The 144,179-nt window shown below is 41.4% G+C and overlaps 4 protein-coding genes and 1 long non-coding RNA gene across 8 annotated transcripts; 2 read left to right on the top strand and 3 right to left on the bottom strand.

Annotated features, from left to right (window-relative positions):
• Window positions 1–27,169: 27,169 nt before the first annotated feature.
• On the top strand, window positions 27,170–67,520 carry RIPK1 (receptor interacting serine/threonine kinase 1). Of its 4 annotated transcripts, none has more exons than XM_058555367.1 (11): window positions 27,170–27,285; window positions 37,104–37,324; window positions 38,149–38,305; window positions 40,637–40,774; window positions 42,057–42,285; window positions 44,110–44,259; window positions 54,007–54,083; window positions 62,126–62,216; window positions 63,100–63,669; window positions 64,893–65,045; window positions 66,782–67,520. In XM_058555367.1, the coding sequence occupies exons 2-11, from the start codon at window positions 37,173–37,175 to the stop codon at window positions 67,066–67,068; spliced, it is 2,004 nt and encodes a 667-aa protein (XP_058411350.1). In that variant the 5' UTR covers window positions 27,170–27,285; window positions 37,104–37,172; the 3' UTR covers window positions 67,069–67,520. The 4 variants fall into 4 exon arrangements, with proteins under 4 accessions (XP_058411350.1, XP_058411351.1, XP_058411349.1 ...); XM_058555368.1 differs by lacking the exon at window positions 27,170–27,285 and adding an exon at window positions 27,296–27,459; XM_058555366.1 differs by lacking the exon at window positions 27,170–27,285 and adding an exon at window positions 27,296–27,474.
• Window positions 67,521–72,458: 4,938 nt separating this feature from the next.
• Window positions 72,459–75,385, bottom strand: LOC131414189 (uncharacterized). Its single transcript, XR_009222150.1, has 3 exons — window positions 74,124–75,385; window positions 73,353–73,570; window positions 72,459–73,223 (listed from the first exon to the last, which is right to left on the bottom strand). It is a non-coding gene; the product is annotated as an uncharacterized LOC131414189 (long non-coding RNA).
• A 4,814-nt stretch (window positions 75,386–80,199) lies between these two features.
• On the top strand, window positions 80,200–110,796 carry BPHL (biphenyl hydrolase like). Its single transcript, XM_058555372.1, has 7 exons — window positions 80,200–80,326; window positions 86,731–86,834; window positions 89,186–89,352; window positions 90,836–90,989; window positions 97,982–98,113; window positions 101,439–101,562; window positions 110,432–110,796. The coding sequence occupies exons 1-7, from the start codon at window positions 80,220–80,222 to the stop codon at window positions 110,517–110,519; spliced, it is 876 nt and encodes a 291-aa protein (XP_058411355.1). The 5' UTR covers window positions 80,200–80,219; the 3' UTR covers window positions 110,520–110,796.
• A 417-nt stretch (window positions 110,797–111,213) lies between these two features.
• Window positions 111,214–115,150, bottom strand: LOC131414186 (tubulin beta-2A chain). The gene is made up of 4 exons (XM_058555371.1): window positions 115,042–115,150; window positions 113,644–113,752; window positions 113,197–113,307; window positions 111,214–112,470 (listed from the first exon to the last, which is right to left on the bottom strand). The coding sequence occupies exons 1-4, from the start codon at window positions 115,096–115,098 to the stop codon at window positions 111,410–111,412; spliced, it is 1,338 nt and encodes a 445-aa protein (XP_058411354.1). The 5' UTR covers window positions 115,099–115,150; the 3' UTR covers window positions 111,214–111,409.
• A 9,216-nt stretch (window positions 115,151–124,366) lies between these two features.
• On the bottom strand, window positions 124,367–125,352 carry LOC131414188 (tubulin beta-4B chain-like). The gene is made up of 2 exons (XM_058555373.1): window positions 125,101–125,352; window positions 124,367–124,766 (listed from the first exon to the last, which is right to left on the bottom strand). The coding sequence occupies exons 1-2, from the start codon at window positions 125,285–125,287 to the stop codon at window positions 124,648–124,650; spliced, it is 306 nt and encodes a 101-aa protein (XP_058411356.1). The 5' UTR covers window positions 125,288–125,352; the 3' UTR covers window positions 124,367–124,647.
• Between the last annotated feature and the right edge of the window lie 18,827 nt (window positions 125,353–144,179).

The raw sequence follows: 144,179 nt of genomic DNA, 5'->3' as shown, positions 1-144,179 counted from the left end.
CTTCACCTATTGAAGAACATATTGGTTGCTTCCAGCTTTTGGCAATTATGAATAGAATTGCTATAAACATTCATATGCATGTTTTTGTGTGGCTGTAAGTTTTCAATTCATTTGGGTAAATAAGTAGGAGTATGACTACTGGATCATAGGTAAGACTGTGTTTAGCTTTTTAAGAAACTGCCAAACTTTTTTCTACAATGGCTGTACCACTTTACATTGCCACCAGCAATGAATGAAAGTTACTTTTTTTTCCACATCCTCTCCAGCAATTGGTATTGTCAGGTTTTGGATTTTAGCCATTCTAATAGGTGTGTAATGATCACTACAATGAGTAAACAACTCATTGTTGTTTTAATTTGTGTGGGAGATCAAAATTGGCCACCTCTTCATATGTCTCTTTACCTTGATTATTTTCTCTGAAGGACATTTGACCTTCCCCTCCCAAACTGCTTGAAGAATTTAACATAGAAGGCCTGTTCCAGGAAGGAGCCACTACCATATGATAGCTGTAGTATAATGAAAAACAGATGCGATAAGAAAGGCACCAACATGCCCATCTTATCAAAAATTCTGTCTCTCCAGCCACATTCTGTTTAGGTGGCCCTGTAAGGAGTTGTCTGACAAATATTTGCATTTCTATCTCCATGTGAATTGTCTTCTTCACTTCTGAAATCCCAAACCACTACCCCTAACACCCTCCTCGCTTTTAGCTGAATATACTTAAATGAGCAGCTTAGTCAGAATGACGAGTTGCTCAGTTTCTATTTTCTGAGTTTCTCCCATGTATATATGTTATTAAACTTTGATTTTCTCCTGCTATTTGGTCTCATGTCAATTTAATTTGTAGCCCAGCCAGAAAGGACCCAGAGTGGGTAGAGGATAGTCTTCCCCCCCTTCATTTGCAATGCCCTAATGACAAATGACGTTAAGCACTTTTTCATATGTTTGTTTGCCATCTGTATATCTTCTTTGGTGAGGTATCCAAATATTTTTCCCATTTTTTAATTGGGTTGTTTGTTTTTGTATTGTTGAGTTTTAAGAGTTTTTCTTCCTAATATCTTGAGCAATTATTTATTAGATATGTGCTTTGCAAATATTTTCTCCCAGTATGCAAAATCTCTTTTCATTCTCTTACTAATTTCTTTCTAGAGCAGAAGTTTTTTATTTTAATAAAGTCTAATTCATCAATTTTTCTATCATGGATCATGCTTTTGGTGTTTTATCTAAAAACTCCTTGCCAAACCCAAAGTCACCTAGGTTTTCTCCTGTGTTTTCTCTAGAAGTTTTATAGTTTTGCACTTTAAATTTATGTCTAGAATTAATTTTTAGTTAACTTTTGTGAAAGATGTAAGGTCTGTGTCTAGATTCATTTCTTTGCATATGGATGTCCATTTGTTCCGATACCATTTGTTGAAAAGACTATCATTTCTGTATTGAATTACCTTTGCTGCTTTGTCAAAGATCAGTAAACTTGTTTGTGTGAGTCTACTTCTGGGTGCTCTATTCTGTTCCATTGATCTATGTGCCCTTTCTTTCACCAACACCATATTGTCTTGATCTTTGTAGCTCTGTAGAGTTTTGAAGTCAGCTAATGTCAGTCCTCCAACTTTGTCCTCCTTCTCCAGTATTGTGTTGGCTAGTCTGAGTTTTTCACCTTTTCATATTAACTTTAGAATCAGTTTGTCAATTTCCACAATATAGCTTGCTAGAATTTTTATTGGTATTACATTGAATCTATAGATGAGTTGGGAAGAACTGACATCTTAACAATGTTTATTCTTCCAATCCACAATTTGGAATATCTTTCCATTTATTTAGATCTTTTTTGATTTCATTAATCAGAATTTTGTAGTTTTCCACATATAGACCCTGTCAATTTATACTTATTTCATTTTTTGAAGCTTACATAAATGGTATTGTATTTTAAATTTCAATTGTTCATCATTGGAATAAAGGAAAGTGATTGACTTTTGTATATTTAACTTGTGTCCTGCAATCTTGCTAAAATCATTAATTATTTCAAGGAGTTGTGTGTTTTTGTTTTGCTAATTCTTTGGGGTATTCTACATAGAGAATCATGCCATCTCATTTTATTCAGAGTTTTTATCATAAATGGTTGCTGTATCTTGTCAAATGCTTTCTCGCATCTATTGAGATGATCATGTGATTTTTATTCTTCATTTTATTAATGTGGTGTATCACATTGATTTGTGAATGTTGAACCATTCCTGCATCCCTGGAATAAATCCCACTTGATCATGGTGTATACTCTTTTTAATGTATTGTTGTATGTGATTTGCTAGTATTTTGTTGAGGATTTTTCATGGATGTTCATCAGTGATATTGGCCTGTAATATTCTTTTTTCATGTTGTCCTTGTCTGGTTTTGGTATCAGCGTAATGTCGGCTTTGTAGAATGAGTTAAGGAGCTTCCCTCCTCCTCAATTTTTTGGAAGACTTTGAGAAGGATAGGTATTAAGTCTTCTTTGAATGTTTGGTAGAATTCACCAGGGAAGCTGTCTGGTCCTGGACTTTTATTTTTGGGGAGGTTTTTGATTACTGTTTCGATCTCCTTACTGGTGATTTGTCTATTCAAATTCTCTATTTCTTCTTGATCCAGTTTTGGAAGGTTGTATGATTCTAAAAATTTATCCATTTCTTCCAGATTGTCCAATTTGTTGGCATATGGCTTTTCATAGTATTCTCTTAAATAATCTTTTGTATTTCTGAGGTGTCCATTGTAATTTCTCCTCTTTCATTTCTGATTTTACTTATTTGTGCAGTCTCTCTTCTTTTCTTGGTGAGTCTAGCTAAAGTTTTGTCAATTTTTTTTATCTTTTCAAAGAACCAGGTCTCGGTTTTATTAATTTTTTCTATTGTTTTTTCAGTCTCTATTTCATTTATTTCTTCTCTGATTTTCATTATTCCCTTCTTCTACTGATTTTGGGCTCTGTTTATTCTTCTTGTGCCAGTTGTTAGGTATGCTGTTAGATTGTTCATTTGAAATTTTTCTTGTTTGTTGAGATAGGCCTGTATTGCTATAAACCTCCCCCTTAGAATTGCTTCTGCTGTATCCCGTAAATTCTGGCATGTCGTATTTTCATTTTCATTTGTCTCCAGGTATTTTTTGATTTCTCCTTTGATTTCTTTGTTGACCCAATCGTTGTTCAGTAGCATTTTGTTTAATCTCCACATATTTGTGGCTTTCCTGATTTTCTTCCTATAGTTGATTTCTAGTTTCATACCATTGTGGTCAGAAAAGATGCTTGGTATCATTTCAATATTCTTAAATTTATGGAGACTTGTTTTGTGGCCTAATATGTGATCAATCCTGGAGAATGTTCCATGTGCATTTGAAAAGAATGTGTCTTCTTTGGTTTTTGGATGGAATGTTCTGTATATATCTTCTAGGTCCATCTGTTATAGTCTGTCATCTAAGGCCAATGTTTCCTTATTGATCTTCTGTTTGGATGATCTATCCATTGGTGTAAGTGGAGTGTTAAAGTGCCCTACTATTATTGTGTTACTGTCTATTTCTGTTTTTATGTCTGTTAATAATTGCTTTATATATTTAGGTGCTCCTACGTTGGGTAAATAGATATTTACAAGTGTTATATCCTCTTGTTAGATTGTTCCCTTCGTTATTATGTAGTGCCCTTCTTTGTCTCTTGTTACAGTTTTTGTTTTAAAGTCTATTTTGTCTGATATGAGTATTGCTACCCCAGCTTTCTTTTCATTTCCATTTGCATGGAGTATCTTTTTCCATCCCTTCACTTTCAGTTTGTGAGTGTCTTTAGTTCTAAAGTGTGTCTCTTTTATGCAGCATATATATGGGTCTTGTGTGTGTGTGTGTGTGTGTGTGTGAGGAGGATCAGCCCTGTGCTAACATCTGCCAATGCTACTCTATTATTTTTTTTTTTGCTGAGGAAGACTGGTCCTGTGCTAACATCCGTGCCCATCTTCCTCTACTTTATATGGGAAGCCACCACAGCATGGCTTGCCAAGTGGTGTGTTGGTGTGCACCTGGGATCCAAACCGGCAAACCCTAGGCTGCCACAGTGGAGCGTGCACACTTAACCACTTGTGCCACCAGGTCGGCCCTGGGTCTTGTTTTTTATCCAATCAGCCCCCTATGCCTTTTAATTGGAGAATTTAGTCCATTGACATTTAAAGTAGCTAGTGATAAGTATGTACTTACTGCCATTTTTTAACTTTTTTTCTCAGTGTTTTAGTAGTCCTTCTCTGTTCCTTTCTTCTTCTCTTGCTCTCTTCCCTTGTGGTTTGATGGCTTTCTTTAGTATTATGTTTGAGTTCCTTTCCCTTAGTTTTTTGTATATTTATCATAGTTTTCTGGTTTGTGATTACCATGGGGTTCATATCCAGTAACCTACGTATATAGCAATCTATACTAAGTTGATGGTCTCTTTAGTTTGATGTCTGTCTGAAAGTTCTACTATTTAACTCCCCTCCTTCCATATTTTATGTTTTTGTTACCATATCTAACCTGTTTTTTTTGCATTTGTATCCATTACCCCCTATCATGGAAATAGATAATTTTTCCTATTCGTGGTCTTCTCTTTTCCCCTTAGATAAGTCTCTTTAGCATTTCTTGTAGTACTGGTTTCTTGCTGACAAACTCCTTTAATTTTTGCTTGTCTGGGAAACTTTTTATCTCTCCTTCCATTTTGAATGGTAACCTTGCCAGGTAGAGTATTCTTGGATGTAGGTTTTTTCCTTTTAGCACTTTAAGTATATCGTGCCACTCTCTTCTAGCCTGTAAGCTTTCTGCTGAGAAGTCAGCTAATAGCCTTATGGGGTTTCCTTTGTATGTAACTTGACTTTCTCTTGCGGCTTTTAGGATTCTCTCTTTATCTTTAATTCTGGACATTTTAATTATGATATGTCTTGGTGTGGGCTTCTTTGGGTTTATCTTGTTTGTTGCTCTCTGCTTCCTGTACCTGGATGTCTGTTTCCTTCCTTAGGTTAGGGAAGTTTTCATCTATTATTTCTTCAAATAGGTTCTCTGCCCCTGTCTCGCTCTTCTCCTTCTGGGACACCTATAACAGGGATGTTAGTGCACTTGATGTTGTCCCAGCGGTCCCTTAGACTGTCCTCACTCTTTTTAATTCTTTTTTCTTTTGCCTGTTCAGCTTGGGTGATTTCTTCTAGTCCTTCATCCAGCTCACAGATCTGTTCTTCTGTATCCTCTGCTCTGCTTTTGAGTTCCTCTGGTGAATTTTTCATCTCCAGTATTGTATTCTTCATTTCTGATTGGTTCTTTTTTATATCTTCCATTTCTTTGTCAATGTTCTCACTGAGTTCATCCATTCTTCTCCCCAGATCAGTGAGCATACTTAACATTCTTTGTTTGAACTCTCTGTTGGGTAGCTTGCTCATTTCTGTTTCCCTTAGTTCCTTTTCTGGGGTTTTGTCCTGTTCCCTTACTTGAAACATATTCATTTGCCTCCTCATTTTGCCTCTTTTGCTGTGCTTGTGTCTATGTATTAGCTGGGTCAGCTATGTCTCCTCCTCTTGGAGAGTTGACCTTATATAAGTGATGCCTTATGAGGCCTTGCAGTGTGCTTCCCTCAATTCCAAATATTCCTTGGGTGACCCCTATGTGGACTACATGTGTCCTTCTGTTGTGGTGTGGTTGCTCTTCCCGTAGGTGCCCAGGGAGGCTGAGCTGTCCCCTTGTCCAGCTGTTGTAATGCTCGGCTGCTTGTAGCTGTTGTGGGCCCTTCAGTCTCTTTATTGGGTGTGGGGAGCCCCAGAACAGTTGGCTGCAAGTTCTAATAGCACATTCCTGTTGCGGTATTTCTATTAAGTGAGTAGGCCCTCAGCATAGCATGTTGTGGGGCTCAGGGGCTTACAATTGCTATAAGCCTTCAGCCTTTAGGTCTCTTGTCAGCACTCTGAGGATTGCAACTGGATGGGGCTGGCCTCAGGTACAGGAGCACCCAATTGTTTCAGGCTTTGGAAGGTAGGGCCAATCCCCTATGTGGGTCTTTGAGAAGCACAAGTCTTCTGCAGCTGACAAGCCCCACCACTCACAGGTCCACACAGTCAACACAGTCTTGCTCCGTGCGTGCGCCCCGGCCTCCTGAAGTGGACCTAGTCTCTCCAAGGCAGGAGCCCCACACTCTCTACCAGCTCCTTGCAAATGCCCTGTCCCACAGAGTTGGACCCAGTCTCCAGGCTGCAGAGAATCCAGTCACCAGTCTATGCAGACCCACAAGTTGCCTGAAGGCTTGTTGTTGGGTGGGGTCAGTCTCTAGGGTAGGCTGCCTTTCCTGGCTTAGCTGGATTAAATCGGTGCTCTAGTAGGTGGGGCAGACCCTGGGCTAGCAGGCCCCAGGGAGAACTCCCATGGCGTCTGCCAGGATCTGTGTCAGCACGCCCACACCAGGCCACAGCAATGGCCACCGCCAATGTCCCTGTCCCTGGAGAGGTCTCACCTCTCACTGAGATGCACTCAGAGCATATTAGGTGAGTCTCTTTTCATCAAAGGACTGTGCCTCTTTCTGTCTGGTGATTTTAGGTTGCTTTCTGAAACAGGTGAGTTTCTGCATGGGCCATTTAAGAGCCGGCTTTAATTTCTTTGTCAACCAGCTTTTCTGGGGGTACTCCCTAGTGTTTTAGTAGCAAGCAAAGTCAGATGTTATGCCACTTGTCTTGATTGTGCTGGGTCCAATAAATGCCTATAGCGGAAGTGCTCCCCAGCTCAGGGCCCCACTCCTCCTGGGAAGGCTCCGTACCTTTGGGTTGCTCCTAGGCCTCCGTGAAGTGTGGTGGCTTGTGAAGGTGGCATTTTTTTCTCTCCAGAAGGGAGTTTCTGCATCTTCCACCTCAATTAGGATTGTTATTTGTTGCAGGGGTTCCTCTTATCCAGTTTCCAGTTCTGTCTCAGGCATAATTTTTCCAAGAGTAGTTGTCAATTGACTGTGTCTGCGGGAGGAGGTAAGTTCAGGGTCCACCCACACTGCCATCTTGACTTCTCTCCTTCTACTCTCTTCTTGCTTGTATGGTTTCTTATGACAAGTCAGGTGTAATTCTTTGGGGTGGGGGTTACAAAGTAGTTTTATTGAGGTATAGTTTACATACAATAAATAGTATATATTTTATGTGTACAATTTGATAAGAATCGACCACTTGTATACACTCATGAAACCATCACAAAAATACTACCCAAAATCGTGGTAGTAAACATATTCATCATCTGAAAGTTTCCTTGTGCCCTTTTGTAGGCCCTCACTCCAGCCCCTCACTTCCTCTCTCATCACCAAGAAACCACTGATCTGCTTTCTGTCACTAGATTAGTTTGCATTTTCTAGAGTTTTATATAAATGGAATCATTCGGTATGTACTTTTTTTCCCTCTGGCTTTTTTCACTCCACATAATTATTTTGAGATTCATCCACATCACTCCATATTTCATTCTTTTTATTGCTGAGTAGAATTTCATTGTATGGCTATACCATATTTTGTTTATTCATTCACATGTTAATGGACATTTGAGTTGATTCCATCTTTGGGCTATTACAAATAAAGCTGCTATGTATATTTGTGTACATTTCTTTTTATGGACATATGCTCTCTTTTCTCTTAGGTAAATTCATAGAAGTGGAATGACTGGATCAAATAGTAAGTATATGTTTAACTTTTTAAGAAACTGCCAAAGTGACTGGCTATATTACATTCTCACCAGCAGGCTTCAATGCTTTTATTTTATTTTATTTTTTACTGTGATAAAAAATATATAACATAAAATATGAATATGCTACTTTAACCATTTTTAAATGTACAATCCAGTGGCATTAATCACATTCACAATATTTTGCAACTATTACCAATATCAATATCCAAAATTTTTCATCACCCTCAAATAGAAACTCTGTAACCACTAAGAAATAATTCTGCATTCCTCTTTCTCTCCAGCCCCTGATAACCTCTAATCTACTTTCTGACTCTATGAATTTGCCTATTCTAGATATTCAGATAGATGGAATCATACAATATTTGCCCTTTTGTGACTGGCTTATTTTACTTAGCATTATGTTCACAAAGATCATCCATGTTGTATCATGTATCAGAACTTCATTCCTTTTTATGACTGGATAAAATTCCACTATATGTAGATACTACACTTTATTTATGCATTCATATGTTGATAAACACTTGATTTGTTTGGGCTATTGTGAATAAAGCTGCAATGAACATTGGTGTACAGGTATCTAAGTTGCTTTTTTCAAATCTTTTGGGTAAATATCTAGGAGTGTCATTGCTGAGTCATACGGTAATCCCATGTTTAGAAGTGCCAAACTGTTTTCCACAGCAGCTGCACTATTTCACATCCCCACCAGCAATGCACACAGGATCTAATTTCTCCACATCCTTGCCAGCACCTTTTGTTTTCCATTTCTTTAATTGTAACCATCCTAGTAGATGTGAAGTAGTGTCTCATTGTGGTTTTGATTTGCATTTCCCTAATGACTAAGGATGTTGAGCATCTTTTTATATGCTTTTTGGTCATTAGTATATCTTCTTTGGAGAATGTCTATTGAAGTCCTTTACCCATTTCTAAATTGCGCTGTTTGTCTTTTTGTTATTGAGTGGTAGGGATGCTTTATAAATTCTGGATATTAAATACTTATCAGATATATGATTTGCAAATATCTTCTCTTACTCTGTAGATTGTCTTTTCACTTCCTTGATAGTGTCCTTCGATGCACAAATTTTGAATTTTGATGAAGTCTAAGCAATCTATTTTTTTATTGCTGCTCCTGCTTTTGATGTCATATCTAAGAATCCATTGCCAAACTGAAGGTCATGATGATTTATCTTTATATTTTCTTATAAGAATGTTATGGTGTCAGATCTTATATTTAGATTGTTGGCCCTTTGTGAATTGATTTTTTATGTGGTGTTGGTGGGGGTCCATCTTCATTCTTTACATGTGGAAATCTAGTTGTCCCAGCACCATTTTTTGAAGACTATTCTTTCTCCATTGAATCGACTTGGACCCCTTGTCAAAAATCAACTGGCCATAGGGGCTGGCCCCAAGGCCTAGTGGTTAAGATCAGTGTGCTCCACTTCAGTGGCCTGGGTTTGTGGGTTCAGATCCCAGGCATGGACATATACCACTTGTCAGCCATTCTGTGGCAGTGACCCACATATAAAATAGAAGAAGATTGGCACAGATGTTAGCACAAGGCTAATCTTCCTCAAGCAAAAAAAAGAGGAAGATTAGCAACAGATGTTAGCTCAGGGCTAATCTTCCTCAGCAAAAAGAAAAACAAAAACCAGGCCAGCCTGGTGGTGCAGTGGTTAAGTGCATGTGCTCTGCTTCAGCGGCCCAGGGTTTCGCAGGTTTGGATCCCGGGCGCGCACTGATGCACCGCTTGTCAAGCCATGCTGCAGCAGTGTCCCATATAAAGTAGAGGAAGATTGGCATGGATGTTAGCTCAGGGCCACTCTTCCTCAGCAAAAAAAGAGGAGGATTGGCATTGGATGTTAGCTCAGGGCTGGTCTTCCTCAAACACACACACACAAAATCAATTGGTCATAGATATATGGGTTTTTTTCTGGCCTCTCTATTCAATCTGTTGATCTATATGTCTATCCTTAATGGCAGTGCCATACTGTTTTGATTACTGTAGTTTTAGTAGATTTTTAAAATCAAGAATTTGAGTCTCTGGCTCTGTTCTTTTTCAAGATTGTTTTGGCTATTCAGGGATCCTTACAATTCCATATGAATTTGAGGATTTGGTTTTCCATTTCTACAAAAAATAGGCTGTTGGAATTTGATAACAATTATATTGAATCTGTAGATCATTTTGAGTAGTATTGACATCTTAACAATACTAAGTCTTCCTACCCATGAACATGAGATGTCTTTTTACTTGTTTAGGTCTTTAGTTCTTTTCAGCAATGTTTTATAGTTTTAAATGTACAAGTCTTTCACCTCCTTGGTTAAATTCATTCTTAGGTATTTTATTCTTTTACAAGCTATAGTAAGTGGAATTATTCTCTTATTTTTTGGATTGTTTATTGCATGTGTACAGAAACACAGCTGATTTTGTGGGTTAATTTTGCATCCTCAACTTTGCTGAATTTTTTGTGAGCTCTAGTAGCTTTCTTGTGAATTCTTGGAGATTTTCTATATCTAGGATGATATCATCTGTGAATAGAGATAGTCTACCTCTTTCTTTCAAATTTGGATGCCTTTTATTTTTTATTCATCCCTAATTGCTGTGGATAGAACTTCCAGTACAATGTTGAATAGCGGTGGTGAAAGTGGGCATCCTCATCTTTTTCCTGATCTTAGGGAGAAAGATTTCAGGCTTTAGTCATTGAGTATTATTTTAGTATGGGTTTTTCATAAATGCAGTTTATTGTGTTGAAGTTTCTTGCTATTTCTAGTTTTTGAGTGTTTTTATCATGAATTGGTACTGGACTTTGTCAAATGCCTTTTCTACATCTACTGAGATGATCATGTGGTGGGTTTCCCTCCCTGCATTATATTAATGTGGTTTGTTACATTGATTGATTTATTTTATATTGAACTACCTTTGCATTCCTGGGCAAAATACCACTTGGTCATGGTGTATAATCCCTTAGATTTGCAAATATTTTTTTGAGAATTTTTTCATCAATATATACAATGATATTGGTCTGTAGTTTTCTTTTCTTGTAATGTCTTTATTTGGCTTTGGTATCAGGGTAATGCTGGCCTCATAGAATGCGTTAGGAAGTATTCCCTCCTCTTCTCTTTTCTGGCAGAGTTTGAGAAGAACTGGTATTAATTTTTCTTTACATGTTTGGTAGAATCCACCCTTGAAGCCAGACTTTTCTTTGTTGAGAGGTTTCTAATTACTGATTCAATCTCTTTACTTGTTATGGCTCTTTTGAGATTTTCCATTTCATCTTGAGTCAGTTTAGGTAATTTGTAAGATTCTGGGAATTTGTCCATTTTATCTTGATTATCCAATTTGTTGTTATACAATTGTTAATAGTATCTCTTATAATCCTTTTTATTTCTGTGTGGTTGACAGTAATGTCCTCACTTTCATTTTTTATTTTAACTATTTGTGTCTTCTCTTTCTTCCATTTTTTCAATTTTGTTGATCTTTTCTTTTTCTTTCTTTTTTTTTTTGCTGAGGCAGATTCATGCTGAGCTAACATCCGCTGCCCATCTTCCATTTTGTGTGTGAGGCACCATCACAGCATGACCATTAATAGACGAGTGGTGTAGGTCTTCGTCCAGGAACTGAACCTGGGCCTCCAAAGTGGTGTGTGCCAAACTTAACCACTAGGCCACCCGGGCTGGCCCTGATTCTATTTTTTTCTATTCTCTATTTTATTTACCTCTACTCTAATCTTCATTATTTCCTCCCTTCTTTTAGCTTTGAGCTCAGTTTGCTCTTCTTTCTCTAGTTTCTAAAGGTACAAAGTTAGGTTATTAGTTAGGTTTTTAATGTAGGCATTTACAGCTATAAATTTTCCCCTGAGTACTGCCTTCACTTAATCCCATAAATTTTGGTATTTTTAAAAAATTTTTATTCATTTATAAGTATTTTCTAATTTCTCTTATGATTTCTTCTTTGACCATTTATTGCTTAATAGTGTATTGTTTAGTTTCCATTTATTTGTGAATTTTCTGGTTTACTTCTATTATTAATTATATCAACTATTATTGATTAGTAGTTTCATTCCATTGTGGTCATAAAAGATATCGTGTATGACTTCAATCCTTTTTAATTTATTGAGACTTTTTTTGTGGCATAAAATATAGTCTATCCTGGAGAATGTTCCAGGTGCACTTGAGAAGAACATATATCTTGCTGTTGTTTAGTGGAATGTTCTCTGTAAATCTATTAAGTCTAGTTGGTTTATAGCATTGTTCAAGTTCTATATTTCCCTATTGATCTTCTGCCTAGTTCTTCTATCCATTATTGAAAGTGGAGTATTGACGTGTTCAACAATTAATGTAGAACTCTCTATTTCTCCTTTCAGTTGTGTCAATACTTGCTTTATATATTGTGGGACTTTGCATAAATATTTATAATTAAATCTTCTTAAGAATTGACCCTTCTATCAACATATAATGTCCTTCTTTGTCTCTTTTAACCATTTTTTTGTTTAAACTCTATTTTGTCTGATATTTGTATAGCCACTCTAGCTTTATTTTGGTTACCATTTGAATGGAAATCTTTGTCTATCTTTTCACTTTCAATCTATTAGTTTCTTTAGATATAAAGTAAGTCTCTTGTAGACAGTATAAAATTTTTAATCCATTCTGCCAACCTTTGCTTTTTTTTTTATGAGGAAGATTGGCCCTGAGCTAACATCTGCCAATCCTCCTCTTTTTGCTGAGGAAGACTGGCTCTGGGCTAACATCCATGTCCATCTTCCTCCACTTTATATGGGATGCCGCCACAGCATGGCCTGACAAGCGGTGCTGCGCGCCCGGGATCCGAAGCAGCAAGCCCTGGGCCGCCGCAGTGGATCACATGCACTTAACCGCTTGTGCCACCAGGCCAGCCCCCAACCTTTGCTTTTTGATTAGAGAGTTTAATCTATTTACATTTAAAGTAATTACTGATAAGAAAGGATTTATTTCTGCCATTAAGCCATTTGTTTTCTGTATGTCTTACAGCTTTTTATGATCTTCATTTCCTCCATTACTGATTCTTGGAGGTTTAGTTGATTTTTTCTAACAAACCATTTTGATTCCCCTCTCATTTCCTTTTCTGTATAGTCTCTAGGTATTTTCTTTGTGGCTACCATGGAGATTACATTTAACATCTTAAATCTAAAGCAATCTATTTTGAACTGATACAACTTCAAAAGCATACAAAAATCCTGCTCCTATATATTTCCATCCTCTCTCATCTATGTTGTTGTCATAAATTATGTCTATATACATTATATATCCAATAACATAGATTTTTAATTAATTTTTATGCATTCATCTTTTCAATCATATAAGAAAAAAAGTAGGATTACAAACCAAAAATCCAATAACACTTGCTTTTATATTTGCCTATGCATATGCCTTTATTGGAGATCTTTATTTCTTTATACTCCTTTGAGTTATAGTCTTTTGTCCTTCATTTTAATCTGGAGAATTCCTTTAATAGTTCTTGAAGTGCCGGTCAAGTGGTAATGAGTTCCCTCAGATTTTGTTTATCTGGTAATGTCTTAATTTCTCCATCACTTTTGAAGGACAGTTTTGCCAGATATAAAATTCTCAGTTGAAAATTTCTTTCTTTCAGCTCTTTAATTATGTCATCCTGCTGTCTTCTGATCTCCTTGGTTTATGATGATATATCAGCTGTTAATCTTATTGAGGATCCCTTGTATGTGATGTTTTGCCTCTCTCTTGTTGATTTTAAGATTCTCTCTTTGTCTTTGTCCATCAGCACTCAAATTATAATGTCTCTTGATGTGGGTATCTTTGAGGTTATCCTACTTGGAGTTTATTGAGCTTCTTGAATTTTTAGGTTCATGTGTTTCAGAAAATTTGGGAATTTTTGAGCCATTATTTCTTCAAATATTCTTTCCGTCCCTTTCAAACTCTCTTCTTCTGTGACCCCCATAATGTGTATGTTTGTATAATTGATGATGTCCTACAAGTTCATTAGGCTTTATTCACTTTTCTTTATTCTTTTTTCTTTCTGCTCCTCAGACTTGATTATTTCAATTGTCTTATCTTCAGGTTCTCTGATTCTTTCTTCTGTCTGTTCAAATCTGCTGTTTAACTACTCTAGATGATTTTTTATTTCAGTTATTGTACTTTTCAGCTCCAGAATGTCTGTTAGGCTCCTTTTTATATTTCCTATCTCTTTATTAATATTCTAATTTTGTTCATACATCATTTCCCTGATCTCCTTTACTTCTTTGTCAGTGTTTTTCTTTGGCTCTTTGAGCATATTGAAGACTTTTTTTTAAGTCTTTGTTTAATAAGTTCTATATTTCAGCTTCTTCAAGGATGGTTTGCATTATTTCATTTTGTTCCTTTGACTGATTCATACTTTTCTGTTTATTTTTATGCTTTGTGATTTTTTGTGTGTGTGTGAGGAGATCAGCCCTGTGCTAACATCTGCCAATCCTCCTCTTTTTTTGGTGAGGAAGACTGGCCCTGAGCTAACATCCGTGCCCATCTTCCTCTACTTTACATGGGATGCCGCCACAGCATGTCTTTCCAAGTAGTGCATCAGTGCATGCCCGGGATCCGAACCGGCAAAACCCAGGTCACCGCAGTGGAGTGCGTGCCCTTAACCACTTGCACCACCAGACCGGCCCCTGTGATTTTTTTGTTGAAAATTGATCATTTGACTGTTTTATTGTGGTAACTCTGGAAAACAGATTCTCCCCATCTCCAAATTTTTCTAGGTTTTTGGTTTTGGTTCTGGTTGTTGAAGTCTGTAGTTATCTGTTTGGTGACTTTCCCACACTAGCATTGCAAAGACTATATCCCTTGTTTATGTGGTCCCTGCAGTCTCTGTTTCTTGGCTTATGTGCAGCTAGTGTTTTGACAGACATTTCTTTGAAATCTAGTTCACTCAGTCTTTGTAAACTGGCTCTGTGCCTTGGCCCTCCTTCAACTTTTAGTCAGGCTTGCAGTGTGCCAGGGTATCAGCCCTGGGTGAAAGCTTAGTATCTTTTCAGGTCTTTACTGAGCATGCATCTTGCTCTGGATGTGCATGCAGCTTTCTAAATTCCCCACTATATGTGATTACTTTTGAATATTCTAATTTTCCAGAGAAATTCTTTCCAGCTTTTCCCTTAGGCAATCTCTTATATGTTTGTACAGTAATCTTTTGTCCTGGGTGTCTGAGGGCTGGTAATTCAGCTTAAAGTGTTTTCAAGATTTTGACCTGGTTCTGAATTAGATGAAATAGTCAGGGGTGACTTGTGTCAGTCCTTCGGGTCACCCCTATTCAGATTAGAATTGACATACACAATCAATTGCAAATAAGGTCTCTTTTGCTCCCCTCAGAACCAAGGAAACAGTTCCATAGTGGGAACATGGACTGTCACAACTTTAAGACTGCTGCCTCTTTATAGCTGTTGCTGCTTTAAGACCAAAGCCCCTTCAAGACTGCTCCAGCTTTAAGACTGCTGCAACAGTTGGGAATGAGTATGAAAAGAGCATGCAAAATTTTCACAAAACCTTCCTACCATTCTGAAGTGCCCTCTTCTTGATTCTGTGCTCATGTGGATGCTGTAAATCTTTGATAAGTTCTCACAAAATTGGTTCTGACAGTTTCTGCCTGTTTTTTAAATGTTTTTTATGGGAGGACAAGAATCTGGAGTTGCCTCTTCTGCCATTTTCCTGACATCACTCAGATGGAATTCTTATGCTTGTTTCTCTATAGGTAAGGTTATTTATTTATTTTTTAACTTGGGGTTCTTTCAAGATTTCCTTTTCATCTTTGGTTTTCTGCATTGAATAGGATATGCCTACATGTATATTTTTTGGTATTTATCCTGCTTGAAAGTCTCTGAGCTTTTTGGATATGCAGTTTGGTGTATGTCATTAATTTTGGAAAATTTTCTGTCATTATTACTTCAAATATTTCTTCTGATCTTTTATCTCTTTTCCTTCTGGTGTTCCAATTACATCTATGTTATAACTTTTATAACTGTTCCACAGTTAAACAGTTCTAGAATAAATTTTGTTCTTTTTTTTTTTTTTTGCAGACGATTTGCTCTAAGCTAACATCTGTTGCCAATCTTCCTCCTTTTTCTTCCTTTCCCCCCACAATGCCCCAGTACATAGGGGCTTACACAAGTATAGTTGTAAATTCTTCTAGTTCTTCTATGTGAGCTTCTGCCACAGCATGGCTACTGACAGATGAGTGGTGTGGTTCCACGCCCAGGAACTGAACCCAGGCCACCAAAGCAGAGCGTGCCAAAGTTTAACCTCTGGGCCATCAGGGCTGGCTCTGTTTTGTTCTATTTTTATCATCATTTTTTTTCTCTTTGCATTTCATTTTTGAAAGTTTCTATTGACACATCTTCAAGCTCACTATTCTTGGTTATGTTTGGTCTACTGATGAGCCCAGCAAAGGTATTCTTTATTTGTGTTAGTGTTTTTGATTTCTAGCATTTCTCTTTGATTCTTTCATAGTTTCCATCGCCCTACTTAAATTACCCAACTGTTCTTGCAAGTTGTTTACTTTTCCCACTAGTCCTTGTACCATATAAATCATAGTTATTTTAAATTCTCTATCAGAAACAAAAACAGCTTCTGGTATCAGTACCAGAAAGTTTTTGGTATCAGTATCAAACACATTTTCATATCTGACTCTGGTTTTGATGTTTGCTTTATCTCTTTGGACTATCTTTATTCTTGACTTTTAGCTTGCCTTGTAATTTTTTGTTGACAGTGGACATGGTGGACAAAGTAATAGTAAATGATGTCAATAGGTCATTAGATTGAAGTTTTATGTGTTAATCTACCTAGGAATTGGGCTGTGTTTAATGTTTCCTATAGCTGTAGGTGCCAGAGGCTTCAGTTTCCTCTTTTTTCTCCTCTCTGTTGTTTTTTGGGTTTCCCTCAGAACTCTCTCTCAAATAGAGTTGGTATCTTGTAGGTCTTTCCATTGTAATCCACTGTTATACTGGAACCCCTTGGATGTGAAGGAAGGCAAATATTTTATAATCTTATGATTAAGTCTCAGTCTTTCCACTTTTAGTGGCCTGATATTCCTTCCCCAGGTAGATAAGGCTCTGATTAAGTTATTTCCCTTGGAGAGCTGGCCTTTGATATGATGAACTCTCTGGGTGTTTTTCAAAATGATTTCTTTTCCTCTCCCCTTTCCAAAAAACAAGGAGATTTTTGTTGGTTCTTTACCTTGAGAAACTGGTGGGTTTCCTGGTGGTAAATCCCATGAAAGTGTGGGGGCTGCCCTAGGATGAGCTTTCAGTAGTTTCCAACTCTCAAGCTAATCTACACTTATCCCCCAGTAATTCATCAAAATTACCACTTAATGGTCCTGCCAGTTTATCTCTTCAGCAGTTTCTGCTCCAGGTATGTTGATATTGGCTGTGATGCTCTGTATTCTCCTGTCTCTACAGATTTCAGGGTGGAGGTTTGTCTTTTGACCTCGATTCTTGTTGAGTCTAAAGAAGTTGTTGATTTTCAGGTTATTCACCTTTTTCTTGTAATAATGGGAATAATAACTACCATGCTGGTTGTATATGGCATTGAAACTAAATGTGCCAACTGGATTTTGACAAAAGTGCAAAAGCAATTCAAAGGATAGTCTTTACAACAAGTTGTGTTGGAACAATCAGACATCCATATTCAAAAAGAGGTAGAGAGATTTGAACTGAATTAAACATCATGCCTTATGTAAATATTAACTCAAGTGATTCAGACCTCTAAAGGTAAAACATAAAGCTATAAAACTTCTAGAATAAAATATAGGAAAAGATCTTCATGACCTGGGCTGAGATAAAGAGTTTGTGAAAGTAAATAAAGGAAACTTCACTTAAAACAGAGCTAGGAGAACCAGAAGGGGGAGTCCTCACACACCATCACTTACCATTGTTTACAGACTCCACAGGAAGAATCTTCTTTACATACTTCAGCAAAGAGGTTAGACGATTTCCTCTTTGCCTAGAAATAGCCCAGACAATGAGAAGTCGTCACCACCTGAACTCTCACTCTCCTCCAATCCACTTTCATCCAAAATCACCCCTCCCAATTCCCTCCTGTCCTCTACAAAGACAAGCCTCTCTCCTTTGTTTTCTGGAGAAAATGGCTGTCATAGCTTGTTTGCCTCAGATTGCAATTCTCTGCTATTCCTGAATAAACTCATTTTGCTATGAAAATGACTGGTTATATTATTTTTAAATTTGACAAGTTCTTAGACATGACATCAAAAGCGCAATCCATCAAATTAAAAAAAATTGATTTGGGGAGAATTAATATCTTAACAATGTTGAGTCTTCTAATTAGAAACAGGGAAAATCTCTTCCTTTATTTAGATATTTTTTCCTTTATTTAGATATCTTGGCAATATTTTGTAGAGGTCCTACATAGTTTTCACTGTATTAGTTCCTATTTTTAATGCCATTGTAAATGCTGTTGCTTTTCTGACTTCTTTTTCTAATTGCTTCTCGCTAGATACAGAAATACAAATGATTTTTAGCATTTATCATGAATCCAATGACCTTACTAAATTCACTTAATTAACTTTATTTATTTTATTTTTTATTTTTCTAAATTTTTATTTATTTATTTATCTTTTGGTGAGGAAGATTAGCCCTGAGCCAACATCTGTTGCCAATCCTCCTCTTTTTGCTGAGGAAGATTGGCCCTGGGCTCACATCTGTGCCCATCTTCCTCTACTTTATATGTAGGACACCTGCCACAGCATGGCTTGATAAGCGATGTGCAGGTCTGTGCCCAGGATCTGAAGTGGGGCATGCGAACCCAACCGCTACACCACTGGACCGGCATCCACTTATTAATTTTAATAGTTGGTTTTAGACCCTTTTGAATAGTCTACACATATAATCATGTCATTTGAAAATAATGACAGTTTTATTTCTTCATTCCAATACTTACATGTCTTCATTCTCTTTTCCTTCCTTATTACACTGGCTAGAACCGCTAATACAATTTTGAAAAGAAGTGATGATAGTGAGCCTCCTTGCCCTGCTCCTGATCTCAAGGGAAAGTGTTTAATATTTCATCATTAAGTATGATGTCATCTACAGGTTTTTGTAAATATTCTTTATCCAATTAGGGAAATTTTCTTCTATTCCTAGTTTCCTGAGAGTTTTTATCATGAATAAGTCTTGAATTTTTCTCAATCCTTTTTCTGCATCTTTTGAGAAGATCATATGATTGTTTTTTCTTTCTTCTATAGTGTGGTGAATTACTTTGATTTTTGAATGTTAAAATAACATTGCATTTATGAAATAAAACCTACTTGGTCATGATGTATTATCCTACTAATATATCTCTAGATTCAATTTGATTATATCTAATTTAGAATTGCTTACATCTATGTTAATGAGATATATTGGACTTTAATTTTCTTTTCTTTTCTTTTCTGGTGATGTACTGATTAGGTTTGGCTACCAAGATTAAGCTGGACTTATTAAAAATTTTGAGAAGTTTCCTCTTTTTCTATTCTCTAGAGAAGTTTGTGTAGGATTTGCGTTATTTCATCTTTAAGTGGTTGGAAAAATTTACCAGCGAAGTCATTTGGGTGTGGTGTTTTCTTTGATTTTAAATGATGCATTCAATTTCTTCAACAGATATAGGACTATTCCAATATTCTATTTCTTCTTGGATTGGTTTTGGCAAGTTGTGTGTTTCAAGTAATTTGTTAATATCATCTACATTGTCAAATTAACGGCATAAAGTTGTTAATAGTAATCCCTTATTTTCTTTTTAATCCTTTAAAATTCATATTGGTATCTTCTTTTTCATTACTGATATCAGTGGGATCTCTCTCTTTTTTTAAACTGGGTCAATCTTGCTTGGGGCTTTATCAATTTTAATCTTTACAAAGGATCAACTTTTCTTCCTGTTGATTTCCTCTGTTGTATGTTTGTTTTCTATTTCAATAATTTATCCTCTTATATTTATTAGATTCTTACTATATTGTCTTTTAGTTGTATTTGCTGTTCTTTTTTTCACCTTCTTGAGGTGAAAATTCAAATAATTGATTTTCAACCTTTATTATTTTATAATACATGCATTTAGAACCAGAAATATGCCTCTAAGAACTGATTTGGCTTTACCTCACATGCAAAAAAAAAAAAGTCAAAAATATGTCACGTGTATTTTTATTATTATTTAGTTCAAAACATTTTATAATTGTTATTTTAATATTTTCTGGCTCCATTGGTTACTCAGAATTGTGATGCTTAATTTCTGAATATTTAGGGATTTTCTAGTTATCTTTCTGTTATTGACATCTAGCTTAATTTCACTGTGGCCTGAGAACATATTCTGTGTAATTTCAACCATTAGAAATTTGTTGAAACTTGCTTTACTACACAGGATATTGTCTATTTTGGCAAATGTTTCATGTACAATTAAAAGAATGAACACTCTGCAGTTGTTGAATTTAGTTTTCTATATATGTCAACTGGGTCAGTTTAGTAGCTTGGGCTATTCAAATATTTCTATATCTTTACTGATTTTTCAGTCTGCTTTTCCTATCCATTACTGACAGAAATTTGTTAAAATCTCCAACTATTACTGTGGATTTATCTCTTATTTTTGTTATGTCAAAATCTTTTTATGTTATTAGGTACATACAGGTTTAGAATTGTGATAAAATCCTGTTGAATTGACCCTTTTAATTTTATGCAATATTTCTTGCTTTAAATTCTACTTTGTCTGGTGTTAGAATAGTTATACCCATTTTTTTTCTGGTTGGTGTTTACACTATATATTTCTTCCATTATTCTACTTTCAAACTTTCTGAGTTTATATTTAAAATGTGGCCCTTTTAAACAGTGTTAGTTTGGTTTCATATTTTTCTTCAGTATGGCATTCTTTGCCTTTTAATTGGAGTGTTCAAACTGTTTAAATATAATCTTATTATTGGTGTGATTGAATTCAAGTCTTCACATTGCTATTTGCCTTCTACTTGTCCATCTGTCTTTGTTCCTTTATTTTCCTTTCCTTGCCTCATTTTGGATTATTCAAATGTTTTACATTACACCATTTTCCTCTATATTAGCTTTTTGATTATACATTCTTATATTAATCTTGTAGAAATTAAGCTATTATTTTGAGGTATTTCTTCCACAAATTAGTACTTTTAGCTCTTCACAAACAGGACTAGAAACGAAGGACAGTTTCATTCCATTTGCTCACCTCTTGCCCTTTTGTGCCATTATCATGTAGTTTATTTCCATATACATTTTAAAGCCCGCAAGGCATTATCATTATTATTGTTCTAAACATTCAACATTTGTTTACATTTATTCACATGTATTTACCCTTTCCAGTATACTTTTTTCCTTCCTGTCATTCTGTGCTGTCTCTGGTATCATTTTCTTTCAGCCTATAGAACTCTCTTTAGTATTTCTCGTAGTGCAGCTCTTCTGGCAATAAATCCTCTAAGCTTTTGTCTGTCTGGAAAAAATGTTTATTTTGCCCTCATTTTTGAAAGATGTTTTAGCTAGGTTTATCATTTTAGGTTGGAATATACATTCTTTCCTGTCAGTACATTAAAGATGACAATTCACTGTCTTCAATTTCTGTTGAAAAATTAGTCATCTGTACTGCTGATACTGTCTTAAAGGTAATATGTCTTTCTTCTCTGGCCGCTTTTAAAATTTTCTTCTTGCCTTTATTTTCAGCTGTCTGACTATACTATGTCTAGGTGTGGTTTTTCTTGTATTTATCCTGCATGGGTTTGTAGAGTTTCTTGAATGTGTCGTTTAAATGCTTTGCATTAAATTTGGGAAATCTTTGGCAATTTTTCATTTATTTCTTCTATCCTATTCTCTCCCTCTGGTATTTCAATAGCACAAACATTTGATTTTCTCGTCATGTCCCATGTCTCTCTTGTACTTTTTTCTTTTTTTTTTTTTTTTTGCTGAGGAAGATTCACCCTGAACTAACATCGATGCCAATCTTCCTCTATTTTTCAGTATGTGGGCCACCAGCACAGCATGGCTGCTAACAGAGCAGTGTAGGTCTGCACCAGGAACCAAACCCAGGCTGCCAAAGTGGAACATGCTGAACTTAGCCACTAGGCCACCAGGGCTGACCCTCTTGTGCTTTTTTTTTTAATCCATTTTTCTCTCTGTTCTTCACTATGTATATTTTTTACTGACCTACTTTCCAATTCACTAATGATTTGTTCTTATCTGCTATTAAACCAATCTATTTGATTCTTAATTTCAAGTATAATATTTTTCAGGTTCTATAATCTCCATTTGACTTTCTTTAAACAGCTTCCAGATTCTGGTGAGATTCTCCATCTTTTAATCTATTTTGTTTAAAATATTCATCATAATTATTTTAAGTCCCTGTCTGACTACTTAATATCTGAATCACTGGTGGTGCTATTTCTATTGTCTTTTCTTCTCTTGTTTTTTAATAATTTCTACGATTTTTTTAAAGCATATTTCTTTTTTATTGGATGCCAGACATTATGAGAAAGTGTAGAGGTGCAGAGTGATGTCCTTAACAAAAAGGATTGTTTCCTATGGCAAGTGAACAGTTTACTAGCAAATTACTATGGCTCTGTTTAGGTTGGTTAGAGATTGGCTTTGTCAAAGCTGGGTTATTTCAATTTTGCCTTTATTCCTGGGTCATGTTCTTCCTTTGAGGGCATTGCTATGGACTGAATTGTGTCCCCCTCCCAAATTCATATGTTGAAGCCTTAACCTCCAATGTGATGGTACTTAGAGATGGGACCCTTGGGAGGTAATTAGGTTTAGATGAGATCAAGAGGATGGAACCCCCATAATGGGATATGTACCCTTGTAAGAAGAGACACCAGCAAGCTTGCTCTTTCCCCAGGCGTGCACAAAGAAGAGGTCATGTGAGTGAGCACACAGGGAGATGGTGGCCAGCTACAAGCCAGGAAGAGAGGCCTTATCAGAAACCAACCATGCTGGTCTCCTGATTTCAGACTTCCAGCTTCTGGAACAGTGAGAAAATAAATGTGTTGTTTAAACTACCCAGTCTATAGTATTTCGTTATGGCAGCCCAAGCAGGCTAAGACAGGCATGTTCCTGACTCTTAGTGATGTGAGGTATCAATAGAAAGCCTGGGCTATTTTCCAAGGCTCCTCCAGTTTGGTAGGGCTTGAATCCCAGCCTCTATTTCCCTAGCAATATGAAGCTGCTGAAAATCCTGAGGAACTCTTTAGCCTCTGGTCTGCTCCTGCCTACTGGTTTTCTTGGAGTCTGTCCCTACATATGTGTGGTGTAGTCATCAGCCAATCATTGGACTGTAATTTCAATGGATAATTTTGGGGTCACTTCTCTATAGTTCCCTTATCTCTGAGATTTTGCTCCTCAAGTTCCAAACTCCTCAACCAGTGAGACGGCTACTTTCTGCTCGGGTCTATTATCCTTTGTGTGGAATGAGAAATGCCCTCAGAGAAAAGCTGTGGTGAATGAACAAGAAGCCACTTCATATTGTTTCCTCTGCTCAAGGACGGAAGCCTCTTGAGTCCTCCCTGTGTTAGTTTCTCTCCAGTGCCTTCAAACAGTCATTTTATATATTTTGCCCATGTTCCATTATTATTTTCAATGGAAAGATTCATTCTGTATGTTCTTCAAGACCAGGATAGGAAGTCCTCTGCTCATACTTTAGGATTCAACCCAAGTGTGACTTCCTTTGTGAAGTCTTTCCTGTTTCTCTTCCTCTCAAGTAGAATCTTTGCTGGTTGCCATAGCACGTGGCACATACCTCCATCATAACCCTTATTAAATAACATTTCTATTTTTATGGAATGATTGCTTCTCCAATGGGCTGTAAAGTATCTTGGAATAAATATGGGGTCTTAACATATTCTTTATTCTACTTCTCCCTCCAGCTACTACCCTATTAATCTGAATTACTTTTTCTGAAAAATTCCTTTAAAGACCTAACTATACTCACAGTCTCTCATTTTCCTCCCCATCTCCTTCAGCTTTTTCTTGAACCTACTCCAAACAGCCAGCCCTCGTGGTCTAGTGGTTAAGATTCGGCACTCTCATCGCCATGGCCAGGTTTGTTTCTTGCTCAGGGAACCACACCACCCACTGTCGGTTGTCATACTGTGGTGACTGCATGTTGCTGTGATGCTGAAAGCTATGCCACCAATATTTCAAATACCAGCAGGGTGACCCATGGTGGACAGGTTTCCACAGAGCTTCCAGATTAGACAGACTAGGAAGAAGGACCTAGCCACCCAGTTCCAAAAAAATTGGCCATGAAAACCCCTGAATAGCAGCGGAGTGTTATCTGATAGACTGCGGGAAGGTGAGAGGATGGCACAAAAAGACCAGACAGGGTTCTGCTCTGCTGTACACAGTGTTTCTAGGAGTCGGAATAACAGCATAACAACAAACTCCAAACACGCTTTTGTTCCCACTATACCACTAAAACTTACATTGTCATGGTCATTGACAATTTCCATGTTACCAAATCCAATGGTGAATTCCCAGTCCACATCTTACTTGACATATTTGCAGCATTTGGCACACCTGATCACCCTCTTAAGGCTCCCCTCCACCCTGACCTGGTTTCCCCATTTCCCTGGTGGCTCCTCTTCATCTCACCACCTTCTAAACACTGGAGGATCATTCCTCAGACCTCTTTTCCTTTCTGTCTTCATTACCTCCCTTGATGATCTTGACTTATAGCATATCATTCACATGTTGATGACTTCCTAATTTGTATTTCTAACGTGGACCTCTTCCTTGAACTCTAGACTCATATACCCACTTACCTACTTGACATCTCCAACTGGATGTTTAATAGACATCTTAAATTAACATGTTCAAACAGAGCTCCTGATATTTCCACGAACCTGCTGTTCTCACTATTCTTTCTCATCTCAGTATAGAGCAACTTCATCCTGCAAGTTATGCTCAGGACAAAAACCTTCCAGTTATCTCATTTCTCACGCCTTGTTTCTGATCTCTAAACTAATCCTGTCACTTCCACCTTCATATTTCATCCAGAATCTGACTTCTTGCTGCCTCCATTGCCATCACTCTTGTCCAAGCCATCCTCTTCCTGTCTGCATGATTGTAATAACCTCCAAACTTATCTTCCTCTTTGCTCTTGTTCCTTTCAGCACATTGTCAACTCAGCAGCCAGTTGATCCTATTGTAATTTAGAGCATGCTTCTCTTCTGCACAAACCCTCCAACGACTCCCCAATTCATTCAGAGTGAAAGGCAAACTTCCTAAAAGGCCTCACATAATCTCCCTAGCCCCCTGCCTTACCTTTCCAACCTCATCCTCTATTACTACTATCTTGTTCCTTCCATAGCTACCTCATTGCTGTGCTCCCACCCGAGCCTTTGCCCTTGCTCTTCCCTCCCTGCTCAGTATGCTTGTTCCCAACATGCCCTCATGGCTCCCTCCCTCACTACCTTTAGTTGTTTACTCAAGCCTTCTCAGTGGTATCTTTCCTGGTCACTCCATCTAAAATTCTGATATGCTCCCCACACATACATGCACATCTCCTACCCAGCTTTGTGCTTTTACTCTCTCAGGGCTCACCACTAACCTACTAGTTCACGCATTTATTTTGTTGTTTTTGTTTTTTCCAGTATCCCCCCTAGAATGTAAGCTCCACAAAGGTAGAGCTTTTTGTCTGACTTATTCACAACTGAGTCTTTAGTGCCTAGAACAGGTGCTTTGTATATATCTATGAATCACTTGTATCTACCACCAGATACTCTTGTATCTAGCTCCTGCTTGGCATAGCCAGAAATGTTTGTTGAATGAATAAGTACCCCTTTCACTTTTTTTATGTGTGTATATCTTTTCTAAAAAATTAATAACTGTATTTTTTAGAACAGCTTTAGTTTCACAGCAAAACTGAGTGGAAAGAACAGAGTTCCCACATATTCTATCCCCCGCCCCCACACAAAGCCTCTCCCACCATCAACTACCTACACCAGTGTGGTATGTTTGTTACAATCAATGAACCAACACTGACACATTATTATCAACCAAAGGCCAGAGTTTACATTAGGTTTCACCCTTTGTGTTGTACACTTATGGGTTTTGACAAATATATAATGTATCCACCATTATAGTATCATACACAGTAGTTTCACTACCCTAAAAATTGCCTTTGCTCCGCCTATTCATCCATCGTCCTGCAAACCTGACAACTGCTGACTTTTTTTTTACTGTCTTCATAACTTTGCCTTCTCTACGATGTCATATCGTTGGAATCATACATTATATAGCTTTTTCAGATTGGCTTCTTTCACTTAGAAATAAGTCTTTAAGGTTCCTCCATGTCTTTTTGTGGCTTGATAGCTCATTTTTTAGTGCTGAATGATATTCCGTTGTATGGATGGATCACAGCGTTTTTGTCCATTTACCTACTGAAGGACATATTGGTTGCCTTCAAATTTTGGCAATTATGTATAAAGATGCTATAAACATTAATGTGCAGGATTCTGTATGGACATAAGCATTCAACTCATTTGGGTAAATACCAAGGCATGTGATTGCTGGATCCTATGGTAAGACCATTTTTAGCTTTTTAAGAAACCGCCAAACTTTCTTCCAAAGTGCTGCACCATTTTGCATTGACACCAACAATGAATGGGAATTCCTATTGTTCCACATCCTCACCAACATTTGGTGTTGTCTGTGTTTTGGACTTTAGCCATTCTAATAGGTATGTAGTGGTATCTCATTGTTTTTCAAATTTGCAATTCTCTAATGACCTACAAGGTTGAGCATCTTTTCCCATGCTTATTTGCCATCTGTATGATGACGTGTCTGTTCAGACCTTTTGCCCATTTTCTAATTGGGTTATTCCTTTTCTTATTGTTGAGTTTTAGGAGTTTGTAGTGTATTTGGGGTAACAGTCCTTTATCAGATACGTCTTTTGCAAACATTTACTCCCAGTTTGTGGCTTCTCATTCTCTTTACGTATAAATCTTTTTACAATATGTAATCATGCTGAGCATATAATTTGCTTTCTAACATAACACTATAGCAAGCATTTCCTATTTTGCCTGAGACTTCCCAATGGCCATTTTAAAGAGCTGCAAAATAAATATCACATTTCTTCCTCTACAGCCCCGCAGAGATGTTATTATCCCCACTTTGGAGGTGAAGAAAGGTAAAAGAACGGTAATTTGCCTGCAGCAGAGCTCAGATTCCCCTGGGTAATTCACCCAGCGTGTTCCGCTAGGCCAAGCTGCCTCTCCGCCGCGGAGGTTTCTGTGACTAGGTGACATTTCCTCTTTTCTTTCGGTCTCCCAACTCGCTTTAAAACAAAGTAAAGCCGCAACCCTTAGGCTGACAGATCACCGGGATTTTAAACGTGGGTACCAGGCCCCGCTGGCGAGGGGCGGGCGCTCGCCCGGTCCTCCTCCGGGGCAGGAGCAGGGGCAGGGGCGGAGCGAGCAATCCACGCCCTCCCGCCGGCCGAGCTCACTCACTCGAAGAGAAACGGCGCGGACAGCGGACCGGCTCCCGGACGCGGCGGTCCCTGCGGGCCCACACTCGCGGCGCCCGGGCGCGCTGTCCAGCGGGCGAGGGAGCGCGGGCCGCGGCTGGACGCGCGCCGGACGGCAGGCCCACGGAGCCGGGCGCGGTGAGCGGGGCGGGGCGGCCACTCTGCGGCCCGGTCTCCCCGAGCTCGCCGAGCTCCGCGCCCAGTGACCCCCTCGTCAGGCTCGGGCGTGCTGCCGCGGCGGAGTCCTGCCTGACTCCCCCGCCGCCGCTCTCCCCTCGCCCGGGCCTAGGGAAGTTGACCGCGGAAGCGAAAGTAAATCGCGCTCGGGTGCGTCTGCGCGCAGGCAGTGGCGGCGGCGCCCAGCTTCCGCGAGAGCGGCGTCCGGGCGGGCGGGACTTCCTGACCCGGCCCGCGGCGGCGGGAGGGCGACTGCGCTCCCGGCCGTCAGCCGGGGCGTGGGCCCGGTGGGTGGTGGGCGGGGCCCGGGGCGTTCCCGGAAGTCGGGCGGTGGGAAGGCCCCTGGCGTTTCCGGAAGTCGGGCGGTGGGAAGGCCAGTGGCGTTCCCGGAAGTCGGCCGGGAGACAGCTGACTGTCCGAGGCCCAGCCTGGTTTCGTCTTCGCGGAGGTTTAGGTGTAAATCCATAGAGGGGCGGAGACCTGCCCTCGCGCCCCGATAACGGTGTGACGTTGGGGCCTTGTTGTTATCGTTGTTGTTGTTTTGGTAGGGATGATGGGTTTTTATTGCAGTATCATTAAGATACAGTAGTGTATGCTCCTGCCGTAATAGGGTTAGGTGCATATCTCCGGCTGGGACTTCTTACCAACCCTCTGCAAAGGGCTTTTACTCCTGCACTTGGGGCCGCAGCGGGTTGCCAGTACAATCAAAAGCTTTTCCGCATAATCTTGGAAGTGAGTTGGCAGATGAGAAAGAAGGGTCGACAGCCAGAGCGACAAAGGGATGCCTGTCATAACTCTAGGAGCCCTCTTCAGTGGTCGGTGGCATTTGCTTTTGTGAAGTGCTGCAGATTCTCTTCAGGGTTGTGAAGAGGCTGAGCTACATTCTCCTCTCCTAAGCATTTGACAAAACCCCACAAGGAAATGGGGGGTGTTGTTCGTTTCTTTGTGTCTTGCTGATCATTTGGCTCTTCTTTGCTCAGAGCTCTTGTTTATTTTATACAGAGTCTGAGGCTATAATAATCAACCAACTTTGCAGAAGTCCTTTGGTCTTTAGACCACCTTTAATTCTTCCCTGATTTACACTGGAAGAAACCAAGGCACAGAGTGAACTTTGGGATGTAGAGTGATTTGATTTGCATTTTGTAACCACCAGGTAGATGCAAGAGTAAGGAGGAAATTGTGGTCAATTATAAATGTGGAAAACCACAGCTCATCTAAACACAAAGCAAAGATTAAACTTACTTAAAATTTGGGGTGTATCATCGTTATTATTACTGATAAAACAGCAATAACGTTTAACTATAATTTTCGTTTTCCTCTGCACTATATTGAGGACCAGAGATATGTTGTACTTTCAGGATTGTGAATGTTAATGAGAATTAATAAAAATTCCTAAAATATCAACTTCCAAAATTACAAACTATTATTTGGTGCTTATTAATCCATAACATGTTAATACCACCAATATGATCTGGGAGTTTGAAAATAGTGTCCCATGCTTTGGTCGGATATTATACTCTTGCAAAAATGATTGTGTACTAACCTGTAGAATATTCATTTTGAACCGTATGTTTTTAAAATTTAGTTTGTACATTCCCCATGTTTCTGAACGTAGCGTAACTCATTGAATGTAGGTGAGCAAGGCTGTAAGCTTAGGTCTTTGCATCTGATTTTAACAAAGACAGATTTATCATTTGCTATCTAGAGAAGTAGCAAGTGTTAGTGAATTAGTAGTGGAAGTTTGAGTGAAGAGGCGAAGGTTCAGTTCCAGGATCTGCCATTTTAGATGAATCATTTAACTCTAAATTTTAGTTTCTTTATTTGTAAATTGGAATGATGATGATAAAACTTCATGGGCTCATCATGTGCCAGTGTACATGATAATGCTTGGTTAAACTCTTTCAGTCTAGTCTGTTACTCATCATTTGGCTCTTGCTTGCTGAGACCTCTTGTTTATCTGGGGCAAAGCATCAAGCTGCAATAATCAGAGAACCTTAGAGAAGTCCATGTTGGATACCTGAGTAAAATCAGAATTCTATTAGCAGGTAAGAAGGGGGGTAATGAAAGTAGGCAACCAACATTTTCTGTCAGACTCATTATATGTGGTCATCATTGAAAAATTGAAAAAACAGTCCTCTACCACTGAAAGGTAACTATGAATATTTTTTTAAAAACTTTTTTATTGAAGTATGACATGTACAGAAAAGTGCACAAATCATAACTGTATAGCTCTATGAAGTATCACAAAGTGAACGTTACTCAGGTCAAGAAATAGAACATTGCCATCACTCCTGAAACCTCCTGTCCTTCACTGCCTCCTGTCTCCCACGTAACTAACTGCTGTCCTGACTGTTAGTAGCATAAATTAATTCTGTCTGGCTTTTTGGTATTAATTATTATTTATTTATATTTTTCACCAGTTTTATTGATGTATAATTGACAAACAAAATTGATATAAATATTTTGATATATAGACTTATCCTGCCTTAGAAAGTAATTTGTTTGTGAAATTTCTTGGAATTTTCAGTTAATTTTAGTGGAAAAAAATTTGCTTCTCTGAGTCCCTGAATTAATATCCATTTATGCAAAACATTAAGAAATCCCATTAAAATGGACACAATTACATTATTAGCTGAAATTAGGTATCATAACATGATATAATAGGCCAGTGTGTTTCGTTAATTACTCTGTAATATGGCTTTATGATGTGGTTTTCTACCTGCCTACGCTTTTTTTTTAGTGACTCTTGGGTATCTAAACCACTCATAAGGCCTTCCTAAGATATTCAGTGCTTGCGAAGTTGAATTTTTCATGGGGGAAAGGGGAGGGCAAACAGTAAAAACAAAAAGAATCATGGAAACCATGCATAAGATTAAATAAGATCAGGGGCCAGTTAAGTTAGGAGCACTCTGCTTTGGTGGCCTGGGTTCGCAGGTTCAGATCCCAGGCACAGACATACACCACTCATCTGCCATGCTGTGGCAGCGACCCACGTACAAAATAGAGGAAGACTGGCACAGGTGTTAGCTCAGGGCTAGTCTTCACGCAAAAAAAGAGGAAGATTGGCAAGAGATGTTAGCTTGGGGCGAATCTTCCTCACCAAAAAGAAAAAAAAAAGATTAACTAAGATCAGACTAAACCAGCGAACTGCAAGACTGTAAGGAGGACTGATGAGTCCAGAGCCAAGCTCACAATGCGCAGCAGCCCACCTGGAGACCTCCTTCCTCTGAGCGCCATCATGCTGGCAGGATGCACTGCAAATCCTGGTTGGTCTCGGCAAATTTGAGGAGAGAAGACCTGGGCTGAAGGAGAGATACAAATAGAACTCCTTATAAAACTGAAATCCTGTACCCAAACTGGCGGGCATAGTTATAATTTCTTCCTGTTTCTTTGTGAGTGTTTTTTTTTATGTTATTAAACATTCATATTCAACATCTTTTTTGAAAACTGCTATATATATTTCAGAATGTGGGTGGGTCATAACTTGGTCTCACCTCTGTATGTGTAAATTGTTTTATCTGCTTTTGTGGTTCTATGTAATGTCACTGGGAACATCCTGTACATTATCAGCATCTCTGATTCAATTCCTGAGAATAAAGAACTACTGCATGAAGGAATTATTCCCTTTAGAAGATAGTTTTTATTATAGATGTAATTTGCATTCATTTTAGAAAATTTGGAAAATGTAATACAAGTGTAAAGAAGAAAGTAAAAATCACCCTACCATCCAGATATAATCCTTGCTAACATTTTGGTGTCTCTCTTTTTCTGTTCATAGATCTATATGTATATCTAGCCATCTATGTGTGTGTATATATATACACACACACACACGTAGATGACTATATGGATATATATGATATATATATATATATCATTTTTACAGACTACAATTTTGAATGGCTATATAATATTCCATGTTATGAATGTGCTGTAATTCATTTAACTGTATGCTTTATTTTTGGGCAATTAAGTAGTCCTTATTTTAAAATAATTGTCCATTTAATGATCAACTGTTATATGTCAGGTTCTGTGCTAGGTACTGTAGACAGTGTGCAAGACAGTTTCCTGCCTTCTGTGAGCTTAATTAGAAACAATTCTTGAATTAGAGCTGTCTTAATTGTTTCAAGGGAGAAGTGCAGAAGTACTGTGAAAGTGTCTTATGAGAAAATTTAGTATGGAAGACTGAGGAAATGACATTTTGCTGAGACCTGAAGGATGAGCAGCACCTAGCCAGGAGAAGAAAGTGCCCTAAGAGGGTTGCAAGGGAGAGTGGCGCATATTACTCTGTCTCCCTCAAACCCCCTCATTCTCGCAAGGATTGGTCAGTAGAGAATTGCTGAGCAGAGTGATCCTAGCTGTGTATTGGCATTCTCAAAGCCCAGTGTAACGAGATAAATGTGGGCTGCTGGGCCAACCATAGCCAGAACCATAAAGCAGACAATAAATGTGTTTTCGCATATTTTGTCTTATATAATTTTTACCAGTCCTATGAGGCAGTTTTGCAAATGAGGAAATTGAGGCTTATGTAAGTTACCCAAGTCACAAGGCTAATAAATTGTAGAGCTGAAGTTCATAAAAGAGAAAGTCCTGGCTCTTTCCACCATCATTATGGCTTCTGCCACCTCACCTTTGATGCCTGCCTCACTCCCATCCCCTCAGTCTTCATGCCCTTTATCTGTGTAGCCGCCCCCCCGTCTCTGCCTAACAGACATGTTTCTTCCTAGAGGGTACTTCCTGTGTGGCAGTGTCTTGTGTTACAGGAAGATGGTCCATAGCCTTGTCTACTGTGCTGATATGTGAGCTTTTTCGGGGTGGCAGGGCCCACCCACAGCCTTTGTACAAGGTGTAGAAGATTGGTTACCTGAGCCAGACTGCAGCAGGCCACTACATAAGACTGCTGTCAGCCTAGGAATTTTAAGAAATCCCTCCAGGTTCTATTTTTTTTAACTCCTTCCTCCTCAACATTTTATTATGAAAAATTTCAAAGTGCAAAGTTAAAAAGATTTTACATCAGGAACAAGGCAAGGATGCCCACCCTTGCCACTTTTATTCAATGTTAGTATTAGAAGTCCTAGCTAGAGCAATTAGGCAAGAAAAAGAAATAAAAGGAACCCAGATTCAAAGGGAAGAAGTAAAACTGTTACTATTTTAGAAGACATGATATTATACATAGAAAATCCTAAAGACTCCATCAAAAGACTGTTAGAACTAATAAATTCAGTAATGTTACATGATGCAAAATCAATACACAAAAATCTGCTGTGTTTTTATACACTAATAATGAACTATCAGCAAGAAAAATTAAGGAAAAAGTCCCATTTACAATTGCATCAAAAAGAATAAAATACCTAGAAATAAATTTAACCACGGTTAAATATCTGTATACTGAAAACTACATAATATTAAGGAAAGAAATTGAAGAAGGCACAAATAAATGGAAAATAATCCATTCTGTGCTCATGGATTGGAACAATTAATATTGTTAAAATGTCCAAATGTCAATACTGCCCAAGGCAATCTACAGATTCAATACAATCCCTGTCAAAATTGCAATGGCATTTTTCACAGAAATAGAACAGACAATCCCAAAATTTATATGGAACCACAAAAGACCCTGAATAGCCAAAGCAATCTTGACAAAGAAGAACAAAGCTGGAGGCATCACACTCCTTGATTTCAAACTCTATTACAAAGCTACAGTAATTAAAACAGTATGGTATTGGCATAAAAACAGATCAATGGAACAGAATAGAGAGCCCAGAAGTAAACCCATGCATATATGGTCATTAATTCATGACAAAGGAGCCAAGAATATACCATGGGAAAAGGACAGTGTCTTTGATAGATGATGTTGGAAAAATTGGACAACCACGTGCAAAATAATGAAACTGGAACACTACCTTACACCATACACAAAAATTAACTCAAAATGGATTAAAGACTTAACATAAGACCTCAAAACCATAAAACTCCTTGAAGGAAACACAGGTGGTAAGCTTCTTGACATAAGTCTCAGCAATGATTTTTTGAATCTGATAGCAAAAGCAAAAATAAACAAGTGGGACTATATCAAACTAAAAGGCTTCTGCACAGCAAAGGAAACCATCCCCAAAATAAAAAAGGCAGCCTACTGAATGGGAGAAAATATTTGCAAATCATATCTGATAAGGGGTCAGATATATATATCCAAAATATATGAAGAGCTCAATAACAAAAAAAAAAACCAATCATTAAAAAATGGGCAGAGTATCTGAATAGGCATTTTTCCAAAGAAGACATACAGATGGACAACAGGTACATGAAAAGATGCTTGATATCACTAATCATAAGGGAAATGCAAATCAAAACCACATGAGATCTCACCTCACGCCTGTTGGAATGGCTGTTATCAAAAAGACGAGAAATAACAAGTCTTGGTGAGGATGTGGAGAAAAGGGAACTCTCTGCCTTGTTGATGGGAATGTGAATTGGTGCAGCCACTGTAGAAACAGTATGGAGGCTCCTCAAAAAATTAAAAACGGAACTACCATATGATCCAGCAATTCCACTTCTGGGTATTTAGCCAAGAAAATGAAAACTCTAACTTGAAAAGATATATGCAGCACTATTTACAATAGCCAAGATATGGAGACAACCTAAGTGTCCATCAATGGATGAATGAATAAAGAAATTGTGGAATATATACACGATAGAATACTATTCAACCATAAGAAATAATGAAGTCTTGCCATTTGCAACAATGGGTGGATGGACCACAAGGGCATTATGCTAAGTAAAATAAGTCAGATAAAGACAAATACCATATGATCTCCCTTATATGTGGAAGCTCACAGATAACAGCGAACAGATTGGTGGTGGTTGCCAGCAACAGAGAGTGGGGCGTGGGAGAAATGGGTGAAGGGGGTCCACAGGCAAATAAATAATGCAATGTGGTATCCTGGACTGGATCTTGGAACAGAAAAAGGACATTAGTAGAAAAACTAAAAAAAGTAGAGAGTTTAGTTAATAGTAATGTACCATTGTTGGTTTCTCAGTTTTGACAAATGTACTATTAGGAGAAACTGGGTGAGGAGTATATAATACCCTCTACACCCTTCTACAATAAAAATGTAGAAGCAAAAAAACCTAAAAATTAAAAAGATTTTACAGTGAACTCTCGTATATCTACCATCTATATCATTTTACACTGCTTGCTTTATCACATAACTGTTCATCTCCTTATCCCTCTCTCCATCCACCATTCTATCTGCAAAGTAAATTCCAGATACCAGTACACTTTCTTCTAAATATTTCAGCATGTATACTACTAACTAGAGTTCAATATGTTTACTTATTTTTCTTTTGATGTAAAATATACCTGTAATTCTTAAGAATAGATTTGCTGAGTATTGACAGATGCTTATGCCTGTGTAACCCTAACCTCCACTGAGCTGATAGAACATCATGATCACTACAGCAAGTTCCCTCCTGCCCCATCCCACTCAATCCTCACCCTGTCCCTGGGCAACCAGTGTTCCTTTTCCAACATAGATTAATTTGTTCTAGAACTTCTTATAAATGGAATTATACAGTATGTATTCTTTTGTATAACGCTTCTTTTACTCAGCATAATGTTTTTGTGACTCACCCACTTTGTCGTGTGTATTAGTAGTTCATTGCTTTTTATTGCTGAGTAGTATTCCACTGTATGAATATACCACAGTTTTATCCCATTCTCCTATTGATGGATAACTGTTTCCAGTTTGGGGCTGTCATGAATAAAGCTTCTGTGAACATTGTACAAGTCTTTTGGGACATGTATATTCATTTCTCTTGGGATTAGAACTGCTTGATCATAGTGTAGATGTATGTTTAGTTTTGTAAGAAACTGCCAGAACTTTTCTCAAAGTGATTGTACCATTTTACACTCCCACCACCAGTGCATGAGAATTCCAGTTGCTTCATGTCTTCAGGTATTTAGTGGGATCAGCCTTTTTAATTTTGGATGTTCTGGTGGGTGTGTGGTGGTGTTTCATTGTGGTCCCTCGGGATTTTTATTCTTCATTTCAGTTTGGGGAAAATGAATGGAAGGAAAGAAGGGAAGAAGGATGAGGAAAATAGTTCTGTTTTGAGATTGTGTACCTTATATACTTCATAGCACTGATGTAGAAATTCTCCAAATTCTCATCCTTTTCACATCTTCGTATTATTTTTAGATAGTGCATTTTTCTTTTTATATTCTTCAGATTTCTTCTTTTGTTCATAATTACTTTAAATATGTTTATTTTCTAAGGGTATTCAGTTATTTAATTACCTGAAGTTCTTTGGTGGCTGATGCTGCTTTTTGTTGTATCTGCTGGATCTGGCTCATGGTGAACTTTTTCTTTTGTGTTTTATAATTTTGGAAAGGGAGCTCGTGTGAAGTTAGGCTCTATTTGTGGGAATCCTGTCTGGTCTGGCTTGAAAGTGTTTTGTTTGCTTTAGCCTTGTAACCCACGGATGTCATCAGCCTGTGACCACTTTCTATATAAAAGTTCTTAGTTTGGGGGATCCTGGCCATAAGAGGAGTGTAAATTCAAAGCCCAGATCTATTTGAAGACAGGCCCAAGGTTATGAATTCACATGGAGACTTCTTTTTATACCCCATGCCCAGGCTAAGACCATCAAGTTTCTTTGTTAGTGGACTGCTTTTCTTCTAGTCCATCCTTTAGTTGAGGGGTAGGGTAACAGATTGAGGAGTGCCATCTTAACGGAAGAGTCTTTGTTCCAACCCTCTTTTCTTGCATGCCCTGACCTCAACTCCTGTCCTTGGCTGGGTTTTAAACCTGGACCTTTGGATGTCGAGGTTGGCAGTGCCCTTCAGGGCCACTGTCTTAGTCAGTTTGGCTGCTATAACAAATTACCATAGATGGGGTGGCTTAAACAATGGACATTTATTTCTCACAGTCTGTAGACTAGAGTTCCAAGATCAAGGCCCCGGCAGATCCAGTGCCTGGTGAGGGCCCACTTCCTGGTTTGCAGATGGCCATCCTCTCATTGTTCCTCACATAGTGGAGAGAGAGAGAGAGAGAAAGTTCTCTCATGTCTTTTATAACTAATCTTGTTGCTGAGGTCTCCACCTTCATGACCTAATTGCCTCCTAAAGGCCCTACCTCCTAACACCACATTGGAGTTAGAGCTTCAACATACGAGTCTTGGGTTGGACACAAACATTCATTCATAGCAGCCACCCTGTGGTTGCTGCCTCATGGCTAGTACCCTGTCTGTTTCAGTCCCTGGAGTTATTTTCCTTTAGACTGAGCCTAGCTATGCAATTGAATGGATGTTTGCACTATGTTGTCCAACATATACAGTCATGCGCCACATCACAACATTTCGGTCAGTGACGGACCGCATATATGATGGTGGTCCCATAAGATTAGTACCACATAGCCCAGGTATGCAGTAGGCTGTACCATCTAGGTTTGTGTAAGTACACTCTATGATGTTCACACAACGACGCCTAACAACGTGTTTCTCAGAATGTATCCCTATTGTTAAGTGACATGATTGTGTAGGTCCTTTGTAGCCAGAGGGTTTTTAAAACTTTTTTGTCCTCTGTGTTGCCAGAAATGAAAGTCTAAGGAATAAAACTTGTGGTGTTCTGTGATTCTTGGCAATATGAAAAACAGTTCATCTTAGAGATTATAAATCTTTCCTCGGAAAATAAAGGCACACCAAGCATATGGTGGAACTTTATGTAAGTTTTTTGAATAATGACTCTTTTGCACTGAGATGTCCTCTTGTTTTCTTTACAGGGCACAGCTCCGAGGGAAAAAAAAGTGGTGTATTTTTGGGCATTCTGAGCATTCAGAAGAAAACCAGACATGTCCTTGGATGACATTAAGATGAAATCTAGTGACTTCCTGGAGAAGGAGTATCTAGACAGTGGGGGCTTCGGAAAGGTGTCTTTGTGTTTGCACAGGTCCCATGGACTCGTCATACTGAAAAAGGTGTACACAGGGCCCAAGCGCACCGAGTGAGTGGGGGCAGAGGTGGGGGGCCAGATTACGGGCTGGCCGTGGGAGGCAGTTATCGCAGAGGGGCAGGACGAGGCCGTGGATAAGAGTGGCACAGGCTCTAGGATGAGACAGACCATGATGTAAGTGTCAGCATACGGGCTTCATTTCAAATAACCCTGCAAAGTGGTTATTATCATCCCTCCACTGCTGATGAGGATTCTGAGGCTGGTTAGTGAAGAGCTCACAGCTAGTAAATAATGGAAGAGAAATGAAGGGAAGGAAATAGAGAAAGGGAAGGAGATAGACAGTGATGAGGGAGGCAATGAAAAGAAAATGGAAGGCATCAGTGAAGATAGACTTATTTACTTGACATTTTTGGTGAGGACCAGCCCTAAGTATAGAGGAAAAAAAATGTGGTTCATTATTTAGAGATTCCAGGAACCCTCTCCCTAAAGCAATTGGTGGAGTGGATTACTTCTCTCTCTCTTGCCAGAGTGGTTGTAGAGAGAGGCTGCATTTTTTGTTATATTGTCCACCACAACCCTTTTTTCTGGCTGCGTTTCATTGCTGCTGTTCATTTACTTTTCGTTCATTCATTCATCGATTTAACATTTCTTGATCACTCACTTCCAGTCACTGGGAAGGAGGAATATAAAGATGAACGAGAAACTACTCTGCCTTCTAAAGCTTGTAGTGTGTGCCTGGAAGAGATCAGTACGTGCACAAGTAATGACAAAAGCATGTGATGTGATGTGTTGAAGGTGTATCCTGTGTTTTTGGGGAGCACAAAGGGAAAAGGGGCTAACTCTGCCCATCTTAACAGCACCTGTCCCTTCCACAGGTACAACGAGTCCCTCCTTGAGGAGGGCAAGATGATGCACAGGCTGAGACATAACCGAGTGGTGAAGCTCCTGGGCATCATCATAGAAGAAGGAAACTACTCTCTCGTGATGGAGTACATGGAGAAGGGCAACCTGATGCGTGTGCTGAAAGCTGAGGTAGAGAGAGCTTTTCCGTGCCATCTCCAGGCACAGCGACTTGGGTGCCGGTTGTCTGTTGTGGTTATCATCATGGTGTTCTTCTGTAGCTTGTTGGTGTGAAATATCCCTAAGTAAATTGCTAAATATTTTGGATTTTCTGAAGTCAATCCCTCATTAAATCTCCCTTGACTTTCCAGAAGGTGTTCTTGCCCCCCTCAATCCCTGCAGACAGGTGTCTGTGTCCCTCACTTGGAGGGTCCCCTCTATGTCTTAGTATTGTAGTTGGCTTTTGTCAGACATTCTAAGATCCACAATTCAGAGATAGGCACTGTCTTCACGGAGCACATGGTCTGACGTGGGGTATATGCGTAATGGATAATAGTTAAATGTTGACTGATGGAAAAAAGGATGTACACAATAGATGACTGTATGAGAAGATGGAATATTAAAGATTGCACTTTGATATCATTTAAGAAATTTATAGGTTAAGTATAGAATATTAGAGGCAACAACACTGGATAAAGAAGACTTAAAACAGGAAAATAAAAATTGTTTACCAAAACCAAATAACTTTAAAGCATTTTTGAAAAGTTTAGATACCTATTGAGAGCAAGGCCTTGTGCTGGTTGCTGAGGGAGCAATAGCAGATTTGACCCAGACAGGTAATGGGGGCCAGATAAGTAAGTGAATGGGGTGGTATAAGGGTGTTCGATAGACATCCTCACAGTGTGCTGTGAGAACACAGAGGAGAGGCACTCAGCCCAGCATGGGATAGATAGGAAGGGATTCCAGAAGGAGGATGCTTGAGCCAAAGTCTGAAGGGCAAGTGGAGGTTTTGAAGCAGAGAATTAGGGAATAAGGTTCCAGGCAGAGAGAATGGCCCGTGCAAAGGAACGAGAGTATGCCAAATTTGGGAAACTGCAAATAACTGGGTTTAGCCAAAGCATAGATTGCATGTAGGAGTGGTGGGATATGACTGCCTTTATGGCAAATATTCCCCCTTTTCCCCTTCTTCTCCCCCAACCCAACTGCCCAAAGCTATGTCAATTCTTCTAAATCACAGACATCTCTCACAAATACCTATAGGAAGGATAAAAGATAATCACTTATATCTGTTGTATTGTAATTTGATCAGATTGCTCTTCTCCCCAAAACTAGGTAAGATCAGCCACATGAAGTCAGTAGGCATTTTGATTGGGAGATAAGTCATTTGGGACAAGAGGCATTCTGCAGGATCATGCAAAGATGAGGAGTGCATCAGTTGAGGCTCAGGAATAAAGTCAGGAGGACATGAGGGAGCAAAGCAGAAAGAGGGATGAGAAGGGAATCCACTTTGCTTGCTCAGAACTTTTTCCTAAGTCCAAAGGTATACCAAGGAAGAAAGGAAAATCTTTTCTGCAATTTTTTGTATGGTGGTGATCAGGCTATTAATAGCGTAGTTCAGCTGCATCATGAGTTAAATATGGTTTGGGAGTTGACTTGGGAATCTGACTTCCATCATTTAAATTTTTTTTTCTGTTTACCAACAATTAGCATACACATAAATATTTAGGAAACAGCCTGTTTGTAAACTAGAGACTTACACACACACAGTTTGTTATTGTCTTTTCAATGTTAAGCAAAACTAATGTTTCACCACTATAATAGAAACTGGTATCGTCTGTATTAGCATTGATGTTCATACAGCTAGAATACCATTGTAAGTAAGAGTGACTTGAAACTTTACAAAGACCTGAAGTATCTGATACTAAATCACCAAACAGATACGAAATTCACTTCAGCATTGTTTTAACACCGTGTTATCTCATAGATTAACTTTTCCATGTTTGTAATCAATCAGAGTGCATTTCCTTGTATTCTTTTTTCTCTTAACATCATTTCATACACATATTTCCATGAATATTGTTCACATATTTAATATATAGTAGCGTATCACATTAGTATACTATAGAGCATATTTGTGTTTTTTTGTATATTTATTTATCCATTAATTCAACAAACGTTCCAGGCACCATGCTCGGTAGTAAGGATACACCCTAAATAATAATAATAACTCTAAGGTTTTGTTCTCAAGGAGCTTAATTTTATAGCATTTTTATATATTACTATATTGGCATAGAAGTTTTATTTTTACCCTGACAAAGCACAACAGTAATACCCTTAGCACCTGGGATGAAATCTTTCTAAAAAGAGGGTTTGTTTTACAATAACAGCAGCGTTGCAGAGCATGATGGAAGGAAACCTGGTAACTGTAACCTCAGTTCAGACCCCACTATTCTTGAATGAAACAGTTACTTTGGTGTGGTTGATTCCCTTTTCATTTCATAGACTTAATATCACTTATTTTAGATCAGTATCCCTCTTTCTGTGAAAGGAAGGATAATTATGGAGACCATTGAAGGAATGTGCTACTTACATGGAGAAGGTGTAATACACAAGGACCTGAAGCCTGAAAATATCCTCGTTGATGATGACTTTCACATTAAGGTAAACCATAATCTAAAGGTTTCTAGAAGATGGGGGTAATTTTAGTTTTAATTCTCCACTGTAAACCCATTTTTATACATGGTAGAGGGTCAAGGAAGACCTAGCTCAGCTTATAACTGGTGGTAGTGGTGCTGAAAGGCTCTATCAAGGATTGAAAAGAAAGATACAGACTTGATGGAGTTTATATTTTTTATTTATTCATTTACTTTCATATTCATTTTTTTATCAGTTTCCTTTTGAAACCTCTCCGTTGTAGTAAAGGGAACAAGGGGACGGAATTTTTCTTGTGTTCACTCGAGCAAGATTTAACTAGGCGGAGCATAATATCGAAGTGGCTTTGGCAGCAGGAATTCAAGCACAAGCATCTGAAAGGGGAAGTGGCATTTGGGGCTCGCACTCAAGAACTGCTTACGCAGGCATCCCTCCACTAGAGGATTCTGCTTCTGACGCTTTGTTCTCGTCTCGGGCAGATTTGTATTCCTATTCTTTAAAGGCAGGTTACATTAATAACTTATCTCTTATGTTCTGAGTTAGAATCATTCATCCCCAAATGCTTGGATTCCTAGAGGCAAAAGTGCAACTGTCCCCTTTGATTTCTTCTTAACTGTATTGTTCTGTCATTTTGCCCTGCCACTTCTCTCTTTGTTCTGTATCTGACCTTGGTGTTTTTCTCTCTGCTTTTTTGTTGGTTTTTCTCCTTCTCCCCATCCCATCTTCTCTTAGCTTCAGGCTACCAACTCAAAGCAAGTAACTGCACAGTCCTGTCCTCAGTGTGTCTTTGGAGTCCTTAGAGATTCGCAGCCATGGGCTTCTGGACACCGCTTGGGAAGAGAAAAGGTGCAGTACCCAGTCAGCATCCGCTACACAAATCTGATGAAAAGAAAATACAGTTTTTCCCCAGCCTCAGAAGTAATTAAAAAATACATGCAGAGTAAAGGAGGAATTAGGATAAACATGTTTTGTTGTTGTTCATGTCATCAGTGTCTTCTGCTTTTCTTCTCTTTCCCCCACCCCCCAGCAAATGCCCTGGTTTTATTGCATAAGAACTGAGATACCAGAATTTCACATGGACATTTCTTAGGGGAGATTTTCCAGATGCCTGAGGAAACACAAAGTTTCTATAAGTCTGTTCAGAAGTAGCTGTTTTAAACCTATCTAGTGCAACCATTTCTGGAAGATTCACTATACCTCGTGTCTATTGGATAAGCCCAAAATTGAAAGTGAAATCTGATTTGCTTGTAGCCTTCACAGAACAAGCCCATTGGTTTGCTTTCTTCTGCAGATAGCTGATCTTGGCGTTGCTTCCTTTAAGACGTGGAGTAAACTGACTAAAGAGGAACACAATGAGCAGAGGAAAGTGAACAGGACCTCTAAGAAAAATGGCGGCACCCTCTGCTACATGGCCCCTGAGCATCTGAACGATGTCAACGCAAAGCCCTCAGAGAAGTCAGATGTGTACAGCTTTGCCATAGTACTTTGGGCAATATTTGCAAATAAGGAGCCATACGAAAGTAAGATATTTGTAGAGGAGTGGGACTTGGGTATTAATCAAAATTGTTAAATGAAATAATGGTCTTCAGTGAAATCAGTTAAGATTTATAATTGATTGTGCATTTAATGTCTATCTTACTCACCAGACTGTAAGTTCCACAAGGGCTGGGAACACATCTGGTTTACTCACTGCTGTTTCCCCAGCATCTACACGCAGTGCCTGCAACATAGTAGGTTCTCAGTAAGTTTTCTGAATGAATGAGTAATCTCAGTTTAGGAATCAGGGATCCCAGGACAAGTAGGAGCCTTGATAATGTATCTAAGCTTGGGAAGTGTCATAAAATTCCAGGATTCTTCCTGGGCAGGAAAGCTTGCTTGCTTCTACTTATGAGGACTTACCGTTTTATACTAAAAGGCATACACATTATACTTACATGCATTCACTTACTTCATTCAAGAATTATTTCTTTTCAGTACTTACTGTGGGTACTTTAATTGGAATTGAGAATATAAAGATGAGAAAGACATGGTTCGTGCAGGAGAACAGATACATAAGTAGTCATTCTTGAGTTTAAGTGCCTAAACTAATGGAAATTTTCCTATCCATTCTTCTTGGGTGATTATCCACTCCTGTGGTTTGACGATCACCTTTTTGCCGGTGCCTCTCAAATCTCTTATCTCTAGCCCTGGCCTGGATATCCACTTACCTGTTAGTCAGATCCATTACATGTACAGAGGAACCTCCAAAGCAACATCCTCCCAAACAACTTCATCTTCTAAATGCTTTCCCTGTAGCCCACTCAGCTTTGTTCCTCTTCTATGTTCAGAAAATGTCATCAACCATCCATCTACCGAGTAGCCTGACCAGAACCTTAGTCATCCCAGACTCAGCCTTGCCCCTCATCTCCCACATCCAATCAGACATCAAAACCTATGAATTCAAGGTGTATGTATGATTAAAGGTACATCTTGAATCCATCCACTTCTCTCTATCCCCACTGACCTCTGTTTAGTTAAAACTCGCTGTATTTCTGCTTCAGGCACCTCATATAGTTTACCATTCACACTGCAGCCAAACTGTTCATCCTAAAAGGCAAATATGACCATCTCACTCACCTGTTTAAAATCCTTACAACACTCCCTGTGGCTTTTGGGATAAAGTTCAAATTCTTCAGTATGGAAAACAAGGCCCTTTAAGATCTGCCTTTTGCTTCTCTTTCTGGCTTTATTCCTCACCTCTCCTTCCTTAGTCAATATGTCCAGTTATACTGAACTGCTTGTAATTTCTAGGATGCATCATGATTTCTGGAACTTCCAGTCTATCCGTATCTTGCTTTCCTAGCCTGGAATCTTCCTCTCTGAATCCTCCTTCCCCATTCTTTACCTAGATAACTCCTGCTTATTTTTCTGGACTCAACAAAGCCTTCTCTGACCTACTGTTACCAGAACCCCTGTACTTACTTCTTGAATAGCAGTTATCACTCTATATTTTAAGTCACTCTCATTAAACTGAGCTCCTGAAAAGCAAGAGCTATACCATATTTGTCTTTGTATTAAAATCTGGAGTATGCCATTGGCTTTATCACATATTCCATTTGTTCTGCCAGGAGGCAGCTTTGTTGTGAATTCTGTCTTTCATCTAAAATGTTGTTTGATTGTCTCTGCAATGGAACACATCAACTCCTGGTCTAAGGGCCATTTGCCCCATCAGACGAGGCAGCTATACTAAAAGCATACCCTAGGCAGAGAGAGATAAGCGGCATTGTCCAAGTTTTGTAATCTCCCTGCCTGAGAGGACTGGACCTGAGAGAAAGTCTCAATTTAAGCTCCTCTTTGCATTATAGATGCTATCTGTGAGCAGCAGTTGATCATGTGCATTAAATCTGGGAACAGGCCGGATGTGGAGGACATCATTGAGTACTGCCCGAAGGAGATTATCAGCCTCATGAAGCAGTGCTGGGAGGCGAATCCAGAAGTTCGGCCAACATTTGTTGGTAAGAGCATCTTTTATGACTGTGTAGGATGTATCCTACATGGCAATTTTCCTAGTAAGATGTTGTCAGGAACCCGCTTTGAGTCTTCAGAAAACAAAGTTCCGCTTTACTTGTAATTTCAAACTGATTTTCTAGATTTCAAACATTTTGTTCAGTGAAAAGATCCCATTCCTCCCAAAAGCATGAAGGCATATGAGGCCCTCTTCTTTCTTTTTTTTTCATAATTACCTTTTTTTATTGTGTTAAAATATATGTAACACATAATTTGCCATCTTATCCATTTTTCAGTGTACAGTTTAGTGGCATTATGTACATTCATATTGTTGTGCAACTATGACTACCATCCATCTCCAAAATCTTTTCATCTCCCCAAACTGAAACTCTGTTCCCATTAAACAACTCCCCACTCCTCCCCTAGCCCATGGAAACCCCCATTCTACTTTCCATCTCTATGAAGTTGACTCCTCTAGGTACCTCATGTAAGAGGAATCATTCAGTATTTGTCCTTTTGTGACTGGCTTATTTCACTTAGCATAATATCCTCAGGCTTCATCGATGTTATAGCATGTGTCAGAATTTCCTTCGTTTTTATTGCTGAGTGGTATTCCATATATGTCTATACCACATTTTGTTTATCCATTCATCTGTTGATGGACACTTGGGTTGCTTCCACCGGCCCTCTTTTTCTTAGTTCCTTTTATTTCTTTTCCTTCTTCTTGTGTAGCTGGCATCTGTGGAAATGTATGTTGTCATTTAGATTGGGCCTGGAGTAGAGGGAGAAAGAAAGGGGCATGGATGTTTGTCACATCCTTGTACTTCTTCCCATCCCCCTATGTTACCTAGGATCTTGCTGAGATCCTAAAGGCAGAGGAAAGAAGAAAATCAGAGGGAAGGGGCAGAGGAAAGAAGAAAATCAGATGAGGAAAAGATAAAAAGTAGGAAGGCACTGAGGAGCCTACAAAGCATTTTGCCCACATATTTCTGCCATGAGAAAACAGAATTAAAGCCCCACCTAGCACAACCTCCTGTTTTCTTATTTGCTCAGTCAGCCTAAATCTTCTTCTGGCTTGGTTTCTTCTCTTCTCTCATGTGTTTTTCACTTTTTTTAAAATTGAAGTTCTTATTTTGAGATAATTGTATATTTACATGCAGTTGTAAAAAATAACACAGAGACATCCCATGTACCCTTTACTTAGTTTCCCAAACTAGGCCACACTGCAGCACAATATCACAACCAGGATACTGACAGGGATACAGTCAGATACAGAACATTTCCATCACCACAAGGGTCCCTCCTGTTGCCCTCCTATAGCCACACCCACATCCCTCCCTAACCCTCCCCCTCCTTCACCTCTGGCAACCAATAATCTGTTCTTCATTTCCTTTTGTTTTTGTGTGTATGTGTTTTTTTTTTTTTTGTGAGGAAGATCAGCCCAGAGCTAACATCCATGCCAATCCTCCTCTTTTTGCTGAGGAAGACCAGCTCTAAGCTAACATCTATTGTCAATCTTCCTCCTTTTTTTTTCCCCTTTTTCTCCCCAAAGCCCCAGTAGATAGTTGTATGTCACAGTTGCACATCCTTCTAGTTGCTGTATGTGGGACGCTGCCTCAGCATGGCCGGACAAGCGGTGCGTTGGTGCGCGCCCAGGATCCGAACCCGGGCTGCTAGTAGTGAAGCACGCGCACTTAACCGCTAAGCCACGGGGCCGGCCCCTGTTCTTCATTTCTATCATTTGTCATTTCGAGAATGTTACATAAACAGAATCATAAAATATCTTTTGGGATTGGCTTTTTGCCGCTCAGCTAATTCTCTGGAGATTCACCCAGGTTGTTGTGTTTATCAACAGTTTGTTCCTTTTCATTGCTGAGTAGTATTCCATGGTGTGGAGGTGCCACAGTTTGTGTATTCACTCCCTGAAGGACATCTGGTTTGTTTCCAGTTTGGGGCTATTAGGATAAAGCTGCTGTAAATATTCACGTTACAGGTGTTTGTGTGAATATAAGTCTTTATTTCTCTGGAATAAATATCAGGAGTGAAATAGGTAGATTGTATGATAGTTTCATGCATAGTTTTTTTTTTTTTTTTTAACTGCCAAACTGTTTTCCGGAGTGGCTGTACTTTTTTACATTCCCACCAGCAGTGTATGAATGATCCAGTTTCTCTACATCCTTGCCAACATTTGGTATTGTCACTATTTTTTATTTTAGTCATTCTGATAGGTATGTAGTGATATCTCATTGTGGTTTTAATTTACATTTGTCTAATGGCTAATGTTAAATATCTTCACATGTGCTTAGTTGCCATCTGTTTTATCTTCTTTGGTGAAATGTCACTTTATGTCTTTTGCCCATTTTCTGATTGGATTGCTTGTTTTTTTACTGTTGAATTTTGAGTGTTCTTTATATATTCTATATACTATTCCTTAGTTGGATGTGTGGTTTACAAATATTTTCTCCCAATCTGTAGCTTGTTTGTTCATCCTCTTAGCAGAGTCTTTCACAGAGTAAAAGTTTTTCATTTTGACGATGTCTAATTTATTATTTTTTCCTTTTATGAATTGTACTTTTGGTGTCAAGTCTAAGAACACTGTCAGGGTTATATCCCAAAGATTTTCTTCTATGTTTTGTTCTAAAATTCTTATAGATTTACATTTAAGTCTGTGCTAAGTCCATTTTTTTTTCTATGAGAGTCATGGAAAATTATGGCTAATAGAAGAACAACAGCACAGAATTAAATATTTGGTTGTTTTCCTTGCCAGTTATTTGGTTTATATCTCATTGAAAAAATAGCATGATCCATTTTGAGTTAATATTTGTATAAGGTGTGAGACTTAGGTTGAAGTTTGGTTTTTTTTGCCTATGAATGTCTGCTTGCTGCAGCACCACTTATTGGAATGCTATCTTTCCTCCATTGAAGTGGTTTTTTTCCTTTGTGAGAAATCAGCTGTGGGGGCCGGCCTGGTGGTGTAGCGGTTAAGTTTGCACATTCCACTTTGGCGGCCCAGGGTTCGCCAGTTTGGATCCTGGGCCTGGACCTACTCACTGCTCATCAAGCCGTGCTGAAGTGGTGTCCCACATAGAAGGACTAGAAGGACCTACAACTAGGATATACAACTTCCTCAAAAACAAAAGCTTTAAAAAAAAAAAGAAATCAGTTGTGAATATTTGTGTGGGTCTGTTTCATAGTTCTCTCTTCTGGTCCATTCATCTATGCATCTGTCCCTCCACCAGTAGCCACAGTCTTTTTTTATTTTTTGTTTACTTATTTATTTATTTTGTGGGGGGGTGTGTGTGTGTGTGTGTGAGGAAGATCAGCCCTGAGCTAATAACATCCATGCCAATCCTCCTCTTTTTGCTGAGGAAGACCGGCCCTGAGCTAACATCTATTGCCAATCCTCCTCCTTTTTTTCCCTTTTTCTCCCCAAAGCCCCAGTAGATAGTTGTACTTCATAGTTGCACTTTTTTCTAGTTGCTGTATGTGGGACGCTGCCTCAGCATGGCCGGACGAGCGGTGCATTGGCGCACACCCGGGATCCGAACCCCGGGCCGCTAGTAGCGGAGCGTGCACACTTAACCACTAAGCCACGGGGCCAGCCTCCCACAGTCTTAATTACTGTAGTGATATAATAAGTCTTGAAATTGCATAAACTGATTCCTCCCACTTTTTTCTTCATTTTCAAAATTCTTTTATTTACTCTAACTCATTTGTCTTTTCATATAAAATTTAGAAAAATCTTGTCTATATCTACAAAAAAATCTTACTGCGATTTTGATAGGAATTGTATTAAATCTGTATATCCATTTGGGGAGAATTGACATCTTTACTATATTGAGTCTTCTAATCCATGAACACAGTATGTCTCTCCATTTATTTAGATCTTCTTTGATTTATCAGTCTTGTGTAGTTTTCAGCATACAAGTCCTATATATGTATTTCTCTTTTTTTGAGCAATTATGAGTAGTTTGTATTTTTAATTTTGGCATCCATTTGGTCATTGCTAGAATATAGACATACAGTTGATTTTTGTATGCTAATCTTGTATCCTATGACCTTGCTGAACTCACTTATTCGTTCTAGGAGTTTTTTTGAAGATACTTTTAGATTTTCTTGTCATTTCCAAATGGGGACAGTTTTATTTCTTCCTTTCTGATCTGTATGACTTTTATTTCCTTTTCTTTATTGTACTAGCTAGAACTTCTAGCACTATCTTGAATAAGAGCAGTGAGAGCAGACATCTTCACATTGTTCTCAATCTTAGGGGAAAGCATGAAGTATGGTGTTAGCTGTGGGGATTTTGTAGATACTCTGTCTTCTTGAGGAAGTTCTCCATACCTATTCCTGTTTTTCTGAGTTTTATCATGAATGGATGTTGAATGTTGTCAGTGCTTTTTCTGCATAGACTGATATGATCCTGTGATTTTCCTTCTGTAACCTGTTAATACGGTGGATTACATCAATTGATTTTTGAATACTGAACCAACCTCACATCTCTGGAATAAAACCTGTTTGGTCAAGGTGTATAATTCTTTTTATATATTGCTGAACTCCATTTGCTAATATTTTGTTAAGACTTTTTTTCATGAGGATATTGGTGTATAGCTATCTGCTTTTTGTATTATCTTACTCTGGTTTTGATGTCAGAGTCAATAATGGCTTCATAAAATAAATTGAGAACTGTTCCCTCCTCTTCTATTTTCTGGAAGAGAATGTGTATAATTAATGTTAATTCTTTAAAATTTTGGTAGAATTCTCCCATGAAACCATCTGGGCCTGGAGATTTCTTTTTTTGGAGTTTTTAAATTCTGAAGTCAATTTCCTTAATAGTTATAGGGCTATTCAGATGATCTGTTTTATATCAGAGTAGTTGTGGTAGTTTGTATTTTTTGAGGAAATGGTATATTTCATCTAAGTTGTCAAATTTATGTGTGTAAAGTTGCTTGTAGTATCCCTTATTATCCTTTAGATATCTACAGGATCTCTAGTGATATCCCCCATTTCATTCCTGATATTGGTAATTTGTGTCTTCTGTTTTTCTTTGTATATTTTATTGATCTTTTCAAAGAACAAGCTTTTTGTTTCATTGATTTTCTCTATTGTTTTTATGTTTTCTATTTCATTTATTCTTGCTCTTATCGTTATTATTTTCTTTCTTGCTTTGTGTTTATTTTGCTTCTTTTTCCTGGATTCTTGAGGTGGGAACTTAGATTATTGATTTGAGACCGTTTCTCTTTTCTAATGTGTATGTTTGATGCCATAAATTTCCTTCTCAGCACTGCTGTGGTTGTGTCCTACAAATTTTGATATATTGTGTTTTTATTTTCATTCACTTAATGCATTTTTTTATTTTTGTTGAGACTTTCTCTTTTATCCATGTATTATTTAGAAGTGTGTTGTTTAATTTCCAAGAGTTTGGAGATTTTCCTGTTATCTTTCTCTTATTGATTTCTGGCTTGATTTCATTATAGTCAGAGAACACATTTTGTATGTTTCAATTTTTTCAAATTTGTTGAGGTTTATTTTATGGCCCAGGATATCATGTGTCTTGGTATGTGTTCTCTGGGCACTTGAAAGGAATGAGTATTTTACTGTTGTTGGGTAGAGTGTTCTCTAAATTTCAATTACATCCTGTTAGTTGAGTGTTGTTGAGTTCTTCAATATCTTTGCTGATTTTCTGTCAAGTTGTTCTTTCAGTTGTTGAGAGAGGGGTGTTTAAGTCTTCAACTATAATTGTGAATTTGTCTATTTCTGCCTATAGTTCTATCATCTTTTGCTTTATATATTTTGCATCTCTCTTGTTTGGTGCATATGCATTTACAATTGCTATGTCTTGGTGGATTGATCCTTTAATCATTATATAAATGTCCTTTTCTGTCTCTAGTGATCGTCTTTGCTCTGAAGTCCACTTTATTGGATATTAATATAGTCACCTGCTTTCTTTTTATTAATGTTTACATGATATATCTTTCCCCATCTTTTTACTTTAAGCTGTCTGTAATCATTATATGTAAAGTGAGTTTTTTGTGACAGCATATAGTTGGGTCATGTTTTTTTATCTCTTCTGCCAATCTCTGTCTTTTGATTGGTGTTTGTAGACTATTTACATTTAATGTAGTTATTGATATGTTAGGGATTCTATCTGCCATTTTATTTTGTTTCTGTTTGTTCTTTCTGTTTTTCATTTCTCTTTTCTTGTTCCTGCCTTCTTGTGGGTTCTTGAATGTTTTTTAGAATTCCACTTTGATTTATCTATGGTATTTTTGAGTATTGTTTTTCTAATGGATGCTCTAGGTGTTACATTATATGTACATAATTTATCATAGTCTACTTATGTCATTATTACCAGTTTGAGTGAAGTATAAAAACTTTACTCCCTTTGCTTTCCTTTACCTTTCCCTATATATAATTGCCTTAAATATTTCCTCTGTATACATTTATAATATATCAGACAGTGTTACAATTTTGCTTCAACTGTCAATCATTGTTTAGAAAACTCAAGAGGAGAAGGAAAGCCTATTATATTTACTCATATTTTTTGATTACTGTGTTGTGGTGTCTTTTTTGTAATACTACTTCTGACATGTCTCACTAACTGGGTATCCTAGACTTCAGTTAAATTCTGATGCTAACTACCCAGAGTTACCTTCAGACTCTACAGGTTTAAGGGCTTAGTCCTGCTGCAAGATTGTCCCCACTTCAGAAATCAGATGCAAATAGGGTGCCCAGGCTACCCCCACTTCTTCCCAGCCAAATACAAATTCAGGAGTCCTCACAACACCCCCTCACAGAACTCAGGAAAACATTTTACTGACTTTACTGGTTCATTATAAAGGCTACAACTCAGGAACAGCCAAATGGAAGAGTGCATAAAGCAAGGTACTGAGAGGATGTGCCACAGAGCTTCCATGCCCTCTCTGGGCATGCCACTCTCCCAGTGCTTCAATGTATTCACCAACTCTGAAGTTATCAAAACCCCATTGTTTAGAGATTTTCATGGAGGCTTCATTAGGTAGGCATGATTTATTAAATCATTGGTCATTCTCCAGTCCCCTCAATCTCCAGTCCCCCTCCCCTCCCTAGAGGTCAGGGAGTGGTGCTGAAAATTCCAAGCTTGTAGTCATGGCTAGGTCTTCCTGGCACCAGCCTCCATCTTGAAGCTGTCTAGCCCTCCTCCTCCCCACCCCTGGGCCAGGAGCCATCTCATTAGCATATAAAACACACTCTTATCACTTAAGAGATTCCAGGGATTTTCGGAGCTCCCTGCCGTGATCCAACTGAACCTGGGGAAAAGACCAAATATTAATTTTTTATTATACCACATGTGTTCTTTCTTCCTCCCTGACATTGCAAGGTGTCTTCTTTTATCATTTCTTTTTTGTTTAGGGGACTTTCTTTAGCCATTCTTTTAGGGTGTGTCTTCTGGGGACAAATTCTCTTAGTTTTCCTTCATTTGAGAATGTCTTGATCTCCCTTTCATTCTTGAAGGACATTTTTGCTGGGTGTAGGATTCTAGGTTGACAGTTCTTTTCTTTCAGCACTTAAAAAATATCATGTGACTTCCTTCTGGCTCTATGGTTTCAGTTGAGAAATCCTCTGTCATTCTAATTGTTTTTTTCCTTATAGGTAAAATTTATCTGGCTGCTTTCAAGATTTTTTTCCTTGTCTTTATTTTTTAGAGGTTTAGTTATTATTTGTCTTGGTATGGATCTTTGGGTTTTGCTCAGCTTTTTGAATCTGAAGGTTTATGTCTCTTGCCAAATTTGGGAAGCTGTCAGCTATTATTTCATAAAGTACTTTTTCAGCCCCACTCTCTTTTTCCTTTCTTTCCAAGATGCTGATGACAGAAATACTAGATCTTTTGTTATAGTCCCACAGGTCCCTGAGACTCTACATTTTTTTTCTCAGTTCATTTTCTCTCTCTTGATCAGATTGGATGATTGCTATTGTTCTGTCTTCTGGCTCACTGACTTTTCTCTATCTTCTCCATTCTGCTGTTGAGCTCATCCACTGGGCTTATTGTTTTGGTTTATCATATTTTTCAGTTCTAAAGTTTTATTGAAATTTCTTTTATGTCTTCTATTTCTTTGCTGAGACTTTCTACTTTTTCATTTGTTTCAAGCTTGTTCTTATTAATGAAGCATTTTTATCATGGCCGTTTAACAGTCTTTGACAGGTAATTCTGACATTTCTGTCATCTCGGTGTTGGCATCTATTGATTGTCCTTTTTCATTCAGTTTAAAATCTTCCTGGTTGTTAGTATGATGAATGATTTTTCTATCAAAACTTGTAAATTTTCTTACTATGCTATGAGACTGGATCTTCGTTAGGCCTTCTGTTTTAGCTGGATTTTCTGACACTGCTTTGGCAGTGGAAGGGTGGCTGCCACCTTGTTAATGCCAGGTGGAGATAGAAGTCCAGGTTCCCCATTCAGCCCTGTTGACACCTTAGGTAGGGGGTCCTCATTACTACTGGTCGGGGATGGGAGTTCCAGCGGAGCCCAGGTGGTCTCCATAGACACCACAATGGAGGTGAAAGTCCTGACTCCCCATTAGGCCTCCTCTGATACTCCAGGGAGGGGTGTCTTATTTCTGCAAGGTGAGAGTACAAGTCTAGTTTACCCTTGTAGTCCACTGACACCACGAGAGTGGAGGGGCTTATTACCATCTGGCAGGAAGGAAAATCTTGGCTTCCTATTTGACCTTCTCTGACATCACCCTGGTGTGGTGTTGTAGCACCCTGTTACTGTCTCATGAGGTTGGTAGTCTCAGCTACCCACTGGGCCTCTGCTGGTAGGGGTAGGGGTGGAACCATAGTTTTTTCTGTGGGGTTTGGCTGGAGTAGAGTGGTTATTGAATAAAGGTTTTCTGCCTTGCTAGGCTGCCCTTTTCTTAGTCCTCTGACTAGAAAGAGCAGGCTTTTGATGGCTTTTTTTGTTGGGTTGCCAGCTTCTTCAGCTCGCATCTATGAGGCAAAAAGAAAACCCAGTGATCTCACTGCTGTGTCTTTCCTCAGATCCCAAAGTCCCTAGCTGTCATCTCTCCTCCTTTCAGAGTCGCCTTTTTTTTCCCCCCAAAGCCCCAGTAGATAGTTGTATGTCATAGTTGCACATCCTTCTAGTTGCTGTATGTGGGACTTGGACTCAGCATGGCCGGAGAAGCAGTGCGTTGGTGCGCGCCTGGGATCCGAACCCCGGGCCGCCAGTAGCGGAGCGCATGCACTTAACCGCTAAGCCACGGGGCCAGCCCCCAGAGTCTCCTTATGTTTGTTTTATATATAATATCTAGGGGTTCTTGTTGTATTTAGCAGAAGAAATAAGGAAAAGTACCAGAAGTGGAAGTTGCCTTTTATTTTTAAGGCTAACAGCTCTAACTCTTTACATCAAATCCTTACTCTGAGTATCCTATCCTATAATAAATCTGATGCCAGAGGGATGGAAACAAGGAGTCCATCCATCCTTGTTCACTTGGAGATTAACTCACATAGAGAGGGTTTTGTGCCACAGCCAGAGAAACTACATGCTATTAGACAGGAGCCCTTAGTTTCCAGTGTTATCCTAACCCTTGTTCTGTCTACCTAATTATTAGTTTTGTTAGTATCTTTGTGCAAGTTAGTGATTTGGTGTTTATATTTTTATTTTACTGCTTTGCTCACCGATTAAGGTAAACAATTCAAAGATAATAGATTACTAATATTTTAATTTTATTTTAGAAAATACTTCAGAAACTTAAAGTATTGTTTTTTTCATATAGGCATTGAAGAAAACTTTAGGCCTTTTTATGTAAATCAATTAGAAGAAAATGTGGAAGATGATGTGAAGAGTTTAAAGGTAGGTTATATAACAGATGCTCAGAATGTTAACATATCAAAGCATATATATTATCAACCATGGAAACCAAAGCAATATAATTTGTCACTGAGATTTGAGGTAAGCTACCTTGGTAACTGCATAAAACAGAATTAACAGCTTTATGCACATATCATCAAGTTGGCATGCTGGACCCATTCATCCATCAAAACTAATGAAACGAGAGAAAATATACATAGCACTATGAAAACAAAAGCACAACATCACTGAATAGAATGGAAAGTACCATAGGTGGATCAGTCATTTTGAGGAATTCATGAAAGATGGAAAGACAACAACAGAATTATATCTGCTGAGACCATATAACAGAAAAAAAAAAGTGCTAACCCAGAACATAATGCTGAAGAAGATCCTGGAGGAGCATGTCGTGGGTCAATGTATAGAAGAAACAGTATGGTCACCTGGACATCGGCAGGGACAGTCCTTTGGGAGACACGGTTGTGCCAGTTATAAAAATTGGCTCCTCCCCCGTTTCCCTTGTGCTGAGCAACAGGTGGAAGCAGCATCTGCCTAGGGCTGAATCAGTGAGTTTGGTATTAAAGACCAGTTACCAACTAACCAACCAAAAGGAACAAAGACTTCCCCTACGTACAGACTCAGGATACAAGTTACTGTCATAAGTCTTACAGCAGCATACTGCCATAATCATGAAAACAAAACACACAAGCAAACAGATTTCAAATACAAAAATAAATTAATAAATAAATCAGGCAATCAAGAATTGCCACACTTTTGAGGGACCTACACTGTAGAAGAGAGATATCCAATGCAAACCAAGGAAGCAGTCAAAAGGACAGCAGGGAAGATAGTCACTGAGGCAGAAAAGCATTAGTACAAACAATCGGGAGTATTCCATAATGATAAAAGGTTCAGTGCACCAGAAGGATAACAACAGCTTTAAATATGTATATGGCCTTAATAACATGGCCTCAAAATATACAAAGCAAAAACTGACAGAACTCAAAGGAGAAATAGACAAATCCACAACCATAGTTGGAGATTTTAATACAAATTTCTATTTCATTGATAGAACAAATAGACAAAAAAAATCAGTAAGGATATAAATTTGAAGAATATGATTAACACATTTGACCAAATTGAAATATATAAAATACTCCACCCAATAACTGCAGAATACCTACTTTTAAAGGCTTTTCGAGAACTTACAGAACACTTTCAAAAATTAACCATGTACTGGGAAATAAAACAAGTCTTAACCAATTTAAAAGGATTGTAATAATAAATCATAAAGAATGTTCTCTGACTACATTTCAGTTATGCTAAAAATTAATTTTAAAAGATCAGTAGAGGGGCCGGCCCCATGGCGTAGCAGTTAAGTGCGTGTGCTCCACTGCTGATGGCCTGGGTTCAGATCCTGGGTGTGCACCGATGCACCACTTGTCGGGCCATGCTGTGGCGGCGTCCCATATAAAGTGGAGGAAGATGGGCACAGATGTTAGCCCAGGGCCAGTCTTCCTCAGCAAAAAGAAGAGGAGGATTGGCAGATGTTAGCTCAGGGCTGATCTTCCTCATACACACACACACAAAAAGATAATTAGAAAATCTCATGTGGTTAGAAGTTAAGAAATATACTTTTAAATACCCCTTGGGTCAAAGAAAGGAATCGCAATGGAATTTAGGAAATATTTAGAACTGAAGGCTAACAAAAACACTACATATTAGAACTTACAGAATACACTTTGCAAAGGAGTACTTACTAGTAAAGTATCATCATATGTACATACATATATATACATATGTGTGTGTGTGTATATATGGCTAAAAATTATTTAGCCAAGCATTCATCTGAAGAAGATAGCAAAATAAACCTAGAGAAAATAGAAAGCAGTAAATAGGAAAAGAGCATAAATTAGTGACATAGAAAACAGGTAATAGAGGAAGAAAACAGGTAATAGAGGATCAAAACAGCTAATAAAATTGACTAAGATTGATCAAGAAAAACAGAGTGAAAACTGAAATAATGAATAAGGAGGCATTACTGCAGCTTCTGCAGACATCAAAATGATATTGAGAGGATATTATGAACAACTTTTTACTAATTTTAAAAATTAGACAAAATAGACACATTTCTAGAAAAAAGTATAACAGCAAAACTGACTCAAATAGAGATAGAAAACCTGAATATTTCTGTAACCATTAAAAGAGATTGAATTAGTGATCAAAAATCTTCCCACAAAGAAAATTACTTAGAACCAGAAAACTTCATCAGCAGTTTCTACCAAATATTCAATGAAGAGATTGTCCCAATCTTATACAAATTTGTCCAAATAGAGAAGAGGGAACCTTCCCAAAGTCATTTGATGAGACCAGCATAACCTTGATTCCCACACCAGAAAAAGAAGATACGTTACAAGCCAATCTCACTTAACAATATAGATTCAAAAACCCTGAATTAAATATAAACAAACTGAATCCATCAATGGACAGCAAAGGTTAATACATCGTGATCAAATTGGGTTTATTCCAGGAATGCAAAGCTAGTTTAGCTTTAGGAAAATCTGCCACTATAATTCATTACATTATCTTGTTAAAGGAGAAAAAAATTATAACTTTTCAATAGATTCAGAAAAAGCAGTAGATAAAATGCAATATTTATTCATGATAGAAAAAATATTGTTATTACTTTCTAAACCTAGAAAAGATGGAAATTCCTTGCCTGATAATGAGGTATTTTGAAACAACCACAGCAAATGTCATAGTTATTAATGAAATGTTAACTACTTTTCCTTGAGATAATGTGAAAATCAAGTATGCTCACCTTCCCCATTTCTGTTCAGAATGGTAGTGGAGGCCCTTACTATTTCAGTAGAGTAAGAGAAAGAACAAAGAGATATAGGATTGGAAAGGAAGAAATAAAACTCATTATTCACAGGTGATAGCATGTGTACACAGAAAATTCAAAAGAATCTTTTTAAATCCGTAATAGAATTTATCTGGTTTTAAAACCAATATACAAATCAATTATATCCCTGTGTATCTGCCACAAATAGTTAGAAAGTGACATTTTTTTAAAAGATACCATTTGTGGGTCTGGCCCGGTGGTGTAGTGGTTGGGTTTGCGTGCTCTGCTTTGGTGGCCCTGGGGTTTGCAGGTTCGGATCCTGGGTGTGGACCTACATCACTCATCAAGCCATGCTACGGCGGCAACCCACATGCAAAGTAGAAGAGGATTGGCACAGATGTTAGTTCAGGGCGAATCTCCCTCCCAAAAAAAAAAAAAAAAAAAAAGATACCATTTACAATAGCATAAAAAAATGAATTACTAGGAATAAATTTAACAAAAGACGTATAGTACCTGTTGAGAAAAGTATAAACTTTTGAGAGACACAAAACAAGACCTTAATAAATGAAGAAATATACCACTTACTTTGTAATTTGTAAGTTGCAATATTGTAAAGATGTTAATTCTTCCCATGTTGATCTGTAGAATCAATGCAATCCCAACCAAAATTCCAACTTTTTAGTTATTTTTTTTATGGCAAGTGGGTGGGGGGAATGGAACTTGACAAACTAATTCTGAAATCCATATGGAAAGTAAAGAAGAGAGCAAGAATTGCCAAGATACTCTTGAAGAAGACGACGACTAGTGGTGAGGAAGGTCTTGCCTTATCAGATTCTTGTCAAGAATTATTATAAAGCTGTACTAATTAAGACAGAGTGGTAGTGGTGTAGGGTAGACAGAGGCAATTGGAATGGAATTGAGAGCCCTCAAACAGATCCACACATATATTGGTTTTGACAGAGATGGCACTACAAAGCAGTGAAGAAATGATGGTCATTTCAATAAATGGTACTGAGACAATTGAGTATCCACATGGGGAATAAATGTGAAATTGGACTCTACCTTGTGCAAACAAAAAATCAACTCCAGGTTGATCACTGACTTAAATGCGAAAGACAAAATTATTAAGCTATTGGGAAATATTATAGGAGAATTTCTTCATTACCTCAGCATGGGGAATGGTTTCTTCAATAAGACACAAAAACATTAACTTTAATGATAAAAATTGATAAATTTGATTAATTAAAGAACTTATATTCATCAAAGGAAACCATTAAGAGAATGGAAAGACAAGCCACAGAATGGGAGAAGATAGTATGGCACACACGTTAACTGACAAAGGACCTGAATGCATATCATCTAGAGAAATCTTACAAATCAAAAATAAAAAGATAGACCAATTAAAAAATGAATGAAATCCTTAAAAGGACATTTCACAAAAAAGAATATTTAAATGGCCAATAAACATTTAAAAAGTGCACAACCTTAACTAGTAATCAAGCAAATGTAAATTAAAATACAAAGAGGTAATATTACATGTCTATAGACTGGCAAATGTGGCAGACTTTACTGAAGGATGGAAAAGAAGTCTAAACAAGTGGTGGAATGTGTTATGGATGGAAACACTCAATATACTAAAGCTGTCAGTTCTCCCCAACATAATTCATAAATGGAGTGCAATCCTAATTAAAATCCCAACCAAATTGTTTACGGAACTGTACAAGCTGATTCTTAAGTTTATGTGAAAGAAAAAAATGTACAAAGATGAGCCAAGAGAATTTTGAAGAAGGAAATTAAAACACTTTAGTGATAGAACAATGGTAATAAAATAGATAATAGGAAAGAATAGTTTTTTGCAGGTGGGGTTCTCCAGAAGGAGCCTCTGAGATGGAGATTGAGGCGCAAGGAATGAGCAGAGGAAGAAACCAAAGAGCAGTTACGCCTGACAAAGAGCTTTGGCATCCTGGCAGGTGTGGGGCTCTGAGCAAATGTTGCCCCTCAGGCTTGTCCCGGGTCAGTCTGAAATGGCCAGGCCTTTACACCCTTGCCTGGCTCAGTCACTGAGTGTGGGCTGCCCCTGGCGGGGAGTGCCTTGAGAGAGGCAGCCCACGGCAGCTGAGCGGACTCTGAAGGAACTGACAGCTGGAGGCTGTTTACAGACTGAACTCCTTGCAACCAAGCAGCAAATGCTTCCTTGAAGAGGAATTTGGGGGGCACATCACTATGTCTGTTACAAAGTCCAAAATCAGATCAATGTAGACACAAAATTCACAAGACAAAGGAAAAGATTATTGTATTTGGCCTCGTGAAGAGTAAAAAGTAGTTAAAAAGGAGAAAATACTTTCACTGTGTTTGACAAATGATTAACATCCAGAATATATAATGGGTGCCTAAAAATCAAAAACAAAAAATAAAAATAACCCAAATGAAAAAATAGGCAAAGAATATAGACAGATGATTGAAAGAAGAAATATCATTGGCTAACAAACTTGGGAGAAGATACTTGGCTTCACTGACAGAGAAAAGCAAAATGAATTGGTTATAATTTTTCATCCATTTGGTTGACAACATTTTTGAAAGATTGGTAATATCAAGTGTTGGTGAAAATGCAGAATAACAGGCAGTTTCGTGCAGTATTGGTAAGAGTCTAAATTGGTGAGGGTTATTGGAAGGTGAAGCATCTATCAAACTTTTAAAAGCACATAACTTTTGCTGCAATTCTACTCTTAGTAATCGATCCTACTCACGTGTGCTCAAAGATGTAGCTCTAGGAGTTCTTTGCACCTTAGTTTGTAGGAGTAAAAAATTGGAAATGACCCAAATGTCCATAAGTAGATGCCCTAAATTATGATTCATCCAAACTACAGAATACTATATAGCCATTTAAAAGAAAGAGGTAGAAACTAACATACAATGATATAGAAAGATCTTCAACGCTTGTTGTTAGGAAAATAAGTCCCAAACAATACTTAGAGAGTGATCCTTTTGATGTTTATATATATATATGTATGTCTATTTTCAGAATATATATGCAAATGCCTAGAGAGAGAATAAAAGGATGCACAACACAGTCTGGATAAGGGTTACCTCTGGGGAATGGAAGAGAGTGGGGGCTGGAAAGAATGACATTACAGTGTTGCTCTGTGTGGTTCGGCACAGTTCGAGTCATTTAAAAGGAATTTGTATTTATATATTTTGTATAATAAAAATAACTATAAAAAATTGCTTTCCTAAAATTACAATAATATAAAAATGCTTATCATGTTAAGTAAAAAGCAATAAACAAAATGCTACAAAGTATGTACATAATTAATGTCCTCTGTCATTCTCCTCCCAAATCCCTCCTATTCACTGAAAATTTTTGACCACCTATCTATGTAGCAGGCATTCTGTTAAGAGCAAAATGCAAATGACTAGGAAAAAAAACTTGAAAGAAATACCAAAATGTTAATTTTTCCTTTGAGTGAAGGTGCTATGTGTAGGTTTCTTTTTTTAAGTATAATTCTTTACATTTTCCATACTTTCTATAATGAGTATTATTACTTTTACAGGGGAAAAAAAGTTTCTTTTTTGCGGTAAACTATACATAACATAAAATTTACCATCTTAAGCATTTTTAAGTGTATAATTCAGTGGCATTAAGTACATTTACAATGATGTGCAACCATCACCAGTATCTGTTTTCCAGAACATTTTTATTATCCCAAACAGAAACTCTGTAACCAGTAAACAACAACTCCCCATTCCTCCCTCTCCCCAGCCCCTAGTAACCTCTATTTTACTTTCTATCTCTATGAATTTTCCTATTCTAGGTATCTCATAGACATCATGGGATCATACAATATTTGTCTTTTTGTGTCTAGCATATTTCACTTAGTGTAATGTTTTCAAGGTTCATCCATTTTGTAGCATGTATCAGAATTTCATTCCTTTTAAGGCTGAATAATATTCCATTGCATGGATATACCACATTTTGTTTATCCATTCATCTGTTTATGGATACTTGGGTTGTTTCCACCTTTTATCTATAATGAATAATGCTGCTATGAACATTGGTATATAAGTATCTTTTTGGGTCCCTGCTTTCAGGATATTTCAGGTAAATTCTTTTGGGTATATACCTAGGAGTGGAATTGCTGAATTGTGTGATAATTCTATGCTTACCTTTTTGAGGAACCATCAAACTATTTTCCATAACAGCTGCATCATTTTATATTCCCACCAGTAATGCACAAGGGTTCCAATTTCTCTACATTCTCATCAACACTTTTCATTTTGTGGGTTTTGTTTTGTTTTGTTTTTAATAATAGCCATTCTAAAGAGTGTGAAGTGGTATATATCTCATGGTGGTTTTGATTTGCATTTTCCTAATGACTAATGATGTTGAGCATCTTTTCATGTGCTTATTGGCCATTTGTGTATCTTCTTTGGAGAAATGTCTCTTCAAGTCCTTTGCCCATTTTTGAAGTGGATTGTTAGTTTTTTCTTGTTGAATTCTTTATATCATCTGGATATTCATCCCTTATCAGATATATATGATTTGCAAATGTTTTTTTCCTATCCTGTGAGTTGTCTTTTCACTCTTGATAGTGTCCTTTGATACACAGGTTTTAATTTTGATGTAGTTCAGTTTATTTTTATTTTGTTGTCTGTGCTTTTGGTGTCACATCTAAAATCATTGTCAAATCCAATATCATGGAGCTCTTCACCTATGTTTTCTTCTAGTATTTTTAGCTCTTAAGATTAGGCCTCTGATCGATTTTGTCCATTTTTGTATAAGTTGAAAGATAAGAGTCCAACTTCATTCTTTTACATGTGGCTATCCAGTTTTCCCCCATCGAATGGTCTTGTCACCACTGTTGAAAATCAATTGGCCATATACGCAGGGGTTTGTTTCTGGGCTCTCGATTATGTTACGTTGGTCTGTATATCTGTCCTTAGGCCAGTACCATACTGTTTTGATTACTGTAGCTTTGTAGTGCGTTTTGAAATCAGGAATTGTGAGCCCTCCAACTTTGTTCTTTTTAAAGATTATTTTGGCTATTTGGGAAAAACGTTTATTTTTTAAAAAAATATTTACTGCTTGTAAGAGCTATGTGAAATTTCTGCCTTCTAAAAAGTTTCATTTTTCTTATAATAATTTTCTGGAACTATTTTCTGCTGTTTATACTAAAGTGTGTATTTATACTCTTAATTATAGAAAGAGTATCCAGGCCAGAGTGCAATTGTGAAGAGAATGCAGTCTCTCCAAATTGATTGTGTAGCAATACCTCCAAGCAGGTCAAATTCAGGTAACTTATACTGTGATTGGAAATCTATTTATTTATTTATTTATTTGCTCATTCATTCTCTCTACTCTCTAAAATACTATTCACGACCATATGGGAAACAGAAGAAGCTATACAATGTAATACCTACCTTAAAGGAATTTATAATATATTCAGGAGTCAAGATACATATATTTGAAATATTAAGTAGCGATGTGTTTATCAAAATCATAAAGTATCTTGAACATAAGAGACCTAATATATCTGATAGGGAGAAAGTGACGGTTCAGGAAAAAGAAGGGAACGTATGTGGGAGCAGAGTCCGTGAGAAGGTCAGAGGTGACTAGATGCAGAGCACAAGCAGAGACATGGGTCTCAGCTTCAGGCAGGGGTACTTTTTTCATTGTAACAAAAGGGAAGGCAGAGTATAGGATGTTGAAGCCACTTGTTAACTCTCTGATCTGGGGCAAATTACTTAACCTCCTGTAAACCTCATCCATCAAATCATGATAATAATTAGTCTCATAGGGCTTTTAAAGAATGAAAGAATCATGTAAAGTGCTCAGCACAGAGCTGCTGCTGTTCTTATTTTGTAACCCCGCATCACACCAGGGAGACAGCCACTGTCTCTGCTCCAGCACAAGTCCCTTTCTTCCCTGGTCATTCCTGCGACACCCACTTTTCTGTCGCTCGTTATAATTTCCAGTGCTTTCTCACTGCCAGACAGGGGCCCCGACTTATTACCTGTATAACTTGTAGGAAGAAGACCATCTAGTAAATGCTTTTTACTTGTTCTCAAAGTTTTCAGGATGTTACTCTGAGATACAGCTTCGTGATTGTGCTCAGGTTTCATTTTACTTCTTAATGTTTCATGAAACTCTTTCCAATGTTGATCATTGCTTCTCAGCCACAGAACAGCCCAGTTCGCTGCACAGTTCACAGGGACTCGGGATGGGTCCTGTGGAGGAGTCCTGGTTTGCTCCTTCCTCAGAGCACCAGCAGGAGGAGAATGAGCTCATCCTGCAGAGTAAACTCCAGGAGGAAGCCAACTACCATCTTTTTGGCAGCCGCATGGACAAGCAGACAAAACAGCAACCCAGACAGAATATGGCTTACAACAGAGAGGAGGAAAGGAGGCGAAGGGTCTCCCATGACCCTTTTGCACAGCAGAGACCTTATGATAATGTTCAGAACTCAGGGATTAAAGGCCTTGCTTATTCTGGTGCAAACAGTTATGGTAATGCAGTACACCAACCAGCTGGGCTAACCAGCCAACCCCACGTACCATACTGGAACAATGGATCATATAGTCCACATGGTTTGGGAACAAGACCATTGGATCTGGGAACAGCAGGTCAAAGAGTTTGGTATGTGCCAAATCCAAGCCATATGTCAAGCGTGCATAAAACTCCAGTGCCTGAGACCAACCTACTGGGAAACACACCCACCATTCCATTCATCTCCTTCCCATCAAGAGGTAAACAGGCCCTTCAGTCACGATCTTATCTTTTTTTTATGTTTCTGAAAATAAATCAGCCATTAGCTCTGTTGTAGACTATAAGGTAACAAAGGCTTCTTTGTGTGGAGTCTTCAGCTTCCAGATGCAACTTGCCATGGTGGAATAGTCTTCATCAGACCACTTGTCCTGGGCGTATTTCAGCATGGGTAGGATTCATTGCAGCTGCCCATAAGTGTTGAGTTACAGGTCCTTGTAACTGATAGGCATTTCCACTGTAACTGAATCACAGTATTCCCATTATACCCAATCTCTGACATAAGTGATGGTATCTGCTTATATTTAATTTGCTTGCTATTTTCTGAAGGTAAGAAATAAGTCTTGGATATTTTCATTTCTTATCTTATATAGGCCAAAGACTACCATTTGTGATGAAAGCCACATTGTTGGGCTACCATCATCACCATCCATGTCCAGAACTCTCTTCATCTTCCCAAACTGAAACTCTGTACTCATCAGAAAATAACTCCCCATTCTTTTCTTTCCACCTAGCCCCTAGCAGCCACCCTTCTACTTTTTGTCTCTATGAATGTGACTACTCTAAGTACCTCATATAAGTGGAATCATACACTTTTTTGCGACAGGCTTACTTGACTTAGCATAATGTCCTAAAAGTTCATCCATGTTGTAGCATGTGTCAGAATTTCCTTCCTTTTTAAGGCTGAATAATATTCCATTGTATGTATATACCACGTTTTGTTTATCCATTCATCTGTTGATAGATAACTTGGGTGTCTTCACTTTTTGGCTATTCTGAGTAATGCTGGTATAAACATGGGTGCATAAATATCTGTTTGAGACCTTGCTTTCAATTCTTTGGGGGTATATACCCAGAAGTGGAATTGCTGGATCATATGGTAATTCTGTTTTTAATTTTTTTGAGGAACCACCATACTGTTTTCCACAGCAGCTGTACCATTTTATACTCCCACCAGCAGTGCACAAGGGTTCCAATTTCTTTATATCCTTGCCAATACTTGTTATTTTCTGGGTTTTTTGAGCGTAGCCATTCTAATGGATGTGAGGTGGTTCAGCCACATTTTAAAGAAGAAAATTTCAAAGGGTGGCATAGGATAAACGATTTAACTTAAACATTTGGAATAAAGCCCTTCCCCTTTACTGTGTTGTATTTTTTCTCTTGTTTTCAATCTATTGTACTTATCTGTGTGTTTCTCTCTATTCAGATGAGTCTGCAAAATGTACCATATACAACAGCACTGGCATTCAGATTGGAGACAATAATTATATGGAGATTGGCGGAATGAGTTCCCAACTACTGGACAGCACATACATGAACTTGAAGGAAGAGCCAGCTTCTAAGTACCAAGATATCTTTGGTAGGATACCTTTTAAGGACCCATTGCCTGGCAACCTTGAACTTTCTTACTTAGTGAAAGGGATATAGTGGAATCCTAAAATTTCTCTGATTATTCGCCCTAAAAGTTGTCCCATGTTTTCTCTGTAAAATGTCTCTGTAATTTCCATATAATTCCTTTATAATTTACTTACGTTTAATATGGGGATAATTACAATAATCTATGGATTTGTTATGAAAATTATAAATGAGTCACTATGTATCAAGAGCTTAGACCACTGCCTGGCACACAGTAAGATCTATAAATGTGTTAAACATCATCATCATCATCAATATCACCACTCAGATTGAGGAGAGAGAGCTCCTCAGGTCCTCATCAAAAGGGATTCTGTAAAAGATAGAAGACTACACCCTCAACAGCACCTCTATAGTAAAAATAAGAGGGCTTTGTTGTACAGGGCTCCACCACGCAGGCTCATAACATTGATCCCAAAGTACAACTTGGGAATAGGAGTCATGAGGCCAAAACAATGTGATTTAAGAATCCAGCTTTCTGATCAACCCTAGGATTGGCAGATTTTTTTTCTATCAAGGGCCAGATAGTAAATATTTTAGGCTTCGCTGACCCTGAGGTCTCTAATGCAACTGCTCAACTGACGTTGTAGTACGATAGCATTCACAGACAATATGTACAGAAATGGCTGTGGCTGTGTTCCAGTGAAACTTTGTTTACAAAAACAGGCAGCGGGCCAGATGGGCCTCCACAAGCCATAATTGGCCAATCCCTGGTCAAACCGATTTGAAGGATAGTCTTTAAAATATCCAGAGCAGAGGTTCCTCAGTTTTGGAGTGACAAGGGTATACCTTTGAGAATCTGATGAAACCCAGGGTCCTGCTCCTGGAGAGGTATTGACAAAACTAAGCAGATATCTTGGGAGGTTTTTGGACTGCTGATGTCCAGTGGTGATGACAGAAGCCACATTGTGGGGAGCAGAGGACAGAATGGGAGTTGAGGGGGTAAATGAGATGTCTTTTGCCTTATATTCAGCTTACTGAGGTAGCATGAGGATCAAGGAATATGGTTTGTGATGGTTGTTTTGTACTTCTTTTGTTTGTTTCCTTTTATTATTTTTATGAAGGCCTAAGGGGAAGGAACCAGTAGAAAGAGAGAGGTTATGCCTATAGAAGAGAGGACAGCACATGGGGTGGGGACAGGACGAGTCCAAACATAGACCTTGAAGAATATAGAGACTTCATTCCTTAGAAGACAAGGGAAGGCATTGTAATTGGACGAGTTCACACTTGATGATCTCAGTTTCCTTGATGAAGAGGAAAGTAAACTGCTGGGTGAAGGGGATCAGAAATTGGATGACCTTAACTCTGGCCAGATGTAAGTGGAAAAGGCCCAGAAGGAGCAAAAATGGTGTTTTTCCCCTTTACCTCAGGAAGGTCTAATATAAACAGGGCTGCTGGCTAAGGTTGTATAGAACAGCCTAGTAGCCAAGCAGGGGTTTTGTTCCCAAAGCCATCAGCTGTGGCTCGGAGATGCATCTGCTAGGAGGAAGAGGCTCCCTTCGCACAAAAGCTCCATATGGGCTAGCAGACATGTAAAGTGTCATCCAGTGAGTCAACAGCTATATAATTAGGAAATTGTCTTTTTCAGTGTCTCCTAGTACTCTTTACTTTATACAGGTTGTTAGAGCTAGGATGTTCAAATAGGTTATAGCTTGATGCCTTCTGCTCTTTTCTGTTTGGCAGATAATACCACTAGTCTGACTGATAAACACCTGGACCCAGTCAGGGAAAATCTGGGAAAGCACTGGAAAAACTGTGCCCGTAAACTGAACTTCACTGAATCTCAGATTGATGAAATTGACCATGACTATGAGCGAGATGGACTAAAAGAAAAAGTTTACCAGATGCTCCAAAAGTGGCTGATGAGGGAGGGCAATAAGGGGGCCACAGTGGGAAAGCTGGCCTGCGCGCTCTACCAGTGTTCAAGAATAGACCTTCTGAACCGTTTGATACACATCAGCCAGAACTGACTCTGGAGGGGGCTTTGGCATCATGAAGTCATCTCCTCACTTAGTGAGTAATCCCCTGAAAGTGTACTGCCTCAGACCCTTCAGAATTCTTTCCTCACTGATATTGGTTCTGTGTCTGCATAAAAATTATTCCCTGCATTTCATAGTGGGAGAACAGGAAAAGAAATCTATAGCAAACAACCTGCTAAACAGGAAGACCTATTAATGGCTGAGGCCCAATCAAAAAAGAAGCCTAATTGGGTTTTGAAAGGATGAGAAGAGATATTTAAGGAAGATCATTTTCTTTCAGTTCATTCCATAACCTTCAATTATGCTATTCATTCAGTTTCCTGGAATTTTATTTGAGTGAGAAAAAAAAAAATTCAGAGAATATAAAATAAATCAACTTTCTTATTTTGTGCTCTCTTTTCCACATAGGCTCCTGTTACAATAAAAGTACTGTAAAATTCTAAGTTCTCTTCAAATAGGTTTTTTGTATCACAACTACAGTGCATTCCAAAATTATAGGGTCTGTTAACTTCAGTATCAATTGTTGTATCAGTCACTACAGGCTTCAAGAATTACATGCAATCTCCACTCCACAGATTAACTGAAGGGATTTTAAGGAGTACTAATAAGGGAAAAAAATGGAGAACAAAAATATCAGAATTTCCCAGGCAGTTGTTGCACGGAATTGCTACTAATTGTGATGACTACAAAAATTCTTAAGTTTTTAAGTTGTTTTCTAGCATTCTGAAACTTTATGCACTTTCCCAACCTGTGTGCCCTGAAGAGGGAGCAGATATGCAGGGAATATTGATCCTTCACCCCTGGCTATGCCTGGAGCCTCAGAGCTGATCAATGTTGAACAGCTTCCTCAGTTTACCCCAGGGTGGTATAGAAATATTTTCACTTTTTGCTGTGTGCTATGACGTAAAAGAACAACAGCTTCAGAGTCTGGTAATTGTGCCTCTAGCAACTTAGCCTTTCAAAGCCCACCTGAAACCCAGGAATAAATGAAGGAACTAGAAGAGTAGAAGACTGAAGCTGACCAGGCCACCTAGCATTACTGCCGGCACTTTGCTAAACAGATAGGGTATGCCATTGTGCTTAGCCCTCCCGGGAGGGACGGAGAAGAAAGTGCAGTATGGTCAGTCTGGCTGACAGAACAGATTCTGTGTCCGGTGGGTTGATAACAGTATTGTTGCTTCTGATTCTAAATCTCCTCCAGCCCCAGCGGATGTACATACACACGCACACCCTGAAGTGGGACGGTAAAGCAGAATTTCTCAACGTTGGCAGTATTGGCCTCTTGGGGCGGGTAATGCTTTGCTGTGGGGGGCAGTCCCATGCATTGTAGGATGTCTGGAAGCATCCCTGGCCTCCACCCACCAGATGGCAATAGTGCTGTTTCCCCCCTCCCTACCTCCCCAGTGTGACAAACAAAAATGTCTCTAGACATTGCCAAATGTTCCCTGGAAGGGCAAAATTGTCCCAGTTGAGAAGAGCACTGCTGTCAAGTAATGAACCTCAGTTCTGTTATCCACACATCCAGGCTCACTACTTAGTTGCCACATGGTGTTATGTCCCATAGACGCAAAGGCAAATTGGAGGGGGAACTGGTCCCTGGCTTTGCTAGAGGGCCTGGGTGTGGTTTCTTTTCTAAATGTATCCCTTGTACTTCTGTCCTAACAGTGTTCTAAATTCTGAAGAGGTTGAATGATCAATGTTAAGAGGCAAAAATGGAAGGTATTTTTAATGGACTTTTTAAAATAAAATTTTATACCTCAAATATAAGCCATTGAAATGATGTGTGTTTGTTTAATTGAAACAGTTTTGGATGCTCCACAGTGACTTTACCACTTAGGTTGGCATTTCCTGTACATCCTCCCCTTTTGATGCTCCTGCTATTGGCAGGAGAGAGGCGGCCGGTAAAGACAGGAGAAACTGCTGGACAGTGCGTCTTGGCTCTCAGGATAAAAACTTGCTGCCCTGAGAGCCTGCAGCACTGCTGTCCTTCACACATGGCTCAGAGGCCTTTCCTTCAGCCTGCACTCTCTAAAAACTGGGCTGAAAAGAGCCAAATTTGTCTCTGAGGAGTTTCAATACAAGGCCAAGAACCACAAAAACACGGGTCTTGGGCAGAATCTAATTAAGTGAGGCCACACAGACTACAAAATGAAAGAGGACTATCCATTCTTGGTTCCAAAAAAGATATTCAGACCCTAAGGTTACTACTAGTAAATAAGACCCACTTCCAGCTCTCACAGTCTTGCTCGACAATTTTCCACTTGGTTGTTACGGTCATAATCTTTGCTTTGGGTCCATAATATGAAGTTAGGTCTTCAGGAATAAGAAAAGGTGTTCTTCCTCACAAAATGTTTTAAATAGTATTTTGATCTACATTTTAATGTGTTATTTATAAAGAAAAGTTTTTCTAATTATAAAATAATGTAAATAAAAATAGGTGTTTAGGGGCCAGCCCAGTGGCATAGTGGTTAAGTTTGTGCCCTCCACTTTGGCGGCGTGAGGTTTGCAGGTTCGGATCCCAGGCACGCACCGATGCACTGCTTATCAAGCCATGCTGGGGCAGGCATCCTACAAATAAAGTGGAGGAAGATGGGCATGGATGTTAGCCCAAGGACAGTCTTCCTCAGCAAAAAGAGGAGGATTGGCAACGCATGTTAGCTCAGGGCTAATCTTCCTCACCAAAAAAGAAAATAGGTGTTTATATGGTCAAGGTTTTAGAAGCATCTGATTACAAAGAAATCATTGAAGGGCCAGTCCTATGACAGTGAATTCTATAATATGGAATAATTCAAGTCCAGGGTTCTGAAATTAAGCAGGCTTAAATTCCCCTCTGCCACTCTTTAGCTGTGTGCCTAGGGCCTGCTTCCTAGCCTCTTTTAGCCTCAGTTTCCTCATCTGTAAATAGAAAGGGCACTAGTAAACAAGCTTGATATGAGGATTAAAATAAGATAATGCATCATAAGGTGCCAGGCACAAAAATAGAAGTTCTTTTTTAAACTACACAATAGCATTATACATAAAGGACTAGTTGTCAAGTGTATACAGTCATGTGTCACTTAACAACAGGGATATCTTCTGAGAAATGCGTCATTAGGCGATTCTGTCATTGTGGGAACATCATAGAATGTAGTTACACAAACCTAGATGGTATAGAGTACTACACACCTAGGCTATATAGTATAGCCCATTGCTCCTAAGCTACAAACCTGCACAGTATGTTACTGTACTGAATACTGTAGGCAATTGTAACACAATGATAAGTATTTGTGTATCTAGACATAGAAAAAGTACAGTAGAAATACAGTATAAAAGATATAAAAAATGGTACACTTGTACAGGGCACTTACCATGAATGGAGCTTGCAGGCCTGGAAGTTGCTCTGGGTGAGTGAGTGAGTGAGTGAGTGGTGAGTGAATGTGAAGGCCTAGGACATTACTGGACACTACTGTAGACTTTATACGCACTGTACACTTAGGTTACAGTAAATTTATTTATTTATTTTAGGAGGAAGATCAGCCCTGAGCTAACATCCATGCCAATCCTCCTGTTTTTGCTGAGGAAGATTGGCCCTGGGCTAACATCTGTGCCCATCTTCCTCTACTTTATATGGGACGCCGCCACAGCATGGCTTGACAAGCAGTGCATCAGTGCATGCCGGGATCTGAACCTGCGAACCCTGGGGCCACCAAAGCAGAGCACATGCACTTAACCACTGTGCCACCGGGTCAGCCCCCAGTAAATTTATTCAAAAATATTTTTCTTCAACAATAAACCTTAGCTTACTGTAAATTTTTTACTCGAAAATAACAATAAAAAATATAAAATACATAAACTGGTAACAGTCGTTTATTATCATCAAGTATTATGTACTGTACATGATTGCATGTGCTATACTTTTATATGACAGGCAGCGCAGTGGGTGTGTTTACACCAGCATCACCACAAACACATGAGTAATGGGTTGCGCTACAACGTTATGACAGCTACAATGTCACTAGGCGATAGGAATTTTTCAGCTCCATTATAATCTTATGGGATCACCATCATGCATGCGGTCCATTGTTGACCGAAACATCGTTATGTGGCACATGGCTATACTTAAAAATAAATTATAACACCAATAATCTAAAACCTCACAGTGCTACCATTTTTGCTTACCAGTAGGATAACTGGTGTTAAAATTGTATGGACAATTATTTTTAACCCTCATCATCTCTGACAAGAAATCCCAATCAACATGTCAGGAAAAAATAAGGAAATGTTGACCCCACCAAAGATTTCTGCAAGTCAAATGATAGTAGTCAGATGAAACATTATGTTTCTCTTTCCTTCTATGCAGGAAATTAAGGTGACTGATTTATGTTGAAAGTAGAATATAAATATTTTTTCATATTCCATATTTAAGCCAAACCCGCCTTTACTGTTCAGAAAATTCCAATGGGCCAGTGAGGCTACTTCAGGTAGAACGTCCCATGGCTGTAACACTTAAAACCACTATGCATACAGGACTACTACAACAAAAGTATCTCTTGGAGGAGAAATAATGCAATAGGCAAGGAAGCTCTTGTCAACTCAGATAATTCAAGCCAAGGCTAAACAGTAGCCACGAATCTGCCAGTTATTTCCAGTTAAGGTAAGGCGGAATGGTAGCCAGAATTAAAGGGGTAGTTTTTTTTTTCTTCACTGAATCTTCAATTGCAGATAATGTTTATAAAGCTTGAATTAAATGGTCTGAAAAATAAAAAAAAAAATTTTGTGGTAAAATATACATAACATAAAATTTACCATCTTAACCATTTTTAAGTATACAGTTTTGTGGCCTTAGTACATTCCCATTGCTGTGCTGTTACTGGATACATACCCAGGTTCTTTACCTGCCACACAAGAGGGGCCAAATGAAACTGGAATGCTAGGCTTATGTCAAGGAAAGAGTTTTTATTTCGGGTGATGTCAGCCAGGAGAAGAGAGCTCTCAAACTTGTCCTGTCTCCCCAAAAGATGGGAGGCAAGGGGTTTTAAAGGTTGTGAGGGAGAGCATGTGCTGGGGTTTTAGGTAGGAGAGGGGGAGCATGTGGCTGTGCTGGTTGGCACCTTCCCACCAACTTGCATTTGACCTTGAAGACTGAATTTCTTTCCCTTGACTGTCTGGACTTTTCTGATTAGTTTTCATCTTCAGCCTGCATTTGGCCTTGTGAGGCTGAATCTTGATGTCTGGACCTTGACTTCCCAGGAAAGACAGCTCACTCATATACTAAGGAGGGACAGAAAGACCTGGTTAGTTGTAAACAACAGTTGATTATGCTGAGTATGCACAGCTGCAGGTAGCAAAGCTTATCTCCAAGCTTTTGCTAACTTCTTCTAGCCCAGGGAAGATTTTTTAACTTCTTCATGCTCAGTTTCAAACCCCACTGTCTTTTAATCATTCCTCAGTCTTGGGGAATGGGGGTGAAGACCACTCTAGCTACTTCATGCTGTAAAAGGGCAAAGATCAGGATCAAAGGAATGAAACTATTTCACCTTTATTTTTAAATATTTTGGGGTACCAGGTGGGGAGAGCGAGATATGCTTTGCATGACTAATATTTTAGTACTCTGATCAATGGCTTTGGAAGAACACTTAAGTTCACATTTTATAATTGCATAGATGACCACACATATTAGCAAAACAGACAGCCCAAATTTTAGTATCCCCTCCATAATGGACCTCAATCCTTGGGGAATCTAGGAAAAGAGGCCTTAAACCAATCAATGTTAGTGCCTAGAACCTCAAGTGAAACCTGATGTAGCCAAGTAGCGTGCTGTCTACAGTCCAACAAATAAGGTAAGAACTTGGGAGTCATTTATTACTTATCTTTTAGAAGACCATTTTCTGGACAGCAACTTTCAGTCTGTTAGGTATTCACTTGACCATTCAGAGAAGTCAGTGTCTAGAGTATGAAGTCACCCAAGGTTTGGGTGACTCCAGTTGTGATGTTTTTTTGTGGCATGGTTCATATTCCCTGTGGCGTTTCTCATATGGTCGCATCTAACAGGGACGAAGTCCAGGATTTCATTAGGACCCAGTCTCTATGACAAAGATGGTGCAGAGAAACATCTGACAGTGTTTAGTTCCTTTGTTTAAGTTTCCTCCAGGTCTTTTGGATCATCTCTAGAACATAGAAAGGGTCTCCCAAAGTTAGTTCTACATTGTGTAAGCAAGTAACCAGACATTTAATAAGAAACATTTCTAGAGAAACAAAAATAAAAACAAGGTTAATGATTGGAGCAAATTACAAACCAATTTCTGAGCTCAGAGGACAGCCAGTCAAGAAGATCTCTAGATGTCAGGTTGACGCATCCCCTGCAGTCTAAAATATCTCTAATGATGTCATCAGGCATCCAGGTGAACCTTTTAAGTGGCTTACACAGCAGCAGGCATGAAGATTGTCCAAACATGGGCTCTCATGGTGCACTTGGTTAGGTTTGTAACAAGTCGTCCAGCTTCAGTTTGCAGGGCTTCAGGAGAAAGGATGGTTTTAGTTCTCAATGATTCCAAATGAAAAGGACAGAAAAAAAAAAACATTGGAAACGTTAATTTGGAGATCCATACCAGATATCTGAGGAAACTAGAATTCAGGATCCAGTCCAGCCAAAGACAATTAACAGAACCAGAATCCAACATCCATAAATATGTATTATAGTTTCTGTTGACACCTAATTTTTCTCTCTAAAATCACCCCCGTTTTTACCAAAGATAGCCAAATTTAGATTCATTGGTTTGCAAAATAAGTCTAGTTTTAATAAACTTGGCCCAATTATTTACATAAGTACAGAAAGAATAGCAATTGATCATATAGGCTCTTTTAAATCTGATTTGCTGGAACTCTTTATAAGGAATCTCAGATCGAACTTTACAGGCCTCTCAAGGCCAGGAAAGCCAAGCCAAGGACTTGTCATCACATTTTCCTGTAATACCTATAGATTTGGGTGAATTCCTCTCTTCTTTTGAGGTTCCCCAAAATAGTGAGGTTCCAGGCACCTTGCCAGATAAGTGACCTTCCTTACTTACCCGTAAGGTTGCTGTTTGGGAATAAGGTACCAGGCCAATATTTCCAAGTGGCTTTATTCCATAAAGTCCAATCTTCATTCCTCAAAAGCTGTCTGGTCATATCTGAGCCTGCATATGCTTTTTAAATATGATGTTCCAGCCAAAGCTTTGATAACATAACAGTTTCCAATTGTGTTCCCAGTTCCCAGTGTTTCCAATTGTGTCCTATTATAAGGAGAACAGATTCTCATGGAACTTATGCAAATAGCTATATTGCCATGGAATAAGAACATTCACTTACTAAGAGTTTCCAAATTCTGGAGGGATCAGGAAGAGAGAAAAAGATAAATGCTTTAATTCTGCTTACAAAGGTATAAGTCATAGTTCCTTAAGAGAAAAGAGAAAAAGTTTTCCTTAAACCTGAAAAAACAAAACATTAAAAAAAATCAGCAATATGTCAAACAAAAAGTAATAAAAATTATCATCACTCTTGTCAGTTTACCTAGTTTCATGTAACCAACTCTTGATCTTCTGTTAGCAGTTTCATGAGGCTATCAGTTTTTGAGTTAGAATTCCGGTTCAGTTTTGTAATCTGAAAGTTTATCAGAAATCTGTGTTTTAGAGCAAGTGTCAGCGTCTCTTCCATGAATCTCTCTGAACTTGAAACATATTTGCAAAAACATCAGAGTAAAACAACCTTCTGCAAATGACAAAACATTTAAAAATGGCAATTGATAAAGACACTTGGCTATTTCTGTAACATACAACACTTTGAGATAATAACTAGAATTATGACTGACAACCAGGACAGATCAGAACTTTTGGGATCTTACATATTTTTTTAAAAAACACTTATATTAATAACATTTATCCATACAATATAACCTAGCAAGGCTTATTATTATTTATTTGACAATATTTCCCATGTAATTTAACATACCAAATAAGTCTAATTTGTTTAATATCTTCCTCTTTATGAAAAGAGAGAACAAATTCTTTAAGTCTCAAGGCTGATTGAAAATTCTCAAAGTTTTCTTTTTAAGTCAAAAGAAGACTTTAATTTTAGAGGACGTTTGTCAAAAAAATCAAAAGGCTTTAAAACACTCAGTCAAATAGGAAACAATGCTGAATTATCCATTTAATCAAGGTGACAACAGAAACAGTCAAAGGCAAACAGAGTTAAAACAGTCAAAAAACAAAAATAAAAACCTTAATAGAGAGACCTCAGTCCTTTTGAACATAGGAAATTATTTTAACAAAATATAGATATTCTGTCTTTTAACTATACTTACTCAAAGGAACACCTTTTTTACCTCTATATAAAGAGCAGACCAAAAGTTTAATAAAGTTACCTTTATAAGAGAAAGCCAAAGCCTAATTTTCCACCAGCTTACTTAGCCAACTTGACCATGTACAAAACTCCTCAGGGTTTTACTTCCACAAACTTTCTGTCATTTACTTTTTACATTTAGAATTTGTCCCATGCCTTCTTCCCTTTTTTTCCCCTAGTACTTTAGGAAAAATTTATCTTTCTTAACAAAACAAACAAAAATATCTCTATTCTTTATACCTTTTTTACAGACAACATACATTTTCTTTCCTTATACACAGACTTTCCAGAAATATGTACTTTCTCATAGAAAATTTTTCAACATGTACAAAATATGTTTATCAATAAACTTAAGCATCTTTCAGTTTCTCTGAGATAAGAAACCAAAGGTAGACAAATCTATGCTTAGTAATCAATTTTTAATGTTTTATCTTGTGTGGAAATGACCCAGATACTCAATAAATTTTTATTAACTTAATTTAGCAAAACTCTAAAGCTTCAAGTTACCAAAAAGATTTTGGAAGCTGTTTTTCAAGTATACAGACCATCATACATAATTATTGTTCAAAGTTTCCCCCCAAAACTTTTATCCTTTTTACATCTATTTTGTTTACTTGTTTCCAATAATTATATTTAGATTACCTACAAAAACCTTATGAGACATCAGACAGAAAGTTATTATTCTGTTATTACTTTTGCTGACAAATTTTGCAACAGAGATAACATAAGCTCATTTGACCAGTAAACCCAGGCTATATGTCTGCATCATATCCAATGTTGATAAGTCTGAAAACATATTTATTTCAATTAAACCAACAAACTTAAACAAGCTTTTCATTTACTAAAGATCATTTTATATCATGTTAACTTGAAAGACATCTAGGCTAGCTCTATTACATTTAGAAATAATTTATAAAAGTGTTTACTCCAAGCCAATTAAATAGAACTCCTTTAGAAACTGTACCATCCAGAGGCAGACAAATACATATAGAGACAGATAAACACAAACAGAGATCTTCAAAATTTTAGCCAGGTCTCAGGTGCAAAACTCAAAAGAACAGTTAGATCCCAACTATTTTTCTAGCAGGTAGATCTGCTCAGATGGCCAAAAATATTTACTAAATATTCTTTCCTTTTGCTGTAAGATCTTTTTACAGCTGTTTTTGAAATAACTTTGTCTTTTAGAAGTTTCTGTATATTAATCAAAGGTTGCATCCCATTGTGAGAGGTTTTGAATCCTCTTTTAAGGGTGACACTTAAGGTGGACTCATCTGAAACAGAGGTTCTCCAGAATGGACATTACAATTCCAAATTATCTAAAATGTGTACTTATTTTCACTTGTTTAATTTTAGATCAGGAATTTTGGGGAGTTGAAGTGGGGAAGCCCAGCAAGAGAGGAGAGAGGAGCAGCAGATCTAGCTTCAGCTGCTGGCATGTTTAATTATTTAATTATTTTCTTTTAAAGAGGCAGTACAGTATTCTTGATTTCATGTAGAAGCCTCAAAAAATTAAAATAGCCTTTCCATTGGTTGTTTAAGTTTGTAGCTGTCTTTTTCCAATTGTATATGTAAATACACCAGTTTGGGTAAACCGAAATTGCCCCATTTTGTCCATTTTAAAGTGAGATTTCCTTTAGCATGTTTAATTAACATTGCCTGAAGGGTGGATTTATATGCTCTTACAATATCAGGCAGGGGACACGTTCCCCACTGAGACACAATGTTTATCCCCATAATATGATCTATAATACAATCAAACAAAAGAGATATAATCATTTTACATAAAGCCCATTTAAATATACCAACTCTTATAAAACTTTAATTTTATCAACTCTTACACCTCTAATTACAACTTATTAGGATTCCATTAACAAGTTTCAGTATTACAATACTGTGTAGAGGAGGCATTCCCAGCCAGACATAAAATTCATTTCCAAAAAAAAACATATCCAGGCAAAGTTGACATAACGTCTTCATATAATATTGGCTTAAACACTTTAATCTTTATAGTCTTATCAACCTGAGCAGCCTAACTGTTGCCCCAAACAATTGTTGGTCAGGTTTCTCATTGTGATCTCTGCCTTCTTCCTTTAAAAATTTTTCAAACTGGGGTGACTAGAACAGCTTTGTCTGAGGTCCTTTAATCTTGGGGGGGGGGGTAATGGGGATCCCTTTAGCCCACCTAACCTTAGGTAGTGTTTTATTAAAACCTTTGTTTTAATTTCATTCATGTCCATTCAATTCATCCCATTTTTCTTTTTAATAACTAAAGATTTCCATCCTGTTGAGATGAGTCTTGTGACTCTTCCCTTTTTGATTCCTCTTTGCTTTTTCCCCTTTTAATTAATATTTGTCTTATTTACCCCACTGTCTTATTTACCTTATTATTTTTTAACTCCTCTAAAAATTTCCACCTTGTTGAGGAGTCCCTTTTTCCCTTCACTCGTCTGTTAACTCAATGCCTTCATTAGCATTTGTAAGACCATCAAAGGAAGCTGAAACCCTGAGTTTAAGTTCTTAAGACTATTCATTGTATTTTCCTTTTTCATAGGTACCAATAAAACAGTTGTTTATGATGAGAGCTCTCTAAAACTTTTCCAACTGAAGGATCCACTGTTTGGCCATTTTTTTCTCTCCAGAGTCTAAAGAATATTGTGGCCACGTGGTGTTACAAAAGAAAACCATCTTCTTCTTGGACATGGGCTTATAGCTGCATACAGCCCATTTAACCAAGAGGTGGCCCAGAGGGCTTTTTTTGGGGACAGATGGAGCTCCCCCCCCTTTCAGAATTACAAACATACAGAACAGACAGCCGGACGGGATCACAAACAGAACACATAGGTGTACCCAACAGATTCCGGGTAAAAGTCCTACAACTAGTCCCACTCCAGTAGGGCGCCTTATTAACCAGATGGCCCTGCCTTGCAAAGAGATAGGACCACAGATGGAGGGGAAGGGAGTTCTCAGTGCACATCCGAGGTGACTTACCCTACTCCACATTGAGTCCGTCCACTCACCAGAAGCAAAAACAAACAAACAAACAAACAATTCTAGAGCCTGTTTCCTTGCCATAAGAAAATGTACCTAGGGCCACTGGTGCCGGGTCATACGGAAAGTACTGGGAACAGTCGCTATGGCAAATCACCTAGGCAGCTGCTAGACTGCTTCCCTGGAAATCTCAGTGGGCCTAGGGACACAGAGCCACAGGCAAAGAGCCTCCTGGCTGGCTCGCCAAATTGGTACCAGATACATACCCAGATTCTTTACCTACCACACAAACTGGAACGCCAGGCTTATGGCAAGGAAAGAGTTTTTATTTCGGGTGACATCAACTGTGAGACGAGAGCTCTCAAACTTGTCCTGTCTCCCCAAAAGATGGGAGGCAAGGGGTTTTAAAGGTTGTGAGGAAGAGCATGTGCTGGGGTTTTAGGTAGGGGAGGAGGAGCGTGAGGCTATGCCGGTTGGCACCTTCCCACCAGCTTGCGTTTTGCCTTGAAGACTGAATTTCTTTCCCTTGACTGTCTGGACTTTTCTGGTTAGCTTTCATCTTCAGCCTGCGTTTGGCCTTGTGAGGCTGAATCTTGACGTCTGGACCTTGACTTCCCAGGAAAGACAGCTCACTCATATACTAAGGAGGGACAGAAAGACCTGGTTAGTTGTAAACAGTTGATTATGCTGAGTATGCAAAGCTGCAGTTTGCGAAGCTTATCTCTAAGTTTTTGCTAACTTCCTGTAGCCCAGGGAAGATTTTTTAACCTCTTCATGCTTGGTTTCACTACCATCACTGTATCCATCTCCAGAACTCCTGTCATCTTGCAAAACTAAATCTCTGTCCCCATTAAACACTACCTCCCCATTTCCCCTCCCCCCAACTCCTGGCAACCCCCATTCTACTTGCTGTCTCTATGAACCTGACTACTTGGAAAGTCAAATCATAAACAGTATTTGTCCTTTTGTGGCTGGCTTACTTCACTTAGCATAATTTCCTTATGGTTCATCCATGTGGTATCAGGTGTCAGAATTCCCTTCCTTTTTAAGGCTGAACAATATTCCATTATATGTACACACATTTTATTTATACCTTCATCCATAAATGGACAATTCATAGATGCTTCCAACTTTTGGCTATTGTGAATGATGCTGCCGTGAACATGGGTGTATAAATATCTGAGACCCTGTTCTCAATTCCCGTGGGTATACACCCAGAAGTGGAACTGCTGGATCATATGGTTATTCTATGTTTAACTTTTTGAGGAATCCCGGGACTATTTTCCACAGCCACTGCACTATTTTACATTCCACCCACAGTGCACAAGGTTTCAGTTTCTCCATACGCTCGCCAACACTTACTAATTTCTGTTTTTTGAAACCAGCTATCCTAATGGGTGTGGGGTGGTACGGAGCAAAAAGAATCCAATCGCCCCCCTGTTAGCCGGCAGGCCGAAGAGCCGCCTTCTTGGCCGCCCCTCCCACGCCCGCCTTGCCGCCCAGTCCTGAGGGTGGAAGGGGGGCTCGCCTCCCTGAACGGCCAGGTCACGGCGGCGACGGGCGGGGGCGGGGCGGCGCCGACTGGGACGCACCCCTAGAGAGGACAGTCTGCGGCCGGGTACCAGCGGGCCCGCGAGCCCCGTTTCTGTCACGGATCAGAAAGCAGCCGGCTTCTCCGGGGCCCAAGCATCTCGGCCGGCCAAGGCAGGCCAGAGCGCCCGGCGCATGCGTGCTTCCGGGCGGGGCGGCCAGTAGGGCCCGGCGCATGCGCGCTCCCGGTGCTGTCGGGACTTCGGATCATGACGGCGGCGCTGGGCGGCCGGGGTGCGCTGCGGCGCGGGCTCCTCCTCGCGGCCCTGAAGCCCAGGATCCATGTCGTCCGTGCAGGGCCCGCGGCCGCACTCGGGTAATGGCGCCCGCTCCCCTCCGGGAGCGTCCGCGTCCACGTGCGCGCGCTCGGGGTGGCAGGGGGGCCGCTCCCTGGCCGGGGGCGGGGCTGGGGGCGGGCCGGGCGGCGCGGGGAGGGGCCTGCGGCGGCCTCCGGCCTGGGGCACCGCAGTCTTCGATTTGGGCGCTCGAGCTTCCGCGTGATTGTGCAGACGGAAGGGATCCAGGGAGGTCACATGGTCAGTCAGTGACACGCTCAGGACAGAGATTGGAATCCCAGACCCCTTACTCTTAGTCCGCTGCTCTCTCCGGTCTGCTCACACCTTCAGGGCAGTAATCCCTCATGCTCTTTAGATCAAAAACCAGCCTGGAGGGCCGCCCCGTGGCTTAGCGGTTAAGTGCCCGTGCTCTGCTGCCTGCGGCCTGGGTTCGGATCCTGGGCGCGCACGGATGCACCGCTTCTCCTGTTATGCTGAGGCTGCATCCCACATACAGCAACTAGAAGGATGTGTAGCTATGACATACAACTATCTGCTGGGGCTTTGGGGGGAAAAATAAATAAAATCTTAAAAAAAAAAAAAGCCTGGAAAAAAAATCAACAGCCTGAGAACGCCTGTACACTATGAGCTCTGACAGTCACGGGGTCCCAAGGCCTGAGTCTTCCCTTTGTTTGCTGATCTGGAACTTTAGAATCACCTTGGGAACCTGGGAAAATCCAAAATCCTGGGCCTGACTCCCATAGGGTCTCGTGTTGTAGGTCTGTGGAGAGACGCCCAAGAAGCTGCCTTTTTCTCATGGCACACCCCTACACACGCTCGGAGACACAACCACCACCACCGCCCGGATTAATCTCTGACCCATTGTCTTAAAAATGAGTGCCCTCGGTCCCCAGAGATCTCAGAGGGAAAATGTAGATAGAACAGCATGAAGCCCACTTGACTTTATTCCCTACGTGTCTACCTACCTACACACGCACGCGCGCGCGCACGAAGGCGAGGCACGTGTGCAGTCAGTTGTTGCTGCGTCAGTTCCGTTCATGACCAGAAGTCGGATGCTAGATACAGCTACCTGGAGTTTAGAACTTCACTTGATCTCATGGGGAAACTTCTCATTTCAAAACTTAAGGAAAAATCTGACCAGCTTTCAATTTTTATATTGTGATTGACTAGTTCTTGAGTTTCATATTTGACTTAGGTTCTTTTTTATTATTTTAGAAGTTTTAGAAGATTTTCAGGACTGTTTCGATACAGATGGAAAAATGTCAATGTCCACAGCTATATAAATCAACATTGAAAAGTGGCTATTTGTATCCAGTTTCCTATTTGCAGAAAGGGATTGAAATAAGGTTTCTCTGATTGTACCAATACCAAAGTTACGATAGGTTGTTTAATTGTTGCAGGAAGGCCCCATCCACTTAGCAGTGCAAATTATTCTTCCTAAAATATCTCTGAAAAACAGGTTTCTCTGGGCTTTGAACTGCAGTTTTATAAATGCAGTTGCAAATTGATATGACCGAGAAATCAAGCAGTGGTCTTGGTTAATCCCAAAACAAGGCTGCAGCACAATCTAAATGGGTAGAGCACTCCTGTAAAACCTTTGCTTCAGAACAGCTAGGGTCCAACCTGTAATTGAGTTGTGTTCCAAAAACTTGTTTGTTAGTCTGTTGTTTGGAGCTCTGACTCTTATTTCATAATCTGTAAAGTCATTTGTTCCAGTACCAGGTCAAAAAAGCCTTTTCCACCTGAAATTGTATGTTATATACAGTTAGAATATTAATAATTTATAGAAACTAACAATCTGCCTGAAGAAAAATGTTTTCTGAGTTCAACCTTGGGATGCTCTGCTAGAAAATCAGAGAAAAAAGAAAAGGCACTTCCCCTGGCGCCTGCCACCACTTTTTGTCTGGCAGGCAGGTGAGTGTGGCCCCAGTGCTGGAATCCTGTCAGGGACTCTCTTCAGCGAGGAGTTTACAGAAAAAGCATGGCCTTTGGCATTCAGATGGCCACGTTGCCACTTACTAGTTGTGCGAAGCTTCATGAATGTGAGCAAGTTGCTTAACCTCTTTGGGCCTCGTGCCTTGCAGAATTGGTCTGAGGATTTGAGACAATGAGTGTAAAAGGCCTGACATAATAACAACTAAGTGATTAGTAGGTACAATTAGTAATGATACAAATATGAATATATAAATAATAATACAATGAATAAAAAATGTAAAAATAAGTCATCAAAATTCATGTAAGTCTAAGCCCTAGGGGTAGCTGATACTTTATTGTAGCTAATGGTTACTTTGGGAAAAATATACAAAACACAAAGCTGAACAAGATGTAGAGAATATGTAGGACTTGCAAAGTGAAGATGTATCTTATTAAGTGGCCCCCATTTTTATTTCTAAGCAAACTGTGAAAGTGCCAAAGGCTCTGGTGTCAGATGCTCAGGTGCTCATCTTGACTTTGCAAATTACTAGCAGTGTGACTGGGGCATGTTACCTAAACTCTCTAGTTCTCAGGTCCCTCAGTGGTAAAATTAGGTGAAGTATAATGTGTACCACAGGACAGAACGGATGAGGTACGTAAGCCCTTAGCAGAGTGTATTTAGTTTAATAAACTAAATGTTTCCAGCACGGTGGCTTAGCGGTTAGGTGTGCACGCTCTGCTACTGGCGGCCCAGCTTCGGATCCTGGGTGCGCACTGACGCACTGCTTCTCCGGCCATGCTGAGGCCGTGTCCCACATACAGCAACTAGAAGGATGTGCAGCTATGACATACAACTATCTACTGGGGCTTTGGGGAAGAAAAAAAGGAGGAGGATTGGCAATAGATGTTAGCTCAGAGCCAGTCTTCCTCAGCAAAAAGAGGAGGATTAGCACGGATGTTAGCTCAGGGCTGATCTCCCTCACCAAAAAATAAAAATAAAAAATAAATAAAAAATAAAATAAATGAAATAAAAGATCATAACTCATTTAAAAAATAATAAAATAAATGTTTCTAGTTTAATAAGTAAACTAAATGTTTCTAATAAGTAAACTAAATGTTTCTAGTTTAATTATTTGCCCCAAGCTGTTATGTTCTTGCCTCCTCCCACAGTAAAGTCTCCCTCTGAGGGGCGAGACTTGGCCCCCTCAGTCAGGACCTGATTGCCGTTGTATTGCTCCTGACCTTCCCTTTCACAAAGTTGCCAGATGATTCAAATCTAGTTTTGAGCCTTGCTGATGTGTGGGAGGCAGGAAGTGTTCTCATCCAAAGGGGCCAAGTGGGCGGCTGTGTAGATGTTGGTGAAGGCGTGGTGAGTTCAGTGTCTGCTGCCTACACCCCCAAGGTCTCCTACACTCCCAACTTCTCTGTCATAATACTTCGCAAACGGCGTGGTACCTGCTGGTTGCAGGTTTATTTATCTGTCTTTCCTGCCAGTCTCCAAGCTACAGGGGGCACCCAGCACACAGTAGGTGTTCAGGAAGTGTATGAATGGATGAACGGAATGGTAGAGTTTTGTTGTTTTTGAAAGCACATGCCAGGGCTTTACCCCAGTCCCTGAGTGCTAGTCTCCCAGGCTTGTCCTAGGTGTGCATGGTTTTAACTCTCCACAGGTGATTCTAATGAACACACCTGCTTAAGAACACCTGGGTTAGACAAGCAATTATTAGGATGGAGAAAGTGGTGGAAAAGACAAATTGACAGCCCAAGAGAAAGGCATTCATTTTTGTTCTTTAAACTTGAAGTTTTCTATCCTTTTTCCTGCCTGAGAGTTGGGGAAATTTGGTATATTGAGTGTGGTTCAGGTAATAAGGACGTGTCAGGGCCATTTTGTTTCAGCATACACACAACAACGTTTGTCTGAGGCCTGACTGCCGTCTCAGGGGCCCTTTGATAAGCTGAGAAAAAAGGCTAGACTCATTTGAGTGACCTTATGTGAAAATAAATCATTCAATAACTCTATTTTTGTTTTAAATAAAACTTTTTTCTTATGTTTGAAATTGATTTGCTTTTGATTTACTTTTGTTCTCAAACAGTCCTCTGTCCTGTTTCCCCAACCTGGAGACTGATGAAGGGTTTTGGCAGCCTCTGTTAACCCCAAGGGGTAGGCTGACGTGTTAAGGCCGGTACCTCTGGTGTAATGACTTGCAGGCCTTTGATGACAAAGCACTAAGCACGTTTTCTTTCCCCTCAGCCTGGCTGCAGACCCCAGCACCATTTGGCCCCAACCTTTGCTCCCTCTTTGCCCCTGCACTCCTGCCATGCTGAATACTGCCTTGTCCCCACATATGTCCCTTGCTCCTGGGCCTTCGATCATGTTGTTTCTTCTTCTCGAAGCACCCTCCCCACCACATTTCTTTTTCAAAGTTTTATGCATCTTTGAAGTTCACCTCAAATGCTGCTTTTTCACTCTTCTCCAGGTATGTCTACCAAACCCTGATATGATCTCTCTGGCTCTCCTCTAAAGTCACCTGCGAAGTGTTCTGCCATAATAACCCTGCCCTGATGTTGAGTTCTCATGCCTGATTCTAGACTACCTGGTTTTGTTTATATTCTTCTTAGGCAACCGGAAGAATATGGGATAGGGATAATTAGAAAAAAAGAAATTTGGAATGGGGATTCAAAACACAGACAGAGCAAATTGCAGAAGTTAGAGGTTTTTTGCAGAAGAGACTTTGGAATGATTGTGAAAGCTAAAGGAAAGGAAGCCCACCTAAGCCAGTGCCCTAGGGCTGGCTCCAGGGCCCCTGGAGAGATGCAGACAGCGAGTCAGCAACACCCAGGCATGAAAACCCACTGGCTTGCACATTGAGAAGGGGGCAGGGGGGATCCTTTCATTGCACATAACATCCTCACTGCACAAATGACTTTCACAAGCATGTCCTTGACACTGCAAGGAAGGGAGCCTCTCGAAGATCTTTAGGCACAAGGAGTAATGAAGGTACACATTCTCACCAACATGAGCCACGCAGACACTGGTCATTTCTGTAGGCAGCTGCCTCATTCCTTGTGCTGAACACAGCAAATACTAATAACTTCTGTTCCAACCGTTTGCCTCGAGCTCTTCTTTCCTCAGTCCTCACCTACCCCTCCCTGAGGGTTTGCAGAGTGGATCTCTGTCTTTATCTTCTCTCCTACTAGACAGTGAGCAAAGCAAATGTGTCAATAAGCAAACATTTGCTGAAATGAATCTTTACTAGTAGAGTATTGTTTGCTTTTATCTTGATCCTAGAGCCATCTTAGCAATAAAAATGAGTCATTCAGAGGAATAGGACATTAATAGTAAGTAACTTGGCAGTGTCAGTATGACACTACCGTTGCTCTGGCTCTATTATTGCTCTTCTCATAATATTTCTGTAGATAATGAGCTTATAGTTATGTCAAGCCCCATTATCATCCAATTCTGTCATATTTTCCAGAAATTGTGTGTTGTTTAAGAATTGATGTACCTGTATTCAGTACATTTGTTCCAGCATCTATCCTGGTATGCCATAATGTCCCTTCTTCATTTCACCCAGCCATCTGGGAAATTGGTGGGGAGGCTCTTAGGGCCTGATGCGGGGCCTCGTATGTGCTCTATTGCTGTACATCCCTGCGTAGTCCTCCCAGAGCTCCTGGAAGAGCCGCTGAGGAAAGGTGAATCAGCAGAACACCTGGTGTGGCACACGCATCATTCAGTCAGAACAGACCCTGGCAGTAGCCCTGGCCTGAGGCCCTCTCCTGTGCCAAGTATGTCCAGTTAGGTGCTGCATCACGGGAGGTCTTGGGCCAAGAAGAGTCAGTGGTGGGAGGAGGGCTTGAGATGGGAGCTTATGCACCAGACTATTTAACAATCAACACAGAAATATTTCAACATCTTAAAAAGCAGTCTGGCCATATAGGTGTAGATGAGCATCCCTGACTGCAGCCCTTCTGCAGCTGGCCTGAGAACATGAGAAGTCATATGCCTGAAGGACTGCCTTTGGATCAAGGCCTTCCCTGTGACCCACCTCATCCTTGGGAATGATGCCCAGGCAGCTGAAGGTCCAGGTAGCTCCTCTAGACCTGCTGAGGTCTGGATGAATGGCTCCAGAGGCTGTGCTGTTGATGCTTACCCTCTCATTTCATTGTGTGGGGCCCCCTGCAGCAGCCTGCACTTTGGCACCAACTCACCAGGCGTGTGCCCATGGGCCTGTATGGCCATTGATTTCAGCAAGCCTCTCAGTGCTTTTGTAGGGTAAGCCCTGGGCTGGTGCTGTAGGATATTCAAACATGAAGACAGTCCAGATCTGCAGCCTAGTAAGGAAGGTACAAACTCATGTCCCTTTTTAGGTTTGGAAAACAAGCACAAATCGAAATAATCTGGGAAGCCTGAGGAGGGTACTGGAGCTAACTCGTATATAAAAGGGCAGTTTTGTCGTATTACATTTGTACTGCTAAATTTTCCTTTGGGGATGGGGTTTTTCTCTTCTAGCACCTCGGTGACATCTGCCAAAGTGGCTGTGAATGGGGTCCACCTACATTATCAGCAGACTGGAGAGGGAGAGCATGCCGTCCTGCTGCTTCCTGGAATGTTGGGTCTGGAAGTTTTTTAATGAATGCTCTTGCATGCTGTGTAATCTATGATGCATTCACAATAGTAGATGCCAAAGATGGATCATTTTAGTGCTTTGCTGAAATGCTTTAAGTAATGTTTTCTACAATTAAGTTTAGGTGATTAAGAAAGATACCTTTCTACATTGCATATTTTTATTCCTTTAAATACTCAGTTTTTCCCATGCAAGTACCGTGTAATTGCCTACAATTTGGGAGGATGACAGGGGTCAAGAAAAGGGGTATAGGAAGAAGATGAGTGGGTGACCAACCATCCCAGTTTGCCTGGAATTGAGGGGTTCCAGGATACGAGACTCTCAGTGCTAGAAGGAGTGATCGCCCTGTTGTGGTTGATTATATATTCAATTAAAATAAGAGCTAAGAACAAAACTTAGTTTAAAGCCTTTTTGAAAGTCAAAATTATTCGATTGGCATGAATGGAGCATAGTAAAGCCAGCTGGACCTCAGTCTCATTTTACAGATAAGTAGTTTACATTTAGAAAGTCCAGGGGAAACTTTCCGGTGATCCCAGGACATCTCAAATTTGGTTTTAAGGGTTTTAGTATTGTTGTTTTATTTTTAATTTAGTTAAAGAATCCCAATATATACTTATTTCCTTACATTCTTCTTCTTACTCCTGAAACTAAAATGCTAAAATTTTCAATTGCTTGATGTTTCCATTTGACCGAGCCTCAGCTGACTGTGGTACCGTTGTAGCTACTGAAACATCTTTGTCTAGATGGTATTTAGTATCTTTTTTTCCCTTAAGCTGTTGTAATGAAGGAGGACATTTACTCCAGTGGGTGGTGTAGAGCTCAAGTTATCTGTAAAAGCTATGAACAATTTACCACCTTAGATTTCCATTATTTCAGTACTGTCGTGATCATTATCCAGGTATAAAACACTTTTCACAACTTAATATTTGTTTATGTAAAACATTAATCTGATTCAAAAATCAAAAAATCAATCAGTGAGACTCTCTCGCAGTCCCCTGCCCCAGCACCCATCCCCTCCCCACGGGCAACCAGTGTGGATGTGTTTCCTTCTCAGGTTGTTGTATACTGGTAACTATTCTTTGAAATAATTTATTAAGATTTAAGTATTCTTGGCACTGTTCTTCAAATGTTTACCTATGTGCCAGAAAGAAAAATGCCTTATTATTTCTGAAATTGATCTTGAGTTAGACTGTTTCCTTTTCCCACCTTCTTGCCTGCTGCCCCTCCTTCAGGATAGTTCCCATGTGGAAGTCTCTCCAGTTCAGGGACCAGAAGAGAAGCTTCGAATGTCACAGCAGTAAATATGAGCTTATTTTTGGCTTGAGTTTTCTGAGTGATTTACCTGATGTTGAGAAAGGTATATCTTGTTAAATGATTCTGTACCATCTTGAAAGACATTTTCTAATAATAGCTAGTTTGTCAAGCAAGATGTTTAGTATCCATTTGGATACTCATAAGGTATGAGTCCTTAGAAATCAAGCAGACTTTAAAAATAAAATGCTGACTTGCCCCTGGACTTAGCTCCTTGAGGGTCTGGCCTTCCACACCACATGCAGTGGCTGTGTGAACACAGTGGCCAGGACCTCATGTGTGGGCTGGGAACTGTCAGCCAAGTCCACCACAGGCTCAAGAACGTAGTTCTACTTGTTAGCATATGCCCTTTTGTACTGTTTTAATGAAACAAACTAATTTGATTTCTTCCCTCCACTCTAATGAAATCAAACTAATTTGATTTCTTCTCTGCTCTCCCCCCTCATTTCAGTGTTTTAGTTTAGTTTTCCGGTGTCTAGTTATAACCAGAAAATAAAGTCTTCAGGGCTATTCACATTAGCTTAGTAAAAAAACATCTGGGATTTTAGAATTCTACTTTGAATAAGGTGGACCAAATCTCATAAATTTGTCTACAGATATTATTGGGATCTCTCTCATTTGTAACAGTCATTTAAAAAAAGAAAGAAAAAATAACCCAGAAACATATCATGTCGGTAAGTATTTCTATGCAGTTTCACGAATTGTTTTTTTAAAAAAGGAAGATTAAGCTGAGCAAGTATCAAAAGTGCTGGAATAATACGGGACCAAATGAAGCAGCAAGGCCTTTGTCCTTCTGAAAGTAGCCACTAGGGGGAGATAAGAGGCAGGTCTGAACTCCACCAGGAAAGAAGTCAGCTTCTGGGTTAATGGATTCCATCATTGCAAGGCTGCTTTGCTGATAACATTCTGATGTCTAACTTTGAGTAGAAAATAGTTACTTTGTTTTAAGATTTTAATTATTTCTGTTTTTACTGTAATATGTTTGAAACAATGAAAGCATTCACCTGACTAACCAAATGGCTGTTTTAGGAAGTGGAGAGACTGATTTTGGACCCCAGATTAAGAACCTAAATAAGAAGCTCTTCACAGTGGTCGCCTGGGATCCTCGAGGATATGGACATTCCAGACCCCCAGATCGAGATTTCCCGGTGGACTTTTTTGAAAGAGATGCAAAAGATGCTGTTGATTTGATGAAGGTGGGACTCTTAGGGGAGAGCCCAGGAGAAGGAGGATGGCTGGGCCTGTCTTCATCTATTTTGTTTTTGTTTTTTATTTCTCCAAGGGTATTACCATGTGATTCCTACAGAGAATTCAAAGAGTTCAAATAAGTATTAAGAAGAAAGTAGAAGTATCCCACGATCCAACTATTTAGAGAGATCACTACCAAGACTGAGGCCCTGCCCTTCTGGCCAATCTTATCACATATATAAATACACAGTTTCGTACTGATGGCATCATACTATACCTAATGTTTTCCAACTTTTCGAAAAATATTGGAACAGTGTGTCAAGGAGATACTTCCATGTCAATAAATATAAGTTTACATAAGTCTTATAATAGGCACAAAGTATTCTATTGTATGGATGTACTGTGTCTTATTTTGCCTATCTTCTAACTGTAGATAAATAACTTAATTTTTAAGTTGCTTTTTTTGTGATTATAAACAGCAGTGCAGTGAAGGTTCTGTTGTCCATACAAATGTAGGAGATGACTTGCTGGGTTATGGAAGACGCAAATGTTCATTTTATAAGATAGTGCCAAATTATTATCCATAGTAGTTATACCAATTTATAGTCTTATCAGTAAATATCTTGGACTGATCTTTGTTAATTCTTTACATTTAATTTTCCCAGTCATTCTATTTTTACTTCTAGGTAGCATCTCTCAGATGTAATCTTTGTTCATTTTCTCTATCAAACACGTATTCAGAGCCTGGTTGATTTAGCCTAGGACTAACGTAACCTCCCCATGACACCATTCTATGTCAGCCCAGCTCTAGCGAGTTCTTCCCACACTGGCAGTCAGTGGCTTTTCCAGATGCAATGACTTCATTTTATCCAACAAATCTCAAGTTTCCCTCTCTAATCTACATAACTGTTCTCGAAGTCTTTGCTCAGCTGTGCATGTGCACACGCACGTTTGTCATGTCCAAGTACAGGTGATCTTCATTGTTTCCAGTTCCTTGAGATTTTATCCAATCAGATGATGCAGTTCCCTCATAATTCAAAACAATGCTACGGGGGCCGGCCCTGTGGCTTAGCGGTTAGGTTAGGTGCGCACGCTCCGTTGCTGGAGGCCTGCGTTTGGATCCGGGCACGCACCGACGCACCGCTAGTCGGGCCATGCTGAGGCTGTGTCCCACATGCAGCAACTAGAGGGATGTGCGACTATGACATACAACTATCTACTGGGGCTTTGGGCAGAAAAAAGGGGGAAAAATTTAAAAAAAAAAAACACAATACTATGTACTTAGGTTTTTATGACAATTATATTTACACCAAAACTAATTGAGAGAAGACATTTATGTCATCAAATGGTGGACTCAAGGAGTTTTATTTAATTACCAATTGAGACTTCAAACCCCACAACTGTATTGATTTTGATAATTATTGATTATCAGGTTCTTTTAGCTGAGAGGAGCAATAACCTGTGCCCTGTGTTTCACTGTATTCATCACAGGCGCTGAAGTTTAAGAAGGTCTCTTTGTTGGGGTGGAGTGATGGTGGTATAACAGCCCTCACTGCAGCTGCAAAATACCCATCTTACATCCACAAGATGGTGATTTGGGGAGCCAACGCCTATGTGACTGATGAAGATGAAGTGATTTATCAGGGTAGGTTCCTGGAACTGGCGATGTCGTGACAAGTAGCATCTCTTCCCTCTTCCCTTCTCATGTCTTATTTTGATCTGTGTTGTCAAGTTGTATCTCATCTGCTTCCAGTTCTCAAGTCTGAGGTGGGAAGAATAATAAGTTCTTAGAAAAGTAATGCAGTTTAACCAGTCTGGATTTTAAAGCTTTCTGTTTCCAAAAGTGACATTTTTATGACTCAGGGAAAGGCTAAGTAAAATCAGTGTTTACATTTCCTACTACTGATAGTGAGCTTCAAGGAAGGAGGGGGTTGATGTAAAGTGTTATTCATAACCTCATTTAAAATAATGTGAGTGTAAAAGGGAACACTGTATTTAAATATGAAACCTTATAGCTTGATAAAGAATTTTTGTGCTATTCACATTTTTAAAGGTTGTCCTTCAAGCTTATCTTTGAGGCTTTTAGAGATGTGAGAACAAGGGCCAACCAACTGCAGCCTGGGGACAAATCTAGCCGGCCACCTGGTTTTGTGAGGCCCAGGCACTGATCCAGGAGGCTAGCGCTGTGAGTCCTGGAGACCAAGCTAGGGTGTCCCCCTCCATCCCCGTTTCCCCTCCGCTCCCAGTGTTGCTGCCCAGGGCCTGTGCTGGTGGCTGCCTGTGCATTGGCAACTATTGGCAATGACCAGGCCCCAGTCCTGGAATTTCAGTTGGCATCTCAGGAGTTGCTTAGCCTCCAGCATGCTGACCAAATTGAGACTGCTGGGCTCTCAGGAGGAGAGAAGGTGCATTGGGATCTGGGGGTCCCTGGGGCCTAAGAGAAAGTGACCTGGGCTACTGCACCATCACCATCTGCTGGCCTGGCCTGCCAGAACCCCCATCTTCAGGCCGGTAGCTTTTTGTCCTGAGTATGTTTCCATTGGATCCCAGATGGCCCACCCCAGGCAGTTAGGGCCATGAGGTTCAGAAGTTTCTTGCCTTTAATCTACATATCTTTGATTTTGCCTCTTGGCCTGCAAAGCCTAAAATACTTACTCTCTGGCCCTTGACAGAAAGAGTTTGCAGACCCATGCACTAGAATATCACAAGTCTAGTTTTTTTCAGCTATTCTGCAATTCCCATGACTTAAGTAAGCTACTTAATGGCAATGTTCTATTGTAGAATCTTAGTTCTTTATAGTCTGTTTCGTAAAGAACTATGAACTGCTAAATAAGTCTGATTTAGTTACCAATCCTAATAGGCACTCCTGCCTGTCCTTACTGTATCCCTGCCTGGTTCGGAGGAGAGTGTCTGTCTTGTGCAGAGTAAGCCGGTCCACTTTGGTGCTGCTCCATCCCCTCCCCCTGCCTCTAGGCCGTGATGCCTCTGGCTCTCCCTCCCTCTCCTCTATCACTGACTTCTCTCCCTGGATCCTTCCTCTCAGCCTATAAAGGTAGGCAGGGTTCACTCTGCTTTCCATACTGCTCTGATAAGAGTTTGGTAAGATGTAAATCTCATTATATCTTACTTAACAGTCTGTCAGGGTCTCCCATAGCTTTCTGTGTAAGTCGAGTTCAAACTCCTCAGGTTAGCTCACAAAGTCTGAGTGCCTCAGGACCCTCTGCCTTTCTAGGTCCCTCTGCCTCCACTTTTGTCCCCCCAGCCCCACACACCCCTCCTTTCAGCCGCCTGAAAAGCCCTGCGGCTGGCGGTAGGTGGCAGCTCCCTGCCTCTGTGCCTCTGCACGTGCTGGTCCTGCTCCCATACTTGCTTGCTGGCTTCTGGTCCCCCCAACTTAGATCCAGCAGTGCATCTGCTAGGAAGCCCCCACCTCTGCCACTTCCTCCCATTGCCGTGTGAGCTCACTGACACCCCCCCCCCCCCCCCCCCCCCCCCCCGCTGTCCGCCCCCAGCCTCTCCCGCTACCCTCTGCAGTGCTTGTTTACAAGTTCTCCGCTGGACGATGAGGCCCTGAGGGCAGAGACCATGTCTCCTTCAGGTCTGTGTCTGACTGACTCACAGCAGGCTTCAACTACATTTTACCGGGACTAATTCACTAATTAATGATGAGTGAATGAGTTTTCTTCATTACGATTCTAGTGCTCAGCACAAATTATATGCTCAAAAAAGAAATAAATCAGTTTCTTTTGGGATACAAATTAGTTCTGTTTTGGATCAGCAAACAGTTTGATTCAAATGGTTATTTTAGAAACTGAACTGTGAAACATAATTATTCTTATTTTTTGGTGGAAATTATGCTTTGGAGTAAAACTGGCTTCCTCTTGAATAAATTAACTAAAAGTCAATATATAAATACATAGAATATTTTTGAGTGCATGTTATATGCCAGCCACTGTTGTTAGCACATTTCATGTCTAACTTATTTACTCTTTATCTTAGAGTGTTGTTATAATTCTCATTTTTCAGATGAGGAAACTAGCACAGAGAGGTTAAGGAACTTGCTCAGGGTCACAGAGCTAGCAAATGCAAGAGCTGGGATTCAGACCCAGTCAGTATGACTTCCAAGGCTGTGTGCCTGACCACAGTGCTTGATATGAACATCTGACATGCCCCAGCTATAGCTGGATTTCCCTGAGCCTTGAGATGTAGGTGTTTTCCGTGGCAGTCTAAAGTCTTGCCCCAGATTTTGCATTCCCATAGATACCTCTCACTCCAAATGCCAGCTTTTGCAGAGTTAATTCATTTGAAGGATCTCTTGCTGTCCCAAGAAGAGGAATTTACATTTTTGCAAGAAAAATATTTTCACACTGAACATTAGCCAGCTTAATTCTTAAAAGGTCTTGGCCTTCCTATCACAGGGGACTTTTCTTATTGTGTGAAATATATAAATTGAAAATATTACATTTGTATTATATGTTATACCATTAATATTAATATAATACTAATAATAAATTAAATATATAAATTAAACATTAAATGTTTAATATAAATATTTTATATCTTATAAATTAAATATATATATTATATTTATATTATATGATATATATTAAATATATTTTAAAAATTTATTTTATCATTGTATAATGTTTTATTTAAATTTATTATTTTATAATTAAATTTTTATTTAATTGTATGACATTTATATATATAATGCAACACACATGACATGTATGAATTGCAACACCTGTGGACCCACCATGGAACGCATGTAGATTGCTCTTGCCACCCTCGCTGTGTCCATGGGCTTCCTCCCCAGTGCACCCCTACCTGCAGCCTGAGTCCTGCTGTCGTCCCTGTGCCTTTTTGAAAACACTTTTGTCACATATGTTTATATTCCTAAACAATTTATAATTTATTTTTGTTTTTGAGCTATACCAAGTGATTTCATACTGTAGATTGTCTTCTATGTCTCATTTTTTCACTGAACATTACATTTCTAAGATTCATTCCTGATACTGCTATCTCATATTCCATTGGGCAAACATGTCACATTTTATTTTCCCTTTCTTTTATCAACGGACAGTAGGTCTATTTCCAGTGTTGCTCTGAACATTTCTGGTACATTCCTCTGGGTCATATGAGCATCAGAGTCTCTCTAGAGCATATGCCCATACGTGAAATTGCTGAGATTTTGTTATGCAAGTATACCACGTTACAAGTGACAGACTGTTTTCTAGCTAAATACATTTTCACTTCCACCAGCAATGTATGAGATTCCTTAACTTACATCCTCAACAAAAACTTGGAATCATCAGACGTCTTAATTCTAGCCAGTCAAATGGGTGTAAAACAGTATCTTGTTGAGGGTCCTAATTTGCATTTTCCTGTTACTGATAAGATTGAGAATCTTTTTATGTGTTTTTGCACCACTGGGGTTTCTTATTCTGTGTTGTACCTATTCATGTCTTTTCATTGATTTAAAATTTTTGTTATATAATATTTGATACATATAGTACAATATGTTTAACAGTTCCTACTTGTGAAGTGTAACAACAGAACAAACACCCCAGGATTCTCATGACTGGAACACTTCCAATATTATTGCAATGTTGTTGATTTGCAGGGCTTTTTGTTTTTTGTTTGCTGATAATCTGATCAGTAACCCCTTGCTGGTTAGTAATTGTGTTAGTAGTTGTATTGAACAGCTTATGCTTTCTTTATGGACAGAACTAATTTTAATGTAAGGAAATGTTACAGTGTTTTCTTTTCTCATTATCTTGGTGAGTTTTATTTGTTTGTTTGTTTTTACATTTACCAACGTGTTTGTCAGTTTCTTTACCCACCTTTTCTTCCTTCATCTAAGATATTCCTTCTAAGATCATTTATCTTTTTCCTGAAGTTATTTATTTATTTTTTTGGTGAGGAAGATTGGCCCTGAGCTAACAGCTGTTGCCAATCCTACTCTTTTGGCTTGAGGAAGATTGTCGCTGAGCTAACGTCTGTTCCAGTCTTCCTCTATTTTGGATGTGGGATCCTGCCACAGGATGGCTTGACGAGCGGTGATAGGTCCGCGTCTGGGATCCAAACCCTCGAACTCCAGGGCCACCAAAGCAGAGCACGCAAACTTAACCACTACGAGACCAGGCTGGCCCCTTCCTGAAGTTATTTTTTAGAAGTTTCTTTAAGGGCAGGTCTGTTAATAGTCAACTCAGTTTTTGTTTTTGTTTTTTTTTTATTTATTTATTTTTTCCCCCAAAGCCCCAGTAGATAGTTGTATGTCATAGCTGCATATCCTTCTAGTTGCTGTATGTGGGACACGGCCTCAGCATGGCCGGAGAAGCCGTGCGTCGGTGCGCGCCCGGGATCTGAACCCGGGCCGCCAGCAGCGGAGCGCGCGCACTTAACCACTAAGCCACGGGGCTGGCCCTCAACTCAGTTTTTATCTAAAAATATCTTTACTTCACTCTCATTCTTGAAAGATCATTTGGCTAAGTACAGAAATATAACTGGAAAATTATTTTCTGTTATTCTGCTGTGTTCTGCCTGCCTTACTTGCTGTTGAGCAGTTCTGTCAGTCTGATTTTTCTTACTTTGAAGTGATGTGTCTTATCTCTCTGTTTTTTTAGAGCTTTTTTTCTTTGATATATTGCTCTTTTACTATTCTAAGTATGGATTTCTTTTTATTTATCCTGTTTGGAATACGTTTGATTTTTGTCCTTGGATTCTTATCTTTTTTCAGTTCTGGAAAATGTTCTCGCCTGTTATTTCTTCAAATGTTGCACCTCCTCCATCTCCTCGTCCTCTCCTTCCTCTGGGACTGGTTGGACTTGTAGACCTTTTCTTTCCGTCTTCCGTGTCTCTCGTTCATCTTCTTGTCTCTCTGTGTAGTGCTTGTTCTGCATAATTTCTTAAGCTTTCTCCTCCAATTTTCTAGGCTTTCCATGAGCTTTATAAAGATTCTGATTGTTTTGTGGTCTCCAATCAGGAGTGAATGTTTGCTTACTCTTAACAGAGGATTTGCATTTGCTGCTCTTGGGAACCACTGGATAATCCCAGGTGGGGGCCAGTGATATCTCAGCTTAATTCAGGAATCTCCGGTTCAGCTCTACCCGCCCACCCAACTAATAGTTACATTTCCTGCAAAGCAAATCGTGCTTTCTGAGTAGCCTCACCACTCTTTGCTCTATTTTCAGGGTTCCCATTCTCTTACACACACGTGCCATATATTGCCATATATATACGTGCCATATATACATATATATATTCACACACATTCATACTCTAGTTTCCATTAATTACTGCAGTTCTAACAATGTAACAAAAATTGTATTTTATGAAAGATCTAGTTGTTCCACTGCAGGAGGACCTTTCAGAGGGTGTGGTCTACTATACAGCCAAAAGTAGAAGTATATACATGGCACTTTTTACTGCCCATCTTCACGACCTCTTGCTAACTCCTCTCCATTTCCCCCTCTTCCTGCTCTCCTTTTTCTTGTTCCCAAATCTCCTCCCCGTCTCGTAATTTTCAGACTTCTTCAGTACACCCCTCTCTGAAGTCTTTTTACTTATGTGCATAGCAGTTCAGCTCTCCTCAGCCTCTGTATTCAACCTTGGACTTCCTTCTGCAGATTTAAACCAGTCAGCAGAAGAAAAGGCAGGCACTGTCTGTAGCAGGATCTACCCTCTTTAGAAGGCAGTTGTAGTTGTAAACAGCATATTTTCCTCCATTCCGTTATTTCTGTTCACCAAGTATATACTGGGTGCCTGCTAGTTGCCTGGCCCTGTCTGGAGTGCCGTATAGGTTACTGCTCAGTGTGAATTCCCACCATTAGTGTCATGTGATCTTTAAGGTGCAGTGTGTAGCAGAAGTGTGGCATTCAAAGCTCTAGATGAGCAATATTTAATATGCTCAGGAGCATTAGAGTCTTTATCTCTGTATGTTTAAAGAAATATGGAAAAGATTGGGAAAAGTAATGGAATGTGTTTATTCATTTTAAAGGTGGTTTTTAGCTGTTATTTCCTTTCCTAATAGTGAATCATCTGCAACATAGTTTGAAGTTAGTAGTTAGCCTTTTACACCCATATTTCTTCAGTAGCAGAAATTAGAATAATTTGTGTGCCTTTCTCAATGTACATAAATGCAATTCAGGAAAAAACCCTTCTTTGGTTAAGTAATGTCACTCTTAACTCAGGTGACCCTAAGTAGGAATGTCTTCCGTTATCTTGTACCTTTAACAGAAGCATGAAATGCAGATCTAGTTTCAGTTGCTTGGTAAGCCTTTATCGTGTGCTTGGTTTGTGCAGGCACCGTCTAGGCCCGGGGCTGCAGTGGGGAACAAGACAAAGCAAAGTCCCTTAGCCTGGAGCTTCTTCCCAGGGGGCGACAGACACTCAGCCCTGGACCTAGACAACACTGCCAAGTAGTGGTGAGTGCTGAGCAGAGCAGGTGGAGGGAGGGTGGTCAGGGATGCCTCCCAACCTGGGTGAAGTGAGGAGGCGGCGGTGTGCAGGCCTGGGGCAAGCACTCCTGCAGGCAGGGCGGCAGACACTGTGGCTCTGAGGCAGACTGTGCTCACCTCTGTGGAATATCTCATTAAAAGGAGCCTAAGCCCACTCTTCTCCACACTTCTCTTTCAGGCATCCGAGATGTTTCTAAATGGAGCGAGAGGACAAGAAAGCCTCTAGAAGCCCTGTATGGGTATGACTACTTTGCCAAAACCTGTGAAAAGTGGGTGGATGGCATAAATCAGTTTAAACATCTCCCAGATGGTAGGTTACGTGAACTGTTTCTCGGCTCCTTTGCTGATCAGAGAGGCTGCCTGAGCCCCCTCCTCGTGTTCCAGAATTGCTCAGGCATTAGTGCGTTCGCCCACTGTCCTGACCACTGGCCCGTGTGTGCACGAGGACACGAGTGAGGGCATACAACACGAGGTCTTGGGTAACAAATCCACCTTCACCCAGAGACAAATTGTGTATAAAGGTTCATATTGTTGAGTCTTTAGTAGCAGACTATTCTTTTTTCCTTCTAAGCCTTCGTGTGTGATGACAAAATAATTCTCCAGAAGCCTCAAAGAGTCTTTATTTTCTAAATTCCAGGATGAGTAATTAGAAAACAAACAAGGTGCAACATAGACCTTATTTTTTCCTTTTTGTACGTTTAGACGTGTTTCTCCACTACATCCTCTGTTAGCAGGACAAAAAGGGAGGTACTTTCTGTCATGACCTTTAGCCTCAGCAGAAATAGTATGAGGAAGAGTGTATTAAGTTCTTTTCCCATCTTCAGAGCTAAGTTATATGACTTTAGCCATAACAGATGTCTCCCTGTCTTTATCTGAAAAATTAACACAAGTTCTAATCAGTAAGAATTGACATCTTTGAGAGAAACTCTGAATTAAAATCTATTTTTATATCACTATTACATTTTTGTAATTGCTGAAAGAATAGAGAGGAGCTAAGATCTAATCCTGGAGCACACTCAGTTACAAACTGGTTGTGATTGAAGGACTAGTTTGAGCTATTAGGTAATCATTTCCAGAATGAATCATCCATCAGAACTTTCACAATGAAAAGGACACTTGGAAATGTTACTTTTTTGGTTTAAGTTCAAAAAGCAAATATATCCTGTTCAAATGCAGTATCCACCCATAGAAACAGGTCCTTGAAATGTGTTTCCCTCAGCTTTTAATATAAAAAATGCCATAAAACAATGTGTGAGGCAGTTCTCCATTGAAGAAGGCAAAGTTGTGAAATGTAAACTTTTATGCTTCTTGAAGAGAGCAGTGGAAAGGTAGGAAGATTCAAAGATAGCAGAATGAAATCAGCAGTTCAAAAACGTGTTCTCTATTCATTAAGATTAAGAACTTCTGCTCTTCAAAAGACACTTTCAAGAGCCACAGACTACGAGAAAATGTTTGCAGAAGACATATCTGATAAAGGACTGTTATCCATATATACAAAATGAACTGTAGGAAAACAAACCACCAGATTAAAAGATGGTCCAAACAACAGTGAGACGCCACTACTCACCTATTAGAAACCCAACAGAGGGTCTGTGGGGCAGTGCAAATGCTCTGTGTGATACCCTAGTGGTAGATACCTGTCATCATACATTTGTCCAAACCTGTAGAATGTACAAAACCAAGAGTGAACCCTAAGGAAAATTATGGACTTTGGGTGATGATGATGTGTCAGTGTAGGCTCATCAATTGTAAAAAGGTACTACTGTGGTGGGGATGTTGATAGTGGGGGAGGCTGTGTCGGGGGGGACTGGGGGTATATGGGAACTCTCTGTACCTTCTGCTCAATTTTGCTGTAAACCTAAAACTCTAAAAATTAAAGTCTATTTAAAAAAAGGGAGGGAAAAATGTCATAGAGGATCTAGCAGTGTATAAATCATCTTACAGTGAGACTGTTATGAACTACTTATCTGCCTTCTGTACTAATTAATTTGACAGGAGCCCTTTTTCATAATTGTACACTAAGTTTATGAGTGCTCACTTTAGCATAGGGATTAATTGCACAGACTTGGAGTCACACAGGTCCAGTGTGATTCTGGCTTTGCCACTCGGCTTGCTATTTAGAATGGATTGGGGCAGAGGCCTTCGCTTCTCTAAACTGCAGTTTCCTGTCTGTGAACTGAAGATACTAACAACTGCCTCATAAAGGCATCATGCGGATTGAATGAGGTTGTATATGTTTAGCTTTGGTTCAGTACCAAGTACAGAGTAAGTGCTTAATAAAAGGTTATTGTTAGTATTTTTTTTTTTTGAGGAAGATTGGCCCTGCACTAACATCTGTTGCCAATCTTCCTCTTTTTTTTTTTCTCCCCAAAGCCCGGGTACATAGTTGTGTATCCTAGTTGTAGAGTTGTAGCTCTTCTGTATGGGATGCCACCTCAGCATGGCTTGATGAGTGGTGAGTAGGTCCGTGCCCAGGATCTGAACCGGCGAACCCTAGGTCCCTGAAGCGGAATGCGCGAGCTTAACCGCTACGCCATGGGCCAGCCTCTATTGTTAGTATTATAAAAGCGCTTGATTTACAAATAATTGTACATACAAAATGAGTTAACACGTATAACTACTGTAAATGTTTTATGAGTATTAAATCATTTGAACAGTTCCTGACTCATAGTGGGCGCTCTGTCATAGTGGACGGGAGAGGGAAGCTTCAGAGACCTAGAGAAGTATTTCCCTGGTCAACGCATCACCTTCTCATGTAGCAGACAGTGACCCCCAACTGAAGAGGAGGGCAGAGGCCAGGTGCCTGGCTGGGGCCCCTTTCTCAGAGCTACAGCGCTGTCTCCTTGACACAGGCCAAGGAAGGGGGAGGAGGAGGAGAAGGAAGGAGCTCGCTTAATGGAGAACCTGCTGGGTGCCAGGAACCTTAGCTAGGGCATCTCTTTTTAGCCTCATGGCCACTCCAGGGAACTGTGATTATTCCTTTTGGACCGAGGAGGAGGCCTGAAGCTCACAGTGGTTAAGGAAGCACCAAGACTTCAAGGCAGGAGATGGTAGGACAGGAACTGGAGCCCAGGTTGTATCAGATTTGTCTTAGAAATGTTGTGATAAAGGGGGGTGAGGGCCTTATAATCTCTCAAAAGTGTGGTGGAGGCAGGAGGGTGAAGAGAAGCTTATTTACCGTGTGTAAATTGTGACTTCATTGTGAGCTCTATAAGCTTTGAGGACTAGCTGGGGCCCCAAGGGCCGTTTACGTCTTTATTTCATGGGAAAAGCTGTTCAGAAGCCAAGCATCTGCCATCATTTTGCAAACTGGAAACTGCCTCTGTATTGTAAAGAATTGTGGGGTTTTGTTTGTTTTTTCTATTTTACGTGAATTATGAATTTAAATCAGGAAAAACTGCTTGTTTACTAGTAGAGCTTTAAAAGAAAAAAACAGCAGAGAAATGGAAAAGGAAACCCAAAGAATGTTAGAGCTGGAAGCCCCCTCAGACCCCAACTAATCTAAACCACTTCTTTTACAGACGGACGCTGAGGTCCACAGAGAGGCGTGACTCATCGCGCCCTCGGCCTCTTCTCCTCCTCATCTTGCAGGGTGGGCACATTAAAGCAGGTTCTCCGTGCTCTTTGTCTTTCAGGTAATATCTGTCGGCACCTGCTGCCCCTGGTTCAGTGCCCCACCCTAATTGTGCACGGGGAAAAGGATCCCCTGGTCCCACGATTCCACGCTGACTTTATACACAAACACGTGAGAGGGTCGAGGTAAGTCCAGTGTCCGCTCCAGCACCCTGGACCTCAAGGCTTTGGAGGTAAATGGGAGAAGCTTTATAAGGGAGAGAAACATGAAGGCTGGAGTTCTTTACGGTGTACCCCCGCCCCATTTTGCCTATGTCAATAAATAGCACTGCTGTATTTAAGGTACTAGCAAAATACGTAGCACAAGGAGCCCTGATTTGTGGGTAACCAATAATCGGGAGGAAAGAAATCTTCAGAAAAATATCTCTTATCGTTGCTGTGAAGGCAAAGGTGCTAATAGGCACCAAGTTCTGTAACACTGGTGACGGTTTAGATTTATAGGGATCACTGTTAACTAAACAATGTTATATAATTCGGGAATTTTCAGATTAGTTTGTCATAAAAGCACTACGTACCCAGTGAAGAAAATTTGCAAAAGAAGAAAATTGCCCATTGCTTGCCACCCATTTCAATACTTTTGTTAATAGCATTTTTTATTTCTCCTTTCTAATATTTTTTAACATAAATATAATCATAGTCTATATTCAACTCTGCTGCTTTTTTTCCACTTAAAATTATGTTGTAAACTTTTCATGTTATTTCAGCCTTAAACATGTACACACCAGATGAGAAACCTGTTATTCAGAATCACAAAATAGCAACATATACCAAGCCATGTTGGTGGCCTACTTGATTAAATAGCAGATACACATTCCTTGTTCTTTGCATTCTTGTTTCTGCCAACCAGCCTTGGACATTGGAGAACCTTATAAGACATGTCAGCAGAAATTCTGTTCTTCAGTCCCATACATTTTTGTATAGAATAGAAAGTTGTATGTTAAATACTTTAGCTGACACAGGAGCTAGGTTTTGCTGGTATTTATATCAAGACGAAAATTCAAAGTTGAATAAATTCAGTATTTCCTTCATATGCAATGGGTGCATATCCTGAAGAAGAAAATGAGGTGTGACCAGGAGATAGTGGCCTGATTTTTTTTTTAACAAACATACTGGAAAATAAACATCCAAGTGAGCCTTGACCTCTTCAGAGACTATATATTAATTCCAGGGATGCTATCATTACTCAGGACATCTGGAATTCTATGATTCTTTTGAAATTGGCTTTATTAGCAACTTAAGAAAACCCTCTCTCCCTCTCCCCTTCCCTCCTTCTCGCTTCCTCCTTTCCTCTTTTGCCTCCGTGAGCCAATTTCTGATGCCTACTTTGGGCCAGCACTGCCCTGCATGGTTAGTAGTGGTTCCCTGTCCTGAGAGCTCCCGCAATGCAGCGGGGAAAGCAGACGCAGACACAGTTCCACTACTTCCTAATCATACTATCCCATGACACATTTTAACAGATTTCTCAGAAAATCTTTAAATGTGGGGGACATGCTTCTTATTCTACAATAAAATATAATTACTGTAAACCTGTATGATTTCTATATCCATATGACATTTTATATTTTAAAAGGCATACTTCACAACAAACTTATGAAAAAATATTGTCCCCAATTTACAGATGAGAAAAATCAAAGCAGAGAGATGTTAAGTAATCTTCCAAGGTTGTATAGCTAGTACATGACAAACCTGAGATGTTTTTCCTCCTAATATACTGCTTTTCCCAAGCAGCACAGCTGCCTTTCATCAACATACTCTTGTTTTAATGTGATGGTAAGAGGCCTGGATTATATACTAGCTGACCTGGTTAATTGTCTTCTAGCTTCAGAAATGACACGCTTTTGCACACTGATGCTCTTGGTAAATGCAGTGTGTTTCCTTAGCAAGCCAGGTTCAATAAAAATCAGTTTGCGAGAAAGTTTAATTTAGGAATTCTGTTCCAAACCCATATCCTAGCAACAGAATACATCAATATGGGAGAAATATACTCCCTCACCATTCAGATGTTAATTGTTCCAGTAGACTATTTTATGGAAGATCGTTTTCTTAGAGCAATATTCTTTGGAACAAATGAGTTGAAGGTAAAGTGTTATCAGCAATGATTGTCTAAAACTGGCTTACATTTTATACCTACTGCCTTCTTCTGTTAAAACAGCCCTTTATGTTGGGCATGAACCTACCTAGAACACAGGTGGTTTATTTTTTACCCCACAAAAGGAAGGTGGATTCCTTGAGCACCAAAGTCCTACTGTGATTTTGCACACTAGGCCACTTGACAACAGGAAAGCGACTCAGAGTGTAGCAAGCTTCCAGTGAACTTGATATTTCATTACCTAGCCGGGTACATTTATAATTCAACTTAAAGACACAGTCTATCCCTTCAAAGATTTTACCAGCAAATAGATACCATGTATGAAACATATGCCTTTCTGAAGGGTGGGGTTGTTCAGCAGGCCTGCTGCTTCTAGCTTATGTTAATTTGTCTCTCTTTTCTCTCTCTGTGGGAGAAGGTGATAGAATCTCTTGGAAGCAAAGAAGCCTTTGAGATCACTCAAGTTCAGTGGTTTTAAAATGTTTTTAGGCAGTTGAACCCTTCCTCCTAACAAACCCCTATGCAGAAGCCCAAGATAAAAAACATAAAATAATGGGCCGGCCCCGTGGCTTAGCGGTTAAGTGCGCGCGCTCCGCTACTGGCGGCCTGGGTTGGGATCCCGGGCGCGCACCGAGGCACCACTTCTCCCGCCATGCTGAGGCCGCGTCCCACATACAGCAACTAGAAGGATGTACAACTGTGACATACAACTATCTACTGGGGCTTTGGGGAAGACCAAAAAAAAAAAAAAAAAATAAGAGCTGCACTGATTACAGCAGGGATGGGAGCAGACCCTCCCCCGTGCATCCCCTGCTTGTCCAGCCCTCCCTCCAAGACTGAAAAGCACTGATGTCGCTCACCTCCTGCCTGGCTAGCCAGCTTCTGCTTGAGCGTCTCCTGTTCCAGACTTGCATCACCCATGAGGCCAGCCCCACCTCGTTTTCAGAGAATTTGCACTGAGCAGAGGTTGGCACCCAGCAGACCCTGTGGGGTCGGGGAGGCCGGGCCCCAGGAGGCCGTGGGACTGAGCCAGCTCACAAGAGGATGTGACTACACAGCTAGTTGAGCCGCATGTGTGCTCACTCTGTATATAGTCTGCTAGGGCGGCTGTAACAAATACCACCGATGGGGGGCTTAAATAATAGAAACTTATTTTCTCACATTTCTGGAGATAAGAAGACCAAGATGAAGGTGTTGGCAGGCCTGATTTCTTCTGAGGCCTCTTTCCTTGGCTTGTAGATGGTCATCTTCTCCCTTTGTCCTCACGTGGTCATCCCTCTGTGTGTCTGTGTCGTAATCCCCTTTTCTCATAAGGACACCAGTCATATTGGATTAGGGCTCACCCATATGACCTCATTTTAGCTTAATTACCTCTTTAAAGACCTTTCATCCAAATGAGGTCACACTCTGAGGTACTAGGGGTTAGGACTTCAACATACAAATTTTGGGGGGACATGATTCAGCCCATAACAGTATGTTTCTGAGGAGGTACTCAGATCTCAGGAGTTGGAGGCCCAGCAGAGGTCAGGATCTGGGTTTCAGACCCAGCTGCAAATGACTAGCACCTTGCCTGGAATCCCTTTCCATCCCTCACCCCCTTCCTCTGCCTGGTCAAGTGTGCTCATCCTGCAGGTGGCAACTCAGATGTTCCCTCCTCCTCCAATTACTCATCTGTCTAAGGCCATGCAGCTCCTTATTTATACCTTGTTAACAGCTGTTAGCGTGTGAATTTAATTTTCCTCCTGTTGAGCATGCCGACACCTATCCCAGGGTGTTGCAGGAAAGAGAATGTGAGAGCAACAGAGGCACACGGGTCGGGTCTCTGTGATGGGCAGGGGTCATTGACTGGTGACTCAGGCCCAGAAAGTGTGGTGCGGACTCCAACTGCATGTCTTGGCGCCAGGGCCAGAGAGCACACTGGGTGGGAAAGAACAAGGGGTAAAGTCCATCTGTGCAGAGAGTTGGCGCCTTGGGATCATTGTCAGCTAAAGGGGAGAGGTGGGAAATGGAGTCTTGCCTGGCTGGAGACCAGAATCCATATTTTGGGTTCCTGAGCAACATCCATAGTGTTGGTGGTGAAGAGCACCGGCAGGGATTCAGACGGACCCGAGTTTGAGTGCTGGCTCTGTCACTAACTGACCTTAAGCAGTGCACTTATATTTCTGTACCTCTGTTACTTTGTGTGTAAAATGGGGATGATAATACCTATCATCTCAAGATATTTTTGGCGGTAAATGAATGAGGACGTATGTGTACATTTAAAACTTCATAAGAGCTCAGCACACGGTAGCTGCCTTGTGTGGATGGAATGCTGGTGTGGGTGTAGGTGATCAGGGGCCCAGGACACAGCTAGGGTGTAGCTTGAGAGTAGGTCAGAGGCACGTTGCCCTCTGTCTCAACTTTCAACAGTACACACACACACACAAACACACGCATATATAGAGAGAGAGTCTGATACTATAAGGAGTAAGGCATTGGCTTGTGCGATTACAGAGGCTGAGAAGTCCAAGATCTGCAGTTGGCGAGCTGGAGACCCAGGAGAGCTGACGGCATAGTTCCATTCTGGCTCTGCAGGTCTGAGAACCAGAAAGAATTGATGTTTCAGTTTGAGCCTGAAGGCAGGAAAAAGCCCATGTCCCAGTTGAAAGGCAGTCAAGGGGAGGAATTCTCTCCTACTCAGGGGAGCAGGTCTTTCTGTTCTGTTCAGGCCTTCAGCTGACTGGAAGAGGCCCACCCGCAGTAGGGAGGGCAGTCTGCTTTACTCAGTCTACTCAATTAAATGTTAATCTCACCCAAAAACATGCTCACAGAAACACTTAGGGTAATGTTTGACCAAATGTCTGGGCACCTCTGGCCTAGTCAGGTTGACACATAAAACCACCCATCACAATGGGGAGGGCACAGGCATGGCCTGCTCTCCTCATGGCTGTGGCCTTGTGGTCTGGCAGTGAGGGGCGTGCCTGGGCTGTCCAGGTCGTGGCCTAGATGCTGTCCTCTGTCTGAACCACAGAGGGAGGAAGGCCTCTCTCTGCAGCTTCCTGGGCTTTTCACATGTGGCCACCAGAGGTAAGATGGCCCCAGACCTCCACGGCAGGCCCAGGAGCCGCACCACATGCAGGAGTGAAGTGAATTGACCTAGTGAAAAAGACTGGTGCTGTGACAGAGGTTCCTTTTCAGCCCTGTAGAGAAGGGAGCCAGGTTCCAGGGTGTCGGTGGACACTAAAGGAGGGCCGGCTGCCCCAGCTTCCTCTTCTAGACCGCCTCCAGCCTCAAGGGGCATGTGCGCTCCCCTCTCCTAGCTGCCCCAGGTGACTTTCCCTACCTCTCCCATGCCCTCCTCCTCCAGGTACTGCTTCTAGTTCCTCATCTCTAACTGCCTGCTGTGGTGGTTGAAGGGACTGCAGCAGCTCAAGACCCCCTGATGGTCGAGTTACAGGACTAACTCCAGGTGGTATTGGACTAGTCCTTCCAAAGCTGAGTCCTTTGTATTTCAGAGAGAGTTGGTCTCATCCTTTCCAGAAAAATCTTGCCCATGAAATTTTCTAATGTAAAATCTCTCTTAAGGTAAGAATCTTCCAATTGGAGTTGACTGTGTTAGCCAATAAATGTAAATAAATTGTGCTCCCACATTGGAGCATTTCCTTAATATGCTGTACATAATTAGAACCTTCGTAGGGACTTTTACACATTGTAAAGTGCAGTATAAATAGAATAATAAAATGATAGCAAACATTTATTAAGTGCTTACTATATGCCCAAAGACCCCATGCTGTTTACCTCATATGCAGTATCTCATTTCATGTTCTGAATATAATGTGGGGTACATACTATTACTATCTACATTTTCCAGATGAGGAATTGTGGCTTAGGGAGATGATACAACTTAGTATAGGTCCGGTGCTGGTTAAACCAGACATCTCTTGACCCCATCAAGTCCCTGCCTTTAACTCTGATATCATCTCCAGTTACATTCAGCTGTGACCAGAAGAAAGCTTCCAGTGCAGTCAGAAGGCCCTGACGAGGTGCCTGTAGTCCCAGCAAGTTTGGCAAGGCTTTCTTCTCCACGCGCTTGTTAAAAGCACCCATCTTGCAGACCCCGACAGCCAAGAAGGAGTCCACTCCAAGCTGTAGCATTACCGAAAAGCAGCCTCTGAGGCAGTTTCCTTCTAATGCTTGAGACATGGTTCATTTGAGAAAAGGAACTTCTGGGTGAGAGATCTGCTCCCCCGGTTCCCAATTGCCTCATCAGCTCTCAGGCTGAGCGGAGAGAAGGTGCAGCTTCTGGGGCCATGTACCGCCCCCCCAACCCCCGGCTTTTCCAGCTTGAAGGATATTGTGGCCTACCAATCCATCATTACATTTTTCTTAGATGGGGCTTTCTAGAAGGAGCAGAGAATAAAGAATTAAAAAAGGGCTGTTTTGGGCAACCAGGCTTGGTGGCCTCAGAAGGATGCCTGAAGGGGACAGGCCTCTCTGTTAGCCACACTGCTGTCAGTTCCATCATGGAAGATCCCAGTACACAGAGCCAGCAGCCTACTGTGGTTTTCAATTAGAACGAAAATGCTCACAGACTTCATAAATAATTGAGATTTTTATCACATCCAAAGTGAAGTAAAAATGCTACAGCACATTACTTACGGCCTCGTTCCTGTCTGTAGCTCTCAGCTCAGGGAAAGCTACAGAGGTTAAACTGAGGAAGGAAAGGTAACATCGTGGAGCCAGCATTTCTCCTCACCACCTCGCCCATAAAGAGCATCCTAGAAGGAGTGAATTAAGCAGAGGCAAAGTGACCACTGAATTTACACTGTGAGATTAGACATTTTAATTCCTCAAAAGATCTAGAACCACATCTCTTTTTCTAAAGGTGCCACACGAAACAAGGAACCTGCCCCAGCAAATAGAAACTTGTGTTTAGCCTCTCGGGGGCCCCTTCATTTCCGGTTGAGCCATGTTTTTGGCAGTGGGGGGCTTTCTACTAATTTTCCTGGAACATGGGATTGAAAACCACTCTCTATGGAGCATGTGATTAGATTCTTTTGTTATTTGGGTGAGAATCTAGGTCAGTAGTAGAGCTGCTGCATTGCCTTGACAGCTATGTGTCTGTCTAGTGTGGTACCGTTCCCGAGAGGAACACACAATAGGTTTTAAGTACAGTGAATCCTGTGTCAGACCTAAAGGAGGAGGGTGTACTAAGGACCTTGAAATGACCCCCAAAAGGTATCAAGGAGAAGAGCAATTTCTTCGTGCCGTTATCCACCTGTCTGTCCCTCCATCTGTCTATCCAGAGTCCTGTGCAGTTCTGAATGTAGATGCCACAGAACCGGTCTCCCATATTTTTAATGAAGGAGACCTAGTTTTTATTTCCCTAAGGACTAGAGATTACTATAGGAAGAGTGCAGATAGCACTGAGGCTAAGAAGAGGGAATTCACAGCTGGTGTCTCTCCTTCCTTACCTACAAATCTGAGCAAATCGTAGAAGTGGGGTAGGAACGTGATAACCATCTTGGCTGTCCACAAAGGAGGACCTCCAGGTTTGGCAGGCTGGGGTCACTGCTTCAGAATCCAGCTTAGGCAGGTTAGGGGATGCAACTTGGCCTAGGCATGCCTTCTATGACTTTTCAGCGTTCTTGGCAGTTGGTTCTCTTATGTCGCCTAAACACAGAGGCCTCAAGCATCCCTGCAAGCCCCATTCCTTGTGTAGGGCAACTGGGATACCATCTCTGGCATCGGTGCAGCTCGTCCTTCTTTTCTGAACAGCATTAAAATTGAATTTGGAATGTTCTAGTTATTAATGGCATTATTAACTTTCCCACGGGTCTCGGAAAGATGCCGACCATATATCCTCCTTTCAAGTAGATCCTCTCGTGCCCCCTCCCCACCCCTCATGTGGCTGAGTTGCATGAGGCCTGACATCACCCAAGGACCACTCTCTCCCAGCCCCTTTCCTCACAGATCCTCCCAGTGCTCACTGAGGCTCTCAGAGTTCTCGGCCCCAGGTATGGGAAGATCAGGGAATCAGGCAACGCGGTAACTGGCATTTAGGTAATGCATTTTGCCCCAATATAGTCCTTTTAATGTCCAATTGCCATTGTAGACAGAACAGCTCTAACTTACACTTATATGCTAGCTTTAAAACTTTTATTATTTCTGCACTTTTCTAGCTGATAAAATGTACAACTCAGAGAAGGCTGCCTTCATTAAGGAAATTGCAACCAGCCACGTTTCACCAAAACCCTATTAAAGGAAGAACTGCCTCACGAGGACAGTGAGGTTTGCCACAAGAGACATGCGGTGGGGGCAGCTGCAAACGAAGGGTCGCTGATGCTGGCTCCTGCCGCCCTCACGGTCCTGAGCAACACTTACTTGCCCTTAGGTGCCTGGTATTCACACTTATTCAATTCTCCAAAAATGAGTGATTTGGAACCTTGAACAACAGGCTGGTGGTGGCTGTGAATTCTGATTTGGCTTTTCCCACTACCTAGATGCCCCAAGCAGCTCACCTGTTCCAATCCAGTGGATTCTGGACATTTTGTATCTTTATCGTCTTCCCAACCTTCTCTCTTAAATTCAACCTTATTAAAATGCATTTTTTTTTTTTTAGGTAACCACCAAATCACATCCCCCACTCTCAGTCAGGGTCACAGGCAAACCATTTGTTACCTGGTACAATTCCAAATAGAATGTGTGGGCTCTGTTACTGTGAAGCCAACCTCCAGGTTAGTCATGAACTCCGAGAGGCTTTCACTCTAGTCTACACTCAGGGAAAGTTTACACTATGTACCTTACATTGTCTCCCCAGTGGTAGTCATGAAAAAACGTGAGTTTTTCACTTTAGATTTTCAGGAAATGTGAGGGAGGGTAAGAGGTTTTCAGTGGTGTGCCATTAATCGTGAGCTTTTGCTTTAGGTTGCATCTGATGCCAGAAGGCAAGCACAACCTGCATTTACGTTTTGCCAATGAATTCAACAAGTTAGCAGAAGACTTCCTACACTGAAGACGTCCTTGAGAGCAGGGACCTGCTGATTCCTTGCCCTGCCACTGCCTTTGAAACCAACCCACCCGTGTCACACCTCATCTCACCTGCCTACCCCGGCTTTCTGCACCTCCCCACAAACCTGCTCCTGATCCAGCATGAATAATGACAGTGAAAACATCCTCTAGCTTTAATAGCTACAAAAATTTAATGTTTTTAACATTAAGTTGTGAATTTCTACCATTGTCATAAAAAATAAATTTGTATTAGTTTTACTTTCAAATCTTTGGTGAAGTATTTGTAGTGTTCATGACTGCTACTTTAGGACACAGAATTTATGCTGTACCTTTTATCTGAGAGGTCTTTTTATTTGTATTTATCACATTGTTGAAAGAGAAGTAGAGAGGCAGAAGAAAGTCCTTTCTTAGGGTCCTCGGTTTTACATTTTCACAAGAATTGCTGGAACTTCAGCAAATAAGGGAGGAAGGTATGCTTTGTCCTCAAATCCCTCTTCACTCCTGGACTCGTTTACTGGATTCCTTTACTTTAATACTTTGGGCCACTGAAGATGAAAAAATATGATTTTTTATCCGTCTTTACTAAAAGAGTAGAAAGGCAATTAAAAACATTAAATTAGAAATCCTTTTTTGTTAAAATTACTAAACCAGGAAACATATTTAAGAAGCAATTAATGAAAGAATAAAGAGACCACAAGGTTTTGGACACATGCTTTTTTATTAGTATAGATAGCTTAGACAATACTGTAATTCTTAGAGGAGTTCCACATTATTACATCAACAGTGTGAATTTCTGACAAGGGCAAAACTGAGCACCATAGTATACAAATAGAAAGACCATGCGTGATTGAGGACAACAGAAGTTCACTAAGGATGCACGAAACATCTGAGTTCTTAAGCCTCATCCTCGCCCTCCTCCTCCTCGAACTCCCCTTGTTCGTCGGCCGTGGCGTCCTGGTACTGCTGGTACTCGGACACCAGGTCGTTCATGTTGCTCTCGGCCTCGGTGAACTCCATCTCGTCCATGCCCTCGCCCGTGTACCAGTGCAGGAAGGCCTTGCGCCGGAACATGGCCGTGAACTGCTCCGAGATGCGCTTGAACAGCTCCTGGATGGCCGTGCTGTTGCCGATGAAGGTGGCGGACATCTTGAGGCCTCGCGGCGGGATGTCGCACACGGCGGTCTTCACGTTGTTGGGGATCCACTCCACGAAGTAGCTGCTGTTCTTGTTCTGCACGTTGAGCATCTGCTCGTCCACCTCCTTCATGGACATGCGGCCTCGGAAGATGGCAGCCACCGTCAGGTAGCGGCCGTGGCGGGGGTCGCAGGCGGCCATCATGTTCTTGGAGTCGAACATCTGCTGGGTGAGCTCGGGCACCGTCAGGGCGCGGTACTGCTGGCTGCCCCGGCTGGTCAGGGGGGCGAAGCCGGGCATGAAGAAGTGCAGGCGGGGGAAGGGCACCATGTTCACGGCCAGCTTGCGCAGGTCTGCGTTCAGCTGGCCCGGGAAGCGCAGGCAGGTGGTGACCCCGCTCATGGTGGCCGACACCAGGTGGTTGAGGTCTCCGTACGTGGGCGTGGTGAGTTTCAGGGTGCGGAAGCAGATGTCATACAGGGCCTCGTTGTCTATGGAGTAGGTCTCGTCTGTGTTTTCCACCAGCTGGTGCACGGAGAGGGTGGCGTTGTAGGGCTCGACCACCGTGTCTGACACCTTGGGCGAGGGCATCACGCTGAAGGTGTTCATGATGCGGTCGGGGTACTCCTCCCGGATCTTGCTGATGAGCAGCGTGCCCATCCCAGACCCCGTGCCACCCCCCAGCGAGTGGGTCAGCTGGAAGCCCTGCAGACAGTCACAGCTTTCTGACTCCTTCCTCACCACGTCCAGGACCGAGTCCACCAGTTCGGCTCCCTCTGTGTAGTGGCCCTTGGCCCAGTTGTTTCCAGCACCACTCTGGCCTGCCACAAGGAAAGGAGACATTAGATGCTACACCATAAGCAACTCCTAATTCTGTCATTTTAACTCTGGAGTAGTCTAGAGTTGCAGACTCTTCTCTCTTAGATACCCTTTTTTACCTATAGAAAAATTTTCTATATATCATTGACCCTCAAAAATACTGGGGATCATAATAAAATAAAAGTTTAGTTCATATGAGGTTACTAAATGATTACTAGATGATGGTTTAACAAAATCCAAACGGCTTTAAAATTAAGAAGAGAGAATCTTCTGTAAATATTTAAATTAGGAACAGCTAACAGGCAGGGGCAAAGGCACAGTACGATCAGAGGACAAGTCAGCTGTCTTGGCTTCTGGTCAAAATCTGGACCTTTGGCCTTTGCTTCTTGAACTGGTTCCCTGTTGTCTCTGGTCCTCTGAAATCACCAGTAGTCTATTAACGCCTGTTTGAAGCCTTGTCATTGCTCTTCATTCTTTGCCCTTCAGAGGCTGCTCTGCAGCGGGAGGGCTACGGCAGCTCTCTGCAGGCTGACACTGTTCTTTGAGCTGTCCAGAGAGTGACCAGAGAAGTGACCGCCCGTGAACTGGGTGGAATGAGGCCAGGCCTCGGGGCTGTCTGCGGACACACAGTCTCTACCTCGGCATTCAGCACTCAGAACTGTGATTTCCACAGTGTTCAGGAGGAAGGAGACTCATTGAGCCAGTTCCCACTGATCGTGACTACATACCGAACACAAAGTTGTCTGGCCTGAAGATCTGGCCGAATGGTCCAGACCTGACTGAGTCCATGGTGCCCGGCTCCAGATCCACCAGGATGGCCCGAGGTACGTATTTGTTACCTGTGGAGGACAAGGGCAGGACTTAGACCTGCAGTTGCAAAGGGCTCACGTTCAAGGCCATGCTCTCTGTGACTTTGACAGCAGAATTCACTAGAGAAGATTCCAGCATCTGAGACAAAAGGGAGAGAATAGGGGAGCTTTTCTGCTTTGAAAAAAGAAGAGATACTGAGCATGCTTAGTCATGGCAAACACGCAGGAGTCTTAAGGAACTATAAAGTGGTTTTCTTTAGCAGTTGACATTTAAAACGAACACAAGAAGCATTTGTTTGTCATTTGTGTGTTCTGCCACAGCATGAAAGGCAAGGTAGATCGAGAAAAAAACATTCAAATAATCACCAGCGGCTTCATTGTAGTACACGTTGATTCTCTCCAGCTGCAAGTCACTGTCTCCATGGTAACTGCCAGTGGGGTCGATCCCGTGCTCATCACTGATGACCTCCCAAAACTGGAAATGAAAAGAAAGAATCACATAATGTCCTGGCACTCTAAATGTCAGGAAGGAGGGCCCTTTTCTTCCTCTCATGTCTTCAGAACAGCAGTCACTGTGGTCAGACAGTTAAGGAGTCTTGGACTAACCCAATAGCTGCACTCCCCCAGTCCTCCAGCACCTGCTGCCGAGGGGCTTGGAAATCCGCAGAGCATCAGCCATCTTATGGAGACAGGCTGAAAAGCTGGGAGGGGCACTGCAGGAGAAGGGTGGGCACAGCAGATGCCCTTCCAGGGAAAGCCGTGGATCCTGGGGAGGCTGTCACCCCCAGGCAGGGCTGAAGGTCGCAGCATTCCAGCTGATGGATGGGTCCAGGCAGGTCTGAGGACCAGCTGGACCCCACCCTGTGGCTTCCTCCAGGGATCAATGTTTCCTGGCACAAACTCCACCCCGCCCTCCAAGCAGCACAGTTTTATGCCACTGACGTCCATGCTGGCCTCTGGCCACTGACCACAGCAGGGGAATGGGTGGGGAAGGGCGTGCAGGAGCCTGGGATCACGACTGGGGGGCAGTGGATGGAGCTGGCCATGGTGAGGGCGCAGGCTCCATTGTGAATTGGCAGCGGGAGAGGGGGCGGGAAGGTTGGGGTGGGCAATATGGCGGTTCTGAAAGAGACCACGTCCTTGTCCAGGCGCCCGCCCACACCCATGCACCATGCCTGCTCCTGCCTCGCCCATTGCGGTCGGTAATCACAGCCCCGACGTGGTCACCTGCCACCTGGCGACAGGAGGCCAGACTCTGACACTGGATATCATCGCGTCTAGATGGTGCTCATCTAGATGGGAAATTATCTAACATCCTCGTCTTTGTAAACCAACGAGACGCCTCCATAACATCTGTTACCCAATGACACTGCATTTTTTTCATTCAAACTATAGACAAAAATATACAAATTAAATTCCACAAGAAGCCACTGGATTAATATCACCACAGTCCCTGTCCATATTTCAGAGACTAATATACCCACGCAAATGCCGACTACGTCCCGCATAAGGGCGGTGTCCGAAGGAAATTTCAAAGGGCCTTCATTAAAAGCACACACAGCTGCGGCGCCGCGCGCATCGTGGCAGGTTGCGCGGCTTCCTGGGCCCCGCCCGGCGGCCGCGCCAAGAATGTGCCACCGGGCAAGCGGGACGCCGCCCCCTCCCTCCGGCCCTGGCCTGCGCCCTCGGGACCCGCTGCCCAGGCCGTGGCCCGCACCTTCGGGGCCCGTCACCCGTCCCCGAGCCTCCCGGCTGCGCGCCCACCTTGGCGCCGATCTGGTTGCCGCACTGGCCCGCCTGGATGTGCACGATCTCGCGCATGGTGCCGGCTGCGGAGCGGTGGAGGCGCTGGCCCTCGAGCTGTGCGTGCGGCGCGGACCAGCAGACTCAAGAGCGCAGAGACCTGAAGTCGCCCCCCAGCTCCGCCTTTTATACGGCGGGACCCGCCCCCCCCCCCCACCCCCGCCGGCCCGCAGTGACGTAATGGCGGGCGGGGCTGCGGGGGGCGGCGCGGCGGGACTGCGGCACCGCGAGGGGGAGCTGGGGCGCGGTGCGAGGTGTGGGGGTGCTGCGGCCCTTCGCCGCGCCGCCTGGGTCCGGGGAGCGCGCCCAGCCCCGCCGTCCACGGGCGGCCAGGGCGGTCTCGGGCTCGGGCTCAGCCAGCGCCGTCTCCCGCAACCCTGGGCACGGCCCCACCCCTGCACTGGGTCAGTCGGTCCACTCTGGATCCCCGAAAAGGGCTGGAGCCCTGGGTGCTGGCACCGGGGCAGGGCGAGAGGCGTCGCATACCCTTTTGGAGTAGGGAGCCCGGAATTTTACGTGGAGTCCACAGCTGCTTGCTAAGGGTTTCTGCATCCTGGGCACAGTCCTGGACTCCGGGCCTCGTTCCCGTTCTGTTCGGGGTGGGAATTCGCGGGGAGTATAAACGCCGGGAGGAGTGCAGGGTGGGGAGGAGTGCAGGGTGGGGAGGAGTGGGGGTCCCCGGTGATAGCTGCTGGGCAGCTGTCTTCAAGGAAAGCAAGGATGCAGGGTGGGCGGCCTTCGCTTCTACATGTGAGGAAGATGGTCGGTTTGGGAGGAGCTGGGAAAAGGGACTCGGTGCGGGATTTGTCTCCTGTCTGCTTTGGGTCTTGCGTCCTTGTAAAGGCCACTTAAATGTGGAAAATTCTGGATGCGCGCGTGTGTCAGCAGAGAGGGAATAGAACAGCCGCGTGTCGGCCCCTGTAGGTGTGCCTTCCATGCGTTATGTCAGCTAATCCCGGCAGCAGCCTTGTGGAGCTGCGCAGTCCGCTTCAGAGGCCACCAGCCACGTGCGGCTCCTGGACGCCTGAAACGTGGGTAGTCTGAATTGAGATGTGCTTTCGTGTAAAATACTCATCGGATTTCGTGGACTCAGTAAGTTAAAAGAATGTAAAATATTCCATTAGTCCTAATTTTTTTTTTTTTGAGGAGGATCAGCCCTGAGCTAACATCTATTGCTAATCCTCCTCCTTTTTTTCCCTCTTTTCTTCCCAAAGCCCCAGTAGATAGTTGTCTGTCATAGCTGCACATCCCTCTAGTTGCTGTATGTGGGACTCGGCCTCAGCATGGCCGGAGAAGCGGTGCGTCGGTGCGTGCCCGGGATCCGAACCAGGACTGCCAGTAGCGGAGCACGCACTTAACGCTAAGCCACCAGGCTGGCCCCAGTACTAATTTTTTATATTGATTACATATCAAAATAATATTTTGGATATAATTTTGAAATTAATTTCACTTGTTTCTGTTAACTTTTTAAAATGCCTACTAGACTAGTAGTGACTACTAGAAAATTTTAGATTACCTATGTGGCTCACATGGTATTTCCTTTGAATAGCACTGTTCTAGAGTAAACATGACTATCCCAATCTCACAGCTCAGAAAAGGAGGCTCAAAGAGCTGACTAGCCGCAAAGCTAGTAAGTCAAGGCATCTAGATTCCTTCTACAAAGGGAAGCCCAGGTGAATTTTAAAGGCTTGGTCAGAGTGAGGTAAGACCCAACTCTAATTATTCTCAAGGTGATCTGAGCAGGGCTGGGTGAACAGGGACGTGGGGACTGCATTTGTTTCCCAGCGCACCCTTCTTTTCCTCTCTGGGGCCAGTTTCTCCAACTATAAAATGATGATAATTACAGCTTTGTGAGCAGGAAAGTGGATTGAGTTTATGGAGCAAAAATGCCCCCATAAAACCCAAGGTGATGCTGTTGTTATAAATATTAAGGCTATTTGCCGTGTTAATAGTGGGCAACTATCAGAGGCGGGCCAAGTGGTGGCTTCATCACCCCTGCTTTAGGAAACCGGTCCTTCAGGGGCCTCCCAGCACTCAGGCAAGTGGTCGGTGCCTCCTCTTGGGGTGAGGATGGGTTTCCTAGACTTTCTCCTCTCTCTTCCCCATGCTGCTGGGCCCCCAGCACAGCACATCCCACTGCTTGTGTTCCCAGGTTCCTAGGGTTTGGCCTCCACTTCTTCCCACCTCTACCCCCAACTCCCATATCTTGGGCTTTTTATAACCAGATGGAACCTTCCAGAACCTCTCCAGAGGAACTTCACTGATTACCAGATTCCACAAAGATTTATTTTCTGGAGATAATTGCCTCTTGGCCTTTGTTGTTTCATTCAAGATGGGAATTTGGGTCCAAGTAGGAGCAGAGGATGAGACCTGGAAGGGACAACACTGGGGACATAGGGACCCTACACAAGTGGGCATTTCCCTACCTGTGGAGAGCCGGATCACTCTCGTGGAGTGTGTCTACTCTGCTGTGTCCTGGTTGGGTTGTTAAGCAAGTCACATAACTTCTCTGAGCCTCTATTACCGTATCTGAAACATGAAAATTGTTCTTGTTACATTGTGAAGATGAAAGACAATGTCTGTGAACTGGACGTTTGGTGACTGTGCAGTCAATAAACCAATGACAGCATTGATTACAGCAGGCCCAGGCACCTGAGGACTACCTGCTTTGTGGATTCTGGCAGCAAATGTTCTTCCCAAGGCTTCTGCCTCCTGCCACCTGATATGCTCCGCAGATGCACCCCAGCCTGCTTACTCATTTGCCTGCCTCTCCTGCAGCGCCCACCCCGATGTCTGTGAGTATATAATCAGAGAGAGACACAGCCAGATTTTAAAATAATGCCTGCCCAACCTAAGGTGACTCATCTTCAGGCTGTGAGCTCCTGCTCTCCTCCACCGTGTGTGCGTCCCGAACATCACGCTGTCACACAGCAATGCTACTCTGCACAGCACCCGTGCAGATCACGGCAAGAGGAAATGGGCCAACCAACCCTCCCCTGCCCTGGAGTGGGCTGTTGACGAGCTTTGGGGAGAAGCGGTCCCCCCACCACCTCTTTTCTCCCTATTTCTCTCTGTGTCTAAATAGGAGCAGCTCTTCTGGCTGTTGGGCAGGGTGATGGGGGAGGGGAGCTGACATCCACCTGCCACGTGTCATTTCCTGCTTTGGACTGATGTCACCGACAGTGCTTGAGCCGCCCCTACCTGAGGGCAGTTTGGGTGCTGATGACAGAATTCAGACTGGAGAAGGAAGGAGTGAATTCCCGGTAGAAGGCTGGCCGTGCCTTTTACACGAGGACTCAGGATCCCCTTCCTCTGCCTGCCCTTCCTCCCCTCCCCCCTTCAGGGAGAGGGCTCCAGTGAGCGCCCTGGGAACTGTGGTGTTGCCAGGGTGATGGTCACTGTTAACTGAGGTCCTCGCTAAATGACAGGCAGCATCTAGTTGAAATGTATTTAGTTGGGGTCCTGAAACTTTGAGAACATCAGTTTCCTCTGTAGAATAATGAAAACTCAAGAACCATCCCAGGAATAAAGTTGTCCCAGTTATTCTGAAAGTCTCACATCCTATTTGTTTGTGCCCTCAGAGAAGGCCCCGGGGACGAGGCACCCCAATTTCTCTTTCCCGTGAAACTCATCTAAAACAGCCCTGCCTGCTCTCTGACTGTGAGCACACATTTTCAGGCTTTTAATACAAGCGTCTCTTCACAAAGATGGAGGAATTTTACTTAAAGCATGTAAGATGCTTCCTTTTTAAAAAGACTGCCTAACGTATAAACAGTCTGAACCCCAGTTTAATTTACTTTGAAAATGTCAACTCCGCCAAAGCTGATCAATTTTTGTACCAGACAATAATAATGTGGAGTAAATATATAGTAGTGGTTTTCAGCCACTTTCTGGAATGTTTCACGTCCCAGTATGCAGTATTTTTACTAGAATTGTCAATCTGGACCTTTCAGAATTGAAATATATATATGTGTGTGTGTGTGTGTGTGTATAATATACACATATATATACATATGTATTTTTATGGTGGTAAGAACACATTTTTTGTATATGTATTTTCTGGTTATAAAATTAGAAAAATTAGAAAATACTGAAAACCTCAAGTATGTCTTTCTTGGGCAGGCATTATTTTAACACAAGTATGTGTTTTCTCTTCTCTAGATGCATTTTTTTCACTACTCATGTTTGATGTATTATTTTCCTTTTTTTCCTTTTCATGGGTTGTTTAGGTGTTTGTTCCTTTTTAACATAATTTCAATTATTTTTGTTTTCAACATTAGGAATGAAGAACTACTCTGTTTTCTTATGCCATGACTTGAATCAGACATAATCTCACAAATTCTCAGATATATGTAAACTTCTCCCAACTGCTACCATTTCCCCATAATCTGGAGTAACTGGGCCATACCGAATTCTGGAACAAACTCTGCTTTACCCAGCCAAGGCTGGTTCACATGACTGGAGTGATTTCTCCTCATTCATTCAGCCCCCTCCCCCACATTCCCCGAGTGGTTAAGAGCACGGGTCCTGGACAGAGTGGGTGCAAATCTTGACTCTGCCCTTTTATTGGCTGTGTGACCTGGGGCAAGTTACTTAACCTCTCTGTGCCTCAATTTTCTCAGTTGGAATAATAATAGTATGTACCTCCTGGGGGTGTTATAAGGATTGAATGAATTAATAATGTGAAAATACTTAGAATCTCACCTGACCCATAGTAAGTGTTATATAAATCTTAGCTATTACAGTTAGTATTCCTATTTCTTTCCTTCCTCCCTCCCTCCCTCCCTCCCTTCCAGCTCTTCTCCATAAATCAGGGCTCAACTCCAATGTCCCTTTCTCTGTGATGCCCCCTCCTTTGTGCCCCATAACGTTGTGTACTCACCCCGGTATCATTATCCTCACCCCCAGTCCAGGAACCTGTCCACAGCGAGGACAGGCGCTATTGTAGGAATGAACAAGCAGCACACTCCTGAGCAGCACACTCCTGAGGCGCCATTAGAAGGCTCTTTTTCCCACCCAAACCCTGAAGATCTGCAGGTCAACGAGGGTCCTCACGGCCCGCAGGGCGGTTCTGAGCCCGCGCACGCCAAGGGCAGGGCACAAGCCTGGACGGGCTCCTGGAGGAGGCGTGGAACCCCAGAGCCTGTTCCCATCACTTTCCGACATTCTGGCTTCCTTGCCACCTATTTTCTGAATACACGCTTTTTTCACACAAAAATCTGAGTTGCCAACGAATTTGAGTGGGGCCAACCATGCTGACTTCCGTGGGGCCAAACTGGGGGCAGAAAAGGAGCTGGTCATTTTCTTGGAAGCTCCAGAGCTCGAGTTTGTTGTTTCACTTTCAAGGCAAATAGCAATTACGGAAAGTCTGACGTCAGCATTTGTCTCCCCTGGTGAGAAAGCCAGTTAGGCTGCGCTGAGCCTAATAATTCTGCCTCCTGCGGAAAGCCTGCCGGGGAGAGGCTCGCAGCACGCAGGCGCAGGCGGGAGTGGGCAGAGCTGCCCGGGGGGCGTCCCGGCCCAGCTGCTGCAGCCGTCCTCTCTTCTGTCACCCCCCTCGCCCTGCTCTGCTCTCCCGGAAGGGGTTCCCCGCCCTGTCAGTGCCCCATCCCAAAGTGCCGGTGTTTCCGCCTGTAGCGCAGACGTCTTCCCCTGCCGGCCCCCGACCTGTCTAGATGGTCTAGACAGCTCTCGGAATAGCCTTTGCCGTGGGAGCATCAAACCAACACCACGAACCTCGTAAAATACCTAGGGAAAAATGCACTCAAAATATGAAGTGCTTTTTTTTAGCTATAAGATAATATTAAGGTTCATTTTTAAAAGTGTTTATTGGGCCTAGAGCATTTAAGTTATGGAGAAAGCCAGTCTCCTGGGGCCTCAGTTGTGCAGCCAGGAGTCTTCAGAGAAACCCCCACATTGTTTCTTGTTCTGATGGTTCCTTCCTTGGTTTCCCAACTAAACCCCGGAAATACTTGATTTGACTGTGTAGAAATACTACTACTTATGTATAATCAGTTATTAGTTATGCCTAATTGTCATGTAGTACAAAAATAGTCATAGGCATCATTTCGAATATGTGGTGGATTAATTTTGTTAAATTTGTTATTTGATTGTACCAAATTTTGCTGAACACTCCTAGTCTGGTGCTTGTGTAACATGCTGCCAATATCCTTTTTTTCGTAGGAGTATTTGTTACGTACACTCTTTGCATCTCATCAGCAAGGCCAGTTTTACCATTAGTCATGATAAGCATAGTACTTACTAGTTTTCAAGACCTCAGAAGATGTTTGAGATGTGGCGGTGTGCACAGTTACCTTGGAGAAAACCGGTGAGGTGGGGAGGAAAGGTCTTGGGTCAGTCATTTCCCCTCATTGGCCAGCAGGGGGCGCACTGGTCCAAGGACAGCTTGGTTGCTGCATGTGTATTGAGGGAAGGCGGCAGGTTTAGGCCTTTTGGTGAATGATAGGATAGAGAAGCAATGTGCAACCAGAAATTTCTATGTACAGGATGTTTCAAAGTCAAAATTTTAACTCATGGAATAGTTGTATACTGTGCTTATTCACAGATAACTTTTAAGGTTGGATAGTTTTGTAATTAATGAAGCATATGGATCCCATTGAGATGCCAATACTGATGCTGGAGAAGTGAAGCTGAAAATAGGGCACTGGCTGAGACCACCCACAGCGGAAAGAGCACAGGCTGAGTCGGGGAAGAGCAAGGGAGGAAAGGAGCCGGGCAAGATCAGGACCTGAGTCAACAAATGTGTCAAGTCTGACAGGAGATTAATGCTGGGAGGAGAACCTGCCATCCGATACTGGATCTGGGCTGAAAGGCAGTGATGGAAAAGCACGAGGAGGAAACCAGGAAGCGGCCGTCAGAGGGAAGTAAGAATGGGACCTCTGCCCCACAGGCTGCCTCGGAAAATCTTAGGTTGCTACTGCGAGCCCAGCCTAAGGCAGAACTCTCCACTACAGCTGCCTGCAGGTACGGATTTAACTTCCTGGATTTGAACTAGTCCTAAGTGAAATTGTAAGGGTGGTTAAGTTTCCTTTTTGATTCTTTTTCCCATCTCTTGCTACTCTTCCCCTAATGTGAGCATGTGGGCTCCACCCACTTATGGAAGTCTCTACCAAGGAAATAGTCTAATACCAATCAGTTAAGGCCTTATTCTGCTGATTAGGGATATTGACTCTTCCAAGAATGTTCACGTGGAGCCACAGACTTCTATGGTCAAAAGGGACGGGAAAATCATATACTTTAAAATTAAAAGATATTCCAAAATTAATCTATCTTGGTCTCTCTTTGCAGAAATCCTGACAAGAGGTCATATAGCCTATCCTTGAACACCTTCCTTGATAGGGTGCTCACTACTTGTTTTGTGACAAGTACTTTACATACGTTATTTCATTTACTCCTCACGGTGAGCCTCGGAAGTGGCTACTATTGGCGTCAGTTTGTGGAGTAAGCTGCTAAGGCTCACAGAGATTCGAATGCCTGCCCAGAGCCGTACAACTAGCAAGCAGAAAATCCCTTACTCTGTGAGCACAGTTTCAGATGTTGAGACCAGCTGTTCCAAAGACCGTGTTCTTTCCACTCCCCAAACTATCCATTTGTGGTAGGCAGAATTCGAAGATGGCCCCAAGATTCACCTGGCCTTGGTGTGTGCACACCTTTTCCCAGTTGTTCAATCAAACACTAATCTAGGTACTGCTGTAATGGGATTTTGCAGGTGTAATTAAGGTCCCAAATCGGTTGACCTTAATAGGGAGATGAGCTGGGTCATCCCTAATCACGTGAGCCCTTTTAAAGCAGACAGTTTTCTCCAGCTGGTGGCAGAAGAGGACACCAGCGTTTTAAAGCAGTAGAGACACTCTTCTGCTGGCCTTGCAGGAGCGGCTACCATGTTGTGGAGAGGGCCATGCGGCAGGGAACGGCAGGCAGCCTCTAGGAGCAGACAACAGCCTCTGGTCAACAGCACGCAAACTGGGTCCTCAGACCAACGACAGCAGGAGTCAGATTCTGCTGACCAGCTGAGGAGTGTGGAGGAGGGCCCTGCACTCCAGATGCAGCAGCCCTGCGTGGTCAGCCTTGTGAGGCCCCAAGCAGAGGGCCCACCATGCCAGATTCTTGACCACGGAAACTGTAAGATGATTGTGATGTATTAAGCCACTGAGTTTTTTGGTAACTTGTTACACAGCAATAGGAAACGACTATACAATCTCCTCTTTGCTGAATGTCTTAGATCGGTTCCCAGAAGCAGACCTGAGACAAGGATTTGAGTGGACGGTTATTAGGAGCTGGTCCCGGGAAGCAGCAGGAGGGTAGTGGGGAACTGAGCTGGGAAAGAGAAGGAAGTCGAGAGGCTGTGTTGGTGAGCGGGTTACTGCTGTGGGCACAGGGTTCCACACTGGGGGCTCTGAAGGAGACGAGGAAGACCACGATTGGAGTTGTCCCACTGGGAGGCAGGGGAGCTGGGATATTTCGCCTCCAGTCTTCTGTTCTTGAAGGGGTCCTCCTTCCAAAAGGGAGTTACAGGCAGGACTTGCAGTAGGGGGTCTGGGAAGAGTGAGTGTCAGAAGAACACAGGCTGGCACCAAGTGTCTGTTCCGAGACATTTGTCGGGAAGCTCCTCCACGCCTCTCCACACAACCATTTAGCCGTTCGTCCTGGTTTGGCTCCTCAGCTGATGATGTCTGTCTTCTCCGTACTTTTCAGATACCTGCAATTTTCATGCTTCCCAGGTTTTCTCTTCACTAGCTAAACATTTCCAGTCTCTTCCTGGAGCCCCGCATGAAACAGGATTTTGAGTCCTTTATGATCTAGGAGGCATTAGAGTCAGAACTAGTTGGCTTGTTCTTGATTGAGAGGTATAAGGAATACAGCTCTGACCGCGTCAGCTTCTGGGCATCCTCATCAGACTGGTGACTCATATGAAGCTGTCCTGGTTCTTTGTGGAGCTGCAAAGAATCATCTCACCCTTCCTGTCCCTCTGCTGTTAGTATTTGGACGGTAGGGAAGGACATTTCATCTACTAGGTGAGCTGGGTCACCGTCAGGGCCCGGTGCTGGGGGAAGGGCGCCGTGTTCACGGACAGTTTGTACAGGTCTGCGTTCAGTATTTAATATACTTAAATTAGGAACAGCTAACAGGCAGGGGCAAAGGCACAGTACAATCAGAGGACAAGTCAGCTGTCTTGGCTTCTGGTCAAAACCTGGACCTTTGGCCTTTGCTTCTTGAACTGGTTCCCTGTTGTCTCTGGTCCTCTGAAATCACCAGTAGCCTATTAACGCCTGTTTGAAGCCTTGTCATTGCTCTTCATTCTTTGCCCTTCAGAGGCTGCTCTGCAGCGGGAGGGCTACGGCAGCTCTCTGCAGGCTGACACTGTTCTTTGAGCTGTCCAGAGAGTGACCAGAGAAGTGACCGCCCGTGAACTGGGTGGAATGAGGCCAGGCCTCGGGGCTGTCTGCGGACACACAGTCTCTACCTCGGCATTCAGCACTCAGAACTGTGATTTCCACAGTGTTCAGGAGGAAGGAGACTCATTGAGCCAGTTCCCACTGATCGTGACTACATACCGAACACAAAGTTGTCTGGCCTGAAGATCTGGCCGAATGGTCCAGACCTGACTGAGTCCATGGTGCCCGGCTCCAGATCCACCAGGATGGCCCGAGGTACGTATTTGTTACCTGTGGAGGACAAGGGCAGGACTTAGACCTGCAGTTGCAAAGGGCTCACGTTCAAGGCCATGCTCTCTGTGACTTTGACAGCAGAATTCACTAGAGAAGATTCCAGCATCTGAGACAAAAGGGAGAGAATAGGGGAGCTTTTCTGCTTTGAAAAAAAGAGATACTGAGCATGCTTAGTCATGGCAAACACGCAGGAGTCTTAAGGAACTATAAAGTGGTTTTCTTTAGCAGTTGACATTTAAAACGAACACAAGAAGCATTTGTTTGTCATTTGTGTGTTCTGCCACAGCATGAAAGGCAAGGTAGATCGAGAAAAAAACATTCAAATAATCACCAGCGGCTTCATTGTAGTACACGTTGATTCTCTCCAGCTGCAAGTCACTGTCTCCATGGTAACTGCCAGTGGGGTCGATCCCGTGCTCATCACTGATGACCTCCCAAAACTGGAAATGAAAAGAAAGAATCACATAATGTCCTGGCACTCTAAATGTCAGGAAGGAGGGCCCTTTTCTTCCTCTCATGTCTTCAGAACAGCAGTCACTGTGGTCAGACAGTTAAGGAGTCTTGGACTAACCCAATAGCTGCACTCCCCCAGTCCTCCAGCACCTGCTGCCGAGGGGCTTGGAAATCCGCAGAGCATCAGCCATCTTATGGAGACAGGCTGAAAAGCTGGGAGGGGCACTGCAGGAGAAGGGTGGGCACAGCAGATGCCCTTCCAGGGAAAGCCGTGGATCCTGGGGAGGCTGTCACCCCCAGGCAGGGCTGAAGGTCGCAGCATTCCAGCTGATGGATGGGTCCAGGCAGGTCTGAGGACCAGCTGGACCCCACCCTGTGGCTTCCTCCAGGGATCAATGTTTCCTGGCACAAACTCCACCCCGCCCTCCAAGCAGCACAGTTTTATGCCACTGACGTCCATGCTGGCCTCTGGCCACTGACCACAGCAGGGGAATGGGTGGGGAAGGGCGTGCAGGAGCCTGGGATCACGACTGGGGGGCAGTGGATGGAGCTGGCCATGGTGAGGGCGCAGGCTCCATTGTGAATTGGCAGCGGGAGAGGGGGCGGGAAGGTTGGGGTGGGCAATATGGCGGTTCTGAAAGAGACCACGTCCTTGTCCAGGCGCCCGCCCACACCCATGCACCATGCCTGCTCCTGCCTCGCCCATTGCGGTCGGTAATCACAGCCCCGACGTGGTCACCTGCCACCTGGCGACAGGAGGCCAGACTCTGACACTGGATATCATCGCGTCTAGATGGTGCTCATCTAGATGGGAAATTATCTAACATCCTCGTCTGTGGGACCCAACTGTCAAATAAAAACACATCCAGACTTAGAGACAGAGCAACTTTAATTTTTTAAAGACTATTGTGATGGGGAGAATGCTCTGATCTCGGAAATCTGTAAGCATCCCAAATCAAACAGAATAGGCTTTGCTTTTACAGGGAAGGTGAGCAGGACAAGCAGGAACTTGTGAGGGAGGAGACAAACAGGGTGGGGGTAAGCAGGTGCAAAGTCAGGTTGTTTTGCAACAGGAAAGTTTGTCTCTGTTGTCAGCAGATTCTCATACTGAGCTCTTAAGGGGACAGTGTTCACCTGAGTGCTTGTTTAAACTTGGGGGCAAGCCAGAATTTATGGTCTGTGGGTGGGGGAAAGCCTGACTAAAGTTTGGTGAAGCAAAATTGAGGGTAAGAAATAGACAATCGTGAACACTTGGTGATTACCGCTGTTGTTTCAGGCAGACAAAATCTGTTGTCAAACGGTATTAGGGGTGGAATAATAGTCATTGTGAGGATGATGTTGGTTCAATAGTTGTCAGAGGTGGGCTGGCTTCCACGTTCTTGTTGGTCCTGAAGGACTAGCTGTATCATCTGCTGAGTGTGGTCCTAGACTGACAGGTGTCAGAGGGTCTTAGAGGTCAGGGGTTTAACAAGAGGTGTACTTAGGAATATAATAATAATAAGAATTATTACAGGTTAAATTAGGGAGTAAAGCCACAATTTGAAGTTTGAAGGGAGCTAGTTGAGGAGGCTCTGAGATGTTGGGCCTAAGCACACTTAAATGGCAGAGTGAGGATGACAGTGGCAATTTGATGGATTTCCCTGTTTGTAGTGAATATTTTTGATGGTGACATAGACATTTATGGGAACACGTGCATAGTGGTTACTTCTGACCACTGAAAAAGAGCTCCCTTGTGAAGCCAGGATCATGTCCAATGCCAGAAAATTGTTGAAGACCATTCGCTGGAGTTCTGTAGTTCTCTGGTGATGATGTTGGTGTCTTTAGTAGGCTTGTCCACAGTTCTGGTCATTTCCTGAAGCAGAGCATGGAAAATGTGGGAGTTCTGGCAAACTTGCTGAGTGGCCCACACAGCAGCAGCTCCAGGCACAAAGATTGTCCACATGATCTGCTGTAGCAATCAAGCCTTTTGAGAGTCCTCCCAATCCCTTGGCCTCTTGTTCTAAGGCTTCCTGAGAACGTGGCAAGGAAGAAAGATCAAAGCCTCTTTCTGTGGCTGGGATTCTGCACCTAGGCTTGTAGATGGAATATGCCTTTGTAGACATTTTGGATCATCTAGTGCCTGGAAAACTTAAAAATTAGAGGTAATAGTGTAGTTATGGTGATAAAAGAAGGAAGCATGATTAAAGCTTTGATAAGGGTTAATAGCTTAGCTAAATAACAGGATCTGTTCCAACTGCAGGCATGTTTTTCCCTTTTTTGGCCATGCCTCCCCCATGGGGGACATTTGTAGAACCAAGAGGTCATATTCATCCAAAGCTTGCGACTCTCTTTTAGACCATGTTCCAAATCCTAGGATGTCTGAATTTCTTGCCCAAACTGCTCTGAGCCCACGTCTAGTAGGTATATGAGCCTCTCTCCCTGAGTCTCTCTAAGGGCAGGTCATGCCTGCGGTGTGTACCTCTAGGGCCAAGAGGAGAGGCATGTGCAGAGGAGATGATGGAATTTGGATGTGTGGCTGGGGACATCTAACGCACCTGAAGCACAATAGAAACTCTGAACACTGAGACTCAGGTGAGCTTCCCTGGTTGGCAATACTCCATGCATATTGTCACACATTGATGCAGGGAAAGTAACGTGTCCTGACTCCATGGGAGGACAACAGAAACTGCGTCAGATACTCCTCTGGACTACATGCTCTACTCTTGGCTAATTTTAATCTGTATCCTTTCCCTGTAAAAAAAAAAAAAAAAAAAAAAAAACCAAACTGCAACCGTGAGTGTAACACCTTTCAGTAAGTTCTGTGAGTCCTCCTGGTGATTTATCCAACCTAAGGGTGATCTTGGGGACCCTTGACCTTGCAACTGGTGTCAGAAGTAAGGAAGGTCTTGGACACCATTCCTTCTAATTTCACAGTTGGCCTAAATGCTTCACCGTTAGTGTCAGAAGTGGGATTCACTAGCTCCACCCTGACTCACTGAAACATATGGTTCAAGAAGAGGAAGGAGGAAAGGGTGAGGGATGAGGAACCTTTGATTCCTGGGTGGCCACAAGATCATCTATGGTATAGAGCTGGAGCTGTGCTGCAATTAGTTATTAGAGGTAAAAGTTACCAAAGGAATTTAGAAATGATGGCTTCCATCCCCGAGGAGTTGGCTCACTGGATGCAAGAGAAAAGACAAAGTAATGAGAAACCAGCTACTGTCAATTCTTGTTGTTGTTACCTGTGATAACCAAAATGAAAGGGGAAGTGTTGGGATGGATCTTGTGGCTGAGCCAAGCTTGGATTCAGGCTGTTCTGAGTTACCTCAGGGCTGCCACCAAAAGAAATGGTTAAGCTAAAGTCACAATAGGTAGCTAAGATTTGCAACATAATGGGAGAGAAAGACAAAGGGGAGAGTCAAGAGACCCATCCCAGTAGGGCAGAAATCTTTAAAGAGTTATTCTTGGATAAATAAAGTGGATATTGATTGGGATCAAAATAAAGGTTTCACTACAGCACTCTCAGAAGTTGGACGGATGGATGGGAGCCTCTGCTGGTCCCAGCACATTGAAGGGCTTTGAATAAATCTGCTTTATTCACTCTAGTTTGGAGGAATTTTAAAAGATGGAAGGCACAGATGACAATGAGAAACCTGACCTGGAACTGCCTGAGAGGATGGTCCCACAAGCGAATCAAAATAAGGATTGACAAAAGGGCCTGGGTCCCTTGGCCCAACCCCCAGCTAGGGACCCAAGGGCATGTGCACATGAGTGAGTAAAATGTTCAGGGGATGGAGGAGAGTTGTTTCTAGGACTCCTTGACATGGGAGCCGCATGCACCGTAATGCCAAACCTTGTCGGTGAAGTCCTAATGGGGCTACAGTTAGATTGGAAGGATATGGAAATGAAATAGTTGGTGGGATCAAGGTGAAAGTTTGGATGAAAATGGAAATGTTTGAACAGACTATGTAAAGTGGTTGTGTCTCCTTTACCTGAATGTATTATGAGGATGGATATTGTGTCTAACTGGGGAATGCTTCGCCTTCCTAGTATTAGAAAACAGAAGGCATGGAAAGCCACTGTTCAGCCATTATTGATTAGACAGCTAAATGGGAGTCAATGAGATTGCCTGAGCTCACACAGGTTGTTGATTTGACTGGGGTGATGGTACAGACAGGTGATCTATACAATAACCCTGTGGGGGGTGCAGACTAGGGCTTATGGCAAAAGCCTGTGAGTGCCACCCAGTAATGAAGACTGGGATTTCCATTTGAAAATTCCAGAAAATTTCCATTTGAAAGATAATTCCTAGCCTGCTATTGGACATTAATTGAAAGTGGCCCTATGACTGAAGGACATAAAATAATCCTGAAACCTGAAATACCCATAATGTCTTGAATGATGTCAGACAAATGCTCTAATGGGAAGAGGAGTGCTCAGAAGAGTTCCACAATAAAGCAGAAATGGTTTATACAGGAAATAGGACCAAGGGAATACAAGGTGGAGGACTCATGAGCAGGGAGCCTCTTTTCCCCTAGGACTGACTTTGGAACCACCTGAGGCACTGCTGGACCCTATAGCCACTCGGGTTTTGCCCTATAAACAACTGTCTATTGACCAACAAAGAGCTTCTTGGTTTATGGATGGCAGTTCCAAAGTGAACAGACAGCATCCTGTTTGGAAAGCTGCTACTCTGATTGAACAAGATAAAAACAAATCAGCTTAGTGGTCTGGAATGCATGCTATTTGCCTCTATGTTTGGGTTTTTACTGACTCATGGGTGGTGGCCGATGGCCTGACCATAGGATCAGGCATAGGATCAGAGGGGCAATGGAAACCTGGCCTATTAAAAGGATGCCCATATGGGGCACAGCCCTATGGAAATCACTGTGGAAATTTGAGCAGTACATTATGGTAGGACATGTCGATGCCATGAGAAAAACCCCCTTCTGGGATCAGGAAGTGGTTGGAATTGGCAAGTGGCTATGCTTGTGCACTTCCTTAAGGTGGCCTCATGAACTTCCTGGGTTCTTGAAGTAAGTGGGCACGTGGGTACTACAGCAATGGAGAGATGGGCTGAAAATAGACATATTCCTCTTGCACCCTTTGAGGCACAAAATGCCGACTGTATAATCTGTTCACAAGAAAGACAGGCTGCAGGTGGCTCTGGGGCAGAGTCTTCGGGGGGATGGCCCTGGGCAAAGCTGTCAAGTTGGGCTGATGCCAGTAGCCCCTGGAGGCTACAAATGGTTCCTGGCAGTAATAGACACTGACTCTGGATTGAGTTTTGCATACCCGGTGGTAGAGACAAATGTTAAAAAGACTATAAAAGGACTGGAATAGAAGATATTGTACCAATTTGGACCACTGAGTCACATTTCTTCAGATCAAGGAGCACACTTTCATCCTGAGAAATAGTTTGGTAGATAATTGGAGCAGGCAATGATTAAGGCATGAAGGGCTGGCTTACACACCTTCATGAGTGTGTGCTCACAATCAACATGAAGGAGGACAGCAGAGTGCCCCCACTGGGAGATTCCTCCACTTTTCTGTGAGATCTGGGGAACAGGGTGGGGGCGGATGCAATTACTCTACAATTCTTCCCCATGTCACCTCAACTTTCTCTTTCCTACCTGATGCGGTGGTCCCCGGACCAGGGCAACAAGCACGGGTGCCAGGAGCAGGAATGACCCTGAGGCAAGAAACTGTCACTGTACTTTTAAATCTTTATATCGGAATTCCTAAGGGCCTGATAGAGTGGGCCGTGCCTTTATCTCATCTGGCAAAATTGGGGTTAACAGTGACTGCAGCTATATTGCCTAGGGCCAGAAAGCCCACTAGTGCTGTACTTATGTAACCCGACCCTATATGAACGAGAGTGGATTGAGGGGGAGGCACTTGCTAGACTAGTATTGCTGCTGGCAATCTAGACCAGCACAGTGGTGAACCTAACATCCTTGTCAAACAAAGGTGGAAAAGTTTGGTAAAAATAAAATGATAAAATGTGGAGGAGGAATGGTAACTGAGGATAAAGGAATGAATAAATGTTTTATGCAATGAGGGAAATCCAATATTTATATTGGTGCCTCGAGAGAGAGTCAGAGCAAAAGATGATATTGTCTCTTAGCCCAATTACAGTCATGCACTACATAATGACGTTTCAGTCAATGATGGACTGCATATACCATGGTGGTCCCATAAGATTAGTACCGTATAGCCTAGGGTGTGTAGTAGGCCATACCATCTAGGTTTGTGTAAGTACTGTAGGGAAGGAAGAAATTTTCCTTTACCCTTATGGGTTCTTCTGGCTGGTCTAAGAAGTAAATTGACATGAGATAGATTAACAGGAGAAAAACAAAAGTTTTATAACATGTATACATGGGAGAAACCCAGGAAAACTGAGTAACACCAAAATGGCCAAAGCCTTCTCTTTAAATACCATCCTCAGCTAAAGGCAAAAGAAGATGTTGTGGGTGGGGAGAGTCAGGGACTTCAAAGAGAAGGAAGGCAATCCACAGGTGAAAAGGAGCAAACGTTTGGAAAACAAGTGGCCACACAGAAACAGAAGAACACAGAGGGGAGCCCAACAAACTGGCTTCTCTACGTTCCTCCCTGTCTACCACCTAGTTCATGTCATGCTAAGGTGATAGCTCACTTCCTGAGACAGGTTCTTTTTATCTGAATTCTTTTAGGCAGTTAAGTGGGAGGTAACAAGAAAAACTTTCTGAGTCTTTTGTTTCTTAAAAATAATCAGCCTAAAAACATAATCCTCATGTGAAAGAGCACATTTTGGGGTGGCAAGTTTTGTTCCCCTTCAGTACCCTCTATGATGTTCACACAATGATGAAATTGCCTATCAATGCAATTCTCAGACGTATCCTCATCATTAAGTGACACATGACTGTATATCAGATGCCTAAAAGAATGGAGCCATATATCGCTGAGACAACTCTTGCTTTTGGAACCTGACAAGGTGGAATGGAAGCCTACAAAACTGAGTGGCATCACTCAGGGAGACGTCATATGATATGATGAGAACTAGACTAATTGTTAATGACTCAGTGGGGCTCTGGTAATGTGGCAGTATCTTTTGACTCTTATTTTTCAGGTTGCCATACTGTGGTATTGTATAACACTGGCCTTGTTAGTGAGATTCAACCACGTTATGTAAACAAGTCTTATGATAATACTGATATTGATAGCCAAATATATTAAGAAATTGAATTAAATCCTCCTCAGGTTGTAATAAAATGACCCGCTTGGGGAAGAACTGGATTTAGCTAAGCATCAGCTAATTTTTATGCCAAATAGTTCTGTATGAGTTTATGATAAGGTACAAATAGCAACAAATCAAGAGGGGAAAAGGGTAATCAACTTAGTACAAAAATATGAAAATATATGTAATGGCTTTATAGGATGAATCAATTAGTTGTTTACTGTTTCTCTGTCTAATAAATACTATATTAAATATAGATGCTCAGACAAAAATGATTGTTTTGCTGTAACAGGGTCTTGGCCAAAGGCCAGGGGGTAGCCTGTGTAGTAAAGAATTAATCTTACCCAAAGAGAGGTCTGGCCTTTGCCTTCTGCTCCTGGGAGGTGATTTGTAGACCCCTGGAATGTCCTACCTAATGGGAGTGTCTTTGTTTGTTTAGGGGCTCTGGCCACCAGACAGTCTTATCAATGTGACTTATAATAAGGCCTTTGGGCTCTGCGGTACCAGGCCAGATCTCCCAGGAATTAGATACTAAAGGTATTAGCTCACCTTCCATGAGGAGCTGGAGACTAATGGTTGGCCATGTGGGCAGTATGTGGTTAAGCCCCAATAAAAACTCGGGACACTCAGGCTCAGGTGGACTTCCTTGGTTGGCAGTGCTTGGTGCATGTAGTCACACATAGATGGTGGAAGTTAGTGTCCATGACTCCATGGAGAGAGAATGACCGGAACCTTAGCATTTGGACCCCTCCTGGACCTCCTCCCCATGTGTCTCCTCCCGTGACTGATTTTAATCTGTGTCCTTTCCCTGTAATAAACCATAACCACGAGTGTAACAGCTTTTAGTGAGTTCTGTGAGTCCTTCTGGCAAATTATTGAAATTGAAAGTGGTTTGGGGAACCCCCCAAACTGCACTTGTCAGAAATGAGGGCAATTTTCTGTGTGGACACTGTCTTCCCTCTAAAACTTCATAGTTGGCCCTAATTTATTCAGGGTATTAAGTGAATATTTACACACCGAATGCTGAAAACTCCAGGCTTTTACTCAGCTTTTAGAATGCTGGCAGCCAGGCATAGGAAGCAGGATATTGGCAGGGATATTCTGGGGAATATGAACATCTCAAGAAGACAGACAATGATTGTATCTGCTATCTTTTGCTGTGTAACAAACCACTCCAAAATTTAGTGGATTAAGACCAAATATTTATTATGAATCACACGTTTGAGAGTTGGCTGGGTGTTGTTTGTTATGGGCCAGTTCTTTTGGGGCTTAATGTACTAGGTGCCTTTATTCACATGTCTGGTGGTTGGCAGGCTCGTTGGTCTGGTGAGGGACTCACTGTCAGGTCTGGCAGTTGGCTTGATGTCAGCAGGAACGAGACCATGTATCTTTCATCATCCATCAGGTTAATCATCCTTGTTCATATGGTGGCAAAAGGGTCCCCAGTGGCGGGAGAGGGCAAGCCCCTATTCACAGGTGCTCTCCTACCCTTGCTTCTATCACATTTGCTAATGTCCCATGGGTGAAAGCAAATCATATAGCCAAACCCAGACTCAAGAAGCAGAGAAGTAGACTTCACCCCTTGATGGATAGAGTAGCAAAGCCACATTGCAAAGGAGTGTGTATCAGTCAGGGTTCTCAACAAAGAGAACCAACAGAGCCTGAATCTGTAGGGCAGGCCGGCAGGCTGGAAACTCAGGCAAGGTTTCTATGTTACAGTCTTAAAGGGATTCTTCTCCGGGAAACCTCAGTTTTTGCTCTTAAGGCCTTCAACCGATTGGATGAGGCTCATCATATTATGAAGGGTAATCTGTTTTATTTCAAGTAAACTGATTGTAAATGTGAATCATGTCTACAAAATACCCTCACAGCAACATCTAGACTGTTGTTTGACCAAACACTTGGGCTCCACGGCTTAGCCAAGTGGACACATAAAATTTCACCATCACAGAGCAAATATTCAGCTATCATTCAATCTATATTGATTGCTATAGATCACTGATGGTTCCCCAAGCAAACAACCAGACAGATTGCCAATTATTCACCCAATGAATCCTATAGTCAAAAACCTCTGTCCATGGGCTCAGAGATTCCAATTAGGTTCTTGGTGTTTCACGCTTAAAACTGGGCAGACAGCCAAAGATTACCAGATACCTGAAGAAAGCCTCTATCATGAAAGATGGAGGCTCAAACGAGCAAAGAGAAGAAAAGAAACATGGAGGAAATTATGTAGGGAGAAGAAACATCTTTCAAAAATCTCATGACTCCCCTCAGATAAGAGATGATAGTGCATCCATGAAATAAGAACAGAATGCTAAAATAAAAAAACAAAGAATTAAGAAAAATTATTGTAAATTAAAAAATATAAGAGTGTAAATGAAAACTTAAATGAGGCATTGGAAGACAAAGTCAAGCAAATCTAAAAAGTACAGTAAGAAGAGAGGGGAATGGAAAATAGGAGAGAATTTGATAAGAAAATTACAAATCAGCTGGAGGCCCAGCATCAGGTGAACAGGAACTCCACAGAGGAGCTGAAAAAAACTGGGGAGAAACATGATCATATAAATATATCAAGAAAATGACAGAAGAATGTGAGTTTCCAGGTATAATTCTATATGGTGGAATCCATCACCTCCTTACAATCTGAATGCATGCTTTAGTTACTTTGAAAATGAATTGTTTCAAGTGGGCTCCTTGGGAAAGAGAGAGCGAGTTGCTGGAGAAGCATACTGGAGAAGGAAGGAAGCAGCCTTGGAGGACGTGAGGAGTTGAATTGCGCAGTCCTAATAAAGGTCTCAGCCAATCACAAGGGGTGCTTTGGAGCTCAGATGACCCTTCAGAAATGTCTCAAATTGAGGCAAGGGGGTTAAACCTTTGTAACGCTCCCCCCCGCCCCCACTGACCCCTTTGTGTGTAAGGTGTCCCTGAGGAGGGGCCATGACTTTGGGGGAGGCAAGCACCTCCCTTCAGCTGAAGGCAGTGCTAACAGAGGGGCTCAGCTGAGGGCCATCAGTGGCCCAAACTCCAGCAGCTGGGGAGATGAGAGCCTCGTAGTCCTGAAGGGGGAATCCACTTCCTTAATTAAACTAGAAACTTCTAGTTGTGACTCCTTTGCAGTCTTTAATGCACACATGGCCAGCAACCTCTAGTTACACTGCATTCCTCTGACAGGGGTCTGCAGCAAGCTCCGTGTGAGACCCCCTCCCGGACGGGGGTGCTAGGGCAGGGAATGGCTTCGGTTGTCCGGTGCTGCTGGGGCCGGGCGTGTGAAGTCTTTCCAGTTCTGGGGAGCAGCATTAAAAGGCCCTCTGTTGCTGCCCAGGTCAGTAATACGGCTTTCATCAGTAAGAATGCTGCCATTCCGCCGTTGACACGCCGACTCCCACACCTGGCTCTCATTTGGTCTGAACTCCAGTGGAGCACAAGGGAGGCCTATTTATGACATGCTGTAAACCTCTGCTATGCGGCTGTGCTTGTTCAAAGAGCATCTTAAATTTAAAGCATTAAACATTAAAAACATTAACCTGAAAATTTAAACACTAAAACTTTAAATTAAAAAAATTCAAATTTACAAAGGTGATAAATTAGAAGTATTTGCGTTTTTAAGGGATTTTTCAATTTACAAAAGCTTTTTCCTCTAACACCACATAACGAACTTTCTTATTGTGTTAAATTCCAGTTACAAAACTGAGTTAATTTCTCATTCATTACCCAAAATTGTTTCTGTGTCCGGTCTATAGCCCATTTATTTAATGGCGCCTATTAAGTGCGTCATGCTTGTGGGGCGGGTAGGAAGGAAGGGAGGAAATCCACACTGAGCTCCTTCTGTGTTCTACAACTGCTAAGGCACTTAACACACACACACATTCACACGCACTCACACGTGCACACACATTTGTGCGAGGAGGTATTATCCCCTCCTTGCACATGAGGGAACTGTTCAGAGGGGTTAAGAAAATGGCCTGGCATCATGCAATGCCAGCAAAAAAATCAGCAATTGCATCTCCTGCCGCCTGACAGCACATTTTCTGGAGTTCCACGTCCAAGTTGTTTCCTAGGTAACCATCACACAGCCTCCAGGACTGTCTGCATAGAAGGGAGGAAGGTTGTCTGTCCAGTCTCTACTCTTCCCCTCATTTCCCGCATCAACAACGCTGCAGCCCTTTGTCAGGGTGTTAATGTGGCGAGAACAGAAAGCCTAAAGCTTACAGGTGGGATTGTACTCCACGTGAGATATCTCTGCTCGCTGAAGGACCAGATTCATTGAGAATCTTGCCTGTCAGAGTATTGAGCCTGTTTCTATTTTTATTCCCTCCCTGCCTTTTCCTTTTCTCTCAGGCTTTTTGTCCTTGCAGCAAGTTCCCTTTGCTGGCAGGCAGCAGTGGTGAGTACTCCTCATTCAAATGAGCCTGTGCCCTTGAGAAACGCCAGGATCAATTCTGCACGGGCAAAGGGCTCTGCAGAGCCCTCGCCATTCCCTGGACCTGCAAGTGACCAGGATAGGAACCAGGCTGGCAAACGTCTGTGTCACATGACCTGTTCATCCTGGTGGTGAGTCTGCTTATTGTGTTCCATCCTGTGACGGTCACTGCAGATGGCCACTGGGACTTCACGAATTTGCTCTCCCTGCCCTGCTGCAAGAGACAGGCTTGGGCTGAGAGATTAAATAAGCGAGGGGAATGAGCGATGGAGCAGTCCACTCCCTCCCCACCTTCAACAATTTCATCTGCATCAGTCCAAAGCATTTCCCTTTACTAAGAAGCTAAAATGCATTTTGCTTTTATGAGCACCTCTCTTCTGACATAAATATTAATGAAATTCAAGCTCACGGGTATTGCTACCGAAAACCACTTTTCTTAGTAGCATTATGTGCAAGGAACAAGTTGGAAATATCTATGGCCAGTCCTCTTATGTATGCTTAACATCTTCACTTGCCATTTTAAATATTAATGGACAGCTATGCATGGCCACAGGTCAAGATCAAGAGGCATCAGCCTAGCTGCAGGGCTAGCCCACAGGGATGGGGAATGGTGGACTCAGTTATAAGGCTATGGGAAGCCATCAGCATGCAGGGGTTTGAGCTGGTGGGTGAAGGTTCCTGGCACAGTCTCTAGACAGGGACAGTGCCCCAAGTCAGGCTTTTAGTTACGGACAGGCAGTGGAAAGGGCTGGGACAGGGCTCAGTGCCCAGGCAGCAGGGCTGGCTGCTAGTTCCAGCAGGAAGGTGGGCCGAGCTGACACCCACCCTGGGCACGGCAGCAGCAGCTGGGTATTAGGTGATCCTGTTGAGTCAATGATACATTTCTCGGGTGTGGTAATGGCATTGTGGTTACACAAGAGAATGTCTTTGTCCTAAGGAGGTATGTAGTGGAGCTTTTACGGATGAAGTGCTGTAATGTCTATAATCTACTTTCAAATAACTCACCAAAAAAATGTATACATATACAAGAAATGCAGCAAAATGGGCAAAACATTAATAACTGGAAATTAGAGGAAGAGTGTATGAGTTGCTATTCTTTCAACTTGTAGGTTTTAAGTTTTATTCTCTAAAAAAGTTTTTTTAAGGGTTAATGGTTAGTTCTAGGAATGAAATATAAAACAGATTTCCTCATCACTGGCCTAGAGTTCAAAACTAGAGTAAGTGGTACAGTTAATGTTTTGCTGACTTCCTCTTCATAAATGTCGTCTAGTCCAGAAAGGATGGAATGTGGTAAAAATGCTGCCTTGAAATCCACCAGTAAAAAATATGTTTCACAAAGCAAGCTGGTGTGTTCCATTTTTATCTTGTGTTTTCTTATTCTCACGTTTTCAAAGCTTAATTGTTTTTCTCATTTAAAAGAGCATTTTATCTAACGACCCGTCCTCTGGCAGGAAGTAGAAGTGAGTGCTGTCTGGAGATTAAACCACAAAAGTGGACGGCGAGTCTTCCAGATTCCTTTCACAGTTCTGCTTTTATAGCCTTAAGGAAATAACTCGATCAACCAAAACACACACAGTGCTGCCACACATGTGGCCACTTGTGCATAATTAGCAAGATCATTTCAAATAGGTATTCCATATTTTGATGCTTATGGAAATATAATGAATGCATGGCTGAAATGGGTAAATGCATGAAAATCGCATGATGATGTCTGTCTCCCCTCCTGGACTGTAAGATCCTTAAGGGTAGGACTGTCTGTCTTATTTGTACCCCTGCAGCCTAGGACCGTAAATATTTCTTGAATAAATGAGTGAATGAATAAGTAAATAAATGAAAAAAGTAGAATAAAGAAATGTGGCAATATTTGAATTCTACAGCAGCCACGGCTTATGCAAATCTACAATACTGTCATTTTTATGATTTGTCCTGTTGTAGACTGAAGATAGCAGATTGATGGCTGATGCCCACAGGGGCAGATGCTGAGTTAAAGATACAGCATTGTAAGTATGTTAAGCACCTGTGTCGTTGAGCAAGGGTTATATGCTAATATAAAAAAAAGAAAGTAACTTGTGTTGGAGCGGTGGGATTGGAGGTAGCCTTCTTTATCCTGTGTACCATTTTGTTTTTAATAAAAGTAATTTGTAAATTGGTATTATCCCTGCAGGCAAGCAAACTGAAGCTGTTTAATATAGAAAAGAAATAGCACAACATGGAGAATTACTTGCCTGTGTCGCCATGTGGAATCTATATTCAAAGAAGTAGATTGTTTCTGGATTATTGGGAAAGAGAAGGGAGGTGTTGGAACTAATGAAATCCTGAATCACACTGAACTGAGTGCCCTGGCCTCACTTCCAGCAGCCGGTCAACAGAGTAAGCAGGAAGGCACAGGCAGGAGGTGTGTGTGTGAAAACAGTATAACTTGCCTGATAAACAGCACAAACATACAAGGAGGGCAGAAGGTCAGCTTGAAGTAGAGAAGTCTGTGGTCTATTTAATGCTTGACAAACTGTAAATCTACTCACTTTAAAGATAAAAATAGCAAGACCCATTTCTGTGCACATGGTTCATCTGCAGATCCTTGAGTATCCAAAATGTACATGTTAATGGTAGTGAATTCAAAAGCACTGTGGTGTATTCAAAAATAATGCCCCCAATAACATATGAATAATGCTTATCCTTGTTGATAATTAAGAAATATAAATAAAATGATAGTGAGATATCATTTTTCGTCAGGTTGGCAAAATTTTTGAATTTGATAATGTCCATTGTTGGAGAATATGAATTTCTAGTGCATAAACAAAAAATGCACGTTTATGAAAAAATTTTTTAAATTTCCTGAAATTGGCCTTAATTTCTATCTCGAGAGCTCCTATTCTGTTTGACAGAATCAACAACTTCAACTTAGTCAATGTAGGTTAATTTTTGTCAATTCAGAGACCTGCAGTCAACTCAGGGTTTTCACCCTCCCCACTTCTCTCTGAGGTTGATTCTAAGTTACAGAAGGTACATGTGTATATATGTGATGCCAGAGCAGGCAAGAGAGGGGTGTCTTGTATTTCCCCTTCACTGTCATCTATCCATGCTCACACCTTTTCAGGTACCCACACTCCCCTCTAGTATCCCGTTATAAAGTTGATGCTGATGTATCCTGCCTTGTCCTATTGTGATAATTAATTTTATGTGCCAACTTCACTGGACCATGGGGTGCCCAGATATTTGGTTAAATATTATTTCTGAGTGTGTCTGTGAAGGTGATTCTGGATGAGATTAACAATGGAATCAGTAGACTGAGGAAAGCAGATTGCTCTTCCCAATGTGAGTTGGCATTATCCAATCCTTTGGAGGCCTGAATAGAACAAAAAGACGGAGAAAGGGAGAATTCGGATATCAATCTTCTCCTACCCTCAGACTGGGACTTACACCATCGACTCCTTGTATTCTCAGACCTTCAGACTCAGACTGGAACTACACCACCAGCTCTCCTGCATCTCCAGCTTGCAGATGGCAGATCATGGGACTTCTCAGTCTCCATAATCATGTGAGTCAATTCCTTATAATAAATCTTTTTCTATATCTCCTACAGTTTCTGTTTCTCTGGAGAACCCTGAATAATACACCCATTGTCTAGATAATGAGGACTCTTTGGTTCTCCTGGCCCTCTCTCAGCTACCTCTATCCTTTCCAGTGACAACATGGAAAACTTTCTGAAGCTCTCTTGCAACGTTCTGGTGCCCAGTGAGGCTCCCAGGGGCTGCCTCGGGACCTCTCAGTCTGGACATGCATCTTGCTATTTCTACTCTACTGCTGGCACATCAAACTGGTGGAAGGGAATGTGATTGGGTTTGCCATTTCCTCTAATCCAAGATAGAAACTGGTGCTCAGATATCTGGCTTGAAAAACTAGCCGGGAGTTTATCAGCTAGCATAGTTTCGCCCATAAGCAACAGAAGATCCAATTGAAAGTGGCTTTAACAATAATAAACTAATTATCTCAGATCCAGCAATTCCACTTTTGGGTATTTATCTGAATAAAACAAAAACCCTAACCCAAAAAAGATATCTGTACCCCTATGTTCATTGCAGCATTATTTACAATAGCCAACACATGGAAGCAACCTGAGTGTTCATTGATGGATGAATGGATAAAGAAAGTGTGGTGTATGTATATATAGAATGAAATATTATTCAGCCATAAAAAGAAGGAATCTTGCCATTTGCAACAACACGGATGGACCTTGAGGGCACTATGCTAAGTGAAATAAGTCAGACAGAGAAAGGCAAGTACTGTATGATTTTACTTATATGTGGAACCTAAAACAGAACAAAACGAAATCGTAGATACAGAGAACAGATTGGTGATTGCCAGAGGCTGTGGGGGGCGGGGGTGGAGGTGGTTGAAATGGGTGAAGGGGGTCAAAAGTGCAAACTTCCAGTTATGAAGTAAGTCCTGGAGATGTAATGTACAGCACAGTGACTATAGTTAATAATACTGTATTGTATTTGAAAGTTGCTAAGACAGTAGATCTTAAACATTCTCATCACACACAAAAAATTTGTAACTATGTGGTGAAAGATGTTAACTAGACTTATTGTGATCATTCACAAATATTGAATCATCATGTTGTATACCAAAAACTAATATATGTCACTTATATCTCAGTAAAAAAAAACCCCAAAACTTATCTCATATAAGACAAATATTAGAGCACTAGTTCTCAAAGTGTGGTCTAGTGACCTCTGGGAGTCCCTAGAACCCTTTCAGGGGATCTGCATGATCAAAATCATCCATTCCAAGTGCAACATAGACCAATGGATTTTAATGTAATTGAGCAGAGTCAGGAGTTATTTACAAAGAGTTAATTACAAAAAACCTTCCGCAAATAAAGTTTTATTGGAATATAGCCACACTCATTTGTTCCTGTATTGTCTCTGGCTGCTTTTTTGCTACACTGGCATTATTGAACAGTTGTGAAAGAAACTACATGGCCCGTAAAGTGGGAAATGTTTACTATCTGGCCCTTTATAGAAAAAGTTTGCTGAGCTCCTTAATAGAGTATAAAATATTTTTGGAGATAGTTCCAGATTCCACATTGCAAATAACCTTTAAGGAACTACCACTTTTTAAGTTTTTGATGTACTACCAAAGAAGAATATCCACAATTGTCTGAACAGGAATAAAAATACTCCTCCCTTTTCCCACTACATATCTGGATAAGGCCAGATTTTTTTAATTGTTTTTCTGCCAAAACAACATATTACAACAGATTGAATGCAAAAGCAGATATGAAAATCCAGCTGTCTTATATTAAGCCAGACAGTAAAGAGATTTGCAAAAATATAAAACAATGCCACTCATTTCACTGTTATTTTTGTTTTATAAAACATAATTTTTCATAAAAACGTTATTTATGTTAATATGTAATGGGTTTTAGATTTTATAATGGATCAACTGTCCATTTAATTTAATGGATTAATAAATACATATTTTAAAATGTTTTCAATTTAAATTAACAATATGGTAAATATTGATAGATATAACCTACATATACAAAAGCTTGTTGGGGTCCTCAATAATTTTTAAGAGTGTAAAGGGGCCCAGTTCCCAAAAATTTGAGAACTGCTAGTTTAGAGCTAGGACAGTTTCAGGGTTGGTTACTACATCATCTCACTGATGTTATCACAGACCCAGGTGTTTTCTATCTTTCTAGTCTGTCATTCTCAGCATATCGGCCTATCCTCTTAGATAGGCTTCCCTCATGGTGCCATATGGTTGCTGCTGCAACAATTCCTAGCATCACATGTCTTCAGAGGCAGAAAAGACACTTTTATTTTTGCCCAACTATTTTTTAAGAACAAAGAAAACCTTCCCCAGAACCAGTGTACTATTTGTTTTTTACCACATAATAACCAAAATAATAATAACTATAATAATAATAATAAAGCCTCATTAAAAAGAGTGTATGGGAAGTAATTGATACCAGACCAACCCTTCTCCCATAAACAACTAGAGCACTGGACAAAATGTATGAAACAACTGTTTTCAGCTCTTGGAAAATAGACATGCAAGGACTATAACTTCTGAAAGAAGGAGAAAACAAATGCGGTGAGCCCTACAATCACTTCTGCTTTCTGCCTTTCTAAACCATATTACAAAGAGAAGGAATCTAAGCAGAGCACAGCAGTCTTGCTGAGCTGAGAAGACAGAGACAGATGTTTGGAACTCTGAGGGAGGTTGACTTTTCAAAGATAAGCAAAGAAATAGCTCCATAAATCTGCATGGCGCCCTTGAAGGCTTTGGCTGAGCTAGGTTGTAATGTACAGGTGAGATTCCACAAGGCCATGCAAAGAGCAAGTACCAGGGAAAAGAGCAACTACTGCGTAATTATAGCTTGCACAGGCCTGGAGTCATTTGAGTTCTGAGTAGCCACATGGAAATATCTCAATGAATAACTAGGACATTCAGTAGAAATCCCAGAAAAGTCACATGTAAGGAATAGAGTAAAGGCTACTATAGATCTACCCAACAGAGATTAAAAACAAGCCTCAGAAGGACCATGCTGATCTACAAGTAAACTAACTACCTGGAACAACAAAGCCCAACACTCTTTAAAAGAAGACAACAAAATTAAAATGCTCAAAAATGAAACATTTGCATTGTCCTACATTCAATGAAAAGATATTACAGATGCAAAGAAGTAAGAAAATGTGACCCATAATCAGGAGAAAAATCAAGGCAACAGACAGAGACCCAGAAATGACAGATAGAAAAATGTAAGTATCAGACAAGGATTTTAAAACAGCTGTTATAAATATATTAAAGAATTTAAAGGAAAACATGAACACAATGAAGAGACAAATGATAAAAATAATGGATTTATGGTATGTGCATTATATTTCAATTAAATAAATGGACATTTTAGAACTGAAAATACAATATCTGGAATGACAATTGACTGGAAAAGCTTAATAGAGGATTGGACAATAAAAAAAAAAAGCAGTGAATTTGAAGACATGGCAACAGAAACTGTCAAATTGAAGCATAGAAAGAAGAGGCTTAGGGCCGGCCCTGTGGCTTAGGGGTTAAGTGCGCACGCTCCGCCACTGGCGGCCTGGGTTCGGATCCCGGGCGCGCACTGACGCACTGCTTGTCCGGCCATGCTGAGGCCGCGTCCCACATACAGCAACTAGAAGGATGTGCAACTATGACATACAACTATCTACTGGGGCTTTGGGGGGGGGGGAATAAAGGAGGTAGGATTGGCAATAGATGTTAGCTCAGAGCCGGTCTTCCTCAGCAAAAAGAGGAGGATTAGCATGGATGTTAGCTCAGGGCTGACCTTCCT

Source organism: Diceros bicornis, chromosome 14 (genome assembly GCF_020826845.1).
Source record: "Diceros bicornis minor isolate mBicDic1 chromosome 14, mDicBic1.mat.cur, whole genome shotgun sequence".
Taxonomy (NCBI): Eukaryota; Metazoa; Chordata; class Mammalia; order Perissodactyla; family Rhinocerotidae; genus Diceros; species Diceros bicornis.
The sequence above is the reverse complement of the archived record's forward strand: the minus strand, read 5'-3'. Positions and strand labels throughout refer to the sequence as shown.

Bases quoted from the DNA above. Each gene is read 5' to 3' on its own strand.
- RIPK1 (XM_058555367.1), top strand. From the start codon at position 37,173: ATGTCCTTGGATGACATTAAGATGAAATCTAGTGACTTCCTGGAGAAG. The intron at 44,260-54,006 runs GTAAGAGCATCT...TTTTTCATATAG, and splicing joins AGTTCGGCCAACATTTGTTG to GCATTGAAGAAAACTTTAGG. The intron at 54,084-62,125 runs GTAGGTTATATA...TCTTAATTATAG, and splicing joins ATGATGTGAAGAGTTTAAAG to AAAGAGTATCCAGGCCAGAG.
- BPHL (XM_058555372.1), top strand. From the start codon at position 80,220: ATGACGGCGGCGCTGGGCGGCCGGGGTGCGCTGCGGCGCGGGCTCCTC. The intron at 86,835-89,185 runs GTCTGGAAGTTT...TGGCTGTTTTAG, and splicing joins GCTGCTTCCTGGAATGTTGG to GAAGTGGAGAGACTGATTTT. The intron at 89,353-90,835 runs GTGGGACTCTTA...TATTCATCACAG, and splicing joins ATGCTGTTGATTTGATGAAG to GCGCTGAAGTTTAAGAAGGT.
- LOC131414186 (XM_058555371.1), bottom strand. From the start codon at position 115,098: ATGCGCGAGATCGTGCACATCCAGGCGGGCCAGTGCGGCAACCAGATC. The intron at 113,308-113,643 runs GTGATTATTTGA...TGTCCTCCACAG, and splicing joins GTACTACAATGAAGCCGCTG to GTAACAAATACGTACCTCGG. The intron at 112,471-113,196 runs GTATGTAGTCAC...TCCTTGTGGCAG, and splicing joins GCCAGACAACTTTGTGTTCG to GCCAGAGTGGTGCTGGAAAC.
- LOC131414188 (XM_058555373.1), bottom strand. From the start codon at position 125,287: ATGAGAGGAAGAAAAGGGCCCTCCTTCCTGACATTTAGAGTGCCAGGA. The intron at 124,767-125,100 runs GTGATTATTTGA...TGTCCTCCACAG, and splicing joins GTACTACAATGAAGCCGCTG to GTAACAAATACGTACCTCGG.